We start from the raw sequence: 136882 nt of genomic DNA, 5'->3' as shown, positions 1-136882 counted from the left end.
GGGGGAGGGGAGCGGGGAGGGCGCAAGGTGGAAGTTTTGCCTAGGGCGTGGAACATCCTTGCACTGGCCCTGACTAAAGGGAATAACAGAAGTAATATCAATGCCGCTACATCAATGCTGACAGCCAACGATCTCTGCACTCCTTCAAGAGATAACTACAAATAACATACCTCCAAAAGGAGGTGTGAGCCACCCATAAACTCCTGTGCAGCAGCATTAATTCATAACACATCAACTCAACTCCCATAAGAGACAGACAAAGAAAAAATCCTAGTCTTAGCCATAAAAAGATACTAGAGATAAACTGTGCTATGTATGGAGAGAAAGAATCCTAGTTACAAGCTTTTAGTGATAAAGGCTCTACCTGCTGTAGAGGCTCAGTCCTCCCAGGTGGAACACAGGAGATGAGGGCCTCAGGGTAATATTAAGTAATATTTGTGGTGGGCCAGAAAGGATTTTCCCAAAATGCAAGAGTTTTCAATATTTCAAATATTTTTCCTATCCTGAGTGGGGATAAAAAGCCCAAATCTTGAAAACTTTCATGAACCGATCATTTAAAAAACTTAAAATCATGTCAATCTAAATCTTTTGTTTTCTATTTTGTTACCCCTTTTTTATTTATCAATTAACTAAAATTTCATAATGAAATTCAACCAAAAAACAAAACTGAATTTTTAAAATGTTGAACTGAGACATTTTGACAGTTCTGAAACTCCCCGCCCCCCATTTTTTTCTTTTTTTCTTTTTTCAAATCAGGAGTGTAACAGGGTGCTTGCCTCTTAAGTGCTAAATGCCTGGGGCCAGCCAACCCTAGCTACTAAGGAGTCAGTCTTGAACAGAGAGCACCTGATTCCCCTACAAAAGGCAGCAGGACAGTGGCGGTGGGGAGGGATGTTCAGAAAGCTGTACAAAGCCTGAAGAGAGTGAGAAAAGCTCCTGCAGGGAAGATCCTGAGACCAGGGGATTTGGGGATGTGCCCTACTGTGCAGAAAGACACCAGACCAGATGAGGGTATGCAGGTGAAGACCTTCCTATTGGCAGTGAGGTTCATGAAAACTGACCCATCCCTGAGAACAATTTGAGTTTCAACGAATTGGCATGTTCCAACCAAAAAGAAAAAAAAGTTTCATCAAAAAATTCCTCATCAGCTCTAATGAATATACCTCAAGCGCCAGCCCTACGGTGCAAAAAATCTTGATACATCTCTCTGGTGAATCACATGAACAGCAACAGTGAATGAAGTCAATCCTGCTGGCCGTTTATATCCGATAAGACCTTAAAAAACAAAAGAGATAAACATACTACAGTACTGCCAACTCTCAGAATTTTAATCACAAATCTTGCATTTTTTGCTAATTCCCATCTCACTGAGTCATGTTATTACATGAGAACTTCAGATTTAATTTAAAATGAAATGCAAGTTTCTAGCTCTCATGATTGCGGAGAAATGTTGATAAATACAAAGTAATGCACATTAGAAAACATAATCCCAATTGTACATACAAAATGATGGGGTCTAAATTAGCTTTTACGACTCGAGAAAGGTCTTAGAGTCATCAGGGATAGTTCTCTGAAAACATCTACTCTTTGTGCAGAAGCAGTCAAAACACCTAACCAAATTTTAGGAACCATTAGGAAAGGGATAGATAAGTCAGAAAATAAACCACCACCATATAAATTCATGGTACACCCACACTTTGAATTCCGGGTGCCCCATCTCAGAAAAAGATATCTTACAATTGGGAAAAGAACAAAGAAGGGGTAGAACAGCTTCCTTATGAGGCAAGATTAACAAGACTGGTTCTATTCAGTTTAGAAAAAGAGATGACTAAGGAGGGATATGATAGAGGTCTACAAAATCATGAATGGTGGACAGAAAGTGAATAAGGAAGTGTTACTTATCCCTTTACATAACATGAGACCCAGGGATCATCGAATAAAACAAATCTCAGCATACGTGCAGTGTGCCCAGCCTTTTGATAGCATTGTCATCAGCCAGGTGAAATTAATAGATGGCAGGTTTAAAACAAATAAGAGGAAGTACTTCACACAATGCACAGTCAATCTGTGAAACTTTTGCCCTTCACAACATCCACTGGCAATAAGTATAACTGAGTTCAAAAAAAGAATTAGAAAATTCATGGAGAATTAGAAAAGTTCACAAATAGGTTCTTCGTTGGCTATTAGCCAAGATGGTTAGGGATGTAACTCCATGCTGTGGGTGTCCCTAAACAACTAACTACAAGAAGCTGGGACTGGACAACAGGGGATGGATCACTTGATAAATGCCATGTTCTGGGCATTCCCTCTGATGCATCCAGCACAGGCCACTGTCGGAAGACAGCATATTGGGCTAGATGGATCACTGGTCTGATCCAGTATGGCCGTTCTTATGTTCTTAAGCTTGAAAATATGAGACCTAATGGCTCAAACACCATAAAGCAAATAAAAAGAACAGAACACGTATTATTCTAAGGTTGGTAACGCTGCATATGTATGTCTTAGATGGCTCAGGGAATGATCAATAAGGTGTTAAGTCTCTCACTACTAAATCCCTGATCAAAAGTTTTTGCGAACAGACATTCACTGAACTTAGAGGGACCAGTCTTAGTTCAGGCCTATCTTTTGCTTTATGTGCACTTGACACCGTTTAAAAATACAGTTACACAAACAGACTATGACAGGAGCACCTCTTCTCCAAAGAAGTCACATAAATCACCCTGCAGTTAAAAATATATTTGATGATCTCTCATCAGAATCCTCCATCTGTTTCAGTCCCAGAAAACAAATATGCTTTGCAGAGTGCCTTGAAAGTCATGAAAGGAGCACTACTAAACTGGCACAGAAAGCTTGTTGTCTTGTGTCTTCTAGAGCAGGGGTCTCACATACGAGGCCCACAGGGCTATTTCACACGGCCCGCCACGTAGCTTGCGCCTGCCCCCTCAGCCTACCTCCAGGCCAGGGGTGGGCAAACTACACCTGCTGCATTGCCCCCCTCGAGCCCCACGCCACTCCCTGAAGTGGCTGGCATCACGTCCCTGCGACTGGAGGAGGTGGAGGGAAGCAAAGGTCTCCATCTGGGTGTTTCCCTGGCTTCCAGGCACCTTCCCCACCCCCAGCTCCCATTGGCTGGGAATGGGGAACCGCAGCCAATGGGAGCTTCAGGGGAGGTACTTGGAGGCGCCGCAAGCAGTGCGCGAAGCCCTGCCTCTCCTTCCCCTAGGGGCCGCAGGGACACGGTTCCACCAACTTTCCGGAGCGGGGCTGGCAGCCTGCCCTGACCCTGGTGTGCACCACTGACACCCCAGAGCCCAAAGCCTTCCTGCACCCCGCTCCCCAACTCCCTGCACCTCAACCCCCTGCTGCACCCCACACCCAACCCCTTGCTCTGAGCCCCCTGCTGCATCCTACACCCCTTCTGCACCCCAACTCCCTGCCCTGAGCCCCCTGCCTGCACCTCAACCCTCTGCCCTGAACACCCTGCTGCATCCCACACCCCAACCCCCCTGCCTGCACCCCAACTCCCGACCCTGAGCCCCCTGCCTGCACCTCAACCCCCTGCCCTAAGCCCCCTGCTGCATCCCACACCCCTTCTGCACCCCATCTCCCTGCCCTGAGCCCCTTGCCTGAACCTCAACCCCCTGCTGCACCCCACCCCTCTGCCTCGAGCCCCCTGCTTCACCCCACACCCCAACCCCCTGCTGCATCCCACACCCCTTCTGCACCCTGAGCCCCCTGCCTGCACCCCAGCCTCCTGCTGCACCTCAGCTCCCTGCCCTGAGCCCCCACCACACCCCTCATGCCCCCTCTGGGGGCAGAGAGGGGCAGAGTTGGGGTGGGGACTTCAGGGAAGGGGTTGGAATGGGGGCAGGGAAGAGGCAGGGCCTTATGGAAGGGGTGGAGTGGGGGCAGGGTCAGTGATGCAGCCCTCAGGCCAATGAACTAGCCCTCATGTGGCCCTTGTGGTCCCCGTTCCAGAGGTGCTCTTTCAGGTCTAGGCTGGCAGGATGATGTGGGAGAAGCTTGAACTGTCACACCTAAACTATTCCCAGGCTGTGGACAGAGGGACTTCAGGCCTCTCAGTCTGGGACCTTTCGGGCTCACTAAACTCTCTAGAAAAGTGGTATGAAAAAGCAAGTATGAAAAATCAGGGCAGGAGGTGGGGGGTAATAGGAGCCTATATAAAAAACAGCCCCAAATATCAGGACTGTCCCTATAAAATTGGGACATCTGGTCACCTTAGCTTTGTACCATTAGGAGACAAAGCCTTTTTTGGGGGGGGGAAGGGTTGAAATGGTAAACACTGAAGCAAAGGGCTCCACCTTGACTGATTTTTGTGCTATTGTACCATATCAACTTCAGTTATTAACCCCCCAGCCAATTGTACGGGGCCTCTGAGCTATCAGTCACCAGGAGTCCTAGCAGCCCCATAAGGCTGCGTGTCACAGAAGCTGTTACCTGCCCAGCATTGTTTTATGGCTTCAGGAACACTTAGCAGGTTCCAACATTGTTTTTAAAGCCATGCGGATAATTGAAAACTCCCTGAAGCTATTTAATCCTTTCCCAGATCCAGCCAAAGTGAGTCCCCTCCGCTTAACTCAAAGTGCTGTTTTAAGCGGAACGGGAGATCATTAGCGTGTTATCGCCAGCACTGAGTTTGTTCCTGTCGGGGGGCGGGGGGAGGAGAAGCTACTTTTAAACTGTTGCGCCGCAAGCCTGAACTGTGCGCACCTTTCCAGTGGAAAAGATACCCCCGGATCTAATTGCATTTTGGATTATTAGGATTAACGTCTTGTTGATTCCTGGTGTCACACGTCAAGGGATCACTGGAGAGAAACTAATCCACACTGACTGAATGCGTTTAGTAGACTCTCTTTCTGTTATAAGTGATAAATTATTCACGGTTTAGCTTTGAACACTAGCTTTGTTTTAAACCCCTTATCCCCGCCCCGGGAGGGACCCTTTTCTGCCTCTCCACGCGTCCCATTTGCAATATAAACAAACCCACCCTTCAAGGTTTCTGGCTACACTTTCACGTGTCTCGGAGTAAGGAGGTGGGAGGAAAGATCCAAGTTCTCTGTGTAAACGCTCCGGGCTAGAATGAAAGCCCGCTGCACTCCGGAGCCAATGAGCGCAGGTGGCTTTCCCAATCCCAGCTACAGTTTCTCAGCGCTGCCCTGCCACTGCAATGCCCGGGTGCAAAAGGAAGAGGCGGCGGAGGAGGGGAGAGGTTTACAGGGAAATGCAAGAGATTTCCAGCCCGCTGGTGTTGCACGCTGGAAAGTGACCGATGGCCGGTTTCCCCAGGGATCCGTGAGCCTGAATCCGGGGGGATTGGCACTAGTGCGCGCCCCAGACTGCGGGCCCTCGCCTGGGCTCCAGCGGAAGAGAGCACTGGCGGGCTGGGGATACGATCCTCTAGTGGGGGCATGGATCAGACGGCGCCGGCGGCTGGCAGCCAATGCCCGGGAAAGGAGGCGGATGCTGGCTTTGAACGTGGCTTTTGATCGTCTGCGGAGCGTCATCCCAGCGCTGCGTAACGAAAAGAAGCTGTCCAAAGCGGAGACGCTGCAGATGGCCAAGATCTACATCTCCATGCTGAGCGAGCTGCTGCAGAGGGGAGAAAGCGCAGGCGGCCCGCGGGACTCGGGGCAGACACTGGCCGTGCAGAAGGGCGGAAGCACCCAGCGCCCTGACAGTGCTGCGCCCCCATCCACCGAGAAATGCAGCCCTATACTTCCACCAGCCCAGAACTCACCCCAGGCTCTTAATTCACTACGGCGTAGCGCCACGGAGCCGGGATCCACACGGTCCTGACGCCAACTGCAGCGCCGAGGACAGCAGACCATGCCCACGGGGCTGGGCAGCGCGGGAGCCTGGGGGTTCAGAGACAGGGGTGAGCCCCCACCCCCGCCTTCCTAGGACACAGCCCTACCCTGAAATCAGGAACAGGCACAGAAAGTAAATAATTGGACGGATAAAACAGTTCAGGGCGACCCAGACGTTGGCCAAAAGTGAAAGGCGGTTACAAAGAAAAGGACGGGGCTGGACTGAGAGAGACGATTCAGAGGAAAAGCTCGACAAGCCTGACAGTAGGTAGCTGTCCAAGTCGTTGTAAGAGAATATTTATCTGCTATGCGGGCTAATTCCAATTGTACTTTTCTATAGAGAAAGGCAGGAGCCAAACTAGGCGACTATGGGAACAGCCCTGAAGGATGGTTTTGCTGCGCTGAAGAGAAACACTTCAGCACGTTGTCACACTTATTGCTATTTTCATTTCCAGTGCTGCTTTTTGGAGGTAGTGTCTAACTTTTAAACTCCTTCAGTAGTTGTAGCCCAGCAGCGTTTAAGCAGACAGGCAGCTATCTTCCATAGATGCTTTCCTGAGACTTGTCCTTCACCTCTTTCTTGTCACTTTAGAATTCCCTTAAATAGATTCAGTGAATTGGTACATCAGGAGAGAGAAAAAGTTTTGTTTCCAGTTAGCTACAGGTAGAGTTCAAACAGGGTTCAAGCACTGTTAATTCTCATCAGTGAGGAAAGGGCAGTTCTCCTACCATCAGCGAGCAGAAATGTTCAGCAGTCGGCAGAAGACAATGCATAGAACCAATGCAAAAATTGCTACACTTAATAAATGTTACTTTAGCCTACTTGTGTGTAGTTTATTTTCATTCATGCATTCATTAAATTGTCCCTGGGCTAGATCCAGACCTGAGTGATATCAGCTTCCATGTGTGGAATCCAGGTTGCAGAAGCTCTGGCCTCAGGAAAATCACCTGGAAAGAATCAGCAGTGGCACACAGTGTCTGTAATTGCCAGTGTAACACAACTGAAGCTGGCCTGTGCACAGAGCATCTGTCATTGAGCAGGGAAAAGAGGCATGTGCCGATTCAGCACCTGTCCTAGGTAGGCCCACTAACAGCACTTCTAAAGCAGCCCCCTCCCCCGTGAAACACTGAAGGATAGCAACAGAGCAAATGTAGTCTACCCTTCCGCAGCATTAAGCCCCCCATGTTTGGCAGGCACAGGAGGATACAATTTGTACACCCTTCACCAAGAAGGGTGATTGACTGAACAAACTCTAAAGCGATGACAATCAGCACAGCTCATTTTCATGTTCAGGGAGCAACAGTAAAGCTCAACTGTCCTCTGAACCTGGACTTGAATGGGAACGGGCAGGGATCTATATGCATTGCCTGTTGTACAGTTATTGTCATATTTACAGTTCAGTTATGTGCGGCCTTTATTTTAATGAGTATCTCCCACATTCCTGCAGAGCCTGTGACAAACTCCATATGGTAGAGTGAATGTGTTCATACGGACAAGGGGAGGACTGTCCCATTTTACGATAATATTTGAACCCCTCACACTCTTAATGTATTTATGGTCCCACAACCGTTTGAGGTAGCTAAGTATGATCATCCAGTTTTACAGATAGGCAATGGCCACACAGCGACTAAACTCAAGATCACAAAGAACTCAGTGGCAGAGAAGGAACTTGGGTCTCCCACATCCCAGGCTAACCCCTTGCACTGTTATTCCTCTGGCTAGCTAAGAGGATCTTTTGTTTTCCTATTTAAAGGGAAACGTCTCACAACTGAAGATGGCACTCCTATGAGAGTTCATTTTCAATGCTTTTGGTGGAAGTGCTTGCACACTCTTCCTGAAAACATTAACAATAGTCCGCTGTTTCAGAGCTATATTTTCAAATACAGAGGTAGGAGCTTCGGCTGAAAAGATCTTTTTGCAAAACCTAGACCTATCCTGTATCAGGAATTAATTTTTAAAATCTTGGCACTTGATACTATGTGGTTCATACTAAAGGAAAAATATTTGCTCTTCCCCAGTACTTGTATAAGCCCAGGCTGGCTCTCCCTAGTAACTGTGAGGGCTATTTGTTAGAGTACTCATGGGAAGACCCATGATTCAAATCCCCATTCTGCCTGATGGGAATGAGTCTTCACCAAGATCTGCCACCTGTCAAATGAGTGACTGACATAACAGTTAGGCTGCATAGTCATTCTAATTCTCTCTTGCCCAATTAATATTTAAAGTGGAACAACTTCAATAGGACACACTGAGGGATACCCAGCTCAGACTGTTCCAAAGCCTAGTGGTTAGAGCTCTCACTTGCAAGAGGACAGATCCCTGTTCAGATCCCTTCTAATACTGAGGGCTACTTGAACCCAGAGTCACCCACATGAGTACCCTAACCACTGGGCTAAAGGGAGGTCCACTTCCTCCTGGTGCTGGGAGTGGAGTTAGGGGGACTTGGAACACAGCTACCAGGTCAGGCCCCATGTGTGACTTAGGCACTCAAACACATCTTTTCTCTGGTTCATTAGGGAATGCCTTGGGGCTTACGTGGGAGATAGGTTTCTGGATGCCTACAGTAAGGCAGTAGACAGGTAGAAATGTAGGTGCCTAGGGAACTTTTACTGCAAAAACTTAGGTGTCTACAGGGTTGGGCTGCAGCCAAGTGGAAGTTCTGCGATCACAGTGGTGCCTAAAAATAGGACAGCAGTACCTAAGTACTTTCCTGAATCCCACCCACTGTAACTTAGTTAATTTTGTTGATGCAAGAGTCCTCTACTTAATACACAAGAGTACCAAGCCCTTATTATTGCAGTAGCACCCAAAAGGCATTAAGCACTTACCAAACATGAAGAAAGTCCCTGCCCTGAAGAAACTTTTAGACTTAAAGTTACAGCTCTAAAGGCAGTTACTGCAAGAGGATTGGGTGGGGAAAGGAGACCAACACAACATCAGGATGGCATAATATTTTGCTGTCAGATGAATCACAGCTGTTCAAGCTTGCTTATTTTTTAGAAACTGACTGAAAGTCTGCATGTAGGTGGCCTATGAATTTTTTGTTGAAGAAACATAACACTTATGCAAAAGCTGCATTTCATAGAATCATAGACTTTAAGGTCAGAAGGGACCATTATGATCACCTAGTCTGACCTCCTGCACAACGCAAGCTACATCTACCCACTCCTATATCAAACCTGTGTCTGAGCCATTGAATCATAGAACATCAGGGTTGGAAGGGACCTCAGAAGGTCGTCTAGTCCAACCACCTGCTCAAAGCAGGATCAATACCCAGACAGATTTTTGGCCCCAATCCCTAACTGGCCTCCTCAAGGATTGAACTCACAATCCTGGGTTTAGCAAGCCAGTGCTCAAACCACTTTGCTATCCCTCCCCTACACCTTAAATCAAGGTTTAAAGACTTCAAGGTGCACAGAATCTTCCAGCAAGTGACTCATGCCCCATGCTGCAGAGGAAGGCGACCCCCCCCTCCCCGCCCAGGGCCTCTGCCAATCTGCCCTGGAGGAAAATTCCTTCCCGACCCCAAATATGGTGATCAGCTAAACCCTAAGCACAGGGTCAAGACTCACCAGCCAGACACCCAGGAAAGAATTATCTGTAGTAACTCAGATCCCACCCCATCTAACATCCCATCACAAGCCATTGGGCATATTTACTGCTAATAGTCAAAGACCAATCTCATTACAGGATCCCCTCCATAAGCTTATCAAGCTTATTCTTGAAGCTTCTTCATCACAAGCAATGCAATGCAAAATTATTTTTAAATTTCCATTTAAAACCAAGTAAACTATGAATAGCAAAATTGTGAAATAGCCAATTGGTTTTGCTTTTAACTTAATTGAACACTTTAAATTTTGGGCAGATAGACACATATTCCTGTGGGTCAATTTCCTTCCTACTGAGACTCTAGTGACTGATGGATTTATACTAGAGGTAAAATTAACCCTGTTTGTCATGTTTCAATTTACAGCAGAGCTTATGGAGGGATTTCAGAGATGTTGAATTCCTGCAGCTTCCATTCACTGCAAGGAGAACAGCAAGTGTGTCCTTGTTTTCATGTTCCATTTAACAAAACTGGCACCATGTCTTCAGTTTTGTAAACAACTGCAAATTGTGCTTAACACACAGGTACGTCCAAGTAGGCTAGTGACTGGCAACAGGCTTATTGATTGCATAATATCTTGAGGGTCCTTTCCTATCAGGGCAGTCTCCTTGTTGGAGCTCACTAACATGACAATGATTCAGCCCTCATCTGGGAACAGTCAAGTCCTCCCTCTAACTCAGGGCCGGGCTATATCAATCAATTACAACAATTGTGAACCACTATATACAAGTATCTACTGATCCAGACAAATGATGTAAGCACTTCTGCTCACTTATGGGCCAGGGCACACATAGTGACCACAAGGTTGATTGAAGAGCAGTACTGATGAGATTCAAAGGAAATTCTGTGTAGTAGAATTGAACCAGAATTTTGTAGGTCAGAATGTTAAAGCAATGAATCATGATGAGACATTAAAGGTTCAAGAAGCAGAATACAGTAGTCCTGGTGAATGTAAGTAAAATTCCTGACTTCAAGGAATACTATACTAGGACTACATTAGCCCTATATTGTAGATCAGGACATCAAATATATCATGGAGGCACTGTTTTATATGGTCCCTATAGTATGAGGAAATATTACAGAATTTAAATTTCCATCTTAAAAAGGGTTTAGCTCTCCTGGTTGTGAAAATAGCCATCCAAAAATGAGCTGTGTGTAAACTAAGGCAGCATTTCTGAGTCAGCAGGCAGCTCCAAACAATGTCTGAGAGTAGCAAACTCCTTTAGCCCCATTAACTTCAATTATGAGAATGTTCAAGTCTAATGGTCATTTGACAGGTTAGCATTAACTATTTCATTGCTGATCATTTTAGCAGAGAGGATGAGGAAGAGGCTGGAGCGAATCCCACACCATGGAGGAGAATTGGGTATTGCTAAAGGGAAGAAACTGAAGAAGGAACACCCAAAGGCATGGAAGGGACAGACACCGAAAAGTGGATGGAGAAGGAAGAAACAAAGGGTAGAAACAGTGATAGCCCTAAAATGAATCAGTTTTCTCTACAGTGACATAGAATGTGACAATACAATACTAAACAAATACAGTTTAAGTTGGGGTATACTTGATCTTTGTGCAAACCTTCTATGGAGGTCTTTCTGTGGCTCGAGAGTAGTAGATATTTCTAAAATATATACACTTCCCAACAGACCATAATTAAAAATAGGATTTAGCCTTCTCCATAGGATGTTTGTCACCTATGGCCTAAGATTGTAGAAATAAATTAGTATATTCTTCTAAATGAATGAAGACATACCCACATTAGACTGCATTCTACTAAAAGGTGTAGGTGTAATATTTAGAGAGTATAAGAACAGCCATATTGTGCTAGACCAATGGTTCCTCTAGCCCAGAATCCTGTCTTTTGACAGTGACTAGTGCCAGGTGCTTCAGAGGGAATGAACAGAACAGGCACTCCAGTGACTCATGCCCTGTCGTCCACTCCCAGTTTCTGGCAAACAGAGCTACTGGACTCTAGTATAGTGTTACACCTCGCCTATACTGACTAATAACTTTTTATAGTTTTCTACTTCTTTGTTAAACAGAGCCTAAGTGAATGGGTAGGTGGAAAGATTCTGTAGGGTTTTGTTTTGCCTCCAGCTAAGGACCTGATCTTGCAAACCATCACCCATTGTATCCCTTACTCATGTGAGATGTCCCACTGTCATTAATCATAAAATGTCACTAGTGGCATAGATAATGATTACTTTGCAGGATCAGGCTCCAATTTAAGATCAGCTGTAGAAACTGATAGGCCTCTTCAGCATATAGGAATTTTAGTTTGAGCGTCATCGTAGCAGTAGCAAACCTTTCATATTAAAAACAACTTTGCCAGGTTTTAAATGTATTTATAGCCAAGGCATTCATAGAAGACTTGAGGATTTTTTAACTGTTTATTAAAACAGTTTTGTCTAAAGGTTGTTGGATTCATTTGTTTTTTCCAACGAGACTATAACTTCACAATAGTGTTATCATCTGGACAGATGTATACTGGTGTTTTCAATTTGGATCAGGAATTTTCAGCCTCAAAACTCTGACTGAAACCCAGAGGGTAAAATAATACAGAAACTTGGGAGCTGAGTCCACTAAAACATCAGATTTTACATAACAGGTTATACAATAGCTTTACTAAACTATTTCATAAGTTGTAGCTCAGTGTGCTCATTGCAAAATGTTTAGGAACTCAGATGCACCGAGTAAAGTTACACCACAAATTATTTCCTACAATAAGTTTGTTCTTCTGGTTTACATTTAAATTCCATTCACTCAGATACAGACTATGAAGTAAATGGCATGCTGGAAAACAAATGGCACAAACTGGTTACTTTCCCAGGTGTTTTTGTCTCAAATGAAACTTTTGGCCTGGAAGAGCCAACACACTTGACAACATGCCAATGGCATCACATCCACAAATGATAGCCAACTATCTCAGAAGTCAGACTATTCCCAGGGGAAGTGAGGTAGGTGTTCATGGGCCCATTGCCGTGCCAGAAGCCATCAATTCTGCAAAAAAGCAAGTCAACCCCTTCCCCACAGTCCCTTTCCCACTCCCCAAATGCCCTGTACCTTGGTTTCCATTGAATACTTTTATTACATTGATAACAGCACTCAAACCGCTAAAAAGGATCAAATATGCATTATTTCTCAGGCTTGTTTATTTAATCCTTAAATCACATTCCCTTGCTGGCCATGGTAAGCAGATTTCTTACCAACGATAGGGCTGGAATGCTAAAAGAAATCAAATGGCAGGTAAACCCACTGTTTGTCAGCAGGATTACAGCATAATGCTGTCATGCTTGTTGCCCATCATGCATAGTAATTGATAAAATATAATTATTAACAGACTATCAGCTGAAAAGTCATGATGGGTTAATTAAGGTATTTGCAATATCTAATTTTTCAAAAAAACTTACCACCTCTTGTTAAGTTTCACTGAGTTTAATTACTTTCCATGGGTGACGTTAAACCAGCAAAAAGCAATCAGTATGCCAAACAAATTAAACTTGTTACTGAAAGAGCTGGAGCTCAGAGAAGTTTGATACTGCAACAGAAAGAGGATGTTTCTTTTTAAGGTGATATCCCATACTGAAGTTATATTGCATTGTGATTTTTGATCCAGCCTTAACTCAACTATTTCACTCCAAGGTATTGCTCCATTAGTGCTTCCTCTCATCCACCTGTTTAGCCTTGGTACTCAGATGTACAGACATTTACATTATCACTTATCTCAAAAAGGGCAGACTGCTGGATTTACCAAGGTACACACACTGGAAACATATGAACATAGTGTGGAAAGGAATATTGAGACCCTGTGGAGTCAATCACCTAATAACTATTAATCCTTCCCATTAAGTGCTTATTGGGTTAGTTTTTCTATCATGTTAGTGCTAGTTCCATCTGAGCATGAAACTGATAAATTATCAATTAGCATGTCAAACTATGGTTTCTTAATCTAGGGATCATGACATCCTCTTCTTATGGTTGGTGGAAGAGTGCTCCAAAAAAACTTTACTTGTTGTAATATGCAATGCAGCCATAGTACAGAAAATGTTGAGAAATGCTGTGTTCAACAATAGAAACAATACTGGACCTAACACCAGGCCCCTGTGAAGAGTCCATTAATCCATTAATCCTTCCTGAGGAAAGCAGCCATTCACCATATGATACTGTTTCCAATCACATATGCAGTTTTTAAAATTTGTTACAAGACTTCATCATATCATTAGTTTTGTTTGATGCATCTTACATGTCTTTTAGTCTGGAAGTTCAATTGCCACATCTGGGGTCAGAGCCGTTCTTCTATTCAGTAGGCAGCTCCAAGATTTGTGGTTATAAGTCTCCATGCACCTTGTGCACAACATTAGGAGGTGAAGGTTTGACACTGGATCTGAGCCAGGACTCGTTTCAATATCCTTATGAACAGAGAAGCACACTTACCATTTATCACTCCTGACACCTCTTCCTTTATTGAGAGAGAAAACCCTAGTATGGGTTAATGTATGTTTAGCATCAAACATGTGCTTGGTGCTGTACAGTAATTACAAAGACAAGGACCCCCTATCCTGAAGACCTATCTCAAATAATTCCGTGGATATGGTTCTCTCCATGCCATTCCACGCAAACAGTCTAGTTTTGGTCAGGAGAGGGAGAAAGTCAGAATCACATTCTCATCTCTTCACAGGAAGAGGAGAACACCTTGATCTTCCCCCTCAGGATAGCACAGGCAGTGTCACTTAATACAAAAAGAGCAGGGGGTGGAGGAAGGCCTCACAATTAGACCAAAGACTCAAGAGAAGGAGGTACATGACTGCTGAGGCCATGTGGCTAAGATGAGATGGGTGAATCCCCATGTAAAGAATGCCATTGGAGTTCCCCATGCAGGACAAGAGGAGGAGGAGGAGGATTTGGAAACTGACCTGCTATTAAGGGGGCTTGGCTAGTAGAGTGCAACGGGATGAGCATTTGAGTCCAGAAGAGAAACAGCTTAGACGAGGGAAAATAGGAGGGGTTGCTGATGAACTGGATAAGAAAAATATGTTTTCTCCTTGATTGGAGGAGATATGAGCCTGAACACACCTGTGCAGTCCAGAATGAGACTGCCCTGATCAGAACCCCACTACTCCTCCAACTTCTCTTCACACAGATGGTTAAGCATATTGCAAAAATTAAAACCTTTCACAGTGTTGTGATCACTGACCAGTTTCTGATTCCATGTGGTTTAGGCTTCTGTCAGAATACAAAATAAAACCCCATTAGATGAGCTTGGAAATATATACCCACCACTGTTTTTACATTTAAGCTTTTGATATATTAAGTATGCACAGAGTGTTCCAGTTTACTTTTTCAGGATATAAATCAAATGTTTAAAAGCTGTCTGAACCTCAATCTTGAAACTCTCTCTTGGATAGACTATTACATCTTATTCTTCTATAAGATCCTCATAACTGTTCTATTAATTTGAAAAACTCTTCAAGGTTATTTCAGAGATCTACTGCTCCCATTACATGTCTAAATATAAAGCAACCAGAGTGGAAATATTTCTCCTGAATCTGCTCAGAATTTCCAGAGTCACATTTATGAGTACATAATGATATGATGGCCTTTTACAGTACTGTCTATGAATGATGTATTGCTCCAGCACTTGGAACTCTATTAACAGCTCTTTACAGCACAAAGAGAAAATTCCATTATGCTGATACTAGTTAATAGAATAGAGTGGTAATGAGATAACAGCATTTGCACATTCTCTCAAGCTTTTGACTTTTACTGCACTTTTCACCTGTCTGACAGAAAAGATTTAGCTGCATCAGTTAACAGAAGAGGTGTTGGAGAAAATCCACTCTGAACAGATTAGAATATCATCATCATTCAGACTAAAACACAGCAACATTTATTTTAATTTCCCCTACTTCCCACTGAAGAGAGAAGAGGAAGTCAGTTAACATCCACAAAGATATAGTAAGGACTGCCCCATTTTCCCCATGCTTTAGTGAGTTTTTATTGTTCTGGCTACAACTCCCTCAGCTGTCCTACTCCCAATCAGCTGAAGAGTTGCTGCTGAGTAGCCTGGGGAACTCCATAACTCCTGTCAAAATGCTAAGCGTGATATCTCCAGAACACTTCAATCCCTGCTGGTTTGGGTAATGATTGGCTAGGACCTTCAACTGAATGCTGGTATCTCACATGCCAATGCAGAATGGAGCACTAACATCAGGCCTCATAATCAACTTCCTAATTTGACTGTTCATCTGATACTGCCCTTCTTCTTTTGCAATTTCTCATGGAGAAAATATGCTTTATTACATGTTAAAAGACAACATGTGTATTGAAAGTAGCAATTTTATTTGAGTTAAAATTATTTACAAAAACCCAAAGACATACTTCATGAAACTCGTACAAACTATTTTTCCTGCCGTTGGCTTTTTCTCCAAAGATCACAGCTGAGAAATATTGTATAAAATAAAAATAGGATTGGATTCAGAAAAGTACTCTACCGTTCTAATTTCCAATTGAGAGTATTTACACAAATATTTACAATGGAAAAAAGTTACTTTAAATTTTTAATTTGCAAGTTGGCCTCAAGTACCCTTTAATGCAGAGTTATTTGAGGGTTTAAACACACAAAAAATGCACTGCAGTTCACAGGGTGATTTCTCCCCCCACCCTCATAAAAAAAATCAGTGTTCATCAGTGCTTGACAGTTAGTTATCCAAAAAAAACTGTTAAACACCGAGGTAAATCGATTCCAACTCGAACAATTACCAGTGTAACACAGAATCATAGTTCCCCCTGCCTTTTTTTCGCATTAAATCTATATTTTATTATCTCTTGCCATCTGTCCACAGAAACCTAATTGTTTAATCTTTCTGAATTCTAACTACAAATGAAAAACCATTAATTTAAAATCAAGACTAAACAGGCAAAACATATCCAATAAATTCATCCTGTCAAAAATAATTTACATATTTAATTTTACTAAGTTTCCCTTTCTATACTGAGATTTTTTACCCAAAGGGAAAACAACTTCAAAATCCCTTCTAAGTTACACTGGTACACTAAATTTTTAGAAGGTGATGAGAGAAAATGCAAAAAGTCATGACCAACATAGGATTTTTGCCTCTAATCAGTTACTTCCTTACAGAATTCCCAACAATCTGCATTATCAAAAATAGGAAGACATAGAAGGCAGCCACTGTATGTAAAAAATTTTTACAGCTGGCACTGATACAAAAGCACGAGTTTGTAACTTTATACATGAAAATAACACAAGATCTAAAAGCATGTTAGATTTCCTGTTATTCCCCCTCATTATACACAGAGCTAATATTTTTATGGCTTCAAGTTTTACAAATTCAGTGGAGTAACATGATGTAATTACCTACATAGGTATTTAAAAAATGTTGATGACACAGAACTCTCTTAAGAGTCTGCAAATATTCAAGACCAGCATAATAAAAATAATTACCAATTTTGTTGGTCTGAATAATGAGTGCAAGAAAAAACACCTATATTAAAAAAAAGTCTAAATGTATTTTCTGGGATTTTTTGTTCCACTAAAGTCTCTAAACACAATGCTTTGTGAACTAGACCTCAGCCTGAACAAAATCTTAACTATATCAGCATTTTAAGGCTTTGTGTTGTATGCATTTAACTTTGCCATACTACAGAAGAATGAAATAGAAAGATTATGTCAGCTGGAAACATTAATCCCCATTGGTGTTTTAGCTTCTTTACTGAATTGCCTCTAAAACATCCAATTTCTTTGTATTGAGTATTATAAAATATATCTTAAATGCTCCCTTGTAACAAATCAAAACAGCATTTCAAAGTTTTTGCTTAGTATGAAGTGTAAACTACCCTGGGATTGAACATTATTTCACTATGTCCTTTAACAGGGCACAACTCTTTACAGTTACTGCATTTTCTGATAATATACCCTTAAACTGCTTGATGTGTTTATGTTTTTGTATGCCTTTCAGAACTATGAAGCGTTATAGTCTATCAGCTTACAGTATATGGGCCATGACAGTTTTAGAACTGAGAAGCAGTTCAACCACCTAATTTCAATCAAAACAGTATAAAAATATAAACAATCCAAACCTTGCCTCTTTGGATTCCAACAATTTTAAATATAGACAGTAGTTAAAATCACCAAAGTATTTAAAAATTTATATTTTATGATTTTGGAATAATCGCGTAACAAAAAAGCAAGAGCAAATTAAACTCAAATAGGAGCGATACTGCTGTCCAGAACTTCTTTATTAGAACATTTGTTTGATACCTCAGTAGCTAAGCTGCCTTGCACCTGGCTGGCATGAAACAGTGGCTCAACAGTAAACAGCAGTTGCACTATCAGCAGCAAGTTTTTCCCCTTTAAACTTGTCATGAACGAAGCAGGAAAAAAATAAAAGGAGGGTAAACCCTGCCAAAAATATTTAAATACTGCACTGCATCAATTCTATATTTATTTTCTTCAGAACCTTTTCCCCTCATTTTTGATAGTTGCAGATTGATGTAATAACTGTCTTTTAGAAATTGCTGAATGCATGGTTAAGAGACCAGGTAGCCTTAAAAATCTGAACACGAATGACACAGATGAATGGTCTTGGTGTATCTTCAAGGACTTCTTTCATGATTCCTTCCTTTGTCTAAGGGTAGCTCCAGCATTAGAGTGCCTGCAGCGGAAGTTAAGTATCTAGCAGTGTTCCAAGTATTCAATCACCCTAGAGATAGATTTCTGGCCTGTTGTTCCAACAGCACACTGAAAACAAGCAATAGAAAACAAAAAAAAAGCATTTATGACACATTATAAAAATCTCAAAAAGCTCTGCTCAATTTAGAACGCACATTTAGTAAGACAAAATGTACTTTAGGCTGTGGTTCTGAAATATTTTCCATTCATATTCAAAGGGGAATAAGGAAGTGGTTTCCTTTCCATTTTCTAGCAAAATAAAGGGTTGGTAAATGGACATTCTGTATTAAAAATGAAGATATTATCGCTCCCCACCCCACACGCACACGATAGAGCTAACAAGCAGAAGTCCTGGAAAGCTTTCATCAATATTAATATCACAAGTGTATGAGATAGGAAATGAAAGAGCAGTTTAAAGTACAAAAAGTAACCACATCTGGCAATCTTAAAAATATGCAATACTTACAGTAAGATTCATGAAACTGAGAAATTTTTTGAGCATTTCAGTCATTATTGAGAAGTCCCCTTCAGGTAAGTATTCCCTCACAGTTGTCACATTGATCTGAGGAAGTCAAACATCTCTTTTAAGTTACAAATTGCAATGCTCAAAAAATGTTTAACATTAGATGTCTGTATGTGTGGTGTATAGTATCTCCTCCTCGCCCCCCAATGTTTTTCTGAGCTGCTTATTGCTGTAGTTTCTACACTTGAAGTCTCTCACTATGCATAAGATTTCCACACAATCCCCACTGGGAAAGGAGCCTCAAGGATGACGTCTCACGACTAAGTCCTCTAGCCACAGAAGTTGCTACAGGTTTTTATACATAACATTTTAAGTCAAGTCAGACTGCCCAGGATTCTTGAAGGCTAAAGAGATAGACAAAAGTATCCTACTGACAGGGTGAGAACTGTCCTTTCCAGTGGAATAATATTTCTACTCCTTAAGGGCTGAGAAATACTGACCTTGCACTTGTCATTGATCCAGAACTGATAATTATATAATAAATCAGCAAGAAGCTGCAGAACAGCGCTCTTCAGACCATATCTAAACTCACTGTATATCTTGACAAGTCTGATACCTAGTTAAAAAATCACCCACTTCTTGTCTTTCTGAACACAACTAAGCATATGCAATACTAAATTTTTATTTATATTTAGAACTCTGAATTCCTAAATTTTAAATTTCAGCTCTGAAGAATGTTTCCCAATCTGATAGAGGTGATCATCTTCAAAGAATGTGGGCATGTACAAATCTGGCATTCTAAAACTCACTGGCAAAAATGAAATTCCTTGGACTATGATGGAACAATATTAAAAACTCTTAACGTTTAGCTCATATAGAAGCCACTGAAACACAGCGAGTTTACAATTATAAAACATTTTCAACAATTTCCTTCTTTTCCAGAATAAATTCAGCTATGGGCTGAGACTAAACACAAGAAAAAACAGCCTGCAATATTATCAATTATTATTGCACTAAAAATATATAGTAAGTGAAGACTGGTTTAGAATGGAGTATTTCTGAAAACCTTGTGCTGAGCTATATATGCACCAACACGACCCTCCAAACATAGTAAACTTACACAAAAACCTAACTCAACAAAATCACTTCATGATTACAAGTGGCTATTTCAGTGAACATTTACAACCAATTTAGAATGAGTCATTGACTCATTTCCTTACTGGACTCTCCTGGCAGAGACAGCCCAGAAGGAGTGCTGTGTACGAGGCCACGATGCAGTCTTCCATGTGCTTCCCAGCATGTTGAAGGGCTGCAAAAGCAAGAGAAATTTCTTACACAGTATATACAATTTATGAAGAAGTTTCTTTTGTTATTAGAAATATCTAAATTGTTCAGTGTCACTTTGAAGAATTACATTATTGTAGAACAAAAGTAAATTCCTTCCGCAGCTAAGGTATCTCAAAGGACTTTACAAAACTAAGTTATATGCAAAATGTAACATGTACTTAAACATGGCAGCCATTACATACTGAGCAATCTCACGAGGCCTGGGATACTGGAACTAATTACCAAGAGGGAATATTGGCCCAAACATCAGGATTATTCACTATGCTCTATTAAACATAATACTATCTCAAGTAAGGTGCACACACAATACAAACCACCACCACCAGTATAGAAATGAACCTGGAAGGATATACCATCCTCCCTCCAACTCATCTAAAAGTCAGTTATCCTTCATGTATTTTCTTTAATAATACTAATATAGTATCTTCTAGCTAGTGACTGAGAAGACTTTTGGGCACTCCTTGGACCAAGCACTAGAAGACAAACTATAAGTGGGGAGAAGGGAGGAAGAGGACAGAAAGGAAGTGTAGGTGGTGAGACAGGGATGACAGGCAGATAGTGGAGCTAAAAAGTGAGACAGGAGATCTGTTTGAAGGGGAAGGAATGTGCTGGAGGGGAGCAGGCAAATGAAAGGAGATGGTGCATCTGAAGATCTTCATTCTCCAGAGATGGAGCAGGTCCATGGCCACTCAGCCCCGGAGATACCAGAGCTCCTGGGAGAAATTCCTCAAGGATGGAGGGCACCAAGCCTTGAAACATTTCCACATACAAATTTTACCTGCATCTGCAAGTGAATGGGGATTGGGAGGATGAGGAGATAAAAACTGTCTGGTGTGGCACCCAGGGAAAAAAAGTGAGTAGGGATGAGGAAAGATTCTGAGGCACATACAGAAATATTGTGGGAATAGAAAGGAATCGAGGAAAAGGGAAATGTGGAGATGCAATACAGTGGAAGAGAAATAAACATAGGACCTAAGGAAGAGGGAAAGAGTTTAGCAGAAAAACTAAACCAAGTGAGAAAACCAAAAAGGAGAGAGAATAGGAGAAATAAAAAGGAAGAGAGAGACTATTAAATAAAGGGAAAAAAGACAGACCAATTTCAAGTTTAACAATAAGCTCAGGCAAGTGTCCAGATGGTCACCAGAACATTAAGCAGGAAACATTACTGTATTAAGGTGTCAATGAAACAAAGGCTTCAGGAAATAATCTAAATTGAGGTCAGGATCCAACAAAGTGAAAAGGGTATTATAGCTTCCTTCACTCCACATACTCCACAGCAACTGAAATGCTTTGTTCAAAACTTTTCAGAAGTTTCACATGTGGATAGACACCAGGATGAGGACACTTCAGCCCACAGGGTTATACATCACTGGAAAGTGGAGATTAGAATGGAAACTCTTACGCAATCTTCACTACAGAGGCAGCTATATTGCAATCATACAGCTCCCCTTCTCCCCCCCCCCCCCCACCCGTCCTTCCTCTGTGCAACCTCCTCCTCCTTCTTCTCCATCCAGCCACCCACCCCCCCGGCCTTCAGCTGACCAAAGCCAATCGATATACCTTTATTAAGGTCAAGCTCTTCATCATCCTCTTCCTTCTTATCTTTCTCTTCAGTATTATCTGCCTTTTCTGTGGAGACCCACTGAATCTCTCCACTCGTCTCTTGCCATTCTCCACTCTTATCATGCTGTGCAGTAGGAGCTTCTTTGATCAACTCATCTGTCTGGCTCTCTGCCAGCTGTGCTGCCCGTTCACGTTCAAGGAATAGCTGGTAGGAAAATTTGAGGAGACATTCAGTTATAGGACAAATCCTAAACAACACACTAATATTTTGAAATGTAATTTCCCCTTCCCATGCATACACCTTCCTATAGTTTTATTCTTCAATATTAGTCTTATTAATGGCATTGGAGGAAAGGATTAGAATTCAAAGCTATCTTGACAGATGGAGAAGTGGTCTAAATTAAACAGGATAAAATTCAATAAGGACAAATGCAAAAGTACTAACTACACTTAGGAGGGAATACTCAGTGTATTCCCTCCTAAGTGGGGGAATGGGAAATGGGAAATGACTGCCTAGCAAGGAGTACTGCAGAAAAGGATCTGGATGGGATACTGGATCAGACTAAATATGGCTCAACAATCCAGTACTGTTGCAAAAAAAACAAACATCATTCTGGGATGTCAGTAGGAGTGTTGTAAGCAAGACAGGAGAGAAAAGTAATTCTCCCACTCCAGTTAGCACTGAAAGTTTTCAAGTGAATACAAGGTTGTTACAAAGAAAAGGATAAACAGTTCTTAGCTACTGAGGACAGGATAAGAAGCAATGGGCTTAAACTGCAGCAAGAGAGATTTAAGTTTGACATTAGGAAAAACTTCTTAACTGCAAGAGTAGTTAAGCACTGGAACAAAATCACTGAAGGTTTTTAAGAACAGGTAGACAAAGACATCAAAGGTGATCTAGAGAATATTTAGCCCTGTTTCAGTGCAGGGGCCTGCACTAAATGATCTATTGAGGTCCCATCAAGTCCCACAATTCTATGATCATTATCCTCTTTTTAAAAGGATTATACAGATTCATGACAAATAAGGGTGCAACGCCCCATGGTAAAGATCAAAGGCAACCTGATTCACCGCTTTGAAGGATAAAAATACAAGTTAATATCATGATTTGAGTCAGAAATCTTTTCCTGAACAAATTCAAATTTTTCTTTGAAACACTGGAAAACCCAAACTGCCCTTTTCATTTGTAAAATGTTCAGGATATTACTTTTATAGGAATATCTGCATTTAACTTATTTTCCTGTTCTCCTCCACCCTTCCTTTTACACCCTACAAATTCATAGTCTTTTTCCTGTAATCTCTAGTTTTTGTTCCCTCCTCGCTTCTGTTTTAGTTTATTTTTATACCAATTTTTTGCCCCTCCCCTAAGTTTCTCCAGCTCTCCAAAATGATCCACTCCATGCATCAGTAGAGCAACAAAGATCAACTAACAAGTTCTGTACTGGGGCTGCTGGATAAGTGGTAAGCTCCCTCTTTGTCAATTCTGAGTCTGTTAACTTCTAGAACACCTTTTTGAGCAACCCTTTGCAAACAGGTGTATATTTAGGCATTGTTCTTTGTTAGTACTTTGATAACTGATATCTGTAGTATACCCACACGACACACTACAGGTTTCTGAATAAAACAAAATTGTGACTTCAGTTTCACAACTGGGAAAAAATATCAACCTGCAAGAAACAGCAAAAATCTGAAAGTGACCTCAAATTATCGGAACATATACACTTATCTATCACAAACTGGAGCTGAAGTTGCTAAATGGGTTTTAATTCACACTTTTAGTAATTTCAGAGGAAGTCTGTATACAGACATTTCTTTCAGATTGTCCTGTTTCAGTTTAATTACAATCACTCACTCAATCCAAAATAAGAGTATCCATACACAGACTAGCATTGAAATAATTAAAGGTGTGAACTAAAATCCATTTAGCAACTTCAACTCCAGTTTGTGCCTGATAAGCCAATACAGAGAATGAGCCTGTTTCATAACGGAATAATTCTTCATGGCTTTTTTTTTTTTTAATGATTTAGTCAATGTGATCATCAAATGGAGTAATCTGCACATCCTGATGCACTGAAATTGATATTCTGAAGCTGCTGTGATGCATGCTACATATCGATAAACAACATGTTGTGTCCAAGTTAATTTCTTAAAATTCAATAAAGATGTAATCTTGAAAATCCATTCATGGAAGGAGGTATGCAAGACAAATGTAGCTCAGGATATTGTTGTAGAACTACAGCAGGTTTAAACAAAACTAGAAATAAATTGGATGCAAAAAATGCTTTAGTGTCAATGAAAGCAGCCTTTTGGTATCAGAAATAATGGTACTATTGTCATTTATATGGAAAACAGCTTCTGCGCTGGGCACCGAAAAACGAGAAAGTATGGTAACTGGATCACTAAGTGAAACCTATGCGGGAAAAACCACAATAAGTTCTGCATTTTGTAAGGTTCACAGGAATTTAAAAACCTTTGACATGACACTGCCGCTTGCTAACACACATTTCTGCCATAAGCAAGCAACTTCAATATTACACGAGAACTAGTTTGTGACTAAAGTTGCTACTTACCTGTACTAAAGCCTGAACAGCATCAATCTGACCAGTTATCTTTATGCTATCATCCCCTTCTCCTGAACAGAATGAATCAAAAGAACATGATGTCTCCATATTGACAAGACAGTGTCTATTCCGAGCACTATACTCTACCAGATTGATCAGCAGACCCAAGCCCTGGAAGAATCAAAGTCAAAGAAGATTATACACAATGAAGAAAAAAAGGATCCAAATAAAAGAATCTTATTGATCAGTGCATCTGATAAATACTATTTTTATACTTTGTGTGTGTGGTGCTCACCAAGGTATGGGCACTCCTTTATCAAATGGTCTGATGTACAGAATATGGCCAAATTAAAAAAAATTAGAATCAGAAGTTAAGTTCCAACATCCATATTTAGGCACCTGAATAAGTGACCAGATTTTCAAGAATGCTGAGTACAAAGCATCTCTGAGCACTTTTGAAGCTCTGGCCCCTTATTTATAATAGAGATTTAGGAGCCTAACTTTTGGCTTGCTTTTTTGAAAAACTTGGCCAATGCATTTTATCTTTTGCAATTTACGCCATGCAGATTTACTTCTGTACTGTCAAAAGAGAAACAATGTAGATTCAAACAAAACCGGTCCCAAACTGATTACATATACTGTACTTCTAAACTTGAATGGACACTGAAATGAGACAGCTATTTTCTTCTAAGGTGAGTCTAAGATGATGTCTCTTGTTCACTCAATTAACAGTGGACTTTTACCACATTAAATACATATGAATTATTTCTTCAAAAATTTTGTACTGCAGGGCTCCCAATTCATTCTAAATTCTCACTTTGTACTGTCAAACATCTGTTTGTAAAAAAAAAAGTTTCTAGGCATTCTATGTGCACACAGAGTTTGACCTAATTTTTAAAAGCTGTTACATGTAGTCACAATGAGCACCTTAAAAATCCTTTTACAGTGCCACGTTTATTCCTTCAAATGCAGTGTTGGTTACTCCTGACATTTTTATTTTTGTTTAGGCACCAAATCCTTAAGTCATTTTCTTAGACCATACACAGGTAATGCTTCCATTGACTTCAATGTGACATTTTCTTGAGAAAAAGCTCAGTAAAAACTTTAGAATATGGCTGTCATCATGAAAAACGGAAGTAGTTCAATACACATAAGACTAGGGCAAACTCATTCTTTAGATTAATGAAACAAAGGGCCTTTTTACTACTCTTAGTTTAAAGAATACTATCTCACCAACACCCGAATATCAAATCTCTGTTCTTGAGGTAGGAACTTTGGAACCTGAAGCACACAATTCATAGCTGTGCCTATCAGACCATCTTGTTCACCCGTCTTTGTGCTGCCCCACTCTGTTAAAAAAAAAAAAAAAAAAAAAGAATGTGGGGTCAAGTTTCTAAATTTGTAAACAATTTTTTTTAATATCATGCAACATTTGTTTTACTAATCTTTTCTAAAAACCAATTAGCATCCTTTGTCCAAGACACTTCTCTTATTAACAATCTATTTCCCAGTCCTTACCTAATTTCTAGTGACAATTACTGGTCACTGTACTGCTAAGATCCAACATACATGAGTAAATACTATAGAACTTAGGAGGTTAAACATGGTTGGTAGGAATGGCCTACCTTATACTGTTTGATATACAAAGGCAAGCTCTGGAAAGATCCCTTACCATTATCATTTGTTAAGTTAAGTAAGACACCAATGATGGCCCTCATGCAATCTTCCACTGCTTTACCCACATGGTTAGTTACATTCTGGTGAGGCAAAGGCTTGCTGTATGGTAAACAGATGCTGTCTTCAGCACGGTTATATCGCTGGATCAATTCCTCACAATGCTGCAATGCTCTAAAGATGGAAAAAGCAGAGAACACATAATTAAGTAACTAACAGTACTAGCGCATTTTATCTTTCATTATATGTGCATGATGAAGAAAATGATATAAATGTGAGGTCTATGCAAAATGTGTTCTATATTATTTAAATGTACTCTAAAGTTAATTTTTTATTCTGTACTTGCCAGAGTTAATTACCTCCATTTCACAGTAATGAAATAAATGCCAACTGACTTTCCACCAAGATACAATGCACTTCATCACAACCCTAGACTATGAGCTTGATTCTTTACTTTAGACCAAGTTTATGTGGCATAACATAAAATGTAATGAATTTCAGCAGAGTTACAGATAAAATTGGGAAAATGCAGTTGAGAACCAGGATTTAAACCACAAACACACAAAAGTCTAAATATAACACTACATAGCAGATTTTTTTTTTTTAAAGTACTCACTCAAGATATCTGATTTACCTGCCAACCATGCTTGAGATACTAATACCAAAGTATGCTTCCATTGGCTAGTTAGGGTCAGATTCTCAGCCCAGTTTTATCTCCTTTGCACCCTCCGAGTGGCATGAAAGGGATACAATCTAGTAGCAACTGGCCAGATGAGAATTCCTCCAAATTCCACAGATGGCAAAGTGTAGAGAAAAACAGAATTCCACTATGCCAATTCTAAGCTGGTATGTGGTCCCCTTTGGAACACAGCCAGCTTCTCTCACTTGTATCAGAACCCAGGCAGCTTGCAAATCAGGTAACCAGCATGAGCTTCCTAATGGTCCATACCTCATATTCCCAGAAAAAGTTTTGGCACAGAAAGGAATTTGGCACATATTTACTGTTTTTCTTATGAAGAGAAATAGTAGCAACTTAAGAGTTTTATTCTAAACTATTTTAACATTACTGATTTTCTTTTAGCTATGTTTACACTGGCCTCTCTCTCTCCCCCACCCTCCTTCAATTTACCACCATTGCGAGCACTAGTGTAGAGCAAGAGCTCCAGGCAAGTGATAGTATTTTGTCTATATTCACTTAGCTACTACCATTTCAGTTCCACAGGTTGTAGCAATATTCGGAAATTCTAGGGGAATAAGTATACACTGTAGCCATGGCCTATTTTTATTTTTGTCATATCATGTACAAGAAAGCCTGATATATCATTTTATGATAACTTACTTAGCTGATGAGACTATGAGCTGAGAGTCTTTATATGCTATCAAGTAGCTTTGATTCTCTGGGTTATGCACAGTTACCTAAAAAGGAAAAAAAACAGTATTAGGATTAACCTTTTGTTGGAAGAGGGAAGGATCAGTGAACACACAATATTCTTCTTCTTTATTCACTACTATATTTCCTCGTCAAACAGAAGGCAAGACTGAAATTGCCACTTGAAAACCTCATTCTCCACGTGCATTTTTACCTTTTTTGTGACAATATTTTCCTATGATTTTATCTTGTACCTGGCCCTACGGAACACCACAGAATGCCCATCTCGGTAAGGTCGTACAGAACCCCACCATTTCATTTTGCAGACCAAGTCTCACACAAATCCAACTCTAGTATCATAAAGAGAGGAACTCTGTGAAATAATGCAGCAGAAAAAATCAATTATCCCATCAGGAAGATGCATATCTGCTCATACTTACACTTTCTAAGACCCGTAAACATCTTTCTGCTCCCCATAATGAAGCAACCAATTTCTCTTCACTTTCATCACTGCTTAGGTGATCCACACATTCTTTGACTAAATAATAAAGAGAGCAGCATTAAAGAGGTCTTTCTGAAATCTGTGCTTGTAAAAGTACAAACAGCAATGCATAGTAACAGCAATTCTCCCAATACCTCACCAACCCTATTTGTCACATTTTTACAAAGTTGCTTTATTAACAGGAGTGCGATGATCATGAAATAAATTAGTATTTTAAAAATACTATTTTTCAAACGTTCTATTTATCACAGTAAATTTTTTTTTAAAGAAACTCCTTTTTAAAGACATTATTTTTTAAAAAATATTTTTAGTATGGTCTCCACATTTTATATGCCAAAGTAACACAAAATATCAGCTGCCAAACCATAATGATGTGAATACTACTATTTAAAAGATGGAAAACACTTAAATAGGTTTGTCAAGAGGAGAAAAACAACAAGTTCATTTGACCAAAAAGAGATTCTGCATCAAACTCCTATGGCACAGAACTGCAGATTACTCAGCACATTTTATAGCATTGAAGAAGCAGATATATCTAACACTGTACAATACAAACCTTTTGAAGTGAAAACAAAGACAGACATAAGGAATTAGCAAGCTTGCATCTCAAAAGTCTCAGCACCAGGTCATTGCTTTTTTACTTTATTTTACCCAATTTCAAGAGCTAGCCTTCTCCAACTCACTGGACTTTGTTTCAGCAGAGGCCTTCCTTCCCATATTTTCACCGCACTTTGAGCAAAGCGCACCTACAAATATCTTAAAGGAGCTCAAACTCATGTCTTTTTGAAGAGCTAGCTTTCTCTGGACTGTCTTGGAAAGAAAATGTGTCCAGAATAGGAGACAGTATTCTAGAAGGGGATATCGCTGGTGCTTTGTGAAGTAACAGAATTCCAATACCCAGATAGTATATATATAAGACAACTCCTCAAAACCCAAACTCCTAAGTTGCCCAACTGGTATCCTATTATCCAGCTGAAACAACACCACAGACCCATTATCTATTTAGAATTCAATCTATTTTCAACACAACTTCCTACACTTTAATAGGGCATTTATTTTTCCCAACAACCTGATGTGGAATTTTAAATATTTTTTGATAGTTTAAGTAGAAGATACACATTTTTTCTTTCCTCTTAGGATAACAGAAACTAAGAAAAGCTGACAAATTAAGGGGAACTCTTCCTGTCAAATCTATGTCTAATTCATTTATACTTTTCAGTGCATCAGAAACTAAACATATTCAAGATACCTTTATCTACAATATGATCAAGACCACCTAGAAGTCGCAGCTCTTCTTTAAACCAGTCCCCTGCTCGTTTTGAGGTGAGAGACAGTAGCGTCTCCATTGCCAAATGCCCAGTCTGAAAAAGTTAGAATCTAGAATTAGTAAAGTAATTCCATTACCAACAGCTATTGACAACTGCATCTTAGCGTATAAAAATACCTTATATTTAAAAAAATAACCGTAGGGTCTTTAAAATATGCAATAATTCTGAACCCATGAATTAACAAGAAATTGTACTACTGTTTAGCTACAGAAATCACTTCATGAGCGAGCAACAGTTTGACAACCCTTACAGATGCTTCCCCTGTCCCGTAAGGCATCCACGCCACAAGTCTATTGGAAGCAATCGACTAGAGATGTGCAGAGTGAATCTTGTAGTTCAAAGTCTATATTTCTATGTTTTGGGGAACTTAAGAGACATGGCTACTACCAAAATAAACTCATTTTAGTGTTTAACTCAAACTTAAACTCCATAAGCTCACTGGAAGTTTATTGTCCCATTACCTAACTGAACAAAAGTTCTCTGTGTAGAACAGCCACCAGAGGGAGCAAGCCAAACTGGCAAGTGTTTAAAAGAAGCTTGACTGAATACTGACAAGGGAAGAGCAAAAATACTTTTGCACTTTCATTTCTATATTTCTCAATTTTGCCAGTATTTTAAAAGAGTCAAACTGTCTCCTTTCATTTGCACTTCCTGTTATCAAACACCAAACCAGCCAGGCAGCAGAAAATAAGGAAAGCCAAAAAAAACACTTCTTCTCTGTCTTCCAGATACGTTAGCTTTCTCCTCTTGCTGAAAATGTTTTGACTTTACACTATTAAACTACTATATATTTGTAAATTAGCAGGACAACAACATCTCACTGAGGAAAAACCTTCCAGTATTTACAATATTTTCTATACTTAGAATAAAGAATAATTAGGACATGCCAGAAATACTGCGAACATTGAAAAGTTTGAAGGTTATCATTATACCTCAATTCCTACCATAAAAAGTTTAGATTAAAAAAAGTATGTTTACCCAATAATTACTCCCTGCCATGTTCTTACCAAAACATGTGCATCCGTGAGCTGAACCATTTTAGATTTTATTTTGATGATTGCCTTAGTAAGGCTAATGCCAATGCAGCAACCATGGACAGCAACAAAAGATATGTAACCTATCTTGCACAGATAATTTAAAGCTACAGAAAACTGGACAACAAAATACTGATATTTACATCATACACTAAGGATCCGGGTAAATCAAACTCTAGGCCATAAACAAATCTAGTAATTTCATGTGCACTACATAAATATAACAAATAAAAGAAGAGATAAAAGAGGAAAGGTTTTCAGTAGAGATAACTGAAGACCACCCCATTTCTAGGCTTCATGCCCGACCCACAACTTGGAAGCACTGTTTACGCAGTTATGGAACTGATGGATGGATACAGCTATGGATCCTTCGATGGAAGGATATGGGGCCACACAGGGTATTGTTGTGCACAACATTTTGGAGCACTAGAGTGAGCCCGTCTAGCCCAATCCAGCTGGGAGACTTTGGCTCCCACACACTCCAAAACACTGTAGACATACCCTATGTGGCCTCAGACACTTCCACTGAAGGCCAGCATTCTTAAAGTGTTGCTCTTAAAGGAAGAGGGGAAGGTAGAAGATTAGAGTAAATATGCAGAATCATCCCTCCCAAAAAACTGGTTACAGGCAAATAAATGTCTTTTCATCTTTGATGTAGCTTCCATATACTCTCAGTGGTGAGAGTTTAGTTAGCAATACAATATTCTGGGAGATGAATTAATGAGTTCTATTTAAACGAAGAACATAGAACTGCCCTTCCAAAGCAACCGAAGTCCACAAACAAATGGAAGGAGTAATGTTGTGTAAAATTCTGAACAGAACTTCAAATAGCAGTCCAGCAGATTGCTATGATGGAAGTGTTCCAGAGACATGCTATCAAAGGTTTCCTTCCTCCTAGAAGAATGAGTTCTAAACTGAAGTACTAACACCCGAAACAAGGCATCACATATTCAGTGCAAAATCTAATCCATTTGGATAGCTCTTGAGTGGAAATGACACTCCCCTTACTCTGATCCAGAAGGCTATGCATTTAGGTAACTTCCTAAATATCTGAGTCTGTGAAATGAATACTCAAAGACCACTTATACCTACAATGAGGATTTGGGAAGGCAAAACCAGGAGATTAATAGTCTCGTCAGAATTTGCATTATGTTTGGTAAAAATTGTGTCAACCAAGTCAGTCTTCTTGGTGCCAGAACAGATATGGAATAGGACTCTGAGAATGCCACCAATTTGCAGGTGGACATTTTAAGACTGGATGTTGCCTAGAAATGCAGTTTATTTGGCATCAATATCTTAAGGTTGTTTGTTTAGCTGTGAACTACACAGCCAAGTTGAAACTTATAAAATTGACTCCTATTCAGCCTCAGGACATCTGAAGACCAGAAAATTCTTAGGTCCATAACCATGTGCTATAAAAGCCTATGAAATTGTAATCAACCTAAAACTGAAATGCCAGCCATATTGCATTATGTCATCATAAACCCCTTAGCTGTAGCTAGCAGTCATATGGTCAGATTATTTTCCCTAAAACAATTCAACTCCTCTCACCAATATAGAATACTGTCTTCTAATGCCAATTTCACAATTTGTTCCACAACTGAAAGTTTGGAAGAATGACAAAATTACCACAGTAACATACAAATCGAAAAGCCACCTCAAGCAAGGCATGTTTTCTTTTAACCTGGTGTAAAATGGAACCATGTAACGTAACTTGGAGATTACTGCTAACAGATGAAGACATTATGTCTAGATTTTTGACAAAAACAGATTTTAAAGTAGTATAAGATTGATAAAAATCATGGTAAAATTCAAAGACAAAAAACCTAAAAAGCATTAAACAATGTAACTGAGAAAACAGTAAAGCTTATAGTAACATTTGTTACAGTGAAATACAGGTTATATTAGTCATACCATCTAGTGGTAACATACTACAGTATCAGTTGTTCCAGATCAGATTAGTGGTCCAGCCAGTCCAAGGTCCTACTCAGTGTGTTCACATTTCTTTTAAACATAAAATTTTGATAGGCTTATAACCTATTCATTGTTATTTGTGCTAGGATGAAACTAACAAGAGAAGTTTCATCCCAGCAGCTTTAAACTAGGGCTGTCAAGCCATTAAAAAAAAAAATCACGATTAATCGCACTGTTAAACAACAGAATACCATTTATTTAAATATTTTTGGGATGTCTTCTACATTTTCAAATATATTGATTTCAATTACAACACAGAATATTAACAGTACAGTGCTCAGTTTATATTTTATTACAAATATTTGTACTGTAAGAAACAAAAGAAATAGTATTTGTCAATTCCTCCATTGCAAATACTATTGTGCAATCTCTATCATGAAAAGTTGAACTTACAAATGTAGAATTATGTTAAAAAACCTGTTTTCAAAAATAAAACAATGTAAAACTTCAGAGCCTACAACTCCACTCAGTCCTACTTCTTGTTCAGCCAATCGTTCAGACAAACAATTTGTTTACATTTGCAGGAGATAATGCTGCCCACTTCCTGTTCACAATGTCACATGCAAGTGAGAACAGGCATTCCCATGGCACTGTTATAGCAAGCGTCACAAGATATTTATGTGCCAGATGACCTAAGGATTCATATGTCCCTTCATGCGTTAACCACCATTCCAGAAGACATGAGTCCATTTTGAGGACAAGTTCTGCTCGATAACAATCCAAAGATGGGCGGATGGACGCATGTTCATTTCCGTCATCTGAGTCAGATGCCACCAGCAGAAGGTTGATTTTCTTTTTCGGAGTGTTCCTCTTTTAAGACTTCTGAAAGCATGCTTCACACGTATTCCCTCTCAGATTTTGGAACGCACTTCAGATTCTTAAACCTTGGGCTGAGTGCCACAGCTATCTTTAGAAATCTCACACTGGTACCTTCTTTGAGTTTTGTCAGATCTGCAGTGAAAGTGTTCTCAAAAACATATGCTGGGTCATCATCCAAGACTGCTATAACATGAAATATATGGCAAAATGTGGGTAAAACAGATCAGGAGACATACAATTCGCCCCCCAAGGAGTTCAGTCCCAAATTTAATTAATGCACTATTTTTTAAATGAGTGTCATCCACATGGAAGCATATCCTCTGGAATGATGGCTGAAGCATGAAGGAACATACGAATGTTTAGCATATCTGGTATGTAAACACCTTGTAATGATGGCTACTGAAGTGCCATGCCAACGCCTGGTTTCACTTTCAGGTGACATTGTAAATAATAAGCAGGCAGCATTATGTCCCGTAACGGTAAACAAACTTAGTTGTCTTAATGACTGGCTTAACAAGAAGTAGGACTGAGTGGACTTTTGGGCTCTAAAGTTTACATTGTTTTGTTTTAGAGAGCAGTTATACATAAAAAAAATTTACATTTGTAAGTTGCACTTTCACCATACAGCTCTTGTATGAGTTGAACTGAAAAATACTTGTTTTTTTGTTTGTCATTTTTACAGGGTAGATATTTAATCAAAAGTAATATAAAGTGAGCACTGTACACTTTGATTTCAGTTATAACACAGAATGCAATATATTTGAAAAAGTGGAAAGACATCCAAAAATATTTAATACATTTCACTCAGTATTCTATTGCTTGACAAGGCAAATAAAACGGATTAAACGTAATTAATATTTTTAACCATGATTAATTTTTTTTGAGTTAATCATATGAGTTAACTGTGATTAATCGACCACGCTACTTAAAGCTTAAAAAAAAAACCAAAAAACAGTTTGTTAGGCTTTTAGAAGATCTTACAACTGAAGTAAGGTGCTATTTGTATGTACACAATTTTATAAATAAATATACAGGTTTCAAAGTAGCAGTCGTGTTAGTCTGTATCCGTAAAAAGAACAGGAGTCCTTGTGGCACCTTAGAGACTAACAAATTTATTTGAGCATAAGCTTTCATGGGTTACAGCCCACTTCATCGGCTGCATAGAATGGAACACCTGAGTGAGTGTGTACACACACACGCCCACACACACACACACACGCCATACCAGCTCTAAGAGACTAATTAATTAAGATGACCTGTTATCAGCAGGAAAAAAACTTTTGTAGTGATAATCAAGATGGGCCAATTACAGACAGTTGACAAGAGGTGTAAGAGTAGTCATCATATGGAAAAAGATTCAAGTAGTGTAATGACTCAGCCATTCCCAGTCTCTACTCAAGCCAGAGTTAATGGTATCTAATTTGCAAATCAATTCAAGCTCAGTAGCTTCTCACTGGAGTCTGTTTTTGAAGTCTTTCTGTTGCAAAATTGCCACCTTCAGGTCTGTTACTGAGTGGCCAGAGAGGTTGAAGTGTTCTCCTACTGGTTTTTGAGTGTTATGATTCCTGATGTCAGATTTGTGTTCATTTATTCTTTTGCGTAGAGACTGTTTATACTGTGGCTACCAACGTCGATGTATAGGTTGTTCATGTATTTTTACATCAGATCAAGATGGTATATATACACCTCATTTCAGAGTGTTAGAAATGTGTATTAGAAGTACAACAGGGTTGGTTAAAGTTAAGTCAAACAATCCATTGACAAAACTGCCAATTGAACAGTACGCAAACAACAGAAGAATTTTCCCCTCCTCTTTTTTCAAGTATCTTTTTGGGCTTTCTACCACCACTGTACAAAAAAGGAAAGCACCTGAATAATCTTGTACTGGCCACTCTTGGAGGCAAGATTTTGGAATAATTGGACTGCTGGTCTGATCTGGCATGACAGTTCTTATGTACGAACTTTAAAAGAGCAAGAAAAGCAAGGATATTTAGAAGAGTCAAAATCTTTACCTCATCACATTACGCTTGGGTACTGCACAACTATCCAACTACTTGTTGATGCAACACCTGAGAATAATTTCAGCTTTAACTGAATTTTACCCTGTCTACAGACCAACCATTACTGTTATTTTTACCTAATTTTGATGCATGACTATTAAATCGTATACAGTATATCAAAACTTGGACAAAAACAGTCTGGAACCAAATACTGCTATCAAAACTTTATAAGCTCATGTTTATTTCTTAAATAATTACAAACCTGTTACTAGCTACAATGGACTATAATTTGGTGAACTGCAGACAACTGCAGAACTATTGTAGCTTATTGTATAGAATTAGAGTAGCCTTGTTTAGAAGAGAATTGGGAAATTTAAAGATGAAAAAGTATGTACTGTACATAAGATATTCTACAAAGAAAATAGACGAAATTTCAGACTACTCTTGGCCCTCTAATAGAGCATCACAAGGCACAAAGTAAACAGTTATAACTAGAATTGAAAGATAGCTGCTGCTAATAAATTTCATTTTACCAAGCATTTCACTTTAGATTAGTTTTAAAACAGACCCTTGAAACACAACCATGAGACCCACCGTGATGTTTTCAAGATCAAGATGTTTGTTGTGGACAGTTTCACAGAGCCTCCGTATTTTTTCCTTAATTTTGTTCATGTCTTTTTCATTTAGCAGCTTGGCAGAAGAAGCATCTTGCTCTAGCTCCAAAAGCCGAATCATCAGATCTAGACTAGCTCTGTCTAGATCCATGTTCAAACGATCTCTACTCAGGATGTACATAAGAGCTGCTGTACAAAGTGACAAATTCTTGAAAACAAAAAGACAAATATAAAATTGTAGCGGCACTTACGCTACATGAAGAATGTACAACACATGAAGATTTTTTAAATAGACAAAGCTGGTGATTTGGGAGAGAAATTTGTCAGACTTTGCCTATGCCACCACTGAAGCTAGTAACTATGTGTCTGAACACTGTTCTTTCTAGCAAGATACTAACAGTTTTCCTGGCCAATGTAGGCAAAGCACAAATCACTTAATTCATTTTACAAAATCCTGCTAGAGAAGCAAAGCATTTGAAATTACCCCAAAGCAGTCAATGTCACAGACAGAAAAGCAGGGGATAGCAGGTGGAAACTTCATGAGGCAGTGGCAACACAGAAGGGAATTATGGGAGGGCCAGGAGAGAAGGGGAGGCAGCAGGGGTGCTGGCAATATTGTTTGGCAGGGAGTGAAATTTTGGTTAACTAGGAGGAAGATGAGAGAGAGAGGAGATAGAAATGAAGGTGGAAGAGGCTGCAGGGATGAGGGCAGGGTCATACGAAAACCAAGCAAGTGAGTAGGGAATCACTGTTTGAACTTGGTTAGGGATTCCTAGCACAGAGCTTCAAATTCTTAGTGAAGTCTGCCGTGGAGATTCCCCAAACCCAGGAAAATGGTACCCATTGAGGTAAGGCTTGCCCAGTCTTGCCCCCAAGAAGCTTGGCAAGAACCCATCTTCCACTAAGTGAGCACAGAGCCGAGGTCTTTTCTCTAATGTTTTCATCCTCTGGAGAACTGGGGGGTGAACAGTGGCCCCTCCTTGATAAAAAGAGAGGGACACCACCCCATCCTTCCTCAAGAATGCAACAGTAAATCCTCAAGGGGATTCAAAAAAGCAGAGGGAGGTCACAGGACTCAGATGCACAAAGATATTTAGTCTCCTAACTTCCGCTGAAATCAATGGAAGTTGGAAGCCTAAATATTGTTATGGATCTGGGCCAGGGTGCCAGAGGTAGGTGCGTAGGCAGAGAGTAAATATGAAAAGGGTCAGTCTATTGGTTACCAACCCCACCTGCTCCTCATCATGAAAGGTCAGCATTTTTCTTGAGTTTGTAATTAGTTGTCCACCATTCCAGTGGACCTCCAAACAGTAAGCAGAACTTTCATGAAGCTGAGAGCTCTGCCGGGCAGACACCTTCCAGAAACCCTCAAAGCAGGTGCTGACCCTGTTGACATCTGAAGGGAAAGGAACTGATCAACAGTCAGCTTGCTGGTCAGATGGAACAGAAATAGAGAGGAATAGGCACCTGCTAAAATTAAAAGCTTGGCTGTTCGTATGCAGACCTCAAAAGATCATTAGGGTGACTGCCTTTACACCACAACCTAAAGGCAACTGCTCTATAGACACGCTAAGATCTCTGTGAGGACAGTCACCCCTAACTTCAAAAGCCTTCTTGCTAACCCCCCAGGCCTTTTCTGCCCATCCACTCCAGTGCACTCCTGCTACTATTCACCTTGTTCTGCATTCATACTGCACCAGTTCCCTCCCTCCATTCTCCAACGCCTATTTCCTGTCATTTCCATAGAGCCCGCAAGTCCAGTTTTAAATATTTAAACTGGACCACAACAAGGGACACAGCCTGGAGGGTGGGAGAGGGATAAGGGAGGGAGATGGCATAGACTGTGTTGGAGTGGTTATGTTGGGGGGCGTCAATGAGTCGCCAAGAAATAGAGTTTGAGGGAGGGGGATAAAGACTGTAGTGGCAATGGAAGAGCTCCAGGTTTCTGTGCATGTGCACACAGAAAACCTATTTAAGCCAATGAATCTGCTAAGGGAGCTGATAAGCCTTCCAAAGGCTTCAGTGAAGTAGGCAAGCGGAGAAGCTGGGAGTTATGTGGGGAAGCAGTGAGGTAGGTAAGATGGCATGGGCCAGGTGGGAAATAAGCAGAAAGATAACCTGGGTGCCAGGGAGCCCTAGGATAGCAGGACCCTCCTTAAGACACTATGAGCAAGTAAAGGAGGATTATTTTATACCTCAGAAAGATTATAAATCCCTAGCTCATTTAAGCAGTTTGGTCATTGCATGTGTACACATCTTTATACGGTGGTCTGGCTGACAGGGATTTGGTTCATACTGAATATTTGCTTAAAAGGTTTAGCTCAACACCAAAAAAATATAGTGTGCGCGTGAATGCAAATCTACACGTGTCAGTTTAGGAGTTCTGAACACAAGCCTGTGATGAGAAGAGATGCTGAGGAATAGGGAGAGCGGGTCAGTGATGCAAGATTTTATAAAATCCTAATTTTAGATTCATCACAATATAAAGATTTGAATATCAGGGCTATGAAGTTTTCCCAGAAAATATTCTTTAGACAATCTATTTTAACAAATGTAGATTTTCAGAGAAATGGTTCCTCCAAACAAACATTGTAGAGGGGAGGGGGGAAAAAAGAAGAGATGGGTAAAGAAAATAGGGATTATGACAGAAGTCTGAAGGCAACCTTGACTATGGAATTGCAATTTATGCCTCTAATAGAGTTTGGGGGGAGGGGGGGGGGGAAATCTTCAACTCTTGTTACATACACAGCAAAAACTGCAGGCCAATTACTCCCACTCAGAAGAATTTTGATCTTTGTCTCCTCGTTCTCATTCTATTTATATTCCAGCTTGTGGGAGCAGATGGTAATTTTCAAAAGTTCAGCATTATATTTCAATTTATTCTATATTTCTTAATTATTCACATGTTCAAGACACTAGAAACATGTTTGTGTGTGTAACAACTGAAAATTTTCATGAAAACATTTTAAAAAAATTAATAATCTACTACTCTGAAGCATTCACAGCATATTCGGAAAAAAAGATAGTTAATCAAGAAACTGCAGTTTAAATACCAGTTTACCAATTAGGTGGAACAAGTATTTTTCAAAGATGACAATTTGTATTTGGGAATAACTCTGAGGTAACTGGTAATTTTATTGTGCCTACCGGGCATAAAATAATTTATTCATTGCAACTGCTATTTCATACCCTCATAAGATAAACTAACAATCTTAGTCTCTCAAATCTATTATAGAGTATAGTTGCAGTGGAAGTAATAATTGATCATCAACATTTATTTCCAATTATGTTGTCATTTGGGGGATTTGGGGCAAAGCCTTTTCTCTTTCTCAAACTATAAATAGTTACAAATTTAGTGTACACATACACACACACACACACACCCCCCACTTTCCTTTTTCAAAATCTTTCTAAATCCAAGTGAAGCTAGCACTACCCATGTCATGAAATGGACACAATGCCATATAGTAGGAGTAAGTCCATTTTCCTATTTTGAAGTAACTGTTTCCCCATTTCCTTTTGGATGGGCTTGAATTCTGCGTTGCTCTTGCTCAGACTTGGGGGCAAAATCTATTTCTAATCATTTGAACAAAATTAAATATGTTAGTGAAACACAGATGTTCAATGCAACAGCAGTGAGGAAGTATGCAGCAGGATTAAAGTATAAATATGTATGTTCAGTTACAGAATATCACACAATTATTGACAAAAACATAAAATTAGCTGTTTAGAATGTCTTAGTTCCTATGTCTAAAATACATTTAAAAGACACGGGGGGAGGGATAGCTCAGTGGTTTGAGAATTGGCCTGCTAAACCCACAGTTGTGAATTCAGTCCTTGAGCGGGTCACTTAGGGATCTGGGGCAAAAATCTGTCTGGGGATTGGTCCTGCTTTGAGCAGGGGATTGGACTAGATGACCTCCTGAGGTCCCTTCCAACCCTGATATTCTATGATTCTGTGACATTATATGAAAATCTAACTTTTCAACATACTGAAAGTGGATGTTGGTCAAATATATTTCTGGAAAAAAGTAACAATTTAAATGTTGTGGTTTTTTGCTGCAATCATATATTACAAGTACTTTTTTGAAACTAGTGTTTTAGTTCATCTGAAAATAAAGAAGTGATGGCAATGGTTAAAGACAACATAGTACATGATGTTATTGCACATGCCTACCGTGCATTGCCAAAGCAATGAGCTCCAAGTTACTCTCTCAACAACTTTCCTGTCACACAGAAATGGCCTGTGTTTGGTTACCCTCAGTTTCATGACTACAAAGGAATGAGATCTTATTTAACTTTAAAATGTACTTATTAGCATTTCCATGCCTCTCATGACCACTATTTGATTACTTGCCGGAAGGCAGCAAATTCAACATTATTCTCCCATGTATTTTGTCAAATAAACATACAAGAGAGGTCAAAGAAACAGCTGGTTGGACTTCAAGATTTATTAACTACACAAAGGATCAAATGGATGTTTCCAAAATCAGCTTCTGTAACAATCCCTCCTCATGGCATTCTCCACAAACGTCTTGGGGAAAAAAATAACAGCAGCTACAAGTCTTAGAAATGGTTTCCACTGAAGTTGAACCCAACTTGTGACATTTGGGGGAACAGGAAAACTTGTATAGCTTCAGTTTCATCTCACTGGTTAGGGTAGCTGACTTCTTTCAAGAAGATCTTCCATTAGTAGTTAATGCTGTGCCACTCTATAACTTACAGCACTGCTTAAGAACACTAGCATAGCATGCACACACTGTAGACAACTACAAAGGAAAAAAGGGGGAGTATCTACATTCAAGCTATTTTTACACTGATGAGTTTAAGTTTGGAGATAAATATCCGGATTATTCTTTATTGTTACTACAATGAAATTGGAAAGAAAAATAGAATATTAGTGTTAACTTTTCTAAGTACTACTTTTAAACTAAATGTAATGAATAAACTTAAAATGGATAAAGATTTGAAATCATAAACCTAAACTCAGCACCAAAGTTTTTAAGGCTATGAATTTTAAATAAGCTTTATCAAGCCTCAAAAAAGTGTGTGGAGAAGGATGGGGGTGGGCGCAGAGAGAAATCAAGAGTTTTTGTCATCTTTGATTGCACGCAAGAGAACACATGCACTCTTGAATTTTCCATGTTATATTTCCATATAGCCTTCTAAAGTCGGGCCAATAATTCCAGAAAAATGCTAAACAAATGCAATCAATCTATACTAAAAACCTAATAAATAAATTTCTATATTTCTACCATCTCCATTCATTTATGTACATCAATCCCAATTTGCGTTGAAACTAACCAATTACATAGGATACATGAAATTTTTGAATACCTGGTGGTGTTGGGAGTCATCCAGTGTTTTGAAGACCATGGCTACCATTCCATGTGCTCTCAGGTGCATTCGGAAACTGGGCATGGCGCACTTTGTGGCCAAGCTAATAACACTGGAAAAAACAGACAGGCATTAACATGTCTGAAAGTGACTACATTTATTTAAAAAAAGGCTAGTTAAGTAAAAAAGTCTAACTAACATTAACGTGTGTAAATCTGAAAATCCAACTATTTGTGGGCTGATTAAAAAGAATATATATATTCTTGTAACGTTTATCGCCAATCTCTAATGGTGAAGATATGTAGCATTTTATTTTAGAATTGCTTACTCATACTGGGCTACATCTGGTTTCTTTTAATGTTAGCTACAATAGGGTTGCAAATGGGTAACATCAAGTATTTTAGGAACAACTTTTAGTAGAAAGAAAAACCTTCACTAGTAAGACACACCAGCTTGGTGAAGAGGATCAAGAAAAGTGTATTGTGAACTGACACCCTGGTTAAAGTTAAGAACTGTTTCTATTATATGCCTAACTATTTGTAATCCCTCCTCCCCATGCAATACTGTGAAATAACAATTTATCTTAAAGTTTCACATAGCTAATCTGAGGCCAGAAGGAGGACTGATTGGATTTTGGTGGGGAAAGTTTGGAATAACCAAATCACTTTTGAACTAGAGAAAAAAAGAGGACTCTGCCCACCAAACCATCAGGTACGCACACCTCTCTTACTCCAGATCCTCTCCTCCTGTATCAATATTCAAAATGCCTGCTTAGAATGGGTAGTCATGGATTTGGGGGTGTTTTTGTTCCTTCTCTTCCCTCATAGACAATTTTTTTTTTTTTTTTTTGAAGTGTGCTTTTCATAGCTCTAGTTATGACTGTTTGAATTTTCAGGTGCATCCAGCACAGCCTATCTAGGTTTTACAAAAGTGTTCCTTTAAAATGTGTGAAGTTTCTTAGCGCTATACTCAATTTTGTTTTAAGGCCTTCTTACTTTTATAATAAAAAATTAAAAGCGTAAATGTCTCCAAAGGTGCAAGAGAAATAAAAAAAATCCTCTATAAAACCAAAGCAACCTTTAAAAATCATATGAGATCATGTTTAGATCTTTTACAGTCTCCAATCCACAGCAAAAACATTCAAAGAGGTTCAGTTTGACAACAAGGCTTCTAATTCTCCTAAGTCTATTGTTATCATTACCCCTATATATCGTTTTCTTTGGAAACGCACACCTTGCAATTCGTTGACTGAACTTTCCTCCAATGAGTACAAGTTAGGCCCTACATAACTTTAGAAGTAAAGAACAAGATTTAAAAGAATTCTGAAAGTTTGTGTATTGAATGTGAATAGGGATGTAAATACAGTTTAAAAAGTTAACCATTTAAAAATATTTAAACAGTTATCTGATTAAGCGGCTAGGGCTGGGCCTGCTCCAGCTGGCACAGGGCTGCTGGGGTCGGCTGGCCAGCCCAGGGGTTAATGGTTAAGGCGGGTTAACTGGTAAGACTAATGCTCACTGGTTGACATTTTGCATCCCTAATGTGAATAACTTAATTCTAAAATTCTTAGTTATATTGTTTATTTACATAATTGCATATATAAACAACACAAAACAGGAGGATTGAGATTTCTGCAAGTTATGTTAAATCAATCAACGTTACTGCAATTCATTGAGTTACCTGGAGAAAACAGTTCATTTAATATCTGCTTTTTAAAGTTCTGTAGCTGTTTGATACATCTCAGGATGCCAAATAAAATTTCACTGTCATCTAAATCTACAGTTCAAGATTTTCTTCTACAATAACTGCAGTTTTGCCACAGCTGTACACAAAGAATTATACCAGTATGGAAAATAAAAGGGATTTTTATATCGCTATAGAACCTTCTCTTTGGTATTTTTAGATCCACAAACTGTAGAAAACAAATCATGAATAAATATCTTCAACATGAGAACTTATACATCTAATTTCATTTTTGTTAAGAACAGGATTTAACTGTACAATGCAGGATGCAAATCTAGAGATGAGCAAAATTTAACAAAAGACTGATTATAATCTAATATTCATGTTTTACACTGTCAGAATTCTAACAAGGATTGCTAGTTAACCCTAGGCCTGCAAAAGCTGCAGTGAGCACCAGTGTTGGCTATAGCATTCTCAATAGGAAATAAAGAACAGACTGTTGGCAGAATGAAGGAAACCTCAGCATGATATTATAATATCACTGTCAGTAAGTGTCTGGGGATGCTTTACACATATATAAATAATTATTTAAAAACTGAATTTTCTTTTAAAGAACAGTGGATAGATGCTTCCTCGCTTATAATCATATCTAAACAAAGAAAAGTTAACAAAGTGTAATCTTTGTCATCAAGCAGTACAATAGTAAATTTGGGGATGTAATTTTACTGCACAAAATCCTCTTTTATCCTTCACCACATTATACATTCATACTCATGATATTCTGTAAATGTCATCTCCAATATTTTCAGATGTATTTTTTTTTTTTTGTTATTATTGTTCCAGGCAGACACTCCAGGTAACTACTACTAACATTTTAAAAGTCAGATTCCATATTTAATAGAAATATATTTAACTCACTTTTTTCCTTTGAATACAATATATACATACAAGATATTTTATGTTAATATCTCTCACCTAAGGCAACGTGTGTTTAGAGGCTGATTGCTCTTCAGTCCGCTTAGCAAGTACTCAATATCATCTGTGAACTCTTGATTTTCACCAAATTCCACTACATCATTGAAGTGCTTTACATGCTGAACAACAGTGTATAACTGGAAGATACAAATATATTTTGAACACAATAAATTGCTGTTGGGATAGATTACAAAAATTAACACATTTAATGTTATCGTTAAAAAACAAAACAGATTTTAATTAATATTTTACTGAAGACAATTTAGGTCATTCAACTAATCAGACATAAAACCATTAACTTTAATGATGAAAGCTAAAGCCTCACTTTGACACTATTCCTTCAGTATATATTAGAAATACCAATAATTACCTTAAAAATGTCCTGAAAATACTTACTTCTTTGTCTTCTTTCCTACATTTCAATGCAGTTACTATCTCTTGATAGGGCTGAGTAGGTATTGTCACAGTTTTTATCACTTTGGGAGGTGGTGCAGGAGCCTTAAAAACTCCATCATCTTTATGAACTGCCTCCTTTGAAGATAGCCTTACCTATCAATAAGAAAGTGCTTAAATGGGCAGACGTTTTGAGTGTGCAGACAAATACCAGATACATACGGAAACAGAGCTGAGTGTGAAATTTCAAATTCAAATCTTGAGTTTTCTAAGACAGAGGCGTACCTGCACCATTCATCAAATTTGGAATATGCCAGATCACTTAAATGGTGCTTTAAATATGAAAAGCTTTATTTAAGAAAGAGAGAGACAGGGTCTGGTGGGACTTCAAAATTAAAAGAGCAGGTGGAATCTTTTGCACTGATTAACTGATCACCAGGGAAGGTAAAATTACCAAGTTTGGTCTTTAAAAAAAAAAAAGTTTAAAATTCTTTGTTGCCTTTTACTACTACACTGACCATCTTACTTCCTGGAGGCTCCAAGCATTACGGAGCTGCTTGCTATATCCAGCCATTAGCACACTTTCCACTAGTCCTGATATGGGTATGACGCTGAATTTTTACCTTTGTCCCAACACGGGTGGGTTGGAAATTATATTACCTAAAATTCTCACCACTGGTTACTAGAGGCTGTTATTCTAGTTGTGGCTGCAGCTAGCAGGAGATTTGTCTCCTGCCATTGACCACTGAAAATGTTTCCTGCAGGCAGGTGGCAGGCTTCCCAGCTTCTTCCCTAGCATAAGAGAACATGTACACAGGAACTGTTGTGGGGCACTGTGGAAACCTCAATAGATTTAGGATGCTTCCACAAATTAATGGTATTCTTCCTGCACTGGTTTTATATGTACTCATATTTATATTTTGGCACCTGTGAATTTTATTCTTTGAACCTGAACTAATGTGGACTGTTTGTGGTTGACCGATAGAGTTCCAAGGAGTGGCACGTGGCTTACAGTACAGCGATGTTGTGTTGGACCTGAGGCTTGGAGTTGCCTTTGACCAACCAGTCATTGAGGTACAGGTAAATCTGGATACCCCGATGCCTGAGGTAGGCCGCAACTACTGTCATGCACTTGGTAAACATCCTTGGTGCTGTAACTAGGCCAAACAGAAGGACCACAATCAAGTAGTGGGCCGAACCAACCGTAAAACAGAGAAAGCATGTGTGTCCTGAGAAGATCACTATGTGAAAGTATGCAACTTTCAGGTCAAGGGTGGCATACCGGTCTCCTAGATCCAGGGAGAGGATAACGGATGCCAGGGAGACCATGTGAAACTGTAGCTTCTTTAGGTATCTGTTGAAGTCTTGCAGGTCCAGGATGGGACGCAGACCACCCTTGGCCTTTGGGATTAGAAAATAATGGAAATAGAAACTCTTGTTCCAGTAAAGAGGCAGGACCTCCTCCACTGCCCCCAGCTGTAAGAGCCCCTGAACCACCTGCTTGAGAAGACTCTTGTGAGAAGGGTCCCTAATGATGGAAGCGGGGGGGGGGGGGGGGGGAGAGGAAATAAATTAGAGGGTGTAGTTGTGTGCCACCGTACTGAGGACCCAGTGGTTCAAAGTTATCACTGAGCATGCTGGGAGGAAAGGTGGTTGCCAAAAATTGGGAAAAATCGGATCCAGGGAATAGACTGGTAGGTCGCCCTTAGGCGTACCATCGAAATGACTTTTTAGCTCCTTGCTTGGAGTGGGTCCAGCCTGACTGTACAGAGGGTGGCTCGTGTGCAGCCTATAGCCCTTGGGGATTTTCTGTGACGGGTCCTGCCGGGGCTGGCTCCCTTGCCCCTGGGGTAGTTGCAGTTTGAACCGCTTACATGCCGGGACCGGAATGTAGAACCCCAGGGTTTTTAAGGTTGTTTGGGAGTTCTTCAGCCCATGTAATTTGTTGTCTGCCTGCTCTGCAAACAGGGCCTGGACGTCGAAGGGGAGGTCCTGAATCAACTGCTGAGCCTAGGAGGACAAACCGGAAAGGAGCAGCCAGGATGCTCGCCACATGTAGATGGCAGATGCCACGCTGTGGGCGGCGGAGTCTGCTGCGTCAGACGCCGCTTGAAGGGCCGCCCTGGCAGCAGCCATGCCCTCATTGAAGATTGCCCGGAATTCTTTACAGGAACCTTCTGGGAGGGCATTCTTGCACTTGCTTGCGGTTTGCAGCATATTAAAGTCACAGCAGCCAAGGAGGGCCTGGTGATTGGCCACCCTCAACTGTAAGCTAGACGAGGAATAAATTTTCCATCCAAACAAGCCCAGTCTCTTAGAGTCTTTATTTTTGGGGTAGCTCCGGGGAGCCCCTGGCATTCCCTGTGGTTAACTGCCTCGACCACCAGGGCATTTTTGGCAGGATGGGAGTAAAGGTACTCATGCCCCTTAGGACAAAGTACTTACCTTCTACCTGTTTGGAAATGGGGTGCAGAGAGGAAAGGGTTTGCCACAAGGCGTTGGATATCTTCAATACCCCTTTTGGGGTCTTACAAAGGTAGCCAGCCAGTCAGGCAGCGGCATAGACAGCTGCAGCGGCACAGCAGTCAGCAAACAGAGCTGTAAACGGGAGTTTCAGTGGGAGTTTGTGGGGGAGACCTAGGCAGAGAAACTGACAGCCTAGTGAAGAGAGTAGGTGGTGGTCTGCCGGTGTTCTGGTGCCTGTTGGGGGTTTGTTTTGGTTTCTGTTTCTTGGACTAACAGGTTTTATGTGGGAAGACTATGACCAATACAGAGGCAGCAGTGAAAGAGAATGCGGATGTCTAGATGTGGAAGCTGTGGCATGTACATGATCCTGGAGGGGGCACCTGAAAAGAGATTCATCTGCATGAAGTGCCGCCTGATAGAGCTGATGGAAGAAAAGATCCGAGGACTGGAGATGCAGGTGGAAACTCTGGCTGAGTTTAGAAGGGGATTCAAGCAGATGAGGAGCAAAGACATGAAGAGGCTGAAGGGATAAGCTCAGACTTGCAGATGGAAGCTGGGCCAAAGAATTCTGAGGGGAGACTGCTGGGTGAGGAAAGCGGACAGTGGAAGCATGTGACTAAGAGAACCAGGCAGAGGAAAAAAAGACAGCCAGTGAAGGAGAAAGAGAGCTTAGGAACAGGTTTGCAGAGCTGGAAAATGAAGAAGGGGCACAGCAGGTGGTTGCTGAAGGCGAGAGGGCAAGGAAAAAGGAGAAGAGCAGCTAGTCCTACAGGAAGCGGGGAAGAGTCAATGGAGACAACACCAAATATGAGCCCCAGGAGGATATGGGATGGGTTGTGAAGGATTACAAGGGTGAATACGAATCAAGAGGACTTGCAGCCAGTGGGAGCAGAGGATAGACCGGAGAATCACACTGTCACCAGGAAAAGGCAAGTCTACGTGATTGGAGACTCCTTACTGAGAAGGATAGACAGACTTGTAACTAGAGCTGATCCGGAGAACAGAAGGGTGTGCTGTTTGCCGGGTGCTAAGATACGGGATGTGGACTTGAGGCTGAAAAGGATCCTAAGGGAGCAGAAAAGAATCTGTTGATTGTCCTTCATGCGGGAACGAATGATACAGCTAGATTCTTGCTGGAACGTATCAAGGGAGACTATGCCAGACTGGGGAAGACGCTTAACGAAATCGAGGCTCAGTTGATCTTCGGTGGGATTTTGCCTGTTCCTAGAGACGGGCAACAAAGGTGTGACAAGATTATGGTGATCAACAGATGGCTCAGGCAGTGGTGCTATAAGGAGGGCTTTGGGATGTATGGCCACTGGGAAGCATTCATGGACAGAGGACTGTTCTCTCGGGATGGACTTCACCTGAGTAAGGAGGGAAATAGACTTCTAGGATGGAGGCTGGCACAACTGATTAAGAGAACTTTAAACTAGGAATTTGGGGGAGATGGTTGGGAGATGTCCAGGTAAACTCCATGCCGGAATTTAACAGTGAGAGGGAAGAAAAAGTAAGAGAGGATACAGTTGTGGGCAGGAGAATGAACATAAGGAGGAAGGGTAGTGTAGATACCAGTCTAATAGGTGATACTGGTGGCAGAATGTCTGTGCCTAACCGGGTAAAGAATGTCAGTGAAGCCAAACGGCAAAAATTAAGATGTCTGTATACTAACACGAGGAGCCTAGGTAACAAAATAGAGGAACTAGAGCTACTGGTGCAGGAAGCGAAACTGAATATTACAGGGATAACAGAAACATGGTGGAATAGTAGTCATGACTGGAGTACAGGTATTGAAGGGTATGTGCTGTTTAGGAAAGACAAATAAAGGCAAAGGTGGTGAGTAGCATTGTATATCAATGATGAGGCTAACTGTAAAGAAGTAATAGAATGGATAAGATAGTCTGTCTGGGCAAAAATCACATTACGAAAGAAAGCTACTAGAGCCTCCCCGAGGTAGTGCTTGGGGTGTGCTACAGACTTCCGGGATCTGATTTGGATATGGATAGAGACCTCTTTAATGTTTTTAATGAAGTAAACACTAATGGGAATTGTGTGATCATGGGAGACTTTAACTTCCCAGATATAGACTGGAGGACAAGTGCTAGTAACAATAATAGGGCTCAGATTTTTCTGGATGTGATAGCTGATGGATTTCTTCACCAAGCAGTTGAACCAACAAGAGGGGATGCCATTTTAGATTTGGTTTGGAGGACCTCATAGAAGAAATGGTTGTATGGAAAACCTTGGTTCGAGTGATCATGAGCTAATTCAGTTCAAACTTGATGGAAGGATAAACAAACAGATCTGGGACTAGGGTTTTTTATTTCAAAAGGACTAACTTTAAAGAATTAAGGAAATTAAATAGGGAAGTGGATTGGATTGAAGAACTTGGGGTTCTAAAGGCGGAGAAGGCCTGGAATTACTTCAAGTCAAAGTTAGCTATCAGAAGCCCGCATCCCAAGAAAGGGCAAAAAAATCATAGGCAGGAGTTGTAGACCAAGCTGGACGAGCAAGCATCTCAGAGAGGTGATTAAGAAAAAGCAAGAAAGTCTACAAGGAGAGGACGATGGGCGGAATCAGCAAGGAAAGCTACCTTATTGAGGTCAGAACATGTAAGGATGAAGTGAGAAAGGCTAAAAGCCATGTAGAGCTGGACCTTGCAAAGGGAATTAAAACCAATAGTAAAAAGGTTCTATAGCCATATAAATAAGAAGAAAACAAAGAAAGAAGTGGGACCATTAAACACTGAGGATGGAATGAAGGTTAAGGATAATCAGCATGGCCCCAATATCTAAATAAATACTTTGCTCAGTCTTTAATTGAGGAGTTAGGGCTAATGTTAGGATGACATGAATGAGGATATAGGTAGATATTACCACATCTGAGGTAAAGCCAAACCTCGAACAGCTTAATGGACAAAATCGAGGCCAGATAATCTTCATCCAAGAATATTAAAGGAACTGGCACACGAAATTGCAGCTCATTTAGCAAGAATTTTTAATGGATCAGTAAACTCAAGGTTGTACCATACGACTTGATAATGTTAACTAGTTCCTATTTTTAAGAAGGGAAAAAGTGCATCAAGTAACTATAGGTCTGTTAGTTGACATCTGTAATATGTTAAGGTCTTGGAAAAATTTGTGAAGAGAAAGGTAGTTAAGGGGATTAGGTCAATGGTAATTGGGACAAAATACAACAGGGTTTTACAAAAGGTAGTTGTGCCAAATCGACCTGATCTCCTTCCTTTGAGAAGGTAACTGATTTTTAACAAAGGAACGCAGTGGATCTATTTCCTCAATTTTTAAGCATTGACACGGTTCCACATGGGGAATTATTATTTAAATTGGAAAAGATGGTGATCAATTGAAAACTGAAAATGGGATAAGGAACTGTGTAAGGAGACACACAGATCGACTGAAGGTGAACGTCAGGAGGTTACTGTGGAGTTCTCAGTGGATTCAGTTTGGCTAAATCTATCTATACCTTTTTATTACTGTCTTAGCACAAAAAGTGAAATGCTTATAAAGTTTGCAGATGACAAAAGCTGGTGAGTATTGCTAACGAGAGAAGGCTGGATATCATACAGGAAGATCTGGGATGACCTTGTGAAATGGAGGAATTATAATAGCGAGAAATTTAATAGTTGAAACGTGCGAACGGTTCATTTAGGATTAAAACAACAGAAACTGATTCATAAGCTGGGAAGCATCCAGTGTAGAAGTAACAGAGGAGTGAAGGACCTTGAGTATTGGTCTGATCACAGGCGATGACTATTGAGATGCCAATGTGATATGGCTGTTAAAAAGCTATACAGTTTGTAGTGATGCATCAGGCGATTTCCAGCAAAGATAAGGAGGTGTTAGTACTGTCTATACAAGGCACTGGTGAACCTTATCTGGAATACTGGCATGCGTCGTTCTGGTCTCATCCATGTTTAAGAAGGATAGATTCAACTAAGAACAGTCAGATGATGGGCTACTAGGGAAAAATCAAGGATATGGAAACCTTCTTTATGAAAGAGACTCAAAGACTTGCTTGTTCAGCCTAACAAAAGAAGGTTTGAGGGAGATACGATTCTCTTTCATAAATATATCAGAGGGATAACATATTAGGGAGGGACGAGGAATTATTTAAGCTTAGTACCATTGTGACACAGAACAATAGATATAAACTAGCCGACTAGGAAGTTTAGACGTTGAAATTAGACTGAAGTCCTAACCATTACGAGGAGTGAAGTTCTGGAACCATCTTCCAGGATATATGGGGCAAGAGACATATTTGGTTTTAAGACTAAGCTTGATAAGTTTATGGGGGGATGGTATGATGGGGTACTAACTTCCAGCACAACTTTGGCAATTATTCTTTGATTATCAGGAGGTAAGTCATGCCCAGTGGTCTGTGATGGGATGGGATCCGATGTTACTACAGAGATTCTTCCTGGGTGCTGGCTGTGAGTCTTGCCCACATGCCAGGTTTAACTGATCACCATATTTTGGGTCAGGAAGAATTTTCCTCCAGGCAGATTGGCAGGAGGCCGCTGGAGGTTTTCCTTCGCCTTCCTCTGCCACCATGGGCACGGGTCACATTGCGAAGGATTCTCTGCAGCTTGAGGTCTTCAAACCACAATTTGAGGACTTCAATAACTAAGACATAGGTTAGAGGTTTGTTATAGAAGTAGATGGGTGAGATTGTGTGGCCTGCATTGCGCAGGAGGTCAGACTAGATGATCATAATGGTCCTTTCTGACCTTAAAGTCTATGAGTGAAGGGGAAGGGCCACCCTAGCAGGGCCTATGGAGGAGAGGATGTCGAACAGCAGTACACTTGCTCCTCCATCTCTTCCACCTCCAGGCCAAGGTTGGACGTGACCCTCTTCAACAGTTCCTGGCATGCCTTCGCATCCTCCTGAGGAACCAAGTGAGGGGGTTCTGTGATGGCCTCCTCCAGTGATGAGGAGGCGGCGGTGGCGGCTGGTACTGCGGGTTCCACATCACCCATTGGTGGTCCAGTAGGCTGTTTCCCTCGGTCCACATAGACTTGCGGGGTCTTATCTCCTGGGGCCTCAAGCACTGGAGGGAGTTGGGTCATCGAGGCCATAGGCCTATCCAAGGCTCTAAACACCGAGAGGGGAGGCTGGGAGGGCTGGGTGAACCCCCATGGTTTCCAGGGGTACCACAGGGCGAGCCACTGGGTCTGGGCCATAGCGAAGGCTTCGGTACCGACGATGCAGGCAGGCACCGAGGATCTGGGAGGCTGCTCTGCTGATACGGAGCCTTACTCCGTACTGGAGCCATATCCGTAGCGACTGCTATCCAATGACCTGGATACACTGAAGCACTAACTCCGTGCATGGTGATAATCGCAGTTGCATCTAGAGGAGGACCAGTCCGAGCAGAACATGCGCTTCCGTGGGGACCTCGGTGACCAACAGCACTCGGCGGATCTGCAACGTGAGACCAGCGATCTATGTCTTGCACTTTGAGACCAGTACCGGGATGAGGAGTGGGACCTGGAGGTATCACGGGTCGGGCAGGATCTCCCCGAATACGGTGACACCTGTCTCGGGGATCATTGGAGGGACCCACGGCTACAGTCCTCCAATCATTCACAGAATCTGTAATGGCGTTCCAGTGACACAAATGGCCAGTCCTGATGTTCCTGCCAAGGACCGCGTGCCTCTGTGCGTCTGCGCCAGGTAACCAGCAAGGTCTGCCTCAAATCCCGCTGCCAGTGCCCAAGGTCTGGTGACCAAAGAGGACTCTGATGTATCTGCCTCCCTAACTCCAAGACACGACGGCTTCGAGCAGGTGAGTGGTGGCGCGATGTCCTCCACAATGGGGAATGGTATCATTGGGACAAGGGGTGGATGGAAAGGTCCCAAGGAGGGCTTAGGTCTCGGCACCTCTGAGGCCGATGTGGGCCGCACCGGCAGCGTGAGGATCTCCTGCACAGCCTGGAGAGCTTCAGTTGTCAACAGCACCTGAAGCTGACGAAGGCCAGGCTTCCAGGCAAGGAATGGGGTGGGCTGCATCTCACGACATGAGCTGAAGTCTGACTTCTTGATAGGGGAGATGAGCTGCCCGCTGCAGTTCTTAGCTTATCCCCAGACCTGTCCTTCCCCTTGTGGGGAGCAGGAGACCATCCCCTGCCGGCCTTCTTCAGCTTCCTGGCCGGGGCTGTAGATCAATGCCAGCTCATTGATGGCACCGGCGGGGCACTACGCCCTGATGCCGCGGTGCTAGGTGCTGAGTCAGACCTTTGCTCAGGGTCCAGAGTGAGCGCCGGTTCCATCAGGAGCACTTTGAGTCTGATCTCACACTCTCTCTTAGTCCTGGGTTTAAAGGACTTACAGATTCAACACTTATCACTTATGTGCCCTTCACGAAGGCACCTGAGACAGCTACTATGATGGTTGCTCATGGGCCTGGGCTGTTTGCAGCGATCGCAGGACTTAAAGCCTGGGGACCGGGGCATGCCCCGTCCCCCATCTAAGTGCCCAACAGGACTAACAAAACTCATAACTACTGCTAAGGGCTAACTAACTCAGCTATGTACACTAACTTGACAAGAACTCTGGTTTGTACGAACAAAGCATAAGCAACGCTAATAAGAGCGGCGAACGTTCCATGCACCATCACTGGCGACAAAAGAAACTGAGGGTAGTTTTTGTTGAAGGGATCATGGCCCTGAGACCACTCCAGAGGGCACCAGAGCCACTCCTCTATGGATACTGCTAAGGGAAAAACTTCTAGCACTGGTGCATGTGGGGAGCACACACTCCTAATGTGGAATGGACATGAGTAAGCACTCAACCAACCACCCAAGGCTGTAATATTAAGTGCTGATCCTGAGTTGGACCAAGTAAGCTGGTATGTACATTGCCTCCTTCGGGACAGCAGACCTGAAATTACTGTGTGTGTGTAGTGGATATGGGGATGATCGCTACAGAACGAATGCTTCAAAATGCTCTGGGTCTGAAGTGTACCTACCGTTAACTGCAAGGCAAAGTAAGGGCTGACACAGCACTGAAAAGATTGTTTGGGTGGCTAACCGACTGGAAGTGTCAGGCAGTGGATACCCAGTTAAGCACAAGCAAGTCTCTCTCTCTTGTTTGAGGCAAGAGGGTAGCAAGGTGACTTGCAATCCTGGGTATCCCAAAGACTATCACACTGAGGTAGCTGGGGGATGGGTGGAGAGGCATGCATACCTTAGATCAGGGGAAGGCAACCTATGGCACATGTGTCAAAGGCAGTACGTGAGCTGATTTTCAGTGGCACTCACACAGCCCGGATCCTGGCCACCAGTCCGGGGGTCTGCGTTTTAATTTAATTGTAAATGAAACTTCTTCAAATTTTTAAAAACCTTCTTTACTTTACATACAACAATAGTTTAGTTATATATTATAGACTTATAGAAAGAGACCTTCTAAAAATGTTAAAATGTATTACCAGCATGCAAAATCTTAAATTAGAGTGAATGAAGATTCAGCACAGCCTGCCTAAATGGTCTGTTCAGGATAATAGAACGGGTCCCTGGATTCCCAGTCTAACGCCGCTCTGGAGCACTACAGATAAAATTTCTTGTTCATCTGTGAGGCAAACAGATCCCAGGATGGCATTTCCCACTGGGAAAAGATGTCATTCAGGATGGAATTGAGTATCTCCTACTCATGGTCTGTGGAAAACTCCCTGCTGAGATTTCCTGAGAATTCTGTACACCTGGTAGGTCTGCTGCTGAAAGCATGATGCAGATACTGATACATCAGTTCCATATTCTCACTGCCTCCATACAGAGAGGAATGAGATTTTGCTCCACACTGTTGTATATATCAGGATATAACAAAACCCTGTAAGCGGGAAGGAACCTACTGTACAACGGGCAGACTGCTCTCAGTTCCAGGAGGTCAATATGCATGCTGGCCTCCCGAAAAGACATGTGCCTTGGACAGTGCGACTCTCCATGTAGGCTCCCCATCCTATGAGGATGCACCTGTGATTATGGTTGCGTACCATGCAGATGGAAGGAAACACACACCTGATCCATTTTTGTCCACCGTTGTCACCTTGGTATTTATATTCTGTTTGGTGAGTAAACAGATCAGAGCCAGGCCTGCAGGCAACAGAGATGAATCCTGGCTAATGGCATTACATAGGTATACACAGCCATGTCTGTCTTTCCCTACTATGAAAAATGGACCATGGTCTGATCATTGGCTATCTTATCAGGCTGCGTGGGGCCTGGAATCTGTTGACAGGAAGGTAGACCTTTGCTGGCACTGAGTTCAGGGAACTCCTATAAAGTCTATGGCTTTTGTGGGAATCAAAATGAGCTTTTCCTTGTTCATACACCCCAAGGATGCCAGAAAATGAAGGAAGAATAGTATTGTTGACTGGACCTCCTGGCTAGATATGCTCATCAGGCACCAATCGTCCAGACATGGAAAAAATGATGTAGCCATTCAGAGAAGAACTTTGTGAAGACTCTGGTGCTGTTGCCAACCTGAATAGGGTCACACTGACCAGGTAGTGCTCCAGTCCTACCCAGAATTTGAGGAACCTCATTGAGAGCATGTGGGAAGCAACTTCATAGGCATGGACCAACTGACACAAATCTCTAGTCTCAGGCACTTGCAAACCCATGTGCGGAATATACATAAGGACAAGTACTTTTAGAAACTGTCATTTCTCTACCACTCTAAGGAATCAATAGCAGCATTAGTAGCTATCAAAATTAAGGAGGCAGTCTCATCCAGTCCAGGAATCACCTATGAACTTTTGGACCACAGGGGAATCCCACAGCTATTCTTAAACCTTGGTCATATAAACTATAAAAATAAAGCCAATAACTTTTGTTACTAAAAATACCTTTGAGAGCACGCTTTCTTATCCAGTGACTCAACGTATACATAGACCTCTTGGACAATGGAAGACATGTTTGTTTTCTTGTGACAGTAACGATTCCTTTAGAGGACTGAGGCTAATCAGATCTCTACCATATTCCTGAAGTAATATTTTGACGGTCAGAATCCCAAATATTAAGTGAAAAATTGATGAAAATGAAAAGCCTATTCTATACACTATGAGGCCTCTATCTCTAATCTAGAGAGACTAGATTAAAAATGTTAATTATCTAGCAGTTTATATTAAAAAAAAATAGAAAGATTTAGAGGCCTCCAAGATTTTGTATCTAAGAAGAGCTATGAGCAAAAAAATCAGTTTTTGCTGTTATGTGAGTAGCTGATTTGAAGGCTGACCTTGTTAATTTATGCAGTGCTATCATGGTGCTTCACAAAATAATGACTCAGCCAAAGGTTTAGCGTATTCAGTGAACAACAACAAGTTTCAGTCTAGATTTATAAGTGTTGCGCCTCACTATAGTTTTTGTTGAAGGGATCATGACCCGGAGACTTTACCTTTCCCCCCCGCCAATAATGCTAATAACTAAGTTATTTTTAAAAAGTGATTTAAAAGTCCCAGGCAAAATAGTTAACATTTTAGGGAGGCTCCACTATAAAAGGCAATGGTGACTGTGAAGTAATCAAGAAGGATCCAGATCCAATAGGCTAAAGTGGTCAACCTCAAAACAGAAGAGTGGAGGAAGTCAGGCTCATGTGGGAAATAACTGAAGAATTAGGGGAATGGATGCCGAGGGTATAGCAGTATTAAATTATTTACACTTTGATTACTTCAGTGGCCTGAATATAAAACAAAAACAGAGTCACTAAAACACAATTCTCTTCACTTAAGTGACAGCTTCCAGATAAATATATAGGCCAAAAGCACTGGATTCTGTTTAATGTAACTGTTGACTAACACTGAAATTGACGAGTCTGGCCAGCCAGCAACCAACTCCTTTTCTCTCTCAATGACAATCCACTGATACGTTCCTACTTGGAACAGACTGTATTCAGAATTATTTTTCATTAAGAATGGTTCATGGCACTTAGCCTTCTCCTCTCACCAACAGTTTTTGTGGACATTTTTGTTAATGTTTGATTTGTTCAGTCTATGTATCCTAGATATCAGAGCAAAAAAATTGTTTCTTAAAACTGTCTTATACAACTCGTTAGAACAATTCACACGTCATTTAAAATACTTGATTTTCATATTTAAAAAGAACAATGAAATCAAGTTTTTAACTCTGGTAATTTTTTTTTCCTTTAGAATTTACTAGAGGATTCTCCCTCCAATTCAATTTCTTTTGACTCTTACACCCAGTGGCTAACATGACCATTTGGACTTCATTCTGAGTTACTATTATTACCCTTGCTAGCCTGTCTTCATCATTTGCAAATATTGGTCAGCGTTTAGGGAGAATTAATAAAGTTTTGAAGAAGAAGGAAAAAAAAACACAGCCTACTCACTGGGATGGGTGGAGTTTTCAATACTGGTTGTGCCGGTAAAGCCTCTGACTCTGGCTGGTTCCAGTGCCTAGCATTATACACAGCTTTTGTTGGAGACTGAAAAATAAAATAATTGCTTGTTATATCTTAATAGAAATGTAGCACTATCAGTGAATATTTTACCAACAAAAAGAAATCTCATTTCTTAACATTTTATACCTGTTAATACTTTAAAAAAAACAAACTAAATGATGTTTCAAAATTAACTTACCTCTTTTCCTCATGTTCTCATTGCAACATCACAGGAATTTTACTTTAAATTAAGTTCCTTTTCAATACAAATTACTTGACACGGCTTTAAGCGGATTTGACCCCTACCGTTCTAATATTAAGAATGAAAGGTAACATTCATTTCATGTTTTCAGGTGTAAAACCATGACTTTATGAAGAATATAACATACATATTTCAAAGTGAATATCCTTCTGATGATGTCTACGTTACGCTTCTTTTAAATTACAATAATTTTCAGCATTCCCACTGATTTCTATTAGACAAACTTATCTGTTATACATTACCAGCAGACATATACACTGAAGATTTAATTAAAAATGTAAAGCCAATATACTTGGATCTGATCATTTATCTTAAATTGATGCATTTCGATTTGAGAATTTCTCTTATCCCATTGGTACAGCCACGTGTTAAAATAGTTAGAATTCTTTCTAACTGCTGCCCATACATGTGTCAGGACAAACCAAAAAAAGATATATAAAAATGAAATTTTCCTCAGTAGTTTAATGAAAAAAGCTTAACACATGAAATAGCAGTTAAGGATAAATATACTAATATGATTTCTTTTACATATGCCTGGAAATCTGGTTCATAAACATAATTCAAGCAGTAAACTACATATTCTATTTTTCCGTTAGATAAGCCCCCACTAATCATGTGAAGTAGCTTTTTCCTCTTGTATTAAAACTATTTTTAACGTTTAAAAATGACCAAAAAGGGAAGCCGTGCACAAGAAAAAAAAAGTCTTGTGCCCAAAAAGTAATGTAAACCTATGTCTAAAAACCCTATTCTTACTGGACTATGCATGCTCTCTTTGAAGGTGTAGTAAACATAACATTATGTACACTGGTAGGTTTCCTACTATCACAAATTTGAAGATTTTTGGGGAGGTCAGGAACAATCATAGAATATCAGGGCTGGAAGGGACCTCAGGAGGTCATATAGCCCAAACGCCTGCTCAAAGCAGGACCAATCCCCAGACAGATTTTTGCCCCAAATCCCTAAATGGCCCCCGCAAGGATTGAACTCACAACCCTGGGTTTAGAAGGCCAATGCTCAGACGTGGAATTTCTGCTGTGTCACGTACACCAATTAGCTGCATTACTGTTAAACATTTGTATAGCACCACAATTTTTCACTGCTTTTTAGAGAAGAGAAAGATGGCTCCTGTCCCACAGAGCTTACAATCAATACATATGAAAAAAAAAAAAAAAAAAAAAAAAAAAAAAAAAAAAAAAAAAAAAAAAAAAAAAAAAAAAAAAATTAAGGAAAAAAAGAGGAACAATAGCTGAAATTAGGGCTCCAATTATGTGATTAAAGGTATGTCTACACTGCAATTAGACACACACGGCTGACCCACACGAGCTGATTAAGGCTCACAGGGCTCAGCCTGCAGGGTTATTTAATTGTGATGTAGGCTGCAGGAGGGGTTTGGGGTCTGGCCCAGCACTGCTTCCCTAGAGTGGCTCCAGGGTGGAAGCGGCACGCACCGGAGCCAGGGCAGGTTCCCTGCCTGCCTGCCCGCCCTGGCCCATGCCACTCTGGGGGTGGTAATCCCACAGGCCGGATCCAAACCCCTGAGTGGTCAGATCCAGACAACGGGCCATAGTTTCCCCATCCCTGTATTAGACCCTGGTAAACTGAACTTTCAAATTCTGGAATTTAATATCTAGGGAAATGGAGCCCAATAACAAACACATACTGCTTTATAATGACCAAAACTAGTCTTTCTAAAGACCCAATAAAATTCATTCATAGTTTCTTATTTTTAAGATCACAATCAAATATCAGTGTGTTAAAGGTAGCCCCATTTAAGTAAATAATTTTCTGTATGCTAAAAAAATGGGACATTTTCTGGAGCTTTCTTTTCTTTTTTTAAGTTAAAGTGAAGCGGGTAGTCATAAAAAATAAGGGATTATTTGGTGCTTGCCAGGAGATGTGGAAGATTTTCCTTCATCTCTAACTCAATCCTGACATGTAATCCCCTGTATTTCCAATTCTGCATTTCTAAAATTTGGATTACTAATCAAGACACGAGGATGTCTTAACATTGATGTAGAGTAGTCCACAAGTAACTACAATACAGCCAAACTGTCATTTGTGTCTGAAGACATGTGAGATAGAGCTTCCTAGATTCAAATCTACAGACCTGCTTTAAGGAAACCAACTCCACCCCCCCCCCCCCCCCACACACACACACTTCAGTACAGAATGTACTTAGGGTCAGTTTCATCTTAGAATTGGAGAGGAAAGTGCACGACTCTGCATAACTTTGCAAGAGTGGTCTCAATTTACAGGACAACGGCACTGCACATAAACATGTTAAGAAACACTCTGATTACCCAGATAAAGTTTCTTCAAGTGTTTGTATAAAAAACTCTGTTAATGCCTTTCCATTAATGAAACCTAGTGACAAAAGTTACAAATTGTAGAAAGGACTATTATAAAATGGCTACCCTAAAGCAAAAGAAAAGAGATTGATTTAAATGGTCTCCCATCAAGGAGTCTGAACTTGAACTGAAAGATGTATTGTTCAAATTTTCCCATCATGGACCATTGCTGCCTCTTAAACTACCTCTCACCTCAACAACTTCTAAATAATCCCATTTGCAATGACATACCTTCCCTGTGGTAACCTCTAGTACTTCATTAATCTGCACATTTATCAAACTGATTTCATCACCCCTAGATCCCTTCAGTTCCTGGTCCAGATTACTGTGTGCCATGTTAGCACTACACAATTCAGTAGAAGCAGAGATCCAAGTACATTCACTCCTGCTTAGCTTCAACTCTCCTCTCCAGAGCCCTATTTTCTTGTGAAATATTTTTTTGTCAGCTGTTGATTCCAGTTCTGCTGGTGCTTCAGATCCTCTCTTAACCCTTATATAACTGAAGCAATCCTAGTGGAAGCTACTATGTTTTCTCCCCCTTAGCCACTGCTTCTACAGGGATATGGGCTCTTCCTTGCAACAGAGTAAGGATAACTGAAGAATCAGCTGTGAAGAAGTTATGAATGACCATCAAGTGACCAGTAATTACCAGGCCGACTACCATTTTGGAAATTTGTTTTATGTTAGTCTATGGCAAAACTGGAGCTGAGAAACAGACCATTTAAACATAAACAATGTTGATTTGGTAAGCCTATTTTAAAAGGATTGATCAAGGAAAGAAAAAGCTCACCTGCTCAAACAGTTCAAAATGCCAGATTTCTCAAAAAAGTTGTTACAACACTGACTTTTTTTTTTTTTTTTTTTTTTTTTTTTTAAGAGAACACACAACCTTCACAACAATTCCATAGGGATTACAGGCTCACAAAGTGATTAACCTATCATTTTTTCAATTTTCTTACACAAAGGATACTACAAAACCTATTGATATCTAAAATGAGTTAAAATGATAGCCTTGTAATATATTTCCTATCTCACTGATTTCATCTGCATTTCTGCCTGAATTTGTCTCATGTATAAAAACTAGATTGGGATTTTGGGGTGCTATAAAATAATGACCTAGAGTGAGATTTATAAAGGAAGCTTAGTGCTGCGTAACAGGAAGTACAATGTATAAAGTTGCAAAAACGACAGTGAAACAGTGACAGATATAGTTAGCTGTATCTTTTGATGAAGAGCAGAGTGGAGAGATCTTCACTCTCCTTCATCCATTAAATGTGTAAAGCTCTGCTTATAAAAATGACAGCTGCTGTTTTCATGCAAAGGGGGAGAGATAGCTCAGTGGTTTGAGCACTGGCCTGCTAAACCCAGGGTTGAGAGTTGAATCCTTGAGGGGGCCCACTTAGGCATCTGGGGCAAAAATCAGTACTTGGTCCTGTTAGTGAAGACAGAGGGCTGGACTCAACGACCTTTCAAGGTCCCTTCCAGTTCTAGGAGATATATCTATCTCCAATTATTATTATATATTATTTATCAGCTGTTTGAAACTATAAATGCCTCAGTGAGGATATGAAGAATATAATATTCTGGGTGGTAAGGGTGTCCGGTTTTTTGGATGGAGTAGCACGCAAAAGCAAAACTAATACCAATGATTTCATAATATGCACAGTTGTGGCTGTCAATTTGAAAAGATCATTTCCTAATGGTATATACTATCGGTCATGCTTAATTTCTATCCCCCAAAAGCTTCAAAGTAGAAATTTCGAGAGCTAGCATTCTAAATATATCCTTGTGAAGCATAGCCTGCCATTCACATACGTAACAGAAAATAAAAGCCAGTGGCATGAGCCATGATGAAAATGCTGGCAAAAACAAGAAACGTAGGAACTACTGGCAGACAAAAATGCTGTCCAAGATATAGGGCACAACCACTGCCATGGTGTATATAATGGAGAAAAAAACATAGCATTTAATTTGCCTGTTAAAAGCAATTGATATGATTATATTAACCGTTCATCAACGTTTTATATTTAATATCCAAAATTTAAGACATTTTATAAGCTAACACGCTAAATTATTTGAAAGTCAGGATTCTATGTGTCTATTTTCTCTTTTTTAAAAAAAAAAAAAAAAAACATTAAAGAGAGTTCATCTTGTGTGCATTCACCACCCTGAAGACAAAAAAGAAATTTCACAAATTTATCATGCAATACGCAAACTCATTCCCCACTTACACTGAAGTTTTCTTTGTGAGGTGAACAAATGTTTAGTCAGTGCAGAGAAAACCAATGTCACCTGAAAGCACAAGAACAGTACACTAACACAGGATGAAGAGTTGTGCTATAATATATGCTGTGAATTCTTCAGCCAAAATATTTCCTTTGGACTAGAATCTGCCAGCAACAGTGTAAAAACAAAGTTTGACTCCTAATCTCCAGGGGTTAAAATGTGAATTTAATCTCACTATTTGGATTCAAGTAATGGAAAGATGTTTGACGGTCACTTTTTGGATGCCAGGTACTACTAACTGATAGCTGCTAACTCATTTGAGTAATTTAAAGCTACAGTATTTATAATAAGGCCAATAAAAAAGGTTTCAAGGTAAGTTAATTCATTATTCTTTGAATAAAAACCTTTGTAATTAAAACTAATATACTAAATATTGATATTTGTCCTGAAAGTACCACATAAACTTGGTGTACTGTATATGATGACAAAGTAATGTATATGCTTCAACGTAAGGGGATGTGTAGTTCAAAGTGATTAGTACTTCATAGCTGAATGTATACACCTTGGCTGAAGACAGCATCATGACAAAGTTCCCTTATTCTCAATTACTATCACAGCCTACTATAATCCTCAGATATCGGCAAGCAAAACCAGTTTTTCTTGAGTCAATTGCTAAAACATTTAACACGATCAAAGATCTTAAAGATAACTTCTCCAGTCATTACTTTGACTAAATATAAACCTTGCACCTAATATCTGTTCCTATTTCTGCCATTAGTGACATGGGGCAGAACTTTAGTGATATTTTCATATAGAATGTAATGAGAAATCAGGAGAATGTTTTCTCTAACTTTCATTCACAACTGCAGCCTATACTAAATGAAAATATATATCCATTAAATATTTTGATGCCATGAATACCAATGACACTTGCGAAAATGACCTCATATTCTTAAAGTATCCAGTGAACATGGTATTACAGTCAAATGAAGGAAGAAAAACTAACATGTTTCCCAGTAGTTAACATTCACCTCACCATGTGCGTATCAGAACCCTGAAAGCAGTTAATAGGGAGAGTATGTGATATGCCAGAGAGCCATTCCTTTGAATCAAAACAAACATTATCAGAAAAGCATTAATTCTCCAGTCCTATACCACACAGCTTGTCTGGACAAAGGAGAAAAAAACCCCACCCACAGGAGCGCTGAAGACATGGGAAAAGGAGTGGGGAAAGGAAGGGGAGAAAGAAACAAGTGACTCCATATAAAGGCAACATATTGGGACAATTCCAATTACTAAGGAGGGAGGAGTCAGACTCACTTCCAGCAGGAGTCGGGGCAGTAGAAGTGAAACTCTTGTACCATCTCCTTAACTCTGGTGAGGTTATCCCACCATTTCATACTTAGTTCAGACTGCACTCTATTTTTATTGACCATTTCTTTGACTCCCTTCAACACTCCCCTCAGTTACTCTCTGAGACCAGCATCAGGCTATCTGCTCTCCTTGTCTCCCCCCAAATTCCATCTTTCAGAGTAGCAGCTGTGTTAGTCTGTATCAGCAAAAAGAATATTTCATCTTCTCGGTCTTTCCTAACAGTTCATTGCCTGTTGCCTTCCCTCATCCCCACATATATTTTATACCCAAAACCACACCACTATTTAAACTTGTGTTTAGACAAGGCCTAAGAGACGCAGTCTGTACATTGGGTACGAGGGAGAAGCCCAGCTACTACTAGGGAAGCTCTACCCACATCAGAAATGTTGAGGGACTGGAAAATACTTTCTTTTGCTGGAAATTGCAAAGACAAGGGAGCATAGTAGCAAAAAGGGTCAGGCCTGACTGATTTCCCAGTAAAGACTATGAACTAAACTAGAAGAGACGAGGAATTTCAGTAAATGCAGGCCTCATTCCTCTCAAACACTCCCTTTTAACAACTTCTGGAGGAATTCCTGCCAGCTCTAATGCTGCATGGAATAGGACTCTTTTAGCTAATCCTGATCTACTCCCTTACTGAGGGATTACTTCTTGGCAACTGCAGTTAGGATGAAGCAGATTCCGTGACTCCAAAAGCAACAGACTAAGCAGTAAGTGAGCCAAAGCACTCAGTGGATGGTTTTCTGGAGCCCTGAAAACACGTCTAACTGATTTGTAAGAAGTGTATTTTGTACATTCATCTGTCCTGTTAAGTAAGCCTAGACCAAGACTGGCTATGGGAACAGTAAGAAATTTTTGGCCTTCTCCTTAGTTTGTTTGCCATTTTGGCATTCTCAACTTAAGGAAAGGCCTAATGCAGTAGGGGATTTTTCACCAAAGAGTTAACTGCATGTTGCCAAAATTATTTAACTCTGCCACAGGTAAACACACTGTACTGCTAGTCACAAGCTCAGACTACAATTTATAGTAAGCAGATTTGAAGGCAAAAGTAGTATTTCTATTCACATTATGAGCTATGAACTGCTGGCTCCCTCTGTATGGAAGTAAAAAGTCTGGTCACATGAATGACAAGAGCCTGTAGTGCTGAGTCTCTGGCAGCAGCATGACAATGGTCAGGCAGGCACTTGGGAAAAGAAGGCCACAACTTCACTCCCCCTCCCCCTGTACATGTCACCTTTAAATCATTTTAAATGAAAAACACTGATACTATTCAAGGGCATTAATCTTATTTTTGTCTTTGGAAGATGTGTTATGAGGCATCACCTCTCCTAACCACATACTTTCAAACGTACAGGAAAAGTTTGAGGTTTTTTTTTTTTGTTTGTTTTTTTTGTTTTGTTTTTTTAAAGATACTCATCTAAAAAGGTTAATTTTATTAACAGCTGAAAGACAGACAATCCAACCACAACATAAATCCCTTTCCACTTTACTTTACTGCCATCTTTCCCTTGTCCTGCAGGGTTTTTTTTTTGCTAGGACTGAGGGGGTTACCATTTTCTTTGCTCCTTCTCTCCCTGTGTAATCTTTGCTTCTGTCACCCTTGTGTTAGCTTTCTCAGCCCCACCTCTCTCTACATCCAGAAATTCTGCAGCTAACTATGTCTTTGTCTACACCAAGAGTGGGAGGACAAAGACAACACTCCCCATAGGATTGCTGTAGTTTTGAGCAATAGTTGCTTATGAACAGCGTGGGAGGGAACCTGTTCAACATATAGAGCTGGGAGGACCTCAACTCTGTCTCCACTCAGACATTGGAATGTGGGGCAAAATGGCAACACATCACACCCTGCTCACCACCAACTTAACAAGAGAAACTGGGAAAGAATACAACCTATGAGCAGAACCACTAGAACACTAACTAGGCTGCTAATAGGCCAAAGTGTTGGCCCCCACTTTCATTCTGTGACAGCTCCCAGATGTTACGCTCCAGCTCCATACATTAAAAGTGCAGAGTTACTTTCACATTACACAATCTTTAGATTTTAAATTTAACTATCTGATCAGTCAATCCTAATCCTAAAAAGAAATTAAGATATTAACTTGTTTTTATTGTGGTTACTTTGGGTCCATTTATACCTATAATTATGATCACAAACAGTCAAACCATTAAGCAGTCAATGTAACAGAGTTTCCTTACAGAGGCATCTGGATTAGCAAAGGATATAGACCTAGTTAAGTCAATATGATTTCTTGGTTATACCAAATTATTGTAAAGACAGCCTTCATTTTTAATCAGGCGACGGAAAAGGTGCTCATTAAATAACACAGGCTATACAGGATATGAACTGAAAGATGACTGAATGGATCAGAAGGGCACAAGCCAATAGTTTAGCTGTGGGAAACATCTTGTCAGTCATCTAACCAACCATGACAAATACTTTCCACACAAAGTCCGAAACCCTCAATCTAATGCAGTGGTTCTCAAGCTGTGGGTCAGGACCCCATTTTAATGGGGTCACCGGGACTGGCTTAGACTTGCTAAAGCCAGGGGCCGAAGCTCCACCATCTGGGCTGAAACCGAAACCCAAGCCCCACCACTCACTCAGAGCCAACGCTAAAGTCCAAGGGCTTCAGCCTTGGGTGACAGGTCTCAGGTTATAGGCCCTGACAGGTACCATGGAGGGAAAAATTCAGTGATTGAAGCATCTGCTGGTTTGCAATTTAAAGTTAACACATACACACATACAGTAAGTAAAGTAAACTTTCCTACCAAACAGACTTCTTTTAAAACAGAACAGGAGTACTTGTGGCACCTTAGAGACTAACACATTTATTTGAACATAAGCTTTCGTGGGCTACAGACCACTTTATCAGATGCATGCAATGGAAAATACAGTAGGAAGATTTTTTTTATATATACATACATACATATATATACACACGCACACACACACAACATGAAACAATGGGTGTTACCATACACACTAACGAGAGTGATCAGTTAAGATGAGCTATTATCAGCAGGAGAGAAAAAGAATCGTTTGCAGTGGTAATAAAAATGGTCCATTTCCAGCAACTGCCAAGAAGATGTGAGGAACTGTAGTGGGGGAAAATGACCCACCCACTTCCAGTCTTTATTAAAGCCTAATTTAATGGTGTCCATTTGCAAATTAATTCCAATTCAGCAGTCTCTCGCTGGAGTCTGTTTCTTGTTGTAATATTGCGACTTTTAGGTCTGTAATCAAGTGGCCAAGGAGACTGAAGTTTTCTCCAACTGGTTTTTAAATGTTATAATTCTTGAAATCTGATGTGTATCCATTTATTCTTTTACGTAGAGACTGTCCGGTTTGGCCAATGTACATGGCAGAGGGGCAATGCCGGCACATGATGGCATATCTCACGTGAGTAGATGTGCAGGTGAATGAGCCTCTGATAGTGTGGCTGATGTGATTCGGTCCTACGATGGTATCCCCTGAATATATATGTGGACAGAGTTGGCAACAGGATTTGTTACAAGGACAGGTTCCTGGGTTAGTGTTTTTGTTGTATGGGGTGTGGTTGCTGATGAGTATTTGCTTCAGGTTTGGGGGCTGTCTGTGAGCAAGGACTGGCCTGTCTCCCAAGATCTGTGAGAGTGATGGATCATCCTTCAGGATAGGTTGTAGACCCCTGATGATGCGCTGGAGAGGTTTTAGTTGGGGGCTGAAGGTGATGGTTAGTGGCATTCTGTTACTTTCTTTGTTGGGCCTGTCCTGTAGTAGGTGACTTCTGGCTCTGTCAATCTGTTTCTTGACTTCAGCCGGTGGGTATTGTAATTCTAAGAACGCTTGATAGAGATCTTGTAGGTGTTTGCCTCTATCTATCCTCTTACTGGATTTTCTGCTGCACGCATCCGATGAAGTGGGCTGTAGCCCACGAAAGCTTATGCTCAAATAAATACGTTCGTCTCTAAGGTGCCACAAGTACTCCTGTTCTTTTTGCAGATACAGACTAACACAGCTGCTACTCTGAGACTTCTTTGAGTCCCTTGATTTCAGGGTTGTGCTCAGATGTCCCTGCCTTTCTTGCTCATTGGCAGCAGACTCTACAAGGGACCCCAGGATGGGGTGTGTGGGTATGTAGAGGAACTCAATCACAGGCATGTATATAATATTTTCATTCAGCCCTTTCTGAAGTGAGGGGAAGGGATGTGGGGGTCTGCCACAAAGTCATAATTGGGTCCACAATGGCCTTACTGAGGCGCAGGACTCCTTTGGAAGGGCTTGCAGGAGCCAAAATGTCAGCCAAGCTGTGAGAGGACTCTTCTACTAACTCCATCTGTACATCCAGATTTAAGGCCACCTTCTAACAACTTTTGGTGAGCTTTACAGTGATCTAGGGGAGGTGACATACAGTCATCTAGGGAAGGGGAGACCAGCACAGGCTGCAGATGCTCCTCCTCCCTTTCTGCATCAGCAGGATCCTGTTGAACCAGCTCTTTGGAGGCTGGTATTGGATTCTGTACCAGAGTTGGGACCAAATGCCACATGGTGGGACGGTGCTGTATGTCCTTCCGAAGCCACCCAACATGAGTGTCTGGAATAAGCCCTGGAAACTTGGAGAAAGCCCCACAGGTTCATATAGGGCCACTGGACCAGTGCAGATCCCCAGTGAACTCCTGGTCAGCCACTTGATGGTACTCCTGTGCCTGGACCCATGGAAGAAGTGGTGAGAGTGGCTTTGGAGGCCAGGAAGAGTAAGACCCGATCTCAAATTCAGAAGAGGATGAATCTCCCTCCAGTGACTACAGGGGTGCAATTCCCAACAGTGCTGGCAATCTGTGCTTGGGCACTTGAAAGAGAACTGAGTGGAGCCCTAAGCCTTCTTGTTCCTTGAAGACCAATTACACCAGTATGAAGCAGATAATATACTGCGCTTTTCATATCTGGTATTTACATTGGTTGGAAGAAGCAGAGGACGCCATAATCTTGGGTTTGGAATTGCATTTAATTCTGAAGTTTAAACCAGAATTAATTTTGCTACTCAAGTTTCATTCTTCTGATGTAATACTGATCCAACACTTTGAAATTTTCTGCCACTTGCTCCGTATTTGAGGATCATCATCATACAGGGTCAGCCTATAGTTATGCTTGTTTGCAAGTGACAGCCTAACTTTCTCTCTATGGAAAATTGCATAAGACGGATCAGTCATGAGGACAACTGGTTGAGACACGATGGCCACTAAGGCAGCAACCTTCACAGACATATAGGAGAGTAGTCATGTTATTAAAGGTTCAAAGGGGAACTTGGTTAATGCCAAAATGACCAAATTAAGATCCCATGCCAGAACAGGGATTCTGTTATTTGGCAGAAAGTCCTAACTAGAACCTTATAAAATGTACAGCCAGTAGACAAGAAAAAACAGAGGGTCTACTGATTGGAGGGTGGTAGGCACCACTTGCTACCAAGTGCACTTTTGGGGAACCCAAAGCACAGACGGGAGATTTTCAGGGTGATCAGAAAATCTAGAACAGTGAGACTGTCCAATTCTTTGAGGATATCCAAAGATGATGGGGCTGTCTGAGTTGACTGATAAAACTGTTGCTTGAAATCTGTCCAGGGGTACATAAGCTCTGGCTCTGAATCCAGACCTCCTCCAATAAATTCTATGGTCTGTGAAGGAATCAAAATGGACATCTCTGCATACACTCAGGTTCCCATTGACATTAGAAGACTGAGGAGGGATGAGATTATCATCTGGAGGTACCGTCATCAATCTCCCTGTCAATAGATATTCTTTCTTCACCGAGATGACTATCAAGCCATAGAGTCAGAAGCATGGACTAGCTGTTGCTAGTTCAAAACAGGAACACCCTGTACTGATGATTTAGACTTATAGTGAATACTGGGAAACCCCGCTATAACACGCTCCGCAATAACGTGAATTCGGATATAAGGCGATCATAAGGTGGCTCTGCCGCCCCAAGGGAAAAAAATTTCAGCCGGAGCACAGCAGAAGCGCAAAAAAGAAAAAGAAAAAGAAAAAGAAAAAAACCGCCAGAGCACTGCTGAAGAGCCCCTGCACTTATTGTGATCTAATTTTTTGGGCCCCAATCATCGTGTTATAGCGGGGTTTCAACGTACCAGGAATGATCTGTGAGGGGATATGAAAATAGGCATCGTTCATGGCTGGGACAAAGTACTTCTCTTCTGCCCTCTTAGGAGTGAGTGTACATGTTGCTGGAGTATGCCACATGACAATGGCAGGTTCCAGGATGGCCCCATTAACAGGAGTGCCACTCTATAAGTCCTGCACTCCATAAAATATCCAGGAGTCTGGAAGGTGTCTCTTGAATTTCCTCCAGAGGACTCTCGAGCTCATCCACAATTGTCCTTAACAGATGTTGAAACTGGTTAGAATCATCTGTAGGAGATGGCGAGGCCAGGCAACCGCCTCTTCAGACGATGATGATGATGATACGCCTGTTGGAACGTGTGCTAGGACTGGATCTTGTCCTCCCTGCCTCCTCCTCCTTCCCTAGACACTTGCATGAGCTCTAATTGTGTGTGGGCAGGGGACAGGAAGGAGGTACCATCAGTGAAGAAAACCATTTGTCAGTTGCAATCAGTGGATGGGGATGAAGAGCCTTTTCCCTGCGCACCTTGGAAGCCACTGTGTCCTTAAAAGCTTGCACTGATATTGGTGGTGCATGGTGTTTGGGCATCCTTTGATAGTACTGGTGGTTGTCCCAGCCTTGGCTCACATCTGTCTTTGCTCAGTTCCAGTGGTGCCGATGTGGAGGCACTCTCACTCTTTGGAGACTGCAGGTCAGTGCTGTAACCCTTATGGGCTCTAGAGCAGTGGTCCACAAACTTCTAATGTCATGCCCCTTACCGTTCCCTCCACCCCAGCTGAGGTTGGGACGACGATACTAGGAGCAGGGCTGCAGCCTGGGGCTGAGGGGTGGGATTGGACGTGGGGCTGTAGCTGGGGGCCAAGGCTGGGGGGCAGAGTTGGTGCCATGAGCAGAGCTGTGGCCAGGCCCTGAAGCTGGGAGTCAGGGTTGGGAGTGGAGCTGAGGCTGGGTCCTACAGCTGGGGGTTGGGGCTGGGAGCAGAGCCAGTCAGGGTCGTGACTGGGTGCAGGGCTGGCGCCATGCCTGGGGGCAGAGCAGAGCTGGGTGGTGCTCCCTCCCCGACTCCCTGTGGGGGCTGGCCCAGGCCCCACCACACCCTGTATGAACCCTATATTTTGGGTACCACTGCTCTTTTGCTTCATTGGAACCTGGTGCAAAGAGTCACCAGACTTAGGCGTCACGAAAGCAGATCTCATCTTCAAGGTGGCTCTGGAGGGTGATTTTTCTTTAGACTTTTGAGAGGGCTTTTTACCGTCACAGTGAGCGTGGAAAGGGGAGTCCTCAGTTTTGCCTTTGCTTACCCCTATATCTGAGGTAGTGGTGCTGGGAAGAATGCTCTGATGCCTCTGCCTGGCATACATAGAGTTTGCCTGGCCTACACTGGACTGGGACCTCAAAGCATACTCTACTGCAGGAGTCTCAAACACACAGCTCATGGGGCTCCTGCGTGTGGCCCGCCAAGCTCCCCGCTCCCCCCGTCGGCCTACCTGTGGGATTGCCCCCTGTGGTATTGTGAGCCCCGGGCTGCTGTCTGAAGCAGCCTGCAGCACGCCCCTACGAGCCGGGGGCGGGGGAGAGGGGGGAAGGAGACAGAAGGCTCCTGCATTGCCTCCTTCCAGGCACCGCCCCCTACAGCTCCCATTGGCCATGTACAGGGAACCGCGGCCAATAGGAGCTTCGTGGGAGGTACAGAGGAGCAGCAAGAACAGCACACGCACAGAATCCTAGTCCCTCCCCATCCCCCAGGGACACAGTTCCAGCTGCTTCCAGCTGGAGCAGTGCAGGGTGGAGAGGGGCAGGGGCCTGCCCTGGCGCATGCCGCTGCCACCCCGGAGCCACTCTAGGTAAGCGGCGCTGGGCTGGAGCCCACACCCTGCACCTCAACCTCCTGCCCGGAGCCCCCTGCCACATCCCACTCCCCTGCCCTGAGCCCTCTGCCGCACCCTGCACACCACCTGCACACCCTGGGGGCAACACTGGGGTGGGGACTTCGGGGAAGGGAAGGGGTGGAAAGAGGTGAGGCAGGGGCGGGGTCTAATGGAAGGGGTGGTGGGCGCAGGGCCAGAGGCAGCGAGGGGGGGGTTCAGTGATGCAGCCCTCGGTTCAATGCACTAGTCCTCATGTGGCCCTCGTGGTCATTTGAGTTTGAAACTCCGACTCTAATGGATGGTTCCCAAATTTCTGTTCCCACGCTTGCTGGGTTTGGCTGGGCAAGGAGCCACAGATACTTCATTCAGTGGAAACATGAACTTTTCTAAGGAAGTACAGGCACTTCTGATGGTCACAGATGACCAGGAAGGATTGGGTGCAAGAGACAGCTCTTTAAGTCTGAAATCCTGGACATAATCTGAGTCCCATACCAGGAAGGAAGCAGCTTTTATTTCAGAATATTTATAGATTCAAAGTTGAAGGGGATCACTGGACACTGGAAGATTGAGCCTCAGACCATGTGGCAACTGGAGAGGTCTGTAGCACTCCTTATACCCTCAGTCCAGAGCATGAGGTGAGGAGGAACACAGGTGCAGGCCAAGAGAAACTATTAGCAAAAGTCTTCTTGTCTCAGTTGCTTAAATACCCATGGTGGAATACATATAGGGACCAGTACGCGAATAACCATAATTTCTCCCTAGGGCAGCAACCCTCTACCTGGACCACCTAACAAAAAGTTGCTTCTGCAAGAATCATCACTGAAGGAACTCCTCATAAGTGTAGTTTCCAAGTCTAATATCACAATGTTCTCTCCACTCTAATACCAGCCACAGTGTTTCATTTATAGGCTTCTCATACAACTGTCTCAGCACTTTTCCATGCTGTTTCCTTCTTCCCGAATGCCTTCCTGCACTGTTCCACAAGTCCATGCTCCTCTCCACATTCAAGCCACTCCTCAAGTACTCACTTTGACATCTACAAGCAGCAAGCCAAACAACAGTAGACAGGTAGATGGACAGTTGGCTGTAATTTATAAACAGTCGATGGAAGTTTATGAAATGGTCCAGTCTTGTGTAATAAAAAAATAATTGGAAAAGGTAACAGAAGTCCAACTTGGCCTGTTACCTAACACAGATTATAAAATCAGTAAGAATGAAAAACAAAGACTAACTTAGTCTAAACAAAAAGGCTTTACCAATGTAACTCAAGGACTGTGTTAACAAGAAAACAAGAGAAGTATGGGACCAGCAGTTAATGGATCAAACTTGGCATGTCCAAAATTAGACCTAATTTGAGAACAAAAGGAGAGGATGGACTATTCTGCCCATCAGCCCTTAAAGAGACTTTGATGGGTGGGACTTTGAGGGATTCCAAGAGGGGGAAGGCTGCTAGGACTCTGCTGTGCTCCCAAGACTTCATCCTTCTTCCACAGATCAAAAAGGCACTACATCATCATGAAACCTAGAGCTGAACAGGGAAGCCTGGCTTTCACTGTTGCATCAGTGTGTTCTTTTCTGCTCCACTATCCTTCCTCCTGCCCACTGTCTCACAGCTTTCCATTTGATCTCGAGGTCAGCTGTACCATACAGCACCAACACAATGGGATGAGATGGCACATTTAGCTCTGGCTATCCTAGGGACCAGCCAGACAACGTTGCACATTCCAGACTAGAAGATAAGTCTGAATGCAGGGCAATTGCTGTTGTGACTGACCTGTTACCTCAGAGCATCCATTTGTGACTGACTTGCATCTGGAATCCTGCCATCAACCAACGCTATTTCCCCAATCTGCTCTCCTGTCTCTTCTCCTTGTGTCTGTTTGTCAAAACCAGGAAAAGGAGGCACTCTTCAAATCTTGGAACTGAGTAATAAAAACCATCCCTTTGCTTCCCACTAGGTCTTCCTCTTCCCTCTCCCCTCCAAAAAATGTTTTTATATATAACTCAGGCTCTAGCTGATATCTTCTAGTTTAAACAAAGGACTTTGACAGAATGACTATTTAAAAAAAACTTAGCCAAAACATATTTTAGTTTTGAAGTGCTTTATGACTTGTTTAGCTCCTTTTCTCTTGGGTATACCAACCAATAAATTTCCAAACTTTAGCATAATTTTTTTTAAAGTGAGTTTGCCGTGGAACAACACAAACTAAAGTCTCTGTATGCCAAGCCCCAAACCTGGTTTAAAACACTTTAATGTTGGGCAGTTTCAGCGTTATGCTAATATCTTTGACTTTTTGGGCTTTTAATAGCATATTCTATTACTCTTCATTTTTTATTATACTTCTGCATCACTGTATGAAAAGGTTTCAGCGATGAGGCCCTCTGGCCAATGTACTAGTCCTCATGTGGCCCTTGTGGTGATTTGAGTTTGAGATCCCTGAACTAGATGATCATGATGGTCCCTTCTGACCTTGAAGTCAGAGTCTATGAGTAGTGATACTATGGTGGTTATGGAGGGAGTCAGCATAAATGGTTTTTTCCATACTTTAAAATTACGGATTTCTATTGAGTTTATTCCTTACTCTAAATTCGCTGGGGTTTATAAACACAATACATTTACAACATCCCTGTAAAGTATTCTACTCTAAATAATGGATATGTACTCAATGTACTTGCTGAGCATTTTTTTTTTAATTTGAAAAAAAATCAAATTGTAATTAAGAAAACATACATCAACAGTAAACAAGAACCCCCAAGGGAATGTTACCATGCACTATTTCTCATGAAGTTATGAAATACCAAATAATTTTTTTTATTTAACTTTTAGGGACGAATTCACCACTATGCTCTGGCTGCTTTATATCACTATGGAGCAGTGCAAAAATAGCTGTGCATGTACTCCAGCTTTCCATTCCTTCTTGCTCTCTCCATTCCCCTGTATTTCCTTCCCAGTTTTACTGTCTCCGGTGCTCAATAAGGAGCACATCTGGGGCAGCGGGTAGTCCATGAAGACAAATATTTTATTTAATAAATGTATCAGCTGAAGAATAAAATCTTTGGAGAAACTCCAGTTTCTGTCCTCTTTAAAAATAGCCACAACCCTGTTTTTCCTCAGTGAGAGCAATCAAACTACCTCCAGGAAAGACAGAGGTTCTCCTATCCTGTCAGAAATCTCAGAGGAATAGGTGAATGGAAGCAGTGAATAAGCGTTTAGCTACAGAGAATGTCTGCATAAATAATCTACCCTTAGCAAGGCAGGATGACTAGTAATGGACAACACCAAGAAGGCTGGGGTATTTAACACCTATTTCGCTTCAGTCTTCACTAAAAGGGTTAATTGTGACCAGATGTTAGCACAAACATGATTAATATTAACAAGGGGGAAGGAACAGAAGACAGATTAGGGAAAGAACATGTGAAAGAATATTTAGGTAAGTTAGATGTTTTCAAAATCAGTAGAGTCTGATGGAATTCATTCTAGGGCAAACACCTAGAAGATAATAAGGTGGTAAGCAACAGTCAGCATGATTTATCAAGAACAGAGTAACAAGCCTTGTGGATGGGGGAAGCAAAAGATGTGGTATATCTTGACTTTAATAAGACTTCTGATACAGTCTCAGGTGACTTCATAAACAAAATAGAAGATAAGGTGATAAGTAACAGTTAGCATGAATTTGTCAAGAACAAATCACGTTGAACCATGATTCTATACTTTATGAACTATCCGAAGCAAATCTCCGAACTGTTAGCGATTATCTTCAACAACTTGTGGATATGGGTGAGGTCCCAGACAACTGAAAAACTGCAAACCAACATAGTACCCATTTTAGGAAACAAAGACCACCCAGGGAAATTATACACCAGTCAGTCTAACTTCTTAACCTGGAAAGATACTGGAACAAGTTACTGAACAATCCGTTTGTAAGGATTATAGAGGATAATGTTTAAGTAATAGCTAGTATAGATGTGTCCAGAATAAATCATGCCAAAATCTAGTTTCCTTTTTTGACAGGGTTACTAGCCTAGTGAATGGTAGAGGGCAGAGGGATAGCAGATGTGATATACATTAACTTCAGTAAGGCTTTTGACAGTCCCATATGACATTCTCATAATCAAACTAGGGAAATGAGGTCTAAAAATTACTATAAAGGTGGGTGCACAACTAGTTGAAAGACTATACTCAAGGAATAGTTCTTCTCTGAGTGCTTGCTCATATCGATTCCAATTTAGATGTGCCAGCAGCAGCAGCGTTAGGAGCAGCACCATGCTTGGACTCTAACCGACATCCGTGGCACAGATGCTCCCCAGCACAGCAGCCAGCATCATCGACCTGGAACCACTCCCACTTTCCTGGCCAGAAGTGGCACCGGAAACTGGAAAAAGGCTGGCCCACCTCCACAGAGGCAAGCCCCCTTGGAACCACCTGTGGAGGCGCGTCCCGCAGGGGAGCACCTAGGGGCAGAGTCTACAACCTCGGCACTGTTGACTCTGGCCCTGGGAGAGCCATTGAGTCTGGTGCCCCTGGACTACCTGGTACACAGCATGGTCAAGATCCAGTTGCCGTCTACTCTGGATACATTTGCTGCTGCGAAGGACCTTATTGCCGTGATGGCATCGGCATCCCCTCAGCTTCATGCGGTACCTGCACATGCGACACCATCCTGAGGCGTGCCGGCCCCGATCTACCCGCCGGCACCGTCGGTTGAGCCATGGAACCAATCTCATTCTCAGCACTGCTCCCGATGCCACCTGCAGTCCCAGCACCACTCTTTTTCACGACACCAGTTATACTGTCGAGGCTGGTCCCGGTCGCATCATTGCTCTGCCCACTGGTCACCGTCAAGAAGCAGATCCCAGACCCGATGCCACTGTCGACGCCGCTCATTGTTTAGATCCAGGTCTTGGTATCGTCCCAGGTCCCAGCACCACTCCCCAGCATTGTGGCACCATTCACCATTCCCCAGATCTACCTGTTCGCCTCCTGCAGCAATCAGAAATGTCCAGTTTTCTGCTTCCTCCAGGGCGACTCCCCAGGCTCTCTCACACAGACACCTTCCTGCTTTCTTGGACGAGCCATCTATTTTATGCCTTTCCCCTGTTTCCCCAAGTGCACAGGGTTTTGCTCAAAGAATGCAGGGACAGGGTGCAAGTGATTCTGGTAGCTTCCGTGTGGCCCAGACAGCATTGGTACACCACATGACTGGAACTCTCTGTGGACACTCCAGTCCCATTGCCTCTTCTTCCAGATTACACAGTCGCCTCTGCTATCCCAACGTACGATCTTGCCACCGCACGGCACTGATGCTGCATGGATGAACCCTAAAGAACTTCAGTGTTTGGAATCTGTGCAACAAGTACTAATGGGCAGCAGGAAGCCCTCCACTCAGCCCACATATACTGCTAAGTGGAAGCGGCTTTCGTGCTGGTGCACTCAGCACAACACGTCTCCTCTCCAGGCATCCATGCCTCATTTTGGAATATCTGGTGGCATCCTCTGTCAGAGTTCACCTTGCGGCCATCTCGGCTTTTCACCCAGGCATTCTGTTTTCGCCAATCCCATGGCTGGCAGGTTTCTCAAGGGCCTGGACCATCTCTACCCACCGCTTTGACAGCCAGTTCCCACATGGGACCTTAATCTGGCCCTCTCCAGACTCATAGGGCCCCCGTTCGAGTCGCTGGCCACCTGCTCCCTCCTCTACCTCTCCTGGAAAATGGCTTTCCTTGTCACCATCATGTCAGCGCAGTGTGCCTCTGAGCTCAGAGCCCTAACCTCCAAACCACCTTACACTATCTTTCATAAAGATAAGTGCAACTTCGGCCTCTTCCAGCCTTTCTTCTGAAGGTTGTATCGACCTTCCATATCAGCCAGGACACTTCCATTTTTTTTTTTAATCCAAAAACACATGCCCATTGCCAGGAATAGCGGCTACACTCCCTAGATGTCTGTAGGGCCCTTGCCTTCCACATGGAGCATACGAAACCCTTTGGGAAGACAACCCAGTTCTTCGTCGCGGTGGCGGACCGGATGAAAGGCCTCACGGTTTCCTCTCAGAGGATCTCCTCGTGGATCTTGGCCTGTATCCGCGCTTGCTATGATCTGGCCAGTGTATCAACCTCACCCCTCACTACTCACTCCACAAGGTCCCAGGCCTCATCGGCGGCTTTTCAGGCCCAGGTGCCGATTCAGGAGTTCTGCAGAGCCGCAACTTGGTCCTCAGAACACACTTGTGCTTCGCGCTATGCCATTATCCGACAGGCAAGAGATGATGCGGTGTTCGGTAGAGCGGTCTGACAATCCACATTGCTTCACTCTGATCCCACCGCCTAGGTAGGGTTTGGGAGTCACCTAAATTGGAATCGATATGAGCAAGCTCTTGAAGAAAAAATGGTTACTCACCTTTGTAACTGTTGTTCTTCGAGATGTGCTGCTCATATCCATTCCAAACCCGCCCCCCGTTCCCCTCTGTCGGAATAACTGGCAAGAAGGAACTGAGGAGACGCTGGGTCAGCTGGGGTATATATCAAGGCGCCACTCCAGAGGGCTCCACGGCCAACCCACAGGGTGTTGCTAGGGTAAAAATTCTTCAACGGCTGTGCACGTGGCGCATGAACACCTAAACTGGAATGGATATGGAATGGAACATATCAAAGAACAACAGTTACAAAGCTGAGTAACCATTTTTTATCAATGATTTGCTGTTAAACTGAAGGGAATGTATCCAATAGGCTCAACAGGGGTCTGTTCTGGATCTGGTACTATCCGATATTTTAATTAATGACTTAGATAATGGAGTGGAGAGTATGCTTACAAAATTTCCATGTGACATCAAGATGGGAGAGGCTGCAAGCAGCAAGGGGGACAGGATTAGAATTCAAAGTGTCCTTGACAAAATTGGAAGAACTGGTGTGAAACTGACAAAATGAAATTCAATGAAGACAAGTGCACAACACACTTAGGAAGGAAAATTCAAACGCACAGGTACAAAATGGGGAATAACTGTCTAGGCAGTAGTATTGCTGAAAAGAATCTGGGGATTATAGTTGAGCACACGCTGAATACAAGCCATCAATGTGGTGCAGCTGAAAAAGGGCTAGAGGAGAGCAACAAATACGATAAAAGTTTTAGAAAACCTGACCTCTGAGGAAGGTTAAAAAACTAGGTATGCTTAGCCTTGAAAAAATGGAGACTGAGGCAGGGACCCGATAAATACTTTTCAAATGTGTTACGGAGTGTTATAAAGAAAATGGTGATCCATTGTTCTCCATGTTCACTGAAACGACACTGAAAATGTAGTAATAGGCTTAATCCGCAGCCAGGGAGACTGAGGTTAGATATTAGGACAAACCTTAGAACTATAAAGGATAGTTAAATACTGAAATAGGGTTACCATGTGAGATTGTGGAATCCCAGTCAGTGGAGACTTAACAATAGGTTAGACAAACACCCTAGGTCCTACCTCATGACTGGGAGATAGACTAGTTGACCTCTTGAGGTTCAATTCCAGCCCAACATTTCTATGAATATAATAGGCATTCCTGAGGAAAAAAAAGGAGGGGGGAGAGAGCATATGCCAAAAGATCTAGGCCTTAGAAAGAGACATCTTGGACAGTTAGGAGATACAGGACCCTTCATTTATGGAAGCTATAAACTCTCATCTATTCATACAGGTAAGTCCCATTCCAGGTGAGTTTTCAAAAACCAAATACTCTATACACTAACTGACTGGACAAGGAAAATGCACACAGCTTTGCAAAAGGATCTGGGTTTTATTAGATTCTGCTAAAAAGACAAGATTCCTACTAAGCATTCTAGGTAGTCACTTTTCCATGAAATTACAAATAACGTTTTTAAACACGTACATGAAACAAGATGCAACGAGGACCATATCTATGACAAATTCCAAGCTTCTATCCTGATTTCTGTAGCCCTGATCAGAAAAGCGTGACTAGAACTCTTTTTTTTTTTTTTTGAAACACACACACACACACACACACACACCACAACAGGGAAAGTTTATTCTCTTCTCCACGCCCCAAAATCCATAACAGTGAAATTTTGCTTTAGCCTTCTGAAAACAGCAGAATATCTTTCAACAACAATCAAGCATGGAAGACTGCCACCCAAAAACTAAAAATCTTAGGCCATGAGTACATGGAAAATGGAATTATAATGGAAACAGTTTTGCACTCTTAAATATAGATTTGGCTTCCAGGTACCAACTGTAATATTAAAGTTGAAGCAAGGTGATTAAAACAGTGACACATGAATCTGGGGAAAGGAGGATAGGAGGGAGGGGGGAAAGACCTCAAAAGAGTGCCAGAATATCCAAGTAATCAAACCATTTATTAACTGAATAGTCTTGTATGCTTTATAATAATTTTAAATACTGCATCCGTATCAAATGGGATAAGATAAAGGTAATCAATAAGCAGCCCATGGGCCAAATCCAGACCACCAGACACTTCTGAACAGACCCTGAAACCTCTTTCTTTACTTATTATTATATAGTATTTTACTATTTTCTCTAGAGTCTGGAATTTGACACAGAAATTTGGACTTTGACAAAAAATAACTGACTACCCCGGGATAAGATATAGAGATACATACACTAACTACAAGACCCTCAACACCACGGCGCTGAATAAAATAAGAGAAAGTATTACCACTTACCCTCTTTGGCCCACTAAAAATCTTCCTGGTACTTTCCTTAGATTTATCGCCTTGTTTATTTGTGGACTTCTTATTGCCATCAGGCACACCAGATGAATCCTCTGAAAAATCCAGTAGATCTATAAAGGTAAATATAATGAAAAGATATTCTAGCAGTCAGCCGCTTACCACAAAATTCTGTTCTTGTACCTAAACTGCTACATTTTCAGGTGCTGAAATTATAGATTAGTTAATGACACTCAAATTTACGATTATATTTTGAAACTGCTTGAGACTACAATGCAGCATTTAAACATTTATCAAAAACCTGATGTTAAGAAGGTTTTAGTTGATTTTTGTTATAGCATGACAAGTCAAATTTCTACCCAAACACTGGTTCAAGACCTATACTTGCAAAGGTTAACTGATCTTGAAAGAATTTATACTGTTTCTAACTGGTTTCTAGGATAGCAGAACTAAGTTCTTTATAAAGCTAGTATTGCACAAGATATATAGAAGTTATATTGGAAAAGAAGTGGAATAAATCAAGATGGAAGTCAATGTTTTTAAAATACATTATCTTGTAATGGATAAAGGTTGGAAACAAAAATGTACACTACTGGAAGTCTAATAGTTGAGACCATTTCAAGCCCTCAGAGTTCATATACCAGACCTTAAAACTGACAGTGGCCTTTCATATTGACAGCTTTTTTGGCACAGGCAAGTACTGTATAGTAATCTCACACCTTAGGATCATACAAGTTTGTAAGTTAGTCATCAATCTGAAGCTTTGTAAAAAATTGCTTTAATTAAATTCATCTTTGTACAAATTTATGTTCATACCTCACTTTTGACAGGAATGCAAATATTACTCAAATATAGTGGATATCCTTTTGACTCTTAACTATTTCTAGTGGCATTCCCACTTAATAGATAGCTTGCTGGAAATAGGTAAGAAAGGTTTGCAGATGGAAGGAACCAGTTGACAGTGGTCTCTGGAGTTCTCTTTTCAGTACACCCGGACTCTGCTGCTCAGATCTCTGTGGTACTCAAAGTTTTGGTTGCAGATCTCCAACATTAATTAAGATGGAGTTGACAGGAGAAAAGAATTTTCATTTGTGTTGCAGGGTCCTAAGCATAAAGGCTTGGAAACTAGTCTGCATGTTCTTTGATTTGGTGCTACTCAGATGTTATCACAGACTTTATTTGGGAAGTGGAGGCAGGAACAGAACGCAAAATTAAACTCATGTTTAAATAAAAAAAACTGACCATGGGTTTACTCCTAGTGAGCTACCCATATTTTAGAGTTGTAATACATGTAAGCATGCTGGATCAATTGCTCTATTAAGTTATTTTGGCTTTTGCACATCCACACACCAACAAACATTGAACACTAGGCAATACATTTTTCACAATACAGGTATCTGAACTCCCTATGCCTATAGAAACCATTAACATTTTCAGATGCTTTTGGTTACAATTTGAAAATTGTTAGGTTGATACATGCAATAGTTTCTTTAAATATAATTTTATTTGAAACAGTTTTAGACTAGAGCTTAAAGTCTTACAGTAATATATTCTTTCATTATACTAAAATAATTCAAAGTATTAAAATTTAGTAGTAGCCCAAGGGAATCAATGTGCCTAATGTGCCATTAAAAAACTGTACAATTGGCTACCAAGTGACAAATCAATCACAGCTATAGTAACAGAAGCAAAAAAGCAGGCATGAAGCCTGCAGTGCTGCTGCTGTGGCTGGCTCACAGAGCATGCATTGGGTTTCATGCAGCAGAATTCCATGATAAGTTATATATTCTAATGGTATTAATTATGATCAGGGCTTCCTACCTTCTCTGTGAAATTACATAACCAGGAAATGGATCTGAAATGGTGTCAATTTCTCAGGTAATCCTACAATCAAACATCAAAAGCAAACCAAATATTGCCTAATTAGGTCATCTTAAAAATCGAAAGCAGCTTCAAACTGCATTTAATTGAACAGCGAGAAAAACGGACTCCTCTGCATTTCAGATCCTTCGCTCCATTTATCAAAAAACCCAGCATATTAGATTTGTATTGATGCTCCATTAAGTGCATTTTGAAAATTGTGGGTTTTTTTCGCCCCACACTTCAAGATGACTTAATTTGACAGTATTCAGGGAGCCCACCAAGCTAGTGCCTGTCACCATCAGCAAATTAGGAAACTTTTTCTGATTTGTCCACTAAAAAGTTACTGTACATATCTGACACCACTATCTATATCGAAACACGTGCAAGTTTAAATTAGGTCATCTTTACCCAGGGTCAATTCTGGAAAAGTATCAGATTAGAGATTAATTTTAAAAATATTTAGGGTTTTATATATCAGAGATTGAAAGCCCGGGACACCTCGCGCCGCCCCCCCCCCCCCGCTCCAAACATCAAAAACCTAGCCATGAAACAATCGCTGAGAAAGCTGACGATGTTATGAAGGTAGAAGGTCTTGGAGGCGATTGGTCACCGATTTATGGAAAGTTCAGTATTTAAAAAAATCCTTAGCAACCACCCATTCAGCAAGCAACAAAAAACCCCAAACATTTAGAACAAGGACATCAGTCAAACAGCTTATTTCCTAAAGTTTCATCTTGATAGAAGGAAGTTTCTTCAAAGCATCTCACATAGAAACATATTTATAGTTTCAATTTTATGGAAGGTCTATTTTCATAGGCGGTTTTCCCTCACACTTCTTTGGAGAACTGTTCTGGGGAAAAAAGTGTGTCTTCCTAAATCCCATGAAAATGTGTTTCTCACTTTTTTTGGTGGTCTGCAGGACCACTGCAATTAACAAAATTTCATAAGAAAATTGGGAAACTGGAATACAGGGAAGAGAAAATAGGATCTATAAAGGGACACGCTTACAGAATATGCAAAAATAAGAACTAAAAATACTGCTATAGTAGTATTAGAATTTCCAAAACCTAAATTTTATTTCTTTTGTAGGACCTTTGGGAAGATAGAAGAAAATGAATATAATAGGAATTATTTCCATCATTTTCCACAGCACACAGTTTCATTTTACTCTTAATCTCAGAATCTGAAATGCTCCTTGATTAAGGCCTGCCTATCCTTGTGATTAATTGAAATTCCTCTTGATTGAGAGACCATTCCTTTTGATTTTCAATCTGCGCAGCCAGTCTGTCCTGGTATTCAACATTTTCTGTGCACAGCCTTGATAGAATCACATTGTACTTTGGCCACTGAATTATTGGTTTTAAATGTAGTGGGGTTTTGGCTCTAGACAACACAAACAATTTGTTTACTTTCTTGTAGGGGAAGTTAGTCAGGTAGTATCATTGTTTTGCAATTTTGCAGGACTGCAATTCGGAGTGAAAAAGTTTTTCTCCATCCTGATGCTAGACTGCCTTTTAATCAGATTATTTTGGGCTGCAACTGAAGAACTGGACATGAGGGAATTCTTAACTGGGAGTTAAAGCAGATACAAGATTTCAGGCTTACATCAACTCTGGAGTGCCTCAGTGTTTGGAAAATGTTGCTAGGAAAAGACTAGGAATTTGGAGCCTGGAAGATTTTTATCCCTTTTTTGTGTTTTTGCCATTAGGTGGACCAATTCTTCACGTACACAGGTGAGCAAGAGTAACATCTGGAAGGGACTTGATTCAGTGAAACATTCTGATTCACTCTGAATCCTTTGTGGACTAATATTGCCTGCTTATAGTCTTTTATACTACCTTAAATCAGATTTCCAGTGGAGTAACTCTAGAAAGCTTTAAATTTGTATGACTGGATGTAAGCTTTTTTCTTCCCGTCTGTCAACATTCAGAATAAATTGAAAGGAATGGCGCATTTCCACTTAGCCTGAATGTTATTCTAAGAATATTTTCTAGGGTTCTATAATTTGGCACAGACTTTTGTTTGGTTTGAAGTCTTACAAAAACAATGGGATATATGTTTGGACAGATCAGGAACCAAGTTGGATCATGGCAGAAGTGTTGCATGGGTTCTGTAGAGAGCCAGATTCCATTTTTAAATATGCTGTAAACTGAGGTATAAATTCAACACTGCTGTGAACTGAGGGCAGTATTTAAAACTCCCACTGATGCCAATGGGAGTTTTGCACCAAGATAGGGTGGAATAGAACCTTTATGCAGTAAAGGACATTTTTTCCCAGTATCTTATTTTATATTAGTGGCAAAACATGTTCACCGTTAGGGCAGAAACACCAGTGGTTCTATCTTTCTTCCTCTTTCACCTTCCTGTTTATCTTACTCACATTTTTCCCCCTGCGTTTCATTCCCTGTAACAATATTCAGTTCTCATATCCCATTGGGATTCACTCCCATCTGCTTCCCCCTATTAAAATGATCAGCAATGGGAGTGATAAAGATCACAAGTAACACTAGGCTTTAGAGTTAATATCTTTATGAGATGATGACAGTGCTAAGCAGTGCAGTTCAGATTTAATGCTTGAAGGAAAAACTAAACCTAATTCTGTGAAATTCCAAGGGTTCTGGGATCTTATGTTGTCTCCTGCTGTGGGTTGGAGGGGAAAGATACTCCACGCCCACCCACACTTGCTAAAATGTTTGCATCTCTAGATTATAGCCTGACTGCTCTGAGTTCTGGAAAACGTATATAATGTGTTAGGGTCTGCCGGATGCCAAGCTTTGTGAAACGTGTTCGGTCTCAACTGTGCTTCTCAGTCTGTCAAAGGGTCTATTTCTAAGAGAGAGGAGTCGTCCTTTTCAGAGGGCTGTTTAAATAGTAAGGGCACGTCTGATTGTCCATGTCTTTGGAATATTTCAGCCTATCAGCAGAAAACTTTAAGTTTGTTCATCAGATGAGGCCATAGACTATCACAGAGACAGCCCAGTTTTCAAAAAATGACTGACACCAGGGAGCGCTCTCCAAATAACAACACAGAAACAATAAAACTATTTTTTGTATGTGGGGAAAAGAGATGCCAGCTCAGGAACAGAAACTGGGAGCAGAAGCAGGAACCTTTTGATCTCCAGTAGGAGGATCTAATCTGATTGCTCAAACAATGGAAAAAAACAAGCTGTTGATGCTAAGGACCTTCCCTTCCTAATCCCTCAAGTCTCTTCCCCTTATTTCTCAATGTAGCATGAGTCTGGTGGGAGGAAACAGCAAGAATATTCAAGTTTTTTGTTTCTGAGCTCAAAAGTTGAACCTAGATTCATAAATTTTAAGTCCAGTAGTAACCATTTAAATGGACCTCCTGTGTAGCATAGGCCACAGAATTTCTCCAGAACATTTTGTCTTCAGCCCAATAACTCGCAGCTGAATTAGGGCATCAGTAGAAAGACCTCTGCCTTCTAAGCATGGAGACAGAACAGTGGGAAGGTGACATTGTTGCATTATGGTTTACATACCAAGAGATGAAATCTGTTTTCAGTAGAAAGAGGAATGTTTTCCTCTGGCATGAGATTAAAAGGAAGATAAACCTCTTTTTGATAACTATGGAGCAGTAGGCACCTATAACAGACAAGCAGAAGCTAAACTACATTTTTGAACTAGTGAGTACTGTAATTCAAGAGACTAAGAACCTTAAGGATAATAATAATTAGGTTACAATTTAAAATTAAGTAGATTTAAGCTTAAAATCATATCAAATCCAGAAGAATATTGCTTACCTGCATTAGTGCTCAATTGGGTGTCCTGGGAAAAATTCTCATTGCCATCAGAACTAGACTGAAATGAGGAAGATGGTGCTGTTCTATTTCGTTTTTTGTTAGGTTTCCTTTCTGCTAACTGCCAGTCATCTTCATCATCCTCACTTTCACTCAAGTCATCAAACCCAAAGTATTTAATTTTATAATTGGAGCTTCCAGAGCCTCCTTCATCTCCCCCACGCTCATCATGGTCTTCAAACCCAAAAAACTCCAGTTTAACATCCTTTTTGGATTTTGTATTGCTAGGTCGAAACCTGGTTGTAGTCTTGGTAGTAGCAATGTCTGCTTTCTTTCTTAGACGTCCAGCCTCTCCCAAGTCAGTAGGAGCTGCTGTAGTGAATTCGTCAATACGTTCCATTGTATCCTGTATAGTAACATTACAAACTGACAAGCAAGATGGATGGAGAACAGTGTAGTCTCTAGTACGCCCAACTGTCCCTCTAAAACTGGTCCCACCACTCAAAACAGCTTTTCTTGCTGGGTTCAGACCATCATTATTTGATTCATTATTTGCTTTGGATAAAGACTGACTACTGCCATCCATTAGCTTATCAAAATTTGTGGCCCCCTGTTTTGCTTTGTTGGATCTACAATATGTCCTACAGTTGCTTGGCCTAAGAACAGTTTGCACAAGTTCTTCACTAATGGCTTCCTTTGGATTTTCCATATCTTCTTTATCAAACTCTTCATCCTTGTTCTTAACATCTGAGAAATGTTCACTATCAAAATCTAACATATACTCTCCAGTTGTGGAGTCTTCAACTTCATCCTCCCATTCATACAAATGAGTTCTTAATGGCCCCTTAGTCTGAGATATTTCTGATAGAGAGTCTGAGCTTTTCCCAATACAGGAGTCCCAAGAGTCAAGTAAGTCCTTGGTTTCTATGTTGTACCCAGAAACGTCTGTGGTTTCAGCATTGGTTTCATTACTGTCTTCAGCATTCTTGTAGATGAAGTGACTGTTCTTATTATCGTCACTAAAATTCTGTATTTTATCTACAAAAAAAGGAGAAAAATTATTAATAAATCATAATACAAAGAGAGCCATGTTATAATCATCAACTCCAAGATACAAGGCTGAACTGTGACTCATCTCAGTGCAACAGAGGGAATTCTCAATGCTCACTGGCACAAAAAAAAAAGTAATAGTCTCAATGAAATTATCCAAAAATTATTGATTTGTAAGAACCTAAAGCCAACTTAAGATTTAGAAAATATTTCAGAACTTAAACATATATACAACCTTTTCCATTTTTGTGCAGCAAAATACTTTCCCCATGACACTGATCTAATGAGTAGTTTCCTAACAGAATTATTTTGCCAACTTCAAGGTTAGCTCTCTGCATAATGCTCTTGTAATTAAACAGAATGTTTAAACATCCTCTTTGTAACTACTCAACCATTTATACAAGCTAAAAGAACGGAAAATCAATAATAAAATCAAGTTAAACACAGTTAACGATGACTGCTCAATCTCACTATTTTAAATCAAACTAAATGCAAACATTAGAAACAGAATTCCATTTACAGTAGAACCTCAGAATTACAAACTGACAAGTCAACCATACGTCATTTGGAACCCGAAGTATATAAATCAGGAGCAGCAGAGACAAAAATGACAAATACAGTACAGTACTGTATTAAACTACTAAAAAAAAATAAAGGGAAAACAGCATTTCTTTTGCATATTAAAGTTTCAAAGCTGTATTAAGTCAATGTTCAACTGAAAACTTTTGAAACCACCACCACGTTTCGTTCAGAGTTATGAACAACGTTCATTCCAGAGGTGTTTGTTCCTGAGGTTCTACTGTAGAATCAACTTAGTTGTGCACATGAACATGTTTCTATACATATACCACTGAAATATCTTATGAAGATAAATAAGGGATTAAGAGTATGAGAAGAGAACAATTCTAGAGGAATTTCTAACCATGTTATTAAAAAAACACCTTCATCCGACTCCATGAAGATAAACAAGAGAAGATTCATAATTTGTTCTTAAGAAGTTTAAACTTTGATTATAGGACACTCTTTACCCTTGGGTATTCACCTCTATGTATCTTGAAGAGAATTCAAAATATATGAGAAGATATATTGGATCCTAAACATACTGATCAGATCACACTATTCAAAAACACACCAATCTTTGTCTACACCGAATGCTGAAGTGTGATAAATTTTGTATTAGTTAGCACGTATCATAAACAAGACGCACTCTGAAGTGTGGACACGTTCTATGTATGGTAGAGCCTACCACAATGAGACACCAATCTTGGCTGGAGCCTTTAAGTGATACTGTAACAAAGTGGGAGATGAAAGAAAGATACTTTTGGTTAAAGAACTGCCAACTTATACCTATAGTAGGGCTCCTGTGGCCATAATCTTCTTAATATACTATCTCCACTTCTCTGTGTTTGATCAAATGCAAGCTTTCACTTTACAGTACAATAGCAAACACAATTGCAGTTCATTCAAATTCTGATAGAAGTGATACTTAGTATGTTAAATGCATTTAGATTTCAAGTTCTATAGAAGAACATTCATAATTTTATTTCTGCACTCCTCTAAGAAATACGTTCTCTCCATTTTACATTCTGTGAAGCTGAAATGTGAGTCACTTAGAGTAGTACTGTACATGTGAACAGGATGCATCTACACCTCGGAATTATACATCTGAAAGCTTCCTGTGCAAGTCCACATTTTACTGAAACCCTTGTTTTCTGAACATTTGTAGTATTCTTTCAGTCACCGTTAAAAAACAATGATCGCACTATAAATTCAGTATCCAACCAGCTTCTCATTCCTGCTTACTTTAATAAAAATTTACCTTAAGGAGCTGATGAAGATGCTGGAACAAAATTGTGGGTATGCAAGGTTTCGCTTCAAAGTAGATGATGAGAATTAAAAACGGTGCAGACAAAGGGGCAGCTGCAAGCAAGAGGGGGAATATTGCAAGGAGCAAGAGAAAATGAGACTTAACAGGGCACAGAAGGGGAACAAAACAACAGTTTATTAGAACACATGTACGTTTTCTACTTCTGAATTAATCGGCTATTTATGGTGCACTGCTCCATATTTTGGATTTAGACCACAGATTCTCAAACTGGGGGTCGGGATCCCTCATGGGGTCACGAGGGTATTACATGGGTGTCGTGAGCTGTCAGTCTCCACCCCAAACCACACTTTGCCTCCAGCATTTATAATGGTGTTAAATATATAAAAAAGTGTTTTTAATTTATAAGGGGGGAGAGGGTCACACTCAGAGGCTTCCTATCTAAAAGGGGTCACCAGTACAACAGTTTGAGAACCACCGATTTAGACCATGATAAGGTCACCTATTTGAAAAAAGAGTTCTGAACTGTGCAATAGTGTTAACTAACCATAACGTCACAAAACTAAGGTAGCCTAGATTGTGATTAAACTAAACCCACTTGAATTCCTGTTACAAACCCGTGATATTCATGAAATAAAAATCAGAAGCTTAAAATACTCTTGTTAAAATTCAGCTCAACTGGATTTTCCTTAAAAGGTTAATTTGAGCCAATTTAATATTAAAGATATAAGAAATCTACAGTCTGATGTATGTGGAGCTTTCTTTGGACTTCAGGCTTTCCAATGACAAACACAGATGTAGTAAAGGTAGGGTCAACCTTATATCTTTATACATTGCTTTCAACCACCCATCTTCAGCTTGTCTTGCCCTTCATACCTCCTTTGTAAAATATAGTCAACTAAAAAGTAATTTTTTCATTTCTCTATGGTTTCAATGATATTTTCAGTATAAGAGTAAGACTAACGTATTTTCTAGAAAGGTTTGTTCTTAATTCTCAGGTTACTGATGAACTCTGATGCTCTTGGCAGATAAGTGTGTCAAAGTTTCTGGCTGTTCTGTGAGGAGGGAAGCATTGTTTTAAGTGAAAACTTAACTTTGGTTTTACAGATTTTCCAAAGCTGAATTTTTCGTGTGTTTTTCCAAGAAGAAAAGCAGTAAATCTGCTCAACCTTATTTCAGCTTTAAGTAAGTTGCTTAAGTAATTCATTTTTCTTTGAAGTATTAGAAATGATAGAAAACTTTCTAGTCCTTACCCAGATGGTCTAGACCAGCATTTCTCTGTGGATCCCTAGGGGTTCCCAGGGGTACTTCAGGAGGCCTGCAGACCCTGCTGATTAACTCCTACCCCTCCCTATATCTTCCAGAGGCTACTTAAGCCAAACTCAGAGATTTTTAGGTACAAAAAGTCCAGCCGTGCAGTGGGGCTAAGGCAGGCTTCCCTACCTGCCCTTGCTCCATGCCACTCCTGGAAGCAATCAGCATGTCCCTGCAGCTCCTACAGGGGGTCTCTGCACGCTGTCCCCACCCCAGTGCCTGCTGGAAGGGGCAGTGATTGGAGACCCTCTGACCTCTCCACTTAGGAGCCGCTGCCAGAGAGATGTGCTAGTGGCTTCTGGGAGCCACCCAAGATAAGCACATCCCAGGCAGAGCCTGCACCCCCTCCCACACTCCAACCCCCTGCCCTAACCCAGAGCCCACACCCAAACTCCCTCCCAGAGCATGCATCCCCTCCTGCACCCAAACTCCCTGCCAGAGCCCACACCCTCTCCTGAACCCAAACTCCCTCTGAGTCCTCACCCTACACCCCAACTGCCTGCCCCAGCCTGGTAAAAGTAGTGAGTGACAGAGGAAGCTAACAGGCTACTGCCTCAAATTTTAGTACATTCCTTACAGTTAAACACAAGTAACTTCCCCCTCTTCTCGGATTTTACATACTCTTTTTTTTTTTTTTTTTTTCAGTTTTTAGCAGAACTTTTACAATTGCTATCAATGACTCCATTAGCTCAAACGGCAGCGGTCTCTGTGGTGGATCTTAAGGTTCCACACCTGCTGATGACTCAGCTGCATATCAATGTTTCGACACCATGAAATTTGCTATTTCAGTTTGTTTTTTCAAAAGGCTAGGATACTATATAAAAAAATGCCAGAATTAAGGTTGCTGTGCAACTTGTGACCCTAGGCTCTGATCTAAAGAAGTGCTGAGCACTCACTGCTACAACCGTTGGAAAACTGTACTTTGAACATTTAAAAAAGAAAGCATGCTAAATACTCTGAGAAAAATCATGTCCTAGTTTCAAACTGGTGGAACTTGACTTGAGTCTGTGTGTCTCAGACCCTCATTGTAAAATGGATATCATCATCTCATCAAACTTGAGTGTACTGGAAATAATTTAATGTTTGTGAAGCACTTCGTCATTACAGAAATGAGTGCCTCAGAAAAGCCTATGAGAAAAATTAATTGTTCTGTATTCAGAGGAGGCTTGAGTGGGGTGCAATCTGTAAAAGCACAGAAAAGATGTATCATATGTTAAATAAATACCATAATAATCCATATATATACAAAGGCTGAATTATGGTTGCACAAGCAACTTTAATTGTGGAATTTTCTAACTTTTCAGTGCTTGCTTTGCAACCTTAACATTCTCTCAATTTAGATATATGCGTGAGCGCACACACAGAGCTATGATAAACTGAAAAGAAATAAATGACATGCTTGGAATTAGCAAGTCTTGTCTTTAAAAAAATATTTAACATAACCCTGATTGAGCCCTCATCCACATTTGTGGGGTAATATTGTATCCCATGAGCATGTGTTGCTGTGTCCCATGGACTAGTGGTCCTCAATCATGTTATTTTGGGACATAATCGTGTAGGCCCAGGTATACAGTTAGCCAAAAAAAAAAAAGTCTACTTTAGCATAAAATGTTTTTTTCCTGTATCAAAAGAGTATGTGGGATTCAAATGAACCCCAAATATCTTCTGTTATTCTGTATTTTTAGTAATTCTGTGTACACATTTACTGCTAGTGAATGCATCTTGTATTATAATAGTTAGCATATGCTAGCTACATTGACAAATTGCAGTGACAGTGGCTGCTACATAAAGGCAGAAGGTACTCCAGAGAGGTTGATTCTTTGAAGTCTGGTCCTGTTAGGTATGAACACAACTGGTTTTATTGGCCTAACATTCTTGAGGGGATTTTCTGTCAGTATCATGCTCCAAACATTGCAGACTCAAGAGGCACTTGAGGGGACTGTGTGTGTTGTTCACCATCTTGGATTGCACAAGGACAATATTCTGCTTTTGACCTTATAAAAGTGATTTGCAACTCTCAAAGCACGTCACCATATGCTGAAAAATATTAGATGACAGTGACTTTGTGCCAGATCATGTCAAGAGTTGCTCTGAGAAGGAAGACTTTAATTCCACTGATCGTTCATCAAGTTTGTCTTCAGACAATGAGGTGTTCATGTTTAGCCCTGGTAAAAGACTGGAAGAACCATAACTGGGAATAACTTCACCAGTATTCAGCTTGCTGAAGATTTACTCAATGAAAGTTTATTCCAGCATAGGTTAATCCAACAAAAAAGCCAGATATACCCAATAAAATGCAACCTCATCACAGCAGAGAGAAAAACTCAGTGTTTGGTTTTTCTGGGACACTCATTCTGGTTTCCTAAATTCTAAAGGAGAACAAAAATTGGTAATAATGCATTTGACAATGCATTATGCCAAGACTGTAGGAGACAAAAACACTGCACGTAATTCTCCACTACAACATTAAAAGTGGTCTTGATAACACTGTTCATCTGGCAAGGATGTATTCCTGCAGATGCAAGGGAAGTAAATGGTTCTTTTCTTCAGCATTACCACGTTTCATAATTTGGGTCCTGCTTGGCATCACATTCAATCAAGACAAAGAAGAAGCCTGTCAATCAATGAGAATGATTTTAGATGCACATATAAAGAAAAGAACCCTTTACAGCCATCCCACCATGTCCATCAAAGCAGCACTTTCATCCTTTGGCTACCATCAAAAGCCAGACACCATGGTAAGGCTTTTAATCCTGTCTCACATATCCTTATCATAAACAAACTTGGGAAATACAACCTAGATGGAACTACTCTAAGGTGGGTGCATAACTGGCTGGAAAACTGTTCCCAGAGAACAGTTATAAGTGGTTCACAGTCAACCTGGAAGGACAAATCGAGTGGGGTTCCACAGGGATCAGTTCTGGGTATGGTTATGTTAAATATCTTCATCAATGATTTAGATAATGGCATAGAGAGTACAGTTATAAGGTTTGCAGATGTTACCAAATGGGGAGGGGTTGCAAGTGCTTCGGAAGATAGGATTAAAATTCAAAATGACCTGGACAAACTGGAGAAATGGTCTGAAGTAGATAGGATGAAATTCAGTAAAAGAAAAATGCAAAGTATTCCACTTAGGAAGGAACAGTCAAATCAGTTGCACACATAATGGGAAATGACTGCAAAATGGAGTACTGCAGAAAGGGATCTAGGGGAAGAATACTTGCCAGCTGATGAGAGTGGTACAGACAGGAGAGGCAGGTACGGAGCTGAACGGATGACTGTCCTCCCAATCATGCTGCTATAGCAACAAATAACATTTTCTTAATCAGTTTCTTTCTTTGTAGATAGAACATCAAGGCCTGTCCAAACCTTGATGTCAGATGTCTTCTCTGATGAAGCAAGAGGTTTTCAAAAGAATTCTATGTAAATAGATGGATTTATGTGAAACATGGAAAATTACCTTATAAATGAATTTCAGATGAAGACAAGGGAAACATTTTTGTTATGAAATATGGTATATGGTGGGTCAGCCATGAGTGCTCCCAGTTCGTTCACCTTTCTGACCAATCTGATGGCAACTAGAAAGGCAACCTTCATACACAGGTGAGATACAGAACACTTGGCAAGCAGTTCAAAGGGTTAAGTACTGAGAGCACAAGACTGAGGTCCCATTGCCATGTTAGTTTCACCATGGGTGGAAAGGAACCTGATTGTTGCTGGGTGAGTAAAAACAGAATTAGGACTTCAATTTGAGAATGGAAGAAGACACTGTCCACAGGGAGAGAGAGAGGCCCTTAGTGAGGCTGAATATAGGGTGGCTCTGATAAAATCTGGTTCTCTCGGGGTGGGAGGAGTATCAAAATTAATTTTTCTCTGTTTACAAATGCCAAAGGATGCCAAACAGCAGATCAAGGACAGGTTTGTTGACTCAATGGGTTGGATATGCCCATTAGGAGTCAACCATCCAGGTACAGTCAGAAAGTATAGCCATTGCATCTCATCTGGGCCGCTGCTACCACCAAGAGGACCTACCACCAAGAGGTGCTGTTATTAACTCTAATGGAAGTACTTTGAACTGGTAGTGGTCTTGTCCCACCAGATCTGAGCAATCTTCTGTGGGACAGGTGAACGTTCTCAAAAGTAAGCATCTTTCATGATCCACAAATAATGCGCCCTCTAAGGAGAGGATTATTGATGCCAGTGCGACCACGTGGAATTCTGTTGCAAAAATAGACATTCAGCCAGTATAGGTCAAGTATGGATCTCCTCCCCTCCAAAAAAAGACGGAGGGAGAATATAACCCATTTTCATGATGTTGAGAATGCACTTGGTCTACTTCAACTCACTGAAGAAGTCAACCTCCCGACAGAGCATTTCTTCATAAGAGTGGTCCCTGAGCAGGGCCCAGGAAAGAAACTCGATAGTGTAGCCAAGTGGATGATCTCTAGTACTCACATGTCTGTAGCGACTGCTCTTCCGTTGTGGGCAAAAAGGATGAGGTGACCAACAAAGGTTTGTGGGGGAGGGGGGGGGAGTAGAGAATGGAATCAATAATGGTATGCAATTCTTGAGCATCTTGTCAAAAGTAACCCCAGGTTGGTGGGTGGGGCTGAGTGGCTGTGCTTGGGATGAAGGAACCATTGCTGTAGCCAAAACTCTACATGCAGTATCAGCCATGCCAACTGCAGCTTGAATAGAAGTCTTAGCTACCAGTCTCTAAGCCCTCACAGATAAAGGCAAATACGCCTTGTCCTTTTAGAGGGAGTCAGTCTTTTGAACAACAAGAATTTGAAGTACTTTGTGAAATCATATTTTGCTAACAGGACCTGATAGTTAGCAATTATCAACTTAAGGTTTGTGGATGAAAATACTTTCCCACAGAAGGTGAAGGTATTTAGCATCCTTGCCTGCAGGAGTTTCCTTGGGGTGCTGCAGCCTGGAAATTTAAGACCTGCTTCACTCAGGAGTTTGCAGCACAGTGACTAAACAGAAACTGTCTTTTGGCAAGTACAAAATATTGCCTCTCAGCCCTTTTCAAGGTGGGGCAGCAGGAGTAACCCAAACTGTACTGGCTGGTTCCATGATGGCTTTGTTTACTGGAAGGGCCATCCCATGGGGGCCAGAGGACTACAAGATGTCCAGAGGTCTATGCTGCCTATCATGGACTCCCTTGAGATGAATCTGGAACTCAGCTGCTGCCCTCAGCTAGAGCTCTTGATATTGCCTATGGTCATAAGGCATGGGCAATGATCTCATTGGGTAAGGAGAATGACCATGCCATAGATATGGCCTTTGACCTGACTCAGTTTCTTCCCCTGGTACTCTTACATACAGAACTGGAGTACCTAGCATAGGGATCGCATGGGCCCCATAGGGCCAGTATGAAGGATCAACAGGATGGGGAGTAAGCCCTTGGGAAGTCATATCTGGGTGATGGATGGGTCCAAAACTTCCTAGAGTCTTGGTCCATGCTAACACCCTTATGTAATGTCACTGGCTTACCTGAAATATTGGTCTCAGACAGTAAGAAAGTAAGTTCAGGTTCAAACAGCAACGCCTGCAGTATCAGTGGGTGAATGCTCCAACTTGCAGACGGGATACGGGAATACCCTCTTTTCATAGAGGGAGTTTCCTTTCTCCGTTGTTGAGATGTACTCTGCCCATAAGGCCTTCTTTCCGCAAGACCTCTCCCACCTAACCAATCCATAACACCCTTTTATATCTACAGATTCCCCAACTGGAGCCTGAAATCTTCAATCCCTCCTTCCAAAAGGCACTTCTGCTGGCATAGGCAAGTGTTTTATGACAGTCCTATATAGGTAATAAGTAGGAACACTTTCTATTTAGGTCAATTGAGATTACACAGTAGCTCAGCCTACTTGAGAAACTAGAGTTCCAGCTTGACTCATGACAATATTTTTGTTTGGAAGCAAAGAAAAATCAGCTTCCTCATTCAACAATGCTAGATCCAATCTGCAACAGATGTGAAAGTGATTCAAGTAATCTCCTATGCATGTCTGAGCATGCCATCACAATTGACTTACATGGTCAAAGTCCTCTCTATAGTGGGAGCCAAATGCCAGGGTCTCCTTGTTAGGAAGGATTGCACATCAATCATCTCCCTGAATAAAAATAACAGTAGTGCATTCTTTTTCTAAATTTGTTCTACTGTCCCTTTGACTGTGAAGCCATAAATCTAGGTTTGAGAGTCATGATCAGAGGACTGTTTGCCCTTTTAAAAAAAAAAATAAAAAAAAATAAAGAAACAGGCTGTCTAGTCCCCCTTGTAATGTTTGGTGAATAGCCACTGGTACTTGGCCTTATATTTAGAAGTCGTCTGCCTTTCACAAGTGAAGCCATGAGTGTCAGAGCTAGCATATAAGTCACTGACTAGGCTTCAAAGTATAAGGACTCCAAGGATGCATCTGTTGCAAATAGACAACTGAAGCTGCCTGTTTTGGCTTTTTTGCTTTACTTAGGCATCTTACTTATGAAATCCTCGACTGCCAGATGGAAGGGCACATACAGCTCATTTCTCGATTTCAAAGTAAGTAGTTATGCCCCTGATCATCCTTCACCACTGCCTGTTCTTCCATCTGTCCTACTGTTCTCTCTAGAGTGCAATTGACTAATAGAGGCTAAAACAAATGAAGGCGTATAGCCAATTCTCAGCCCCCATTCTCTTCCTTCTCTTACAGACTGGGAAGGTGCTCCTACTTTCATTGATGAAGAACTTAAGGAATGCAATGAAAAATCTTTTTGCTTTTTCTGGTGGTCATGTAGTGATGATATTGAAGGTGATCTAGAGCTCCTTGATTTGCCCAAGATCATTTGATTCCAGTCAAATATAAATTGTTAATAGCATATTCAATATCAAAATACTGCTTCTATTATCTTGTTTCTGCATCAGGACTACTGTACAAAATCAAGTTTCTGACAGGCCCAAAATCTTGTTTAAAAACCTGCCGCTATCTTGCTTTTTCTTTGCTTAAGACGCAACAGTGAATTTAAAACACTAAATTAAATTACCTTGAGCTTAATGGGAGAAGTAAAGAAGAAAGTATGCTTTTGCTGCCACTTGTTAAATCTTAGACACGCAAAATTAATTTCAACTTTTAACCTGTGCCTTCACTCTTCAAAGGAAGTTATAGTAACGTTACCAAAACTTCTCAAGCTCGAAGCATAAGACATTGTTCATTTCTTGGTAGGAGAGATTACTAGATAATTTGGCAGAAAACTTACCTTTTTAGTAAGACTTAGAAAAATTTGGCTTTTAATTTAAATTCATTATTACAGTGCACAAGTGGAAAAAGCAGCAGTACCATAAATATTTCTGGATATTACAGAATGGTTCTCAAACTATGGCCTCCTTCTGCCATCACCAGTGGTCCACAGCCCTTATTATTGGTCCACAGACCGAAGCATTGAAAGAACAGAGTAGTGAGCAACTAGTCAAATCATGAATCACAAATGCATTCAGACTGAAGTTTAAGATTTCCTGAGGCTCTGGGCCAGAGCAAGTGAGGCGCCCTTCCCCACCCTTTCTACCTGTAACCCTGCCCTGTTCCGCCCTCTCCACCTGCAACCGCACCCACCCCTTTCTGCCCCTTCCTTGGTGCCCCGCCTTTGTTCCACACAGGGTCCCTCCCATTCCACCCCTCCCCACTGTGGCCTTGCAACCCATTTGCTACTTTCTCCCCCTGTACCCTCAAGACCGGAGAAGCTCTGTCCCCCTGCCACAGCCCCAGGCCACAGCAGGCAGTGAGAGCTTACCCAGCCCTGAGGCCATAGCAGGTAGCAAGAGCTCCTCTGCTCTTCTACCAGGAGGGTCAGGACACAGGGGCTCTCTTTGCCCCACCAAGCAGCCAGGGCTCTGGGGACCACAGTTGGCCAGGATGCCTGGGCATGCGCCATATGGCTAATCCACTATTGATCCAGATGTCTAATAATAATAATAATAATAATAATAATAAAAAGATTCAGCCTGTACTTACAATTACAGCTGATGCTAAAGAGACGGTAGGAAACATCTACTATTTCTGAAGAAGAAAGCACGCAAAAAATGCAGGAAGAAGAACTGTATGTTTACAGGTTTCAGAGTAGCAGTCATGTTAGTCTGTATCCGCAAAAAGAACAAGAGTATTTGTGGCACTTTGGAGACTAACAAATGTATTTATTTATATGATTACAGATTCTGAGCTTTAAGAAAGACAAAGACAGAAAAGAAGGAAGGAAAGTCATGTAATTTCTCCTCTCAATTTTAACTGCAATTAAAGCTTTTAGGGCACATACATTAGATGAAGCCTCCCAAGTAATTTCAGATCAATGATAGCATATAATTACATAATCCATTGGCATCTTCTGTCCAGTATTAACACAATTTTTGGAGGGAACCATAAAATCTCCTGCAGCATCCATCTGTGAGACTATTTTGCATACTCTGTTTAAAATCTCTAAAGCTTAATTAGCAAGATACTAGAAAACCAATTCAAATGAATGCCAGACAGATAAAACATTCTCTCTTTTTGGCCAAGAGTCAGGTCTAACTCAACTTGATGGCATCTATTAGTAAACCAATAAATTTGAATGCCACATCCAAGCAATTCCAGTGTTTCAGGTACATTCTAGGCATTAATGGACAGAATCCTCTTGATTTTTATAAATCAGAAAACAAAAAGGAGGACATACTTAGACCCCAGCATCTGGTTGGCAAAGCCAGCAGCTTCAATTGCCTCTGAATTGTCTACATATCAAACAAACAACCAGCTGGCAGCTATTAGCACCTTCCAGCATAACAATACCCGTTCTCTCAGTTCTACTCTTCCTCCCAGTGAAGTACTGACACTGAAGCATTGCACTGGAGCAGCTATAGTGCTTTAGTGAGGACATTGAGGCCTTGGCTACACTGGCGCTTTACAGCGCTCCAACTTTCTCCCTCAGGGGTGTGAAATAACACCCCTCTGAGCACAGCAAGCTACAGTGCTGTAAAGCGCCAGTGTAAACAGTGCCCCACTGCTGGGAGCGCGGCTCCTGGTGCTGTAAGCTAATCCCCACGGGGAGGTGGAATACCTGCAGCACTGGGAGAGCTCTCTCCCAGCGCTGGCGCCGCGACCACACTCACATTTCAAAGTGCTGCCACAGGAGCACTCCTGCGGCAGCGCTGTACAGCTGCAAGTGTAGTCATACCCTAATACATCAATGGGAGAGTGTCTCCCATTAGCATAGCTAATCCATCTCTGTGAGAGATAGTAGCTATGCAGATAGGAGAAGCCCTCCCATCCACATAGCACTGACTGCAGCAGGTGTTAGAGGTGGTATAACTGCATTGCTCAGGAGTGTAAATTTTTCACACCTCTGAGCAACTGAATTATAGCAATGTAAGTGTGTAGCATATACCAAGCATGAATAACTTCTTCCCCTTCATTACAAGCCAATTTCTTCAAGTTGTCAAGGAGATTCAAGCTTTCTGCAAAATTTGATAGCTTCGTTAAAAAAAAAAAATCTTGATTTTAAAAAGATAATTTCAACTGCTTCTGGAAGAGAAATTTCATCCAGAAAATAAAGTTCAACTGTCCTTGATAGCAGTGTAACAGATATGCAGACTAAGTTAAAACTAAAAGGGAATTTTCATCCTGAATTTAGTGCAGTGCTCAAAGCAATCTTAGCTATGGAGTTGTTACCAGCATCTCCATAACATTTTATAGAAATAATTGCTTTTGGGTCTATCTAAACATCTTCAGAGCAGAAAATGTCTGAAATCTAGATTCGATTCATAATTTCAGTGGAAGTTAAACAGTTCTTTCTGCTCTAGCCAGCAGCACAAGAGCCAGGAAACGAAGTTGATAGCAGAGGAGTGGAAGTCTGTAAGGAAAAATTTGGGGGATGGTGTGTGCGGTGTGGGGGTGGAGGGGGAAGAGGGGCTGGATTTTTTTCTTCTTAACAGGAGCTTAGGAGGGAAAGATTGACAGCTACAGAGGCACTGCAGCAGTAGTGACCAGAAGAATGGAAGAGAATGAAAATGACTGGATGCAGAAGCTACATGATGTCCATTCTGTTAAGTTCAGATAAGGATTTTGAGTGGATAATGGAGGAAAGATGTCTGAAGCAAGAACTTGAGACTTGCAGATGTACACTGGACAAGAGAACTATAAGGGTGGACTGCTGGATGAAGAAAGTGGCCTGAGGAGGCATATGGTAAGAACAAGACAGAGAAAGTGACCAGCTAGTGAATGAGAAATAGATCTGAGGAAGAGGTTTGTCAAGTTGGAAAATGAAGAGGAGATGTAGGCAGTAACAGAACATGGGCAGGAGGGATAGCTCAGTGGTTTGAGCATTGGCCTACTAAACCCAGGGTTGTGAGTTCAATCCTTGAGGGAGTCGCTTACGGATATGGGGCAAAATCAGTACTTGGTCCTGCTAGTGAAGGCAGGGGGATAGATTCAATGACCTTTCAAAGTCCCTTCCAGTTCTAGGAGATAAGATATCTCCATTAAATGTATGTATTTATTTATAGTAGTAGTTGTTAAAAGAAAAGAGCAGCTAGTACAAGAAGTAGGGAAGAGAAAGGAGCTAGCCAAAGTTCAGAGCCCTGAAAGAATAGAGGATGACTCTCCGAAGACTACAAGAAAGAATAGAAGACAAGATAACTTGCAATCAGAAAGAACAGAAGGGGGAAGGCTTGAGAATCACATCAACACCAAGAAGAGTCTGATCTGTATGACTGAGACCTCCCAGGACTGACAAAGCTGTCACCAGAGTTGATTCTGAGAACACATGGGTGGTGTGTTATCTGGTGAAAGCTAATATAAAGGATGTGGACCTGAGGCTGAAGACCTAATGAGAGCAGGAAAGAATTCACAGATAGTCCTTCAAGTGGGAACAATGATACTGTTCGAGTCTCACCAGGATGCATCAAAGAAGACTACAGCAGGCTGGGGTAGACATTTAAATGAAATGGAGGCTCAGATCTTCACTGGGATTCTACCTGTTCCTAGAACAAGAGAGCAGAGATGAGACAATATAATCAAGATCAACAGATGGCTCGGGCACTGGTGCTATAAAATGGGCTTTGGGATGTTTGACCACTTGGAGGCATTCATAGACAGAGGAATGCTCTCATGGGATGGACTCAGCCTGAGCTGAGAAGGTTAACAGACTTCTGTGATGGACATTGACAACTGATTAAAAGAGCTTTTAAACTAGGAATTCAGAAGAGATGATTGAGAGATGCTCATGTAATCTCTATGCCAGATTTGAATATTAAGCAGGAAGAAAATCAAGTAAGAGAGGATACAAAAATAGAGGAAGTAACAGAGAGCAGGCAAATGGACAACAAGAGGAAAGATAGTGCCAATATCAATGACAGTAACAACTGAGTAGGCAATAGTGGAAGTAAAATGTACCTAATCTGGCGAGAAATCTGGGTGAGATGAAGCACAAACTAAAATGGCTGCTCATTGTGAGGAACCTGGGGGTAACAAAATGAAGGAATTAGAACTACTGCTGCATGAAGTGAAACCAAACAAGAACAGAAACATAGCAGAATAGTAATCATGACTGGAATACAGGTACTGAAGGATATGTGTCATTCCGAAATAAGACAAAAGGTAAAGCGTGCTGAAACAACATTGTATATTAATGATGAAGTAGGCTGTAAAAAAATAATAATCCAACTGGGTCAAATATCACTCTGGGGAAGAGAGTGGTAACAGTTTCCACTGGAACAGTGCTTGAGGTCTGCTACAGATCCCCAAGATCGAAACTGAATGAGGGTTACTAAAAGAAACTACACCATCTACTCAAGAAACTCCCTGAAAAAGCACAAGAGCAAATCCGCACAGACACTCCTAGAAACCCAAGCGGGGGTATTCTGCTACCCAAGATCTATAAACCAGGAAGTCCTGGATGCCCCATCATCTAAGGCATTGGCACCCCGACAGCGGGACTGTCTGGCTATAGACTCTCTCCTCAGGCCCTATGCTACTAGCACTCCTAGCTATCTTTGAGACATCACTGCCTTCCTGAGGAAACTACAGTCTATGAGTGATCTTCCTGAAAACACCATCCTAGCCACTATGGATGCAGAAGCTCTCTACACCAACATTCCACACAAAGATGGACTACAAGCCGTCAGGAACAGTATCTCCGATAATGTCACGGCAAACCTGGTGGCCAAACTTTGGGACTTTGTCCTCACTCATAACTAATTCACATTTGGGGACAATATATGCCTTCAAATCAGCGGCACTGCTATGGGTACCCGCATGGTCTTACAGTATGCCAACATTTTTATGGCTGACTTAGAACAACTCTTCCTCAGCTCTTGTCCCCTAACACCACTACTCTACTTGCACTACATTGATAACACCTTCATCATCTGGACCCATGGAAAAGAAGCCCTTGAGGAATTCCATCATGATTTCAACAATTTCCACCCCACCATCAACCTCAGCCTGGACCAATCCACACAAGAGATCCACTTCCTGGATACTACAGTACTAATAAATGATAGCCACATAACCACCACCTTATACCAGAAACCTACTGACCGCTATACTTATCTATATGTCTAAAGCTTTCATCCAGACTACACCACTCGATCCATTGTCTACAGCCAAGCTCTACAATACAATCACATTTGCTCTAATCCCTCAGATAGAGGCAAACACCTACAAGATCTCTATCAAGTGTTCTTACAACTACAATACCCAGCTGCTGAAGTGAAGAAACAGATCGACAGAACCAGAAGAGTACCCAGAAGTCACCTACTACAGGACAGGCCCAACAAAGAAAGTAACAGAACGCCACTAGTTATCACCTTCAGCCCCCAACTAAAACCTCTCCAGCGCATTATCAAGGGTCTGCACCCCATCCTGAAGGATGATCCATCACTCTCACAGATCTTGGGAGACAGGCTAGTCCTTGCTTACAGACAGCCCGCAAACCTGAAGCAAATACTCACCGGCAACCACACATCACACAACAAACACACTAACCCTGGAACCTATCCTTGCAACAAGGCCCACTGCCAACTCTGTCCACATATCTATTCAGGAGATACCATCATAGGACCTAAACACAACAGCCACACCACCAGGGGCTCGTTCACCCGCACACGTACCAATGTGAGATATGCCATCATGTGCTGGCAATGCTCCTCTGACATGTACACTGGCCAAACTGGACAGTCTCTACACAAAAGAATAAATGGACGCAAATCAGACGTCAAGAATTATAACATCCAAAAACCAGTTGGAGAACACTTCAACCTCCCTGGCCACTTGATTACAGACCTAAAAGTTGCAATATTACAACAAAAAAAACTTCACTTCTACGAAAGACTGCTGAATTGGAATTAATTTTCAGATTGGACACCATCAAACTAGGCTTGAATAAAGACTGGGAGTGGATGGGCCATTACACAAAGTAAAACTATTTCCCCGTACTTATATCTCCCCGCCTCCCTCCGAGTTCCTTACATATCCTTCTCAATTGCTGGAAATAGGCCATTTTCATTACTACTACAAACAGTTCTTTTTCTCTCCTGCTGATAATAGCTCACCTTCACTGATCACTCTCGTTAGTGTGTGTATGGTAACACTCATTGTTTCATGGTATGTGTGGGTGTGCGTGTCTATCGATAGATATATCCCTATCTTCCTACTGTATTTTCCACTACATGCATCTGATGAAGTGGGGCTGTAGCCCACGAAAGCTTATGCTCAAATCAAGCTGTTAGTCTCTAAGGTGCCACAAGTATTACTATTCTTTTTGTGAATACAGACAGAGACCTCTAATATTTTTAATTAAATAAACAGTACCAGGAATTATGTGATTATGGAAGACTAACTCCCCAAATGCAGATTGGAAGACAAATGCTACTAATAATGGTAGGGATCAGACATTCCTGGATATGCTAGCCAACAGACTTCTTCACCAAATAAACAGTCACCAAACTAACAAAAAGAGGTGATGCAATTTTAGATTTAGTATTATTAAGTAGTGAGGACCTCATAGCAGAGCTGATTGTTGAGGATAACCTTGCTTCAAGTGATCATGACCTATTCATTTCAAACTAAATGGAAAGATAAACATAGATATGTAAGTAGGGTCCCTGATTTCAAAAGTGCAAACTGAAAAAGAAATTAAGGGAATTAGTTAGGGAAGTTGACCGGATTGAAGAATTCAAGGATCTCAGTGTAGATGAGGCTTCCTGGATTTACATCAAAGTTGCAGAAACTATCTGGAGCCTGTATCACAAACAAGAGGGGGGAAATGGTAGGGACGGGCTTGCAGACCAAACTGGTTGAACAGACTTCTCAAACAGGTTATGAGAAAGCAGAATGCCTACAAGGAACAGAAGGTGGGGGGGGGGGGGGGAATCTATTAGCAAGGAAAGCTACCTCTCAAAGGTCAGAAAGCGTAGGGGAAAAGTGAACTGTCAAAAGCCAAGCAGAGTTGGACCTAATGAAATTAAAACCAACAGTAAAAGGGTCTAACCCTAACCCTAAATAAAAAGCCAACAAGGGCAGGGTGGGGAGGAGAGAGAGAAGTGGGACTGCTACACACTAAGAACAGGGTGAAGATTAATGACAGTCTAGGTATGATCCAATACCTAAAATCCAATACTTTGATTCAGTTTTTTAGTAAGGGTAATGGGAGCTTGGGGCAGTGGTACAGATTTTTAAAAATCAATCAATCAATCTGTAACATTTGGGGTTGCATCTTATGACTGGAGAACTGCAAACAGTAACCCAGGAAACTATAGACCTGTAAACCTGACTTCAATTATATGCATGGTCTTAGAATAAATTTTGAAAGGAGTACTTAAAGACAGAGGTAAACAGTAATTGGGATAAAATACAATATGATTTTACAAAAGGTAGATTGTGACAGACCAACCTGATCTTTCTCTCTGAGGGGACAGCTGATTTTGTAGACAACAGAAAAGACAGTATATGGAATCTACTTGGGTTTCAGTAAAGCAACTGAGACAGTTCCATACAGGACATTTAGGGTATGGGTACACTTGAAACTTCAAAGCGCTGCCGCGGAAGCGCTTTGAAGTGACAGTGTGGTCACAGCGCCAGCGCTGGGAGAGAGCTCTCCCAGCGCTGCACGTACTCCACATCCTCTACGGGTGTAGCTTGCAGCGCTGTTTACACTGAGGCTTTACAGTGCTGTATCTTGCAGCATTCAGGGGGGTGTTTTTTTCACACCCGAGCACGAAAGTTGCAGCACTGTAAAGCGCCAGTGTAGCCATGGCCTTAGCTAAATTGGAGACCACAGGGTTTGACATTGCATTTCATAGGCTTTATGAAAATATGCTTGTAAACGTGAACATGATGTAACTGGAATATGCTTTACAAAGGTCTTTTGTAAGGTGTCATTACAAAGCTTATAATCTACTAAGTGTGTTCATCCTATTTGCTTGCATGTATTATTTCTATGTCTGAAGTTAGGAGGATAAGATATAAACGTGTATTACTGATGCAAACATATTAAGTGGAAGCCATTAAGGGTGCTTCAGAATCAATGAACTGTAAATGGCTCTGTTTACTTGCAAAACATCCTGTGTGTGTGTGGGCCAGCCCAGGAAGAATGGAGACTGGGGTCCTACAGTGACATCTGATCATGTCACCTGATAATGAAATCCATCTTAAATCTAGTACTTTTCCATTTAGAAGGAGAGGTGGGGACCCAGAGAGAGAAAAGATTTCCGCCTTGTGTCAAAGCTATAAAAGGGGGTGGAGCAGGACAAAGGGAGGCCAGTCATGAGAAAGCACCTGTTTAACACCTAAGATATCTGCTGGAACTAACAAGAACTACATCTGGGAAAGGACTGGGCCCAGACTAGGAAGGCATCTAGTCTGTGAAAGAAGCTTAGGGTGAGATTTTACCTGTAATCAGTTTCTCAATGTATTAGGCTTAGACTTGCGTGTTTTTACTTTATTTTGCTTGGTGACTTACTTTGTTCTGTCTGTTATTACTTGAAATCACTTAAACTTTTGTACTGGTGACCCCTTTCGCATAGCAAGCCTCTGAATATGACCCCCCCCCTTATATAAAAAAGTGTTTTTGATTTATATTTAACACCATTATAAATGCTGGAGGCAAAGCGGGGCTTAGGGTGGAGGCTGACAGCTCCCAACCCCCAGTTTGAGAACCCCTGACTTAAATCCTTTTTATACTTAATAAAATCACTTTTATTAATGAACTCAAGAGTAAGTGATTAATACCTGGAGGAGCAAACAGTATATACAGGGAGAACAATTTTGAGTTTATCCAGTAAAAAGCTTTATGCAGAGTAAAATGGATTTATTTGGGGTTTGGATCCCACTGGGTGCTGAGTGTCTGGGTGCTAGTACTAGGTGACCTGCTGAGATGTTTTCAGTTAATTCTGCAACTTTGCAGGTGTGGACAAGACTCTGGGTCTGTGTTGCAGCAGGCTAGCGTGTCTGGCTCAGCAAGACAGGGTTCTGGAGTCCCAAGCTAGCAGGGAAAACAGGCTCAGAGGTAACCTCAGCACCGCATGGAGATCTCTGTGACTGAACACAGGGATTAATTCATATGAGAATTTAAAGGTGGGTAATGAACTAAAGGGAGATTACAACCAATCATGCTGAAAAGTGAACTGTCAGCCTGAAAGGAGTTTACTAGTGAAGCTCCTCAAAGACCAATCCTGGGATCAAATCTTACTTGACATCTTCATTATTAACTTTGGCACAGAAAGTGAGTTTGTGCTAATTTGCGGAGAACAAAGTTTGGACTTTTTGCCAATACAACATACAAGAAGATCTGGATGATCTTGAAACCTGGAACAACAGAGATGTTCAGTAGTGCGAAGTGCCAGGTTATGCACCTAAGAAAAAAAAAGAAGAATTTCAGCTGTAAACTGAGAATTTACAATTGGAAGCGACAGAAGAGGAGAAAGACCTAGATGTACTGATTGATCACAGGATGACTCAGCTGTAAATGTGATGCGGCCATGAAAAAAATTACTGCAATCCTAGGAAGCATCAGGTGATATATTCCCAGCAGAGATAGGGAAGTGTTATTACTAGGACTGTCAAGCGATTTAAAAAGTTATTTGCAATGAAAACGAGATTAAAAAAAATCAATTGTCATTAATCACACTGTTAAACAATAGCAGAACACCATTTTTTGACGTTTTCTATATTTTCAAATATAAGCTTTGGGCTTCAGCTCCCCCACTGCCAACACCTCCGTCCCCACTCAGAGGTCTGAGATTAACACATGAAAAATGTGTTAATTTTGTTAATACACTAACTTAGATTAATTGATAGCTCTAATTATTACCATTAGACAAGGCACTGGGGATACCTCATCTAGAATATTGTATGCAATTCTAGTCTCCCATGTTTTAAGAAAGAAGAATTCAAACCGGAACAGGTGCAGAAAAGGGCTACTAGGATGATAGGAGGAATGGAGAACCTATCTTAAAAGAGAAGATTTAAGAAGCTTGGCATGTTTAACCTAACAAAACAAAGGTGAAAGAGTTATGACTGCATGCTGTAAATACATCAGAGGGACAAACACCAGGGAGGGAGAAGGAGGAGGAGTTATTTAAGTTAAGAGCCATTGCTGGCACAAAAACAAATGGATACAAGCTGGCCATCAAAAAAGTATAGCTTTGAAATTAGATGGAAGGTTTCTAACCATCCCAGGAGTCAAGTTCTGGAACAGCATTCCAAGGGAAGTAGGTTTTCCATCCGCGAACTGGCTTCAGAACTGAGTTTGATAAGTTTATGACGATGTTGCCTACACAAGAATGTGGCCCATCCATGACTCTGAGTAGCAAATATCTCCAATAGCCAGAGATGACGAGGGCTCTAAGTTACTACAGAGAGCACTTTCCCATGTGTCTGGCTGGTGGGTCTTGCTCATATGCCCTGGATCTAACTGATGACAGTATTTGGGACTGGGAAGTATCAGAGGGGTAGCCGTGTTAGTCTGGATCTGTAAAAGCAGCAAAGAATCCTGTGGCACCTTATAGACTAAGACGCTTTGGAGCATGAGCTTTCGTGGGTGAATATCCACTCCATCAGATGCATGTAGTGGAAATTTCCAGGGGCAGGTATATATAAGCAAGTAAGCTAGAGATAACAAGGTAAGTTCAATCAGGGAGGATGAGGCCCTGTTCTAGCAGTTGAGGTGTGAAAACCAAGGGAGGAGAAACTGGTTTTGTAGTTGGCAAGCCATTCACAGTCTTTGTTTAATCCTGAGCTGATGGTGTCAAATTTGCAGATGAACTGAAGCTCAGCAGTTTCTCTTTGAAGTCTGGTCCTGAAGTTTTTTTGCTGCAGGATGGCCACCTTAAGGTCTGCTATAGTGTGGCCAGGGAGGTTGAAGTGCTCTCCTACAGGTTTTTGTATATTGCCATTCCTAATATCTGATTTGTGTCCATTTATCCTTTTCCGTAGAGACTGTCCAGTTTGGCCGATGTACATAGCAGAGGGGCATTGCTGGCATATGATGGCGTATATTACATTGGTGGACGTGTAGGTGAATGAACCGGTGATGGTGTGGTTGATCTGGTTAGCTCCTGTGATGGTGTGGCTAGTGTTCTTGGAGAGTGGCCTCTGAAAAGGGGTGCAGAAGGGGCTTTATAAAGAGAGCTCAGTGTCAACAGTCGTTGTCAAGTTCTTTTGTAGATTTTAAGGTTTACCTTTTTCACACCAGAGTACTGGAAACGTAAAACTAACATTTGTCACATTAATCAATTTCTCTTTTTTCATTTTCTAAAAAAGTTGTGCCATTTTCAGAAAAGCAAGCACAGAAAACTGTAAATTACCCCTTCTTGCACCTCTCCTAGAGTACCATCATCCTGGTGGAGGCCAGTCATTGGAACTGTCTCCTCAGTCCCACAGGATTTACCACAGAGAGAGAAAGTTTAGACCTTCATTTTCAGAAGGATGATCACTAATTTGGGGGGCATCAGCTTTTTGATGCTACACTTGAAAAACTCAGGGCCAGATTTTCATAGGCCACCTGCAGTTCTAACTCAGGCTCAGTGACTCTGAAAACTAGGCCTTAGGACAGGGAAGGCAACCTTTTGAACACATACAGCTAAAGGTAGCATAAAATCCCTTTTTACCCTGTAAAGGGTTAATTCCTCTTTTACCTGTAAAGGGTTAAGTAGCTCAGACAACCTGGGTAGGCACCTGACCAAAAGAACCAATAAGGGGAGAAGATACTTTCAAATCTGTGGAGGAAGGTTTTTTGTCTGTGTCCCAGAGTCAACAAGGAACCAGGAGCAGGGAAAATACATCTCCCTAAGCCATATCTAAGCTAAGCATCGAATATTGCAGAAACAGTAAATAATAGCAAAGAAATGTGTTAGGTTATCTTTTGTTTTAGTTTGTGAGGTTTATCCCTGTTTTCGTAACTTTAAAGTTCTGCCTAGAGGGGAAATCCTCTGTGTTTTTGAATTTTTTGTTATTATGTAGATACTTACCATCCTTATTTTAAAGAGGTGAGTCTTATCTTTTCTTTAATTAAATTTTCTCTTTTAAGAACCCAATTGGTTTTTCGTTGTTCTTAAAATCCAAGGGTTTGTGTCTGTGTTCACCTGTACCAATTGGTGAGGATACTAATCTCAAGCCTTCCCCAGGAAAGGGGGTGCAGGGCTTGGGGGAATATTTTGGGGGAATAGGACTCCAAGTGGTCCTTTCCCTGATTCTTTGTCTAAATCACTTGGTGGTGGAAGCATATTGTTCAAGGCAAGGTGAAATTTGTGCCTTGGGAAAGTTTTTAACCTAAGCTGGTAAAAAAAGCTTAGGGGGTCTTTCATGTGGGTCCCCCACATCTGTACCCCAGAGTTCAGAGTGGGGAAGGAACCCTGACATAGACCATCAGGGTAATCTGCTGGTGGGCCGTAAGACACTTTGTTTACATTGACCACCCGCAGGCATGGCCTCCTGCAGCTCCCAGTGCCTGCTGTTTGCTGTTCCCAGCCAATGGGGGCTGCAGGAAGTGGCGGCCAGCATGTCCCTGCGGCTCGCGCCGCTTCCCGCAGCTCCCATTGGCTGGGAACGGTGAACCACAGCCACTGGGAGCTGCAGGCAATTGTGCAAATATAAACAAACTGTCTAGCAGCCTGCCAGCAGATTATTTTTTGTTTTTATTTATTTACCCTGACGGGCCACAGGTTGCCCACCACTGGTTTACAGATACATTTCAATTAATGTTACTGATCTCTGAACACAAGTTTTTTTTAAAGAATATATAGAACTCAAGCGATAGCCAGCAGGTAATTCTACTACAGCGCCATTATATTTTTAAAAATAACTTGCCCTCTATTTTGACAGAACTCCCACAGAGTAGCTGAACAACAGAAAAAAGACGACAAACATGTTCTATACTTTCTGTTGACGAATATTGTTTTCTGTCATCACAATTGCATCATGAAATACAAAAGTTCAATTTCCTCTTCATTTCCTTTTAATAAAATGTGTGTCTTGTATTGCCCAGCTCTCTGATGGACAATACAAACTCAAAGTCAATTTATTAACAGAAAATGATATGCACAAATCCAGTTATCCCAAACTGAATTTACAAAACACTTCAATTCGAACACAGATTTAGATTATAACTGTCCATCACAGTTAACTCATGAGATTAACTAAAAAAATTTATCGCGAATAAAAAAATTAACCATGATCAATCAGTTTTAATCACACTGTTAATAGAATACTAGTTGAAAGTTATTAAATGTTTTGGATGTTTGCTACATTTGCAAAATATTGATTTCAATTACGACACAGAATACAAAGTGTACAGTTCTCACTTTATATTTTATTATAAATATTTGCACTGTAAAAAAAAGAAATAGTATTTTTTAAATTCACCTTATACAAGTACTGTAGAGCACTGTATTATGTAAGTGCAACTTACAGATGCAGCTTTTTTTTCCCATTACATACGTACACTCAAAAATAATGTAAACTTTAGAGCCTACAAGTCCAGTCAGTCCTACTTCTTATTCAGCCAATCGCGAAGACAAACAAGTTAGTTTACATTTATGAGAGATAATGCTGTCCGCTTCTTATTTACTATGTCACCTGAAAGTGAGAACATGGCACTGTTGTAGCCAGTGTTACAAAGTATTCCAGGTCCTCTGGTATGGTGGTCAAAGCATGAAAGGACATACAAATCTTTAGTACATCTGGTACATAAATAACTTGTGACGCCGACTACATCAGTGCCATGCGAAGGAAAGAATTTGGGACATCTGCTCCTCCCTTCTAATAACTCTCTTCTTTGAGAATCATCTCCAGTTGGAGCTCAAGAGACAAACCCGGTTTCGACAGGCACCCAAAGTCATTTGTCAATATTTAGATTTTCACCCACATCTCTTGCTTGCCAAAGAATGGCCACTTAACCTGGTTGTGTCATTTTGTTGACCTCTGGCTGAAGTGTTGACTAGCTCTGTGTTTCTGGGGGGGAACGGATCTGTGGCTGCTCCCCCAGACTTGAAACGTCTTAGTAATCCCATACAGAGGAATCTTATACCTTTACTTGCGTGGCAACACTACATATTTTACCAGGACCATAATGATCAGCAAATTATGAGCTTCCAAATGTTACCTCACAAGCCATACTTTGTACAAAATTGATCATAGTCCTGTAAAAGGGGTGAACATAAGGGTATAGACTGTCACACCCACTATAGCCAAACTAATGTGGTAAGAGTCAAACAACTCAACCAATGACTTATGCCATGTACAAAGTCTTAAAAAATTGTCCAAATTCTAGGAGCTGTCAGCTATAAAAGCTGTCAAATTCCCCAGCACTGTGAGTCTGGCTTGAAGGCTTTGGTTTTGTAACTCTAGTTATTCATTTGCTAATTAAGTCAACTGAAAATTCAACCACAGAGTAAATTATGACCAGGAACAAATGTTTATTTGTATTTTGGACTCCAGGAACATTCCAAATATTTGTCCTATGACAAACATTGGTTCCTGCTCATGGTTCACCGTTATGTGGCATTTACAACTGTGTGAATTTAAATGTGATCAAGATCTCTATTTATGGTCTGAAACATATTACTTCTTAAAGTGAAGTTCTACTCTGAAAATTTGTTATGAGTTGCACGATGGATTTTGCATATGTGGGTTTAGTTTTCACAGTGAGTTTACTGTTTACAAATAAAGGATTTTTCTACTTGAACTGCCAGACCTATTAATTCAACCTTTGGTCAAAACCTAGCTTTATTTCAGGTATCACCTTCTATAAATGCCATCCTCATTTACCTGCGCCATCAAAGTAGATTCCAAGTAATAACTGTGAAAACCAATAGCCTTCTATGGGATGTAAACAAAGACAGTGGTTATACAGATGGTCCACTACTGAAATCATCAATTATGTTGTAGTGAGCCAGAAAAGAAACCAATTCACTCAATGCACCTGTATTTCTGCACAAGTGACAGCATAACAAGTCTTCCTTTTATTACTGAAGTCAACATAAATGACTGAATATACACTGGAAGGCAATCTGCTGAGAGGGGCCTACATTCTAAAGAATTCAAGGAGATACGCAGAGAGTTAATCATAAGTGCTTCAGTCTTCAAAGGATCAGTGCCTATGATGGTGCCAACTTTTCAGTGCACTCCTTTCTTTCAAAGAGAAGCCCTATCCTCTCCCTGATACCCAAGATTAGAGGCAGAAGCCAGAGCACAGGGAATGGTAATGTCTTTCTTAGGAAAGAAAAGAGGTATTGAAATAAGTGAATGTACAGAAACTGTCAGTCATCACTTTCAGAGTCCCACTACTACAAGGACACATTCATCTCTTGCCTGGAGGTTAGAGGAGGATCACTATGACAGTGATTCTCGACCAGGGGTACGCGGATCCCTGAGTGTACGCAGAGGTCTTCCAGGAGGTGGATCAACTTATCTAGATATTTGCCTAGTTTTACAACAGGTTACATAAAAAGAACTAGTGAAATCAGTACAAACTAAAATTTCATAGTTTATACAGCTCTATACAGTTTACACTGAAATGTAAATACAATATTGAATTATTTTATAATAGTATGGTAAAAATGAGAAAGTAAGCAATTTCTCAGTAATAGTGTGCTGACGCACTTTTTGTATTTGTCTGATTTTATAAGCAAGTACTTTAAGTAAGGTGAAACCTGAGGGTATGCAAGACAAATCAGACTCCTAAAAGGGATGCAGCAGACTGGAAAGGTTGAGAGCCACTGCACTAGGACATAACTCAGGTAAGGGTGTAGGTATGTTATCAGGGCATTCTTCTGCCTGTGGTTCTTGAATGAACTGGGGCTTGTTCTACATCTCTGTCCATGCCCTTCATTACCATTGCTGATCCTCTGCTGTGCAAACTATGGCCACTGTGACATTTCCAAAAAAGGAGGTGGGGGAGGGGGGAGAAAAATCAGGGTACTAGACCCACTAAGGAGAAGCCAGTTCAGACCTATCCTCAAGTAGGAGATGTCTCTCCATTAGGTGCGTGTGTTCTCCTCACTCCTGGAAAGGAAATGGCATACGTGCAAGACGAACACAACCTTCTGAGATGCAGAGGAATAGTAAGTGAAACAGTTCCTTCTCCCTCTATGGATATCAGTTGCTTCTTTCCCAGGGAAGAGGAGGAGCCCACCACAGTTGGTTGTAAAGAGAATAGACCACCTACACCCAGGTCCCCGACACCTCCCAAGCCGTGGCTGGAAGTGCACAGCTAGGCATCCTGGGAAAGTAAACTGACAGAACACAAGCCACTATTACTCTGGTGAATTCTGTTTGCTACTCAATCTCTTAGTTTGATTGTTGCCCTTGTAAATATCAGGAAGTGACAGGCTGCCTGTAAAAAAAAAAAAAAGAGGCAGAAATAGATACACAACACTTGAGAGCTTCAAAAGATTAGTTCTCAAGGCCAAGACTACTCTTATGGCCTACCTGAACTATCATAATAACTACAATATTAATTACAAGATAGCCACATAGCTATGAATAAAAAAGCTTTTAAAATAACTAGTCATTAAAATAAAATGATTCCCCTCATGTTTACAGGCAATGTAGTTCTGCACAGACTAGGGCTTGCTATTTCACAAAAGGAAGTTCTTAATTTCTATCAGTCTTGCTTCATATAAGAGTTCTATGGGTAATTCTGAAGTGACCAAGATCCAATTTTTACTCTTCATGGAGCTTTTTAAAATGTACCTCTTGTAAAAATGTGTGTGTGTTCAACTACTATGATCCAAAAAACCCGTCCGTACTTCTAAAGGAATTATATTTTTAACAAAGGCTGAACTTACTGTTTAGAAAGATTTATCAATATGAAATAAAGCCTCAGCCCCACTGTACCTTCCAATTCCAGTATATCCTTACACAGTCTGTGGTGTAAGAGGTGCTATGTAAATATAAAATGATGTCCGACTGAAGAAGAGTGAACAGCTTTCAGAGTGAATTTGGAAAATCCCAGTATCAAAGAGAGCTCTCTGGCACAATTCATAGGTTTAAACACTGCTTCTCACTGCATTGTCAGTCTTAGTACTTTATTTCTTTCTGAACAAAAACTACTTTATCTCCTGTCTCTGGACTTAATACAAATGATTTCAGAATCTCCAGTCCTCCTTTCACATTCTTACCCTAAACCTCAGCAACCCAGTTGAACCTTCCAAACAGAAAAGCTGCAAATTACATTGGACCTAAGTCCATTTAACTGGCAGCATTGAAGTTTCCACAAAGAGAGTCATGATGCTAACCAAACAGTATAAAATGCACCTCAAATAGATGTGGCAATTCTCCTTAACATCCAATTTCAGAACTCAAATCAACCATTTCTTCTAGCTCCCAGAAATAAAAAACAACAGACTATTAGGAATGATTTTAAATTGGTTGTTGGGTGATAATATAGTCTTTTAATTTGATTGTGCAGCGTTTCAGGCCCATAACCTGGGATGCTAGTATTGGTGAATCCATTAGCTGCTGAACTTTCAAATTCTTGATTAATACTACATGCCATCATTAAATGAGAAATATTACATGGGGGGGAAATCAGATTTTAACTATAAGATAAGATTGCATTTTTCTCTTATTTATTGAAGTATAAACACATTTTTAGCTTGGCACTAGGTGAATGATGAAAATCTCTGGATTCAGCTTTTTTCAATACACAATTAAAACTGAAAATATTACTAAGTAGAGTTACTTTACAAAGATAGCTATCACAGGCAGTATAAGATTTCTATAAATCTCAAAAATCAAATGAATTAAGACAAAAATTACTCATCCAACATAGAACCGCAAAGAGAATCCTAGCTAGCCTACTAGTGGTTGCATTCAGCCCCTTCAGATCCTTTCACTGGGTTATTTTCCAACTTCAAATTCAAGACCTTTATCCTCTGCTTACAAGATCCTGCATACTTAATACTCACCTATCTTTATGCAGCATTCCTAACCACTCCCCTGGTTTCTCTTCCCCTTACCTATGCCTGCAACACTGAGTGACCCTGTCTGTCATGCCTTCATCTCTCTTCCTCCTATTCTCCCTTAAACCCTTCTACGATGCCTTAATATTCTACTTTTACTCCCATATATCTGTACATGTATTTTCTCTTTTTAAAAAAATTCATCAAAACGTTAAAATACACATTTAACTAACCAAATGATCTTTAGATCTCAGTTTAACCTATTGTCTTCCTCTTCCCGATTCATCTTCCCAGCATTTATTATCTCTTACGTTGTACCTTAAGGACATCATAACAGATATGAAATACATAATGTACTGGCCCTAACAGTATTTTTTATGTTCTGTAAGCAAGCCCAGAGTAACACAGAATCATAGAAGATTAGGGTTGGAAGAGACCTCAGGAGGTCATCTAGTCCCCCCTGCTCAAAGCACAACCAACACCAGCTAAATCATCCCGGCCAAGACTGGGTCAAGCTGGGCCTAATATCCAATCTAGACCTCTCCCACAGCAACATGAGATCATTTCTCCTTGTTCTGTCATCTGCCACCACTGAGAACAGCTGAGTTCCATTCTCTTCGGAATCCCCCCTTCAGGTAATTGAAGGCTGCTACCAAATCCCCCCAATTCTTCTCTTCTGCAGACTAAACAAGCCCAGTTCCCTCAGTCTCTCCTCGGAAGTCATGTGCCCCAGCCCCCTGATCATTTTCATTGTCCTCCGCTGGACTCTCGTCAATTTGTCCACATCCTCTCTATAGTGGGTGGGGGACCAAAACTGGACGCAATACTCCAGATGCGGCCTCACCAGTGCCAAACAGAGGGGAATCATCACTTCCCTTGATCTGCTGGCTATGCTCCTACTAATGCAGCCCAATATGCCATTAGCATTCTTGGCAACAAGGGCACACTGCTGACTCATATCTAGCTTCTCATCCACTGTAATCCCCAGGTCCTTTTCTGCAGAACTGCTGCTTAGCCATGTGGCACATTAACTCCATATTATGCATAAAGGTGCTCAATTCCAGTTTATACAACAGAGCTACACTGAATTCTAAGGAAGCCACATAGTAATATTAACTATGAAATAAACCAATAACTTTTACTGACTAAAAACACACCAAAGTGAAAATAACTAATCAATTTTTGCATTACAGCAAGATATAAATCTTGCAAGACCAACCACCTCCTAAGCCACAGAGCTCCTGCATGACTTAGATTAGAACGGGGTCTCAGCTCCCCGTGCCCCCCCGCCCCTCTGCCTACCCGTAGGACTGCCCCCTGTGGTGCTGCAAGCCCCATGCTGCTCTCTGAAGCGGCTGGCAGGACGCCCCTTCAGTCCGGGGGGGGGGGAGGGGGGAGGAGGAAGGAGGCAGAGGGCTCCTCCTTTGCCTCCTTCCAGGCACTGCCCCCCACAGCTCCCATTGGCTGGGAACAGGGAACCGCGGCCAACGGGAGCTTCGTGGGAGGTACCTGAAGGAGTGGCAAGAGCAGCAGACGCACAGAACCCTGAGTCCCTCCCCTACAGCTTCAGCTTGCCATGGCCGTCAGTGCTCTGGGTGGCGGAGCTGCGAGCTCTTGCCAGGCAGCAAGGCTGCAAGAGCTGCTGGGTGTAGTGTATTAAATTGTTCCCTGTAGGAATGTGCTACTTACAGCGCACCAGGACTGGTGCTCTGGGCAGCATGGTAAGGGGGCAAGGGGGCTGGATAAGAGGTCCCAGGAGGCAGTCTGGGGACAGGGAGTAGGGAGCAGCTGGACAGGCATGGGAGTCCCACTGGACCTGTTAGGCAGGTGTGTGGATAGGGGTCAGGGCAGTCAGGACAGGGACTGCGGGGGCAGGGGGTCCCAGGGGTTCTGAGGGGCGCAGTAAGTGAAAGGGGGCAGGGACCAGGCTGTTGCGGGCGACACAGCCTTCTCCACTTAGATATAGTATATTAAAATTGCTCCCCATAGGAATGTGGTACTTACAGAGTACTACTTAAGGCTGCCAGTCCTGGTGTTCTGCCCCCTGGGACCCTCTACCCCTTATCCAACCTCCTCGCTCCCTGCCCCCTTACCATGCCGCTCAGAGGGCCAGAACTGGCAGCCGTAAGTAGTACTCTCCTACGGGGAGCAATTTAATACACTACACTATCAGAACCCCCAATGGGACCCACAGCCCAAAACGTTTGCCAACCCCTGGTTTAGGGGCTCCAGTTAAACATTGTCCCACAACCACCTCCAATGGAAAATCTAGTAGGGCCAGATACATTAGTCCTTACTGCTGTTCTGAATGTCAGAAGGACCCCCGCTGTATTCTAGAGCAGCAAGAGGAAGAAGATCCAGGAGGCCAGCTGACTCTTCTTGTGAGGAAAACAAAAGGCAAAAATATCAAGGGAACAGCCTGAGAAACTGGGACATTCCAACAAACCAGCCATTTTTTAATGTATTTATATAACGCAAGCCATCTTGTCAAGACATTAGGGCTGCTATTGTTATCACATGAGATAAGGAACATTCATAAGTCAAAGGAAAAATTCTAGTTGTTCTACTTACAAGTAGAGTGATTCTAACCACTATCTGTACAGCACTGTGGAATCATATCCCCCATCCTTCTGTACTTTGGAATTTTTTTCCCTGTATTTTTTTTTTTTAAAAAACAACTTAAAGCTGGCCCCCAATAGCCATACAAACTAATGAAGTCTGAATTTTAGAACACTTTTTTAATATAGTTGATAAAATCCTGACAACCTGAAGCTGAATGATTTCTTTGACAAGTTGTTTTTCTTCTACTGTGCGTATACTGGTCTGTTACTGTAAGGTACAGTTAATGGAACTATTTTTTTTCTAGAAGCACTGTTTAATTGTTTTGAAAACAAAGCCAAAACTTCTAACACACCTATGTAGAGAAAATTAAAGGCCCAGGCGCAAAACAAGATTAAACTAGCTAGAGATATGAAGTGCAACAAAACGTTCTACAAATACATTAGAAGCAAGAGGAATACAAAGGACAGGGTAGGCCCATTAATAAATGGGGGAGGCGAAGAAAACAACAACAGAAAATGTGGAAATGGCAGAAGTGCTAAATGACTTCTGTTTCAGGTTTTCACCAAAAAGGCTGGTAGCAATTGGACATCTAAAATACCGAATGCCAGTGAGGTAGGATCAAAAAAGAAAATATGGAAAGAACAAATTGAAAATTACTTGGACAAGTTAGATGTTTTCAATCACCAGGGCCTGATGAAACATATCCTAGAATACTCAAACAGCTGACTGGGGAGATATCTGAACTATTAGTGATTATCTTCAAAAAGTCAAAGAATGGAGAGATTCCAGAGGTCTGGAAAAGGGCAAACAGTGTCCATCTATAAAAAGAGAAATAAGGACAACCTGGGGAATTTCAGACCACTCATCTTAACTTGGATAGATAAAGGAGCAAATAATTAAACAATCAATTTGCAAATAGCTAGAAGAGAATAAGGTGAGAAACAACAGCCAGCATGGATTTATCAAGAAATCGTGTCAAACCAATCTAACAGCTTTCTTTAACAGGGTAACAAGCCTTGTAGATGGAGGGAGGTGACATGGGCGATGTGGTATATCTTGACTTAAGTAAGGTTTTTTATGCTGTCTCGCATGACCTTCTCATAAACAAGCTAGGGAAATACAACCCAGATGGACCTACCATAAGGGAGGTACATAACTGGATGGAAAATCATTCCCAGAGAGTAGTTATCAGTGGTTCACAGTCAAGCTGGAAGGGCACATTGAGTAGGGTCCCGCAAGGATCAGTTCTGGGTCCATTTCTGTTCAATATCTTCATCAAGATTTAGATAATGGCACAGAGTGTACATTTATGAAGTTTGTGGATGGGGAGGCGTTGCAAGTGCTTTGGAGGCTAGGATTAAAATTCAAAATTGTCTGGATAAATCTAAAAAGATATACTGGAAATGGAAAAGGTTCAGAAACAGGCAACAAAAACGATTGAGGTATGGATCAGCTTCTTTATGAGAGATTAATAAAATTGGGACTTTTCATCTTGGAAAAGAGACGACTGGGAGGGGGGGAATATAATAGAGGTCTATAAAACATGACTGTTGTGGAGAAAGTAAATAAGGAAGTGTTATTTACTCCTCATAACACAAGAACTAGGTGTCACCAAATAAAATTAACAAAAGTAGCTATTAGCCAAGATAATTAAGGATGGTGTCCCTAGCCTCTGTTTGCCAGAAGCTGGGACTGGATCACTTGACCACCTGTTCTGTTCATTCCCTCTGGGGCACCTGACATTGGCCACTGTTGGAACACAGGACACTGGGCTAGATGGACCTCTGATCTGACCCAGTATGGTCGTTCTTATGTGACAAACTGTAGAAATGGTCTCAAGGAAATAGGATGACATTCAATAAAAGGACAAATGCAAACTACTCCAATTAGAAAGAAATAATCAGTTGCACACATACAAAATGAGAAGAGACTGCCCAGGAAGGAGCAGTGCAGAAAGGGATCTGGAGGTCATAGTGGATCACAAGCTAAATATGAGTCAACAGTAACACTGTCGCAAACATCATTCTGGGATGTATTAGCAAGTATGTTGTAAGCAAGACATGAGAAGTAATTCTTCCACTCAACTCTGATAAGGCCTCAACTGGAGTGCAGTTCTGGGTGCAACATTTCAGGAAAGATGTGGACAAATTGAAAAAAGTCCAAAGAAGAGCAATAAAAATGGTTAAAGGTCTAGAAAATATGACCTCTGAGGGAAGATAGCAAAAATGGGGTTTGTTTAGTCTGGAGAAGAGAAGACAGAGGGGACATGATAATAGTTTTCAAGTACATAAAATGTTGTTACAAGGAGGAGGGAGAAAAATTGTTCTCCTTAACTTCTGAGGATAGGACAAAAAGTAACGGGCTTAAATTGCAACAAGTGCAGTTTGGACATTAGAAAAAAAGCAAACAACTTTCTGTCAGAGTGATTATGCACCGGAATAAATTGCTTAGGGAGGTTGTGGAATCTACATCATTGGAGATTTTTAAGAGCAGGTTAGACAAACACCTCTCAGGGATGGTCTAGATAATACTTTTCACTCATAGCAGGAGTGCAGGGGACTGGGCTCTATGACCTCTAGAGGTCCCTTCCAGTTCTACAATTTTATGATTCTTAAACATAAAAGCAGCTAGGAAGCAGTCAAATATTTGGCCTTCCAAAACTTAAAATGAACTGTCTTACAATACAGGCTTTGAAAAAGGATGAGAGTCTCAATACCAGTAGAAAAAAAGAACGAACACACACACACACAAGCTCTGAACAGGGGAGTAACAGCAACTTGCTTAAGAATCTTTTCTGCAACATTTAGCATACAGTATTTAAGCCACTGAACAAAGCAACCATATTTGATAAAGGAGTTTACAGGATATGTTGTACAGAATACTTGCCCAAGTTATATCCATTTATTAAAAAGTAAACATTAATCTAGCAAACAAATTTAAACACTAAATTTTAAAAACAGGCGTTTAAAATTAAGTATTGCGGTTACCCCATTCTCAAAACACTTTTGAAAGAAAAACCTACAAACAGAATGATCATAGAAGCATCAGAGTGAAATTGAGCACTAGTCAGTTTCATTTTTATAAGGGCTATAAGGACTATAGTAGCCTGAACTTGGGCTGCTAGTGGAGAAACAAAGTGGTGTGGAGGAGACAACAGATCAAAAGAGGAAATCAACACAAAACGAGTGGAGGAGGGGATTAAAAAAAAAAATCCCAGATGGGAATGTGGATTCTACTACAAATCTAACCACTTAGTTCTGAATAAAATGGTCCCAACCCAGAGCACCCTCCTACATCCCAAACTCCCCCTCCACAGCCCCACCCCAAACACCCCCCTCTCCACACACACACCACATTCCCCTTCTGCACCCTGAACTCATTTCTGGCCTCACCCAGGAGCCCACACCCCTTCTGGCACCCCAACCCAAATTTTGTGAACATTCATGGCCCATCGTACAATTTCTATTCCCAGATGTGGCCCTCAGGCCAAAAAGTTTGCCCACCCCTGGCATAGGAAGTGCAGAGAAGGAGGCAATGAACCACTAGGCAGGACTGCATGAGCTCTGAGTGATAACTGAGGATGTTAAAAATAACTGTCCAGAAATTTAAGATTTCTTAGCAACTTGCTCATTGTTGAATATCCCAGGTAGAATATCTGATGGACAACAAGTGATTACAGGCAACCAACAAAATACTTTCTTACACAATCAAGAGTGGAAATATTTACAGAACTGGAACCCATTACAGAGCACCTAATAATGAATGCAATTTATGGAAAATTACACAATTCAAGAATATGCATACTAACTCAATCAAAAGACACTGCCTGGACAACAGCTTCAATTTCAACAACTTCAGAAGCTACAATAGATAAATATTGCAAGATAGGTAGAGGTGGTATGTATTACTATATTTCTGTGGATTCTGAAAACACTACTATTTTCATCTTATATTTCTATTTTTATAATTTGGAATATTTTAAACCTATTAGCTTTGAAAGACCAGATAGACCCAGTCTAGGTCTAAGATCTATTAAAATAGTTCTTCACTTGAAATATTTTCAAAACAACTGACAAAAAATAAATATTTCTAAATTAACAAAGATCTCTTCAGTACTTATATTACATACTGCAGAGACAAATGTAAGGTGGAAATTCTAAAGACATTGTCCTATCACATTTTAAAAAATTCATCTCTTGATTAGTTTGCACAAATATAGTTTTCATTTTGAAGTGCATCTTACTCAGGTTACAACTACATAAAAGTAATTTACTTTAACAGAACTTAAAATGGAAGCTGGCTGGCCACAATATTTTGCAAAGGACATACTCAAAAACACTTAATGGAATCCCTTAAGAAACGGTTCTGTTATATGCCGTTTGATATGCTGTCAAAATAGCAAGATCTCATTACAGAAGTGGGTAATTAAAGAAGAGGACATATATCAGACAGTGCTCCAAAAAAGCCTTTATAAACTGAAGCACTTAGTCTCTCAGTCCAGAGCAACTGCATCTGTATCCCCCTCTATGGTTCAGCAATGGCTTCCCTTCTAAGTTTCCAGCTACCCAGCCGTCGCCTCTCTTAGGTGGAAACCCACATCTCTCTCCATTCTGAGTGGGGTATTTCTAGTCTAAACAGTTCCCTACATTCAGTGTTATTCCCAAAAGCAGGTCTGCTTTACTTCTCTCCTTAGAGACAGTACACAGTGTAATTACCCAGTCATAAGTTACCAGACATTTCTTTCTTAGCAAGCATATTTTATTCTTAAAAGGAAAAGCAATACAGAAAAAATCTCTTTAAAATTATAAGAATCTACATGCATGCTAACAAGCTTACCAGAGACTGCCCCAACTACAAAGTGCCACTCTGGCACAAGCAGATCTCCAACCCCTATCCACACATTTTCATGTGGTTTCAATTCATCACACTCTTTGCTCTGAACAAGGACAAGCACGAGTAAGAGTTATTCATTTATCCAGTTTTGCTTTTTGAAGAAACCGTGAAAGGTAAATAGCCAGACAATGTGTCTCTGCTCAAAGTGTATCTTCAAAAAGAATGGACCTGAGGTGGGTCATTTGTATTCTCCTCACCCCTCAACTATTTCCTAAGAAATCTACATTTATTATCTCAAAAAGTTCCTAATATGCATTTATCCTGCCTTCCTCTTAGGTCATGTCTACATTTATCCTGCCTTCCTCTTAGGTCATGTCTACACCTTAAAGCAGTATAGCTGTGCCACTATAGCAGCTGTGCCTCTGTGCCTACACAGTATAGCCACTCTGTCAGCAGGAGAGAGCGCTCTCATGCTGACAAAATAAATCCACCCCCAACAAGGAGTGGAAACTTTGTCAGCAGAAGAGCGTCTCCTACCAACAAAGCTTTCTCCAGACCAGCGCTTTTCCTTGGTAAAACTTGTGTCTGTCAGGAGTGTGTTTTTTCACATCCCGACTGAAAAAAAAGTTTTTACTGAGGCAAGCACAGTATAGACATAGCCTTAAAGAAGTTGGTACAATCCCACAATATATCACAAACATTTTCATTTTTAATACTATTAATTTCCTCAATACTTAAATTAAATCTTACTGAATCAAGTTTAATTCCATGAGTAGGGCCCTACCAATTGCACAGCTGTGAAAAATGGATCACAGAACATGAAATAAACCCTTCCCTGTGATATCTGATGTCCCCTTGTTCCTAGAAATGCCCCAGCCAAGGGGTCTCCTAGCTCTGGCTGGGGAGGAACAAGACTTGTCCCCCTCCCTCCTCCAGAGCAGCTGTGCAGGGGATGGACTACACCCACCTCTGGATGCCTCCCGCTGTTGCAGGACACTCTAGGAGCAGGCAGCAGCCCCAGAGGTTCCTGCAACTGGAGGAGGCTTGTGGATGTGGGTCCAAACTCCCCTTGTTCCTACGAGCACAGGAGGCTCCTAGCTCTGGCTAGAGAGGGTCAGGACTTGTCCATCTCCTGCACAGCTGTTATTGCAGGGGATGAGGTTGGAGATCAGACCCACCTCCATGAACCTGCTGCGGCTGCAGAAAGCTCTGAAGGCAGCACAGAAGTGCAGAAGTGAGAGTGGCAATCCCTTAACCCCCTGTGACAAATGAAGGGCGGGGGGGGGGGGGGCTCCCTTTTATGGACACACAAACAGCCAGTTAGCTATAAAGTCCCTCTAGATGGCTGTTCTCTACTCGCTTTACCTGTAAAGGGTTCACAAAGTTCCCCAGGTGAAAGCAAAGGAGTGGGCACCTGACCCAAAGAGCCAATGGGAGGGCTAGAACTTTTTAAAATGGGGGGGGAAAACCTTCCCTTTGTGCAAAGATACAGAGCAGCCAAGCTGTAAGCAGCTTTAAAAGCAGGTGTGCAAAAAAAAAACAAAAAAAAAAACGAACCAACATCAATCATACCTCAACCCTACTTATCTGAAACTCCAAATGTGTAAGTAGATCAGAAATGTTTAGAAAGACGCTATTAGAGTTATTTCTGGTTATTTCTTATGGCTAATGGACTCCTCTGTGCTAACCCCAGATGCTTTTGTTTTGCTTGTAACCTTTAAGCTGAATCTCCAGAGCTATCCTGATGCTTAATTTTTGTAACTGTTTCTTTTAAGATCTAGCAAAAAGCCTAAGCTCCAAATATATTTCCTTTTTGTTTTTAATAAGTTTTACCCTTTTTAAAGAACAGGATTGGATTTGTGCGTCCCTAAAAGGTTTGTGCATATGTTGTTTAATTAGCTGGTGGTGACAGCTAATTTCCTTTGTTTTCTCTCTCAGCTCTTCCCCAAAAGGGGGGGTGAAAGGGCTTTAGGGTACCCCACAGGAAGGAATTCCCAAGTGCTCCTTCCTAGGTTCAAGGGGTTGGGTTTTTCTGCATTTGGGTGGCAGCAGCATTTACCAAGCCAAGGTCAGAGAAAAGCTGTAACCTTTAGAGTGTAATACAAGCCTGGAGTGGCAAGTATTAATTTTTAAAATCCTTGTGGGTCCCCAACCTCTGCACTCGAAGTACCAGACTAGGAATTCAGCCTTGACACTCCCCTACAACAGGTTTGCAAACAACTCCCTCCCAAAACCCCTTTTGGGTCAGGACCCTTGCAGTTACAACACCATGAAATTTCAGATTTAAACCTCTGAAAAGGTGAAATTTACCAATTTTCAAATCCTATGACCATTATGGACAGGTGAATTTGGTAAGATATTCCTTATGGATAGGGTCCTTAAATTCCTTAAAGTTTGCTCAGGATATTGTCATAGCTGTCACTCTTACTATATAAAAATCTCTTCAACCACTAGTGAAATGCAGCTATCACTAGCATGAAATGCAAAGTTACCAAACATCACACAACAATTTAAGACAGAAAGTAATACTTCATTTGTTTCAACACCTAGGAATATTTAAGAAAGGTATAATTTAGTTACCCAAATTGGAATTTACCCAATATACATATACGAAAAAATACCCCACATCCTCTTGTGCAATGTTCTACAAAATCTTTAATGACGACGAACGATCAGAATCTCATTTTTATCTCATCTGAAAATCTAATGAATTTCAACATATAAGAGGACATATTAATGAGCTTCATTTACAACCTTTAATAAAAATGGTCATTTCAAGATTTTTGAAAACAGGTGCCAAAAGATTTTGCAAGAATGACAAGTGTGAAAAGTTATTAATACTCTGCATACATGTACATTTTACGGGCAATACCTATGTTGGATCTGTGCCCTACAGAAGGTGGTGCATAACTGTTATTCTATAAAGTATGTCAGGAACCCAGATAAGAACTGCTCCGTGGGATTTTATCTGATCCCAGTATAGGTTTATCTTTTGACTATCACTGAGCAGCTGTTTTTTTTCTTAGTATAGATTAGTGTTTTATATCAGGTCACTTAAAAACTAAATCCCTACTTATAGCTTCCCCCCAGCTAATTTTCTCCAGTGTAAGTATATTTTGACAAACTTATACCTATTACATAATAACAACTTTTGCCTATGAGTCTTCTCTTACAATCCCTCTATTATATTTCAGCATACTGACCTCTTAATGAACATTCCTCAAGCAGAATTAAGTTATCCCATCTTTACATCAATCGATCATAACAAGGGCATTTACCACATTAGTTGCCCTCAAAAACCTTTTAATTTGAAGGTCACTAAAGTCATAACTCAAGTCAAAAATGAGTTACATTGCAACAAATTTGTGAGCAGACTTTAGAGCAAGCAAAATCTAGTGTGTTGGCTCAATCAAGTCAAACATGTTTGAAGTACTCAACATTCATTAAGAAAGAGTAACATCTGAAGCCATGTTAGCTGACTGTTTTAGATTATAGACTCTTATAGATTCATAGACTCTAGGACTGGAAGGGACCTCGAGAGGTCATCGAGTCCAGTCCCCTGCCCTCATGGCAGGACCAAATACTGTCTAGACCATCCCTGATAGACATTTATCTAACCTACTCTTAAATATCTCCAGAGATGGAGATTCCACAACCTCCCTAGGCAATTTATTCCAGTGTTTAACTACCCTGACAGTTAGGAACTTTTTCCTAATGTCCAACCTAAATCTCCCTTGCTGCAGTTTAAGCCCATTGCTTCTTGTTCTATCATTAGAGGCTAAGGTGAACAAGTTTTCTCCCTCCTCCTGATGACACCCTTTTAGATACCTGAAAACTGCTATCATGTCCCCTCTCAGTCTTCTCTTTTCCAAACTAAATAAACCCAATTCTTTCAGCCTTCCTTCGTAGGTCATGTTCTCAAGACCTTTAATCATTCTTGTTGCTCTTCTCTGGACCCTCTCCAATTTCTCCACATCTTTCTTGAAATGCGGTGCCCAGAACTGGACACAATACTCCAGTTGAGGCCTAACCAGCGCAGAGTAGAGCGGAAGAATGACTTCTCGTGTCTTGTTTACAACACACCTGTTAATGCATCCCAGAATCACGTTTGCTTTTTTTGCAACAGTATCACACTGTTGACTCATATTTAGCTTGTGGTCCACTATGACCCCTAGATCTCTTTCTGCCATACTCCTTCCTAGACAGTCTCTTCCCATTCTGTATGTGTGAAACTGATTGTTCCTTCCTAAGTGGAGCACTTTGCATTTGTCTTTATTGAACTTCATCCGGTTTACCTCAGACCATTGCTCCAATTTGTCCAGATCATTTTGAATTTTGACCCTGTCCTCCAAAGCAGTTGCAATCCCTCCCAGTTTGGTATCGTCCGCAAACTTAATAAGCGTACTTTCTATGCCAACATCTAAGTCGTTGATGAAGATATTGAACAGAGCCGGTCCCAAAACAGACCCCTGCGGAACCCCACTTGTTATACCTTTCCAGCAGGATTGGGAGCCATTAATAACTACTCTCTGAGTACGGTTATCCAGCCAGTTATGCACCCACCTTATAGTAGCCCCATCTAAATTGTATTTGCCTAGTTTATCGATAAGGATATCATGCGAGACCGTATCAAATGCCTTACTAAAGTCTAGGTATACCACATCCACCGCTTCTCCCTTATCCACAAGGCTCGTTATCCTATCAAAGAAAGCTATCAGATTGGTTTGACATGATTTGTTCTTTACAAATCCATGCTGGCTATTCCCTATCACCTTACCACCTTCCAAGTGTTTGCAGATGACATTATAATATGTCATCCAAGTGTTTGAAGATTAGACATTATAACACGGTTTCAAATATGTTAGCCTGCATTTTAGGTCATCTAGACTAAAATTTAAAGATGTGATGCTTGCACATGCTAACATTACACTTTTAAATCCTAGTCTAGCCAAATCTTAACAAGCATTAAGAGGGATTTCCAATTATTGCCCTAACACCTAACATGACTGAAAAACACCCTTATTGCATATTAAGATGAGGTCTCAAATGTGATCATAGGTTAGTCACCAGTGGTAAAGCAAGTTTCTTTGCTTTAGTGTCCCAAGATGAATAAAATGAACTCTCTGGATCTGAAAAGTAGTCTTACATTTCAAGATTTACTTCAGTAGTAATCAGTGCAACAAGAAAGTCTCTTAAGAAGTTATATTTACACTAGCTGCCGGCACTCTCACCTGTCCACTGGCTCAATGCTCTGGTTGATGTTTTCACAGTGCACTCTCTTTGCTTTGGATAAAGGTTGATACAAACATAATGGCTGCTCAACTATCTCAGTTTCATTTGCAGTAACTGGGCAAAATAAACACTACCCCTGAAAAATCAAACTGCTTCTACTGTCTTGGTTTCCTACAACTTATTTAATATCTCCATGATAAGATATTGTGTGAAGGAGCATACTTTATTAACTTAGATTTCTAAAAATACAAAATGCTGAAGGGGGTTAGCTCATTTACATAATTAATTGATGTGACTGGGCTTGCACTGTTTGTTGTAATTAAGTTAGTAGCCAATAAAAACAAGATAAATTTAGAAATTTTCACAGTTGTTTATCCACAGCTCATGTTTTCAACATTAGGCTAACAAGTGGATTTTTCCCTACAATAATAAAGTTTGGACTTACAATACAAGTTTAATTTATTTTCTCTCTCTCCATTAATACTACTGCCTTACTTGCAAACTCCTGCTATGCTCATCTTAAGCCATTAAATAGCATTTTGGTCTAAAGCACAGCAAACAGACTGGGGTCCACTTATTTTTCTGGTCAGTTAGCTACATACCAAGACTCAGTTTTTTTTACAGAAATTTAATGTGATATTCCAAGCAAAGACAATATAGCAAGGCGTATCTTGACAGGCTTTGGTCTAGTAAGGCCCACTACATTTTAAGAACCACCAGTGTCCAAAACTTTAACAGGTAAAAAGAAAGTTGCAGTTTTAGTAGTTTTGATATCAGCTATTTACACCAAAACTCTAAAGTAAATGGAAATGAGATCAAAGATCATTTTAAAAACCTTTTAAAAGTGAATATAGTGCTTATCAACAGTGCTCCAAAGAATTAAGTGTATTCATCCAAAAAAAGCATAGGCGAGAACAGTACCAGATCCTCTATACTGCCTCAACACAGAACTGAAAACAGCTAGAAGTCAGAGGAGGGAACTTCAAATCTACATGTCTCTTTAGTTATTTGATTTGCATTGAAACTAATATGCCAGTTATGAAGGTTTTTGTGATGTATGCATCCATACAGGAGGATATTCAGTGCACTCACTCATTTCACACAAATCAACAGCCAGGACAGATGTTAATCTTATCACTCACTACCTGTCTACACTAAATTTGAACAAGCTACATAAAAAACAGACTATCACCAATCCCTTGAATTACTGGGTCTTCATAATATCACATATGCAAGAAACCATGTAACCACTGACCGTACTTGAGGGTAGGGGATATGTGGAAGTACACATGCATAGTGAAGGAAGAATGAACCTCACTGCTTACAATGTTAGTCTTTGTAGAACAGTGGTGGGCAACCTGCAAGCCGCAGGTTGCCCACCACTGTTTTACAGAGTGGTAGCTGGTCCCTTAACCAAATTATTACTGTAAAGCCAGGAGTCTGCTTTTTTCATTTACACTTGATAAATAAAATATAGTATGTGTCTCTGTATCCACAGTTTTTGCACTTGATATGCAAGATTATTTGGTCCTACGTTTGATTACAACATTTAACCAAACCTGAGACAAAGCAGCAATTTAAAACACAGTTGTTGTACACAGATTACTAAAAATCACAGTATGCTTAACTGTTTAAATAATACTATTAGACTGTTTAATATAAATTTACCTGTTAAGAGTTTAGCTCTGCTGCTCTTGCTGTCCCCATCCTCTATATTTCTGTTTGTGCTCTCTTCTTTTAAACCATGAACAATATTGTCAAAAGATATGCTCTTGCTGGACACAATGTTGTCTCCGCTGATTGGCTGATTAATTCTGCTATTAGCTTCAAGTAGAGAAATGAAGTCCTCAGACTGAGCGGCTTCAATGGGTTCCAGCTGAGAGCAGCTTTTAGCCTGTGACACATTCTTTGAAGACACTGGCAAAGATTCTTCATCACTATCAAATCCAAATGGATCTTCTGTTACCTCCTCTTCGATTTTGGGTTTTTTAGGAATTTCTGAAATATCTGGTTTGATGTTGGGCCTCTTCTGTCCTAATTTGGCCATAAATGTGGTTTCTCCCCATTTTGTGCTAAGGGTGGTCCGTTTGTTAGAAAAAACTTCATCAAACTTTGAGTTGCCATTTCCCCCTTTCCTGCTGTATGTCTTTCCAAATCTGGATGTCATTTTGACAGCTGTTTCATATTCTCTGTGGGAAGAGAAAGACTTAGATAAACTAGTTTCTGTATATTGTTACTTTTTAGTGCAAGTGATTATTTTTCCATTCTTTATTAGAGCACACTGGACACTTTAGTTTTAAGACAGACACAGCATTGCCTGTTTATTTTTGACTGGCATAATTCCCTTCATTTACACGTGTATTTTTTAAAGTGAATTCTGCAACATGCATCATACCTATCAATTTAAAACAGTTACTTACTTGTCCTGATTTATTTAGTAGAAATTCACCACCCTAAGTCTGTAAAAACGTTATCTGCTACGAATAAATATTTGGATTGTTCTATTCTCACGTCACAACTCCTACATAATACCTTTATTTCCAGGGTTTGAGGTGATTATTTTTATTAAAATTAGAAAGGCTTTGTTTAAATTTGGACCATTTGCATTCTGCATTTATATGTGCAACTCATATTAGAGTAGTTAGACTCTATAATCCAGTATGGTTTTTAAAAGGTCTTTTTTTGTTGTAAAAGAAAAGTGTTAAAATATTTCACAATTCTGCAGTTGCCTCAAATCTCATGTCATCGTAAACAGCAATGACGACTTCACTCTTTTATGCTCTTTTCACAAGGCTGAGCTTTAGTTAGTAATATTGCTGTGATGTGTTTTGCCCCATCTGTGCATGTAAGGACGAATAGTGTTATCAACTGGAAAAAGACCATTGTCATAATCCTCAAAATGTATTAAGTCCAGCTTGTAAATAAGCTTTTGCACAATTCATAGCCCAGAATAAAGTATACAGTTCTAGCTAAATCCATTTCTTATACTGTTCACGATACCCAGTGCAACAATAGCCAACTCTCAGTCTTCAACAGAAAGTTTAATTGTGATCAGATGCTTAACACAGTATTAACTTTAACTAGGGGGAAGGAACAAAAGCCAGAATAAGGAAAAAACATTTTGAAGAATGTTTAGGTAAATAAGATGTATTCAAGTGACAATGGCCTGATAAAATTCACCCTAAGGTACTTACACAGCTAGCTGAAGCAATCTCAGAAACATTGATGATTGTCTTTGACAATTCATGGAGGTCCCAGGCAATTTAAGAAGGGCAGAGTACCTATCTTTAAAACGGGCGGGGGGAAGGATGATCCAAGGAATTATAGACAAGTCAGCCTAACTTCCAAACCTGGAAAGATACTGGAACAAGATATTAAACCAATCTGTAAGCACCTCAAGGATAATAGGGTTATAGGTAATACAGATTTGTCAAGACAAAATCATGCCAAACGAAACCAATTTCCTTCCTTGAAGGGTTACTGGCCTGGTGAATAGGGGAGAAGTAGCAGACATGATATACTTGGATTTTAGTAAGGCTTCTGACATAGTCCCACAGGACATTCTCAAAAGCAAACTAGGGGAATGTGGACTAGATAAAATTACTATAAGGTGGGTGCACAACAGATTGAAGACCCATAGTCCTGCAGTAGTTATCAATGGTTGGGTGTCACACAGAAGATGTACCTAGTGGGGTCGCTCAGGGGTCTGACCTGGATTCCGATATTCATATTTTCAATAATTACTTGAATAATGGCTTGCTCAGAGCACAGGCTTATAAAATCTGAGGATGACACCAAGTTGGGAGAGGCGACAAGCATCAAAAGGACAGAAACAGAAGTCAAAATAACCTTGACAAATTGGAGAATTACTCTGAATTCAATAAGATGAAATCAGTAAATTCTATACAGTGCAGAGTAATCCCATAGGAAGGAAAAATCAAATGCACAAATACAAAATAGGGAATAACTGGCCAGATGATAGTTCTAAAAAGAATCCATTGGTTATACTGGATCATAAACTGAACATGAGCCTACAATGTGATGTAGTTGCAAGAAAGGCTAATATCATTCTGGAGTGTATTAACAGGAATGTAAGACACAGAAGGTAACTGTCCCACTTGGCACTGGTGAGGCCTCTGCTGGAGTACTGAGTCCAGTTTTGGTTGCCACACTTTAAGAAATATGTGAACAAAACTGGAGAAGGATTTGGGGGTGGGGGGTGGTGACAGAGTAACAGTTTCAAGTACGTTAAGGGCTGTTATAAAAAGGACTGTGATCAGTTGTTTTCCATATCCACTGAAGACAGAACAAGAATCAATGGGCTTACTCTGCAACAAGGGATATTTAAATTAGATGTTAGGAAAAGGCATCTAACCATAAGGATAATTAAATCTGGAACAGGTTACCAGGAGAGGTTTTGGAATCCCCATCACTGGAGGTTTTTAAGAACAAGTTGAACAAACACCTATGAGGGATGGTCTCGGCATAGCTGGCCCTGCCTGACCACAGGAAAATGAACTAGCTGACCTCTCAAGGTCCCTTCAAACCTAAATGTTCTTGTTATTATAGAAATGTAAGAGTAGTTGAAACAGCTTTGTTCATTGGCCATTGTGGATGTGGCTAAGTTTAAAAAAAACTACCACAGGTTAAATGGAAATATGTTTGAACAATTCTTAACATCTGTTTCACTGCTGCCCTTATTTTAATTTGAAGAGGAAGACAGGTTAAAAAACAAAAACAAAAAACCTTGTCTATATTTTAGATTATTAAAAATGTCAAATTTATTTTCCCTATATAATCTATTTACTTCTAGATTTCCTCAGCCTGGGTACTGATAATGGATCAAGTTACATTTTGTTACAGTAAATTTCAAGTAAAATCCATCTTCAGGTCTGCAGACACAGATATGGAGTGGCAAATGCTATGGGGGATAGGATTAGACGTCTCGCTGATTTTTTATAAAACATATGGAAAATTTCCACTGATCTTAGGTAAAAATCTGGTCCTATAAATCCTAAATTGGGGTACGAAGTTGCCTTGAGAAGAATTTTCCTTTCTTAATAGTTTAAATGTATGGTAAAGGATTTCAAATTTGTAAGCTACCATTATACATACCCATACTATGGCCAGAAAAATTAATAAGTAACTTTGTGTGTGTGTCCTGTACCTGCAAAAATTCTATTCACCTTACTATTATTTTCCTATGAACAGCTGCATCATTTTGCTTTCTCTTGAAATTTCTCTTTTCATTTTGGTCTAAATAATTTCTCAACATGAAATATTTGAATAAGCTTGGCCACAAGACCAGACTGTCTTCCAGCCACACTGTTCTGACAGTCATCTCTAGTAAGCATCTTATTTATATTAATCACCTTTTCCTTGGTGGGGCCAAGTTTCACTTGCCATAGTAACAAACAAATTTTCAGTCTTTGGTCCTGGGCATAAGAAGACTAGAAATACACCATGTTAAGACTTAAGAAGTTTACACTGTTAATGTTGCATCTTACAATAACATCCTCTTGAGAATTCCACCTTTGCAGTAGTTAATACAGAGGATGACGACAGGATTTACAGATGTTACTCCTGAATTCTGCCCATCTTTCATTTCTGCTATTTTGCAGGATTCATTTGAAACTGACACCTCTGGCTATTGGTAGAATTAGCATGCTCTGTGATTTTCCCTCTCCCTTCACATCCAACTAGAATCTCCTGGCTGTTGAGCAGTAGCTACTCTCTAAATCTCATTTTTGTTTCTCCTAAGTAAATAGTTCAATATTTGCCTCTGATGTTCCATTTTCCTCTCAAGGAGTGGAGTGAACCTGAGGTGATCCTCATTGCTCCACATGTTTTAAAACAACAAAGCAAAGCTTACCAAAATGATTAGTTTTACTATGTTGCTGTTGAGGAACGAGTAACAGCAGAGGCACCTGATCTGTGTCTGGTTTCAGAGTAGCAGCTGTGTTAGCCTGCATCCGATGAAGTGGGCTGTAGCCCATGAAAGCTTATGCTCAAATACATTTGTTAGTCTCTCAGGCGCCATAAGTACGCCTGTTCTTTGATCTGTGTCTGAAGACTCAAAAAGACATTACAGGAACAGTTCATATTTGAAATGCCATCTTTACCATGACAAGGGATAGAAACAAAATACTGCACTGAATTTTGTAGCAATTGATAACCTACACAGCTCCTACACTCAGGAATTTTTTTTTTTTAAATTCACCAACACCACGTGGGTTTTGTCAAACCTTGATTCAAAGACTTAGAGCACTTCACATTTTCAGCACTCTGCAAAAATATTGGCAAATCTAAATAATCAAAAAAGCTGCTTAAAAAAACAGCAAGTTACTAAACGTCATTTAATTGCAGGCTATAAAGCCCTACCATATAGACTAATCTCCTTATATTTATAATACAATATACTGATATTTTCACAGAGGCTTAATTGTCTTATCCAAAAATTCTAATAAAAATTTAATAAGACTATACAAGAATACAGAAATTAAAAATCTGCTGTGCTCCTTGATTATTTAAATATGAATAAGTAAACAGATGAACATCAAGTGAATATTACTACATGATCCATTTATGACCCATCTTTAAGGTTCATAATCAGATTAAAAATACTTGAAATGCATTACAGAATATTTAAAAACTAATTTAACTTTAACTTATTAATGCTGATTGTTTTTGCTTTTCCACTCAGCTTCAACAATATATTTTTAGTTTGACTTTCTGGTTTCTATGCCCTAGCACTTTCTAGCTCTCCTACTCTAGCACAATGGTGCAATGTCTGGGCACCAAATAATGCAGACAATATAAATACAAACAAACTGTTTACTGCAATCTGTTCACTGAAACCCATTTTAGGAACCTTATTCCTTGTCATTTTAAACATTGTTCTCTGAAAAGCTAACTAAGGCCTAATCAGACCTGACTATCAGTTTTAAAGGAGGAAAGTAGCCCACTTCTCTTTACTTTTTACCCATCGTTTCCCTTCCAAAATCAAAGGGAAGAAAAATAGTTTAAACACGAGACATACGAAGCTGATGAAATCCCAGAAGAGACACCATCATCCTGTACCAGCATATAGACTCAATTTGTGATGCAGTGTCCCTCCACTCCCTGCCCTCGCACATCAGGTCCCTCCACCTTCATGCAGTAAGAACCGAGTAGCTGCCCAGAGTGTTAAAGTGACGAAAGAGGCTCCCACCCAGCGAACAGGAAGCAGCAGGCTCCGCACCCAACCCGGATTAAGCGCCACCTGCTCCTCTCCACACCAGACAGCGGCGCCTGAAGCCAGCCTCCGAGCTACTGGGGGAGGTGGGGAAAGTTCCCTCAACTCCCCTTCCCCCCTCCCCGCAAACTTCCGGGCCCAGCTCGCAGGGAGCTCGGTTGAGGGAAAGTTGTCCCCACGTCCCCTCCCCGGACATCCTAGGCCGCCGGAATTCCCCCACACACACCCAAGGGGCAGCCCTCCGCGCGCCCACCCACCATAGCGAATAGGAGACACGGGGTGGGGGGCAGCCCCGGTGGAAGGAGCAACGGGGCCTTCTCGCAGGACTGGAGGCCTCACAGGCCTAGGGAGCCGGGCAGCTGCCCCGGTCTCTCCCTGCCGCTCGGTACCTACCTCAGTCTCACCCAGGGAGGAAGGAGGCGGCGGGGGACCCTTCTCCGGCTCTCGGCACTTCCCGGACTCGCCCCCGAGAAGGCGGCTACCTGGGCTTCCTCGGCCCCGAGTCTCCGCCCGCGGACACGCTCGCCAACGCGACTCCTCCGCGTCCCTCCCCCCTGCGGAGCCTCCCTCGCCGGGGTGGGGGATGCGTGCTGGCGCTAGGACCCCCGGCGCCGCCTCCTCCGGCGCCGCTTTCTCCGCACCAGGATTATCGCTGCTCTTTGAACAGGGCCCTGGACCATCTCTCCGCCATTTGCCCCCCGCTCCTTCCGTCACTGCGCTTCCCACACTCGGCCGCCTCCCTGCAGCCAATCGCACCCCGCCTTACTCAACCGACCCGCACGCCGCCGCGCATGCGGCCCGAAAGGGCGCTATGACATCACTGCGCACGCGCGCCCGGAGCATGCTGGGACCTGTAGTTTTATAGATTGCTGGGTGAGTTGGGGGACTCTCCTTCCCCCCACCCCAGTCTCTAGTGCCTTTTTCCCTTGTCGTGGGGAGAGCTGGAGGAGTGTGCAATGCTCCCATAAGTTCTGCCCGAGTCCATCTGTGCGCATGCTGCTGCTCTGGGCATTGCATCAAGCAATAAAGGGGAGAGAGGGAAGGTGGTGTGACGCGGCAGGGCTGCTTGATGCTTGGTGACATTGCAGTATGCAAGTGTTTTGTTTGCTGGGTTGGTTGGTTTCTGGATAGGTGGGCGACGTTTTAGTGAAACGCTGTTTGTGATTTACCCAGCCTCAAGGTGCAATGCGGTAGATACTGTCTAGATTGCCTGCCCATGGTGGTTATTTGGCATTGAGGATTGCAATACAAAGTTCTCAAACCACTGGGTTGAATAACTGAAACTCATGTTCCTTCCTTCACTGAAGGCCTTTGAGTGGTTTGGAGCATTCTACTAATGCTTCTCCTGGATCCTGCTCAAGTTTGTGAGACTGCACTAAAACAATTCAAAGCAACAAGTTCCAGCGTGCAGCTCTGCTCCACTGCCTTAGAGATTTAAACACGTTAAAAATCATATGTCTGGACTATGGGCAGGGGTAGCTCCAGGCAGCAGCGCAGCAAGCACATGCCTGAGGCAGCAAACCAGAGGGGGTGGCCTGCCAGTGGCTCTGAGAGCGGCAGTCAGGCAGCCTTTGCTGCGGGAGGTCCCCTGGTCCCGTGGTTTCAGCAGCAATTCGGTGGCGAGTACGCTGAAGGCACGGGACCAGCAGACCACCCACAGAGCCGCTGCCAAATCCGCATGACCAGCGGACCTCCTGCAGAAACACCGCCAAAGGCTGCCTGACTGCCATGCTGGGGGCGGCAAAAAAGATAGAGCCATCCCTGACTACAGGTAAGTAATAATACATGCCTCTTAGATGGCCCTTTTCATTAGTAGATTGGAGAGTGCTTTACAAAGGAGGTAAGTACTGTCCCCATTTTACACATGAAGAAGCTGAGGCACGGGGAGGTGAAGTGACTTATCCAAGATTAGCCAGCAGACCAGTGGCACAGCTGGGAATAGAGTCTCAGGCCAGTGATCTACCCAATAAGCCAATGGTTCTCAACTAGGGGTACGTGTAAGATTGCCAGGCGTCCCATTTTCAACTGGAGCAGCCAGTCGAAAAGGGACCCTGGTGGCTCCTGTCGGCACTGCCAACCAAGCTGTTAAAAGTCCTGTTGGGGGCCTGGGGCTAAGACAGGCTCCCTGCCTGCCCTAGCTCTGTGCAGCTCCTGGAAGTAGTCGCCAGTTCCCTGCAGCCCCATGACGCATGGGTGGCCAGGGAGGCTCTGCAGCTCCCATTGGCCAGAAACTGTGACAAATGGGAACTGCGGGGGCAGCGCCTGCAGGTGCAAAAGCAGCGCATGGAGCCTC

At 41.1% G+C, this 136882-nt stretch overlaps 1 protein-coding gene across 1 annotated transcript; it reads right to left on the bottom strand.

The window, feature by feature from the left end:
- Positions 1–15751: 15751 nt before the first annotated feature.
- On the bottom strand, positions 15752–135358 carry WAPL (WAPL cohesin release factor). Its single transcript, XM_032776734.2, has 19 exons — positions 134983–135358; positions 129024–129544; positions 85132–86166; positions 79502–79620; positions 56587–56682; positions 43762–43914; positions 43366–43502; positions 40708–40819; positions 35351–35578; positions 28851–28962; positions 27540–27637; positions 27070–27146; positions 25729–25904; positions 25290–25405; positions 24066–24227; positions 21493–21700; positions 19806–19894; positions 18589–18684; positions 15752–18191 (listed from the first exon to the last, which is right to left on the bottom strand). Exons 2-19 carry the CDS (start codon positions 129520–129522, stop codon positions 18126–18128), a joined length of 3579 nt encoding a protein of 1192 aa, XP_032632625.1. The 5' UTR covers positions 129523–129544; positions 134983–135358; the 3' UTR covers positions 15752–18125.
- Positions 135359–136882: the final 1524 nt, after the last annotated feature.

Source organism: Chelonoidis abingdonii, chromosome 15 (assembly GCF_003597395.2).
Source record: "Chelonoidis abingdonii isolate Lonesome George chromosome 15, CheloAbing_2.0, whole genome shotgun sequence".
Classification (NCBI taxonomy): Eukaryota; Metazoa; Chordata; order Testudines; family Testudinidae; genus Chelonoidis; species Chelonoidis abingdonii.
The sequence above is the reverse complement of the archived record's forward strand: the minus strand, read 5'-3'. Positions and strand labels throughout refer to the sequence as shown.

Coding starts and splice junctions, on each gene's coding strand:
- WAPL (XM_032776734.2), bottom strand. CDS start 129,522: ATGACATCCAGATTTGGAAAGACATACAGCAGGAAAGGGGGAAATGGC. Junction 43,915..56,586: donor TGAAAACTCCACCCATCCCA/GTGAGTAGGCTG, acceptor TCTTATTGATAG/GTAAGGCTATCTTCAAAGGA. Junction 25,406..25,728: donor TAACTTAACAAATGATAATG/GTAAGGGATCTT, acceptor TTTTTTTAACAG/AGTGGGGCAGCACAAAGACG.